Source organism: Phoenix dactylifera, chromosome 2, assembly GCF_009389715.1.
Source record: "Phoenix dactylifera cultivar Barhee BC4 chromosome 2, palm_55x_up_171113_PBpolish2nd_filt_p, whole genome shotgun sequence".
Taxonomy (NCBI): Eukaryota; Viridiplantae; Streptophyta; class Magnoliopsida; order Arecales; family Arecaceae; genus Phoenix; species Phoenix dactylifera.
The window spans coordinates 17,943,014-18,072,591 of record NC_052393.1 but is presented as its reverse complement, the minus strand read 5'-3'; the positions used below and the strand labels follow the sequence as shown (position 1 = coordinate 18,072,591).

The 129,578-nt window shown below is 43.7% G+C and overlaps 5 protein-coding genes and 1 long non-coding RNA gene across 11 annotated transcripts; 1 reads left to right on the top strand and 5 right to left on the bottom strand.

Moving 5' to 3' along the window:
* The first annotated feature begins 36,720 nt into the window (after positions 1-36,720).
* On the top strand, positions 36,721-39,013 carry LOC103717739 (9-cis-epoxycarotenoid dioxygenase NCED6, chloroplastic-like). Its single transcript, XM_008806233.4, has one exon. The coding sequence runs from the start codon at positions 36,996-36,998 to the stop codon at positions 38,745-38,747; it is 1,752 nt and encodes a 583-aa protein (XP_008804455.3). The 5' UTR covers positions 36,721-36,995; the 3' UTR covers positions 38,748-39,013.
* A 9,284-nt stretch (positions 39,014-48,297) lies between these two features.
* LOC103717738 (auxin-responsive protein IAA10-like) lies at positions 48,298-56,361 on the bottom strand. Of its 3 annotated transcripts, none has more exons than XM_008806231.4 (5): positions 55,742-56,355; positions 49,705-50,039; positions 49,499-49,601; positions 49,168-49,229; positions 48,298-48,766 (listed from the first exon to the last, which is right to left on the bottom strand). In XM_008806231.4, exons 1-5 carry the CDS (start codon positions 56,191-56,193, stop codon positions 48,726-48,728), a joined length of 993 nt encoding a protein of 330 aa, XP_008804453.1. In that variant the 5' UTR covers positions 56,194-56,355; the 3' UTR covers positions 48,298-48,725. The 3 variants fall into 3 exon arrangements, with proteins under 3 accessions (XP_008804453.1, XP_026664501.1, XP_026664500.1); XM_026808700.2 differs by lacking the exon at positions 48,298-48,766 and adding an exon at positions 48,837-49,078 and having other exon boundaries at positions 49,705-50,036; positions 55,742-56,361; XM_026808699.2 differs by lacking the exon at positions 48,298-48,766 and adding an exon at positions 48,837-49,078 and having other exon boundaries at positions 55,742-56,357.
* Positions 56,362-62,945: 6,584 nt separating this feature from the next.
* Positions 62,946-72,911, bottom strand: LOC103717737 (3-ketoacyl-CoA thiolase 2, peroxisomal-like). Its single transcript, XM_008806230.4, has 14 exons — positions 72,714-72,911; positions 72,475-72,551; positions 68,895-68,979; positions 68,513-68,639; positions 68,321-68,419; positions 68,171-68,238; positions 67,967-68,074; positions 67,778-67,855; positions 66,079-66,211; positions 65,899-65,995; positions 65,270-65,393; positions 65,063-65,171; positions 63,367-63,450; positions 62,946-63,280 (listed from the first exon to the last, which is right to left on the bottom strand). Exons 1-14 carry the CDS (start codon positions 72,795-72,797, stop codon positions 63,171-63,173), a joined length of 1,383 nt encoding a protein of 460 aa, XP_008804452.2. The 5' UTR covers positions 72,798-72,911; the 3' UTR covers positions 62,946-63,170.
* A 4,416-nt stretch (positions 72,912-77,327) lies between these two features.
* Positions 77,328-112,145, bottom strand: LOC103717736 (sterol 3-beta-glucosyltransferase UGT80A2-like). Of its 3 annotated transcripts, none has more exons than XM_039123548.1 (14): positions 112,002-112,145; positions 104,869-105,056; positions 101,494-101,736; positions 100,213-100,324; positions 99,941-100,111; positions 96,056-96,119; positions 95,771-95,828; positions 93,191-93,368; positions 92,631-92,761; positions 89,864-89,966; positions 89,667-89,743; positions 84,853-84,900; positions 84,603-84,752; positions 77,328-77,770 (listed from the first exon to the last, which is right to left on the bottom strand). In XM_039123548.1, exons 1-14 carry the CDS (start codon positions 112,063-112,065, stop codon positions 77,591-77,593), a joined length of 1,767 nt encoding a protein of 588 aa, XP_038979476.1. In that variant the 5' UTR covers positions 112,066-112,145; the 3' UTR covers positions 77,328-77,590. The 3 variants fall into 3 exon arrangements, with proteins under 3 accessions (XP_038979476.1, XP_038979478.1, XP_038979477.1); XM_039123550.1 differs by having other exon boundaries at positions 101,508-101,736; XM_039123549.1 differs by lacking the exon at positions 112,002-112,145 and adding an exon at positions 106,612-110,758.
* LOC113463431 lies at positions 110,960-111,991 on the bottom strand. The gene is made up of 2 exons (XR_003387629.2): positions 111,622-111,991; positions 110,960-111,531 (listed from the first exon to the last, which is right to left on the bottom strand). It is a non-coding gene; the product is annotated as an uncharacterized LOC113463431 (long non-coding RNA).
* Positions 112,146-118,311: 6,166 nt separating the features above from the next.
* On the bottom strand, positions 118,312-122,180 carry LOC103717735 (probable pectate lyase 1). Of its 2 annotated transcripts, XM_008806227.3 has the most exons (7): positions 121,931-122,180; positions 121,585-121,659; positions 120,853-120,918; positions 119,506-120,148; positions 119,303-119,406; positions 119,063-119,201; positions 118,312-118,959 (listed from the first exon to the last, which is right to left on the bottom strand). In XM_008806227.3, the coding sequence occupies exons 1-7, from the start codon at positions 122,035-122,037 to the stop codon at positions 118,738-118,740; spliced, it is 1,356 nt and encodes a 451-aa protein (XP_008804449.2). In that variant the 5' UTR covers positions 122,038-122,180; the 3' UTR covers positions 118,312-118,737. The 2 variants fall into 2 exon arrangements, with proteins under 2 accessions (XP_008804449.2, XP_008804450.2); XM_008806228.3 differs by lacking the exon at positions 121,585-121,659.
* Positions 122,181-129,578: the final 7,398 nt, after the last annotated feature.

Genomic DNA, 129,578 nt, shown 5'->3' with positions numbered 1-129,578 from the left:
CCTTCCGTGGAGCGCCTGGATCTGGCGCTCCAGCTTCTCGACCTTCTTGTCGAGTTTATCATTCTGGAGGATCGCTGCAGCGGTTCGTTCCGGCGCAAGTTGCCCCGGAACCGACTCAGCCTCCGAAGGTTGTGGCCAGCCACCGGGGCCTCTGACTGGTTGTTCTCTCCAGAGGGAGGTCTGGACTTGAGAGTCCTGACCTCGAAGGGGAAGCCCGCTTGTAGGGGGCTCCGGTTGAGCTGGAGCCGGAGGAAGCGGTACCGTCGGGACACCCCTGGGTTGCAAGCCTTGGACAGCGGTAGCCAAAGCTTGCACCTGTTTCATCAGGGCATCAAACTGTTCCGGCCGAACTTGAGGAGTTGACTCGGCCAGAGGTGGTGAGTTCTGGACAGAGTGTCCAGGACTAGGTGGAAGACGTCGAGAGGCATTGGAAGCCCCTTTACTTCTTAGTTTCATGGCAGTAACTCGGGCCCTTCCTCAAGTGCCAACTGTTGCTAGAAATTGGACCCGGGGGCTGCCGCGAACCAAGGGGGGAGGAGCTCCGCTGCCGGGACGGTGGATGGCGGTGCGTCGATTGGTGGCGTCCTCCTGGAGAGTCCTGCAAAAAAGCCGGTGGCCGGGCTTTCCGGCGCCGGCCCTCCGAAGCTTAAGTCAGAGGGGGCTAATATGTGGGGGGAGTAAAGGAGTAAAGGAGGAGGAATGTTTGTTCTTTTGTGTGTAGGTTTGTGTCCGTTTTCTCTCCCCTGCCTCCTCTCTCCCAGGTTCCCTTTTATAGGAAGATATTATGTTACCTAGGAGGTGACAGGGGGATTTGTCCTCTTTTGTGATAATTGGGCACGATTTTACTCATTAATGGCATAGTGGAGAATAAAGCCGGATCAGACCGGAGTCAGGGAGTTGTCGCGGTTGATCGGACCCATTGGGGTGGTTGAACCGCCGGCCGTGGTGGGCCTAGGGTTCTTAGATGGTAAGTGCATTAATTGCTGAGTGAACCGGCGGTCAGGAAGAGCCATATGCTTTGATGGTTCAGTGATCCGGAGATCGTCTTGAGCCGTGTTCATTTAATGATTGAGTGCATCGGAGGCCTGAGGGGGTCTCATGCATTAATGATAGGCCGTGCCGAATACCTGCGGAGATCTCGTGCCTTAATGGCTTAGGGATGGCGGCAGGTTGTAGTGGAGTCATGTATTTAGTTGTCAGATCCTTTAAAGGGTTAGACGGAGATTGGGTATTCGGCTAAGGCATGGGTCTGGCACGGGTGCCGAGCCGAGCTGGTCGCCCAGCAGAGTGTCCTGTGGCGGGATTGCTTCTGGTCGGCGCTCTTTGGTCGGGCGCCTCTCTGGTCGGCGCTCTTTGGTCGGGCGCCTCTCTGGTCGGCGCTCTTTAGTCGGGCGCCTCCGAGATGGCATGACTTGGGTTTTCCCCCAACAATAAGCAATAAAAATTTGTTTCCAAAGAGTTCACAACATGTATAAGCAAGTAACCATTTATATGTAGGAGTCAAGGTGGCAATGTTTATAATCTCGGAACTTATAATTCTCTCAGAAGTCTGTTCTGGATGTAATTATTGCAATACATTATTGTCAGGGATCGGATAGGAGATGTAAGTGCTTAAAGGATTTTTCTTCTGTTTGAAGCTAAGTAGATTTAAATTACATTTTTGCAGGAGAATTTATCTATACTCAATGTAGTCGGAACAGGGAAGACGGTTAGGAGAATTGAAATCTTCCATACGATTGCCCTCCGCCCGCAGTACAGTTTATTCTTTCCATACGAGAAGGGGCGGTCCATTGAAGAAATTGGTAGGAACTGGGGAACTAACTAAACGAGGTGGCACTATCGAATTGGAAAACGCAAGGGCTAGACCGCCCGAAACCCTCCGTTCGAATCATCCTCGATTAGTCCTAAGGAGTAACGTTAAACTATAAGTCAATCTGAAGTGGGCGCAACCAATCCGAAGGTCGAGGCTGCCGTGAAGCCGGTCATTTGGGGCAATCTTTCTATGAGATAAGCCGGGCGCGGGTCGAGGGAGCGGGCCCAGAAAAAGCATCCGAAAGCAAGCCGTGCAATTCGGGCTTAGGTATGGTGCATGGTGTTATCAGAAAGCCCGCCCCCCCAACCGGGTCATCTTGCATGAAGGCTACCATGTAATGACCTCTTTCTGAAGTTTGCCAGTTTCGGTCGAGGAAGCACCCCTTTAGTGTTTGCTTTGTCCAAAGCAGAGGTTACGTTTCAGTTGATCGCCGGCAGAGGTCAATCTAGAGGCAGCAATCCCTTGTCACAAACAAGGAAGGGAATATCTCTGTGCTCCGGCTGCTGTTAATTGCAAGGGGATACATTGCATGATTCCTCTTCTACTTATGTGTTTTGTTTCCCCATGAAGGAGCTCTGGATGCAGGTTTTTGTTTCCAGAGGAAAGCAAAGTCTGCAAACCAATTGATGCATAAATAGATATAGGAATATTTAAAAGATCCTGATATGTCAACACCCGGATCTAATTTTGATCAATGTTCAGCCATTCATGGAGGTGTAGATTATTACTAACTAGTAACTAGACAGAGAATGCAAGCTATCGCCTACTTAAAATGAGCTTCACAAGATGGAAAATCTCAAGGCTTCATCATCCTACTTACTAATAACATTCAAAACTAAAACTACAGAAAAAAAAGGACAAAACTTTTATTGAAATTGAAAGCACGCCATGCTCCAGACACAATCACGTGTCGAGCCCAATAATCAAACTAAAGAGATTCGAGACGAAATGATATATCCGATTCAGATGACGAGCTGGTGATGGTCGCTAGAGTCCCCGATTAGCCTGCTGTCTGAATTAGAGAGTTTGGATGGAATCGTTGCACGCTTCTGCGGTGATTCCCCGGTGAAGTTGGACAGCGGAAAAACAGTTTCGAGCGGCATTCTGATGCTAGCTTCGATCTGAAATAGTAAAAATAAAGAAAACCATATTTGTTAGGAAACAACCAGCGATATGGCCGAGCTGTTGCCATTTGTGGAGAGAGCTTGAGATGTAGAAGACTCTCCGCATACTTTTTAGATGGGCCACATGGCAAGCTTTTGAATTGTCAGCCCGTTGAGATGCAGAGGACTCTCTACAAGCTTTTTAGGTGGGCCACGTGACAAGTTTTGAATGATCAGCATAGGTCGGTTCCGAGATGTTTCAAATCCGAACATAAGTACCATTTTTTTGAACAAAAAACCCTAAAGATCAGGACTCTTCCAAGTTTGTCTCGAATAGGATTCTGAAGTGCCTCACGGCCGTAGGTGGATCAAGTACCATAATGCTACCTCGACCATTAGATGCAATGTAGGAGCTGGAAATCTTTTTAGAGAAATTCTAAGATAACTCATAAATCTCTCACAAATGATTTACTCGATAAGATGAGCAAACCGGATGGCTGCACTCCATTCGTACAACTTCAGCAAAAAATCAATTTTGTAATCTGAAAAGACAGAAAAGAGATATAATATTTATTTGCATTTTTGTATTTTTATATTATTTTCAAGTAATATTGATCTGAATATAATCAAGCTAGGTCCAGGTCGTGTCTGGCCTGCTTGGATTTCACGCTCAAAAATTTGGCCTATGTCGGCTCGTTTTCTGATCAATTTGAACACAAGCTGCTCTCAAACAACTTGTTCATTTAACAATCTTATTGGTGGCAGATCTTGGTCTCTTTTTCCTTTTTGTTTGCACAGCTACGTTCCCAAGACCCTTCAAATATATAAGGTTGGTTGTCATTTAAGAGTTGGTCTTCCATATGACCCAACCCAAGTTGACATCCCAAATGACCCAACCTTCACAACCATCTACAACTTAATTCTGAGGCAAATAACTGGCAAAACATATTTTTATATATAAACAACCCTCGCAAGTTGTAAATCTTAAACCACCCTGCCTGGCCTAGCTCAAATAAAACTCTGGTCTTGTGAGTTCAGTCAGGACAAAGCTACCACCTGTACCTATTTAAAAAAATCTAAGCAGGATAGAATAAGAACAGTTGTAAATCTTAAACTACCCTACCTGGCCTAACTCGAATAAGACTCTGGCCTTGCGACTTCGGTGAGGACAAGGCTTTCACCTGTACCTATTTTTTTTTAAAAAAATCTGTTTAGGGTTCAAAATAAAACCCAAGTCAAAAAGACATAACCGAACTGAAATAAAAATGCTTTTGTAACTTAGGCCCTGTTGGCAGTAGAGCTGTAGCCTTTTGAAGTAGAGCTTTTATAAAAAGTTGTTTGTTGTTTAGTAACTATATTTCTAAAGTGCTATGACACTTTAATATGTGTTTGGTAAACAAACTGAGAAAATACTTTTGTATGACAAAATGACCATAAAGGACATTATATAGTATTATACAACAGAGCATAATAAAATATAATATGTATTAATACATAAATATATAATATAGTATAATATTATTGTAATGTAATATAATATTATTATAATATAGTACTATAACATTATATACTATAGGATAATAATTTAATATAATATTAAATTATTTAACATAACATATCAATATATTATGATGTAATGTAATATAATATTATATTTATAGTATAATACAATAATAAAGATATAAAATATTATAATTATTAGCATAAATTAATTTTTCATAATATAACATAATATTAAACTATTTAACATAATATTTAATATATTTTGATATAATATAATATAATATAATATTTATAGTATAATACAATAATAAAAGTATAAATACTATAATATAACATAAAAGGGAAAGTTATTTGGAGTGTGAATTTCACTTGCATGGTGTTGAAAACTACAGTTATTTTTTGTATGTTCAAATACTATCGATATTTGAAAACTATAGCTGGAAATTCTTAAATTTGGTTCCTCTGGTACAAGTTATGACATACTGATGGAACATTCATCTTTGTTGAAAATAATATTCCTTAAAACTTAGAAACAATATGCTTTCAAATTTCTTAAACCATCTCTCAAATTATTCTTTTCTTTCTTTTTCTTTTCTTTTTTTTCTTTTCTTTTCTTTTCTTTTCTTTTTTTTTTCTTTTCTTTTCTTTTCTTTTCTTTTTCTTCTCTTCTTCCCAAACTTTTCTTTCCTTCTCCTCTTCTCCTGCGAGGCAAGGAGGCGATCGGAGCTCAGGAGGGGGCTGGCCCGAGGCCGGCAGCGCCTGCGGCGGTCGGCCCTCTCCTTTCCACGAAGGAGACACATGCCAGGAGAAGCTGGCCGAGGCCGGTGGCGTCGTGGGATGCCCGCAGCCGAGCCTGCGGCCGCTCCCCTCCTCCCATCCCAGCCCCTCTGCCAGGCCACCGCTGGCGACGACCCCGAGTCCGACCGCGATCCCCCTCACCCCCTCCTCCTCCATCTATCCGTCTACTCGGGCAGCGTCCTCTACCTACAGATCGACGAGGACCCCTGTAGCTTCACGGCGGTTGTGCGGGATTCGGCCGTTTTCTCTTTTTCTTCCTCGGAGAGGGCTATGAAAACCCTCGATAGCTCACTCGTTCTGAGAACCCCTCCTCCTTGTTTACTCCTTGCCCTCAGACCGAGATGCCGCTAGATCTGGGCACTCCGGTGGCCTGATGTTCGCCGCCATCCTCGCTCATGCTGGGTTCTACCTCCGGTATCCTTCGTCGGCACCTCTCCTCGCCGGACTTTGGCATTGAGAAGAAGGAGATAGAGAGGGAGAGAGAGAGAGGGGGATGGTGAGAGAGGAAGAGGCGGTGGGATGGAGGATTTTGGGAGGAAAAAAGAACTTTTAAATAGAAATATTTTGGTCAAAAATACAGCTTCCCGACAAAGCTGTAAACAACATTTTTGGAAAGCTCTAAAATGGAGCTTCTCCCAAAAAGTTGTTTTCAGCTTTCTTGAAAAGCAAAAACAGCTTTCCAAAATTTTTACCAAACACCTTTTTCATCCAAAAGTATTTTTGGAGGATCTTAGAAATCTCCTCCAAATAGGCTCTTAGAAATCTCGCTCAACATGTCATCAAGCTACTGCTTTCTGCTCTTGAATTTTTTTTTGGCTGAAACTCTGCTCTTGAATTGACCTTGCAAAACGTGTCGCGTAACGGAGCAAAGTTTACAATGCCATGAGCTTGAGCGAGGTTTCTGAGCTATACCGTGCACGCTTGTGTCGTGCCAGGTTTTAGAATTGTGTCAGCTTTTACAACTAGCACCGGCAATTGAGCAACTCAAAACTCATGAATGGACTCCTGGATCATGAGCTTTTACAAGATTGAGTAGGACCTGGGTCATGAATGGCCTCCTCTTTTCTCGAATAAGAGTCAACCGTGATGAAGATATCACCAAATTGGATGGAGAATATTATCGTAGTTCTATATTGACCGATAAAAAAAATACAATATGTATTTATTTGCATGAGCGAATTCGTCTTCTGACAGTTTAAGCATTTGGGCTGCAAGTAAGTTGTTGCTGAAAATTGGACCCGGGGGCCGCCACGAAGCCAGGGGAAGGAGGGGCTCCGCCGCAGGGACAGTGGATGACCGTGCGCCGGCTGGTGGCGTCCTCCTGGAGGGGTGCAAGTCCGCCGTAGGAGCGGTGGTCGATGGCGTGCCGGCGGGTGGCGTCCTCCTGGGGGGCGTAAGTCCTGCAAGAAAACCGGTGGCCGGGCTCCCCGGCGCCGGCCCTCCGATGCTTAAGTCAGAGGGGGGAAATATGTGGAGAGAGCAGGGAAGAGAGTATGTGGAGGAGACAGAGAGAATATTTGGATAAGATCAAGAGGATCAGTTTCCTCAATTGTCTGTGTTGTTTACTTCTCTCCACCCGGTCCAGGAGGATTCTCTCCAGCTTCGGATTTTTTTTCTCCTTTTTCCCTCCAGGTTTCCTTTTATAAGAGGATTTTTGTTATCTGGGAGGTGACAGGAGGTTTGTCCTGTTTTGTAATAATTGGGCACGATTTGGCCCATTAATGGCGTGGTGGAAAATAAGGTCGAATCAGACCGGAACCAGGAAGTTGTCACGGTCGATCGGACCTGTTGGGGTGGTTGAACCGCCGGCCGTGGTAGGCCTGGGGTCCGTGGATGGTAAGTGCATTTATTACCGAGTGAACCGGCGGTCAGGGAGAGCCATACGCTTTGATGGTTCAGTGATCCGGAGATCGCCTTGAGCCGTGTTCATTAAATGACTGAGTGCATCGGAGACTCGAGGGGGTCTCATGCATTAATGGCAGGTCGTGCCGAATACCTGCGGAGATCTTATGCCTTGATGGCTTGGAGATAGCGGCAGGTTGTAGTGGAGTTGTCAGGTCCTTCAGGCTTAGAGGGTTAGGCGGAAGTTGAACATTTGGTCCAAGGCAATCGGCTCGGCAGGGGTGCCGAGCCGAGCTGGTCGCCCAATGGGGCGCCCTGTGGCGGGGTTGCTTCATTGTACTTCTGCTCGGCGCCCTTTGGGCGAGCGTCTTTACTTGCGCTCTTTGGTTGGTTTCCTGGTCGGCGCTCTTTAGGCAAGCGCTTTCTCTGGTCGGCGTTCTCTAGCCGGGCACCCTGCTGATCGGCACTCTTCGGTCGAGCGCCTTTCTGGCCGAGCATCCCTACTTGGTCATTTTGGTTGGGCGCCTCTTCTTGGCGCTCTCTTTGGTCGGTGCTCTCTAGCCGAGCACCCTGTTGGTCGGCACTCTTCGGTCGAGCGCCTTTCCGGTTGGCACTCTTTGGCCGAGCGCCTTTCTGGCCGGCGCCCGTTGGCCGAGCGCCTCCGTGACGGTATGACTTGAGGTTTTTCCCCCAACACTACCCCCCGACTTCCGAGTCCCAGTTGGCTACCAGCTGGAACGTGGGAAGTAGCTCCAGTTGGGTCATTACGGATTCCGAAAATCCTAATTTATTGCGTGTTATGGGGAAACTTAGCCACCATGCCCCACGTGACCGGCACGCGCCCCCAGGAAGACTACGGCAGCCCCTTGATCCAGCAATCCGACCCTGAGTCGGACATCTTCGGCTCCGCAGCCCGACCCCGAGTCGGCAGCCCCTTGATCCAGCAATCCGACCCCGAGTCGGACATCTTCGGCTCCGCAACCTGACCCCGAGTCGGCTGCCCCTTGATCCAGCAATCCGACCCCGAGTCGGACATCTTTGGCTCCGCAGCCCGACCCCGAGTCGGCTGCCCCTTGATCCAGCAATCCGACCCCGAGTCGGACATCTTCGTCTCCGCAGCCCGACCCCGAGTCGGACATCTCTCGACAACGACAGGCTATTCCCCAGAGGCACGCCGCAGCCTCCTGCTCCACTACTCCCTGCAACGGTTGTATTTGGCGCTGCTCCACGATCCCCTGTAACAGCCGTACAAGGCGGAGCTCCACTACGCCCTGTCATGGCCGTACCCAGCGCTGCCCCACGACGCCCTGTAACGGCCGTGTCAGTGGCAGCTCCATCGTGCCCCACGATGACGAACCCCCCTGAAAGACCCCCCAGCCTGGTATATATGCGGCTGGGAGGAGGAGGGGGGGTAAGCAAGAACTTCCAGAGCATTCTCTTACTTGCTACTATTATCTCTCCTTCTCCTCCAATCTCCTCTGACTTGATCGTCGGAGGGCCCCCACTACCCCAGTGGTGGTGCGAGGCTTGCTTGCAGGTTTCCCGGTGGAAGGTGGAGCGCAATCAACACCAACCAAGGCAACTCAAACGGAACCCCGTTCACACCGCTGTGCCAATCGTTCTCGATTTGGACCACCAGCAACAGTTGGCGCTAGAGGAAGGGCCCGAATCTCAGAGCGATCGTAATGGCACGGCGAGGTGGTCGTGGAGCTTCCAATGCCTCCAGTCGCGGGGCCTCTCGCGCCTCCGGCCGGGAGGCCGCTGCGTCTCCAACACATTCTCAGCAACACTCCACCGCTCCACCTCCCATTCAGATGGTCGAAGCCGCTCAGTTCGACCAGTTAGCCCAGCAGGTTCGCACCCTCGCGGAGGCAGTGCAGAACCTGCAGGGTGTGATGTCTCGGGCGCCGCAGCGGGCCCAGGAGCCGCTGCTCCCTGAGCGCTCACCTGTCCTCCTCAACCCGCGCTCCTTCCTCTCCCATGGGGAGGAGCGCCGGCGCGAGGAAGATTCTCGAGCACGGTCCATTCTGCCGGGACCTTCCCATCGGAGCTGCGCGGGGTACGAGAGGCGGGCCCGGGCGCGTTCCCAGACCCCCCAGACCTCAAGGAACCCGCGCTCCAGTCGGTCCCCCTCTCGGTGCTCCTTGTCTCCCACCCATCGGTCGCGCTCCCTGGACCGGCGGGTGGACGATCTCCACCGACAACTCCAGGTCCTGAAGGGCCACTCCAAAGATCCCTTCGCCGACTTGGAGATCTCCTCCCAGCCGGCGCTTGCCTCGAGGATCCTGCGGACCCCGAATCCGCCGGGATTTAAAATACCGGCGATCGAGCCCTATGACGGGGCGGCGGACCCGCGGGATCACGTCGAGAGTTTCAGGACCCTTATGCTCCTCCACGGAGCATCAGATCCTCTCCTCTGCAAGGCCTTCCCGGCGACCCTCCGTGGCCCGGCAAGGGCGTGGTTCGCCGGCTTGGAGGCTAACTCAATCCAGTCCTTCGACCAGTTTACTCGCCTCTTCATCACCCATTTCGCCGTCAGTAGTCGGCGGCGACTGGTCTCCGACTCCCTCTTTGATGTCCGGCAAAACGAGGGAGAAAGCTTGCGGAATTATCTTACCCGCTTCAACAAGGCTACGCTGGAAGTCCGGAACCTGAGCCAGGAGGTGGCTCTTTCAGCCCTGAAGCGTGGCTTCCGAAAGGGCAGACTCACCTTCTCCCTGGACAAACGCCTGCCGCGGAGCTTCCCGGAGCTGTTGTCCCGGGCGAACCAGTATGCGGACGCCGAGGAGGCGGCCGCCCACCGGAGCAAGGAGGCCGCCGAGATCCCTCCAAAGCTCGGGAAGAAAAGGCGAAAAGAGGCACGCCAGAGGAGGAGCCCGACGCCTCAACGTCGGCGCAGAAGCCTGTCGCCGGCGAGGAACCACGGCGCCCTACGCCCTCGTTCTCCGCCCCGACGTTTCAACCGGTACACTCCTCTCCTGACTCCCCGGGCCCAGATCCTCATGGAAATCAAGGGGCGGGAGGACCTCCCGGTCCCGAGACAGATGAAGAAGATTCCTGGGAGGAGGCCCTCTCGGGCGTACTGTGAGTACCACCGGGACCACGGCCACGACACCGAAGACTGCTTCCAGCTTCGGGACGAGATCGAGGCTCTCATCCGCCGAGGGCGTCTCGGTCGATATGTGAACGACCGACGTCCCCCCGCAGACCCGCGTCCGGCCGACCCGGCCCCTCAGGAGCCTCGGGAGCAGAATCGACCCGTCGCGGGCGTGATCCACACTATCACTGGGGGCTGCCCCCGGCCCGAGAGGAACGCAGGGGGCTCGACTGAAGCGTCAGGGGCAGCCGTCGCAAAGAGGCAGAGGGTCGGTAATGTAATCACTTTTTGTGATGAAGATGTAAAGAGGGTTCAGACCCCCCACGATGACGCCATGGTGATCTCCCTCACTATGGCAAACTATGATGTAAGGCGTGTTCTTGTGGATAGTGGAAGCTCAGCTGATATTTTGTTTTACGAGGCCATCCAAAAGATGAGCTTGTCCAGACAATTGTTGCACAAAACATCCACCCCCCTCATAGGATTCACTGGTGACGCTATCTCGGCCGAAGGTGTCGTTGAGCTGCCTGTGACTGCGGGCGTTGCACCCGCAGAAGCCACGGTGCGGCTCGGGTTCTTGGTCGTCCGTTTTCCCTCGGCCTACAACGCTATCATCGGACGACCCGGACTGAACGCCCTTCGCGCGGTGGTCTCTACGTACCACTTGCTCATGCGGTTCCCCACGGCGGCCGGGATTGGAGAGGTCCGAGGTGACCAACCGACCGCAAGACAATGTTTTCTAGCAACTCTCAAAGGGAAGAAGCCCGTAGAAGCCTTAAGCGTCGAGTCCCTCGACGCCAGAGACGAGGTGGCCTTGCGGCACGGGGAGCCGGCCGAGGGTGTGATCGAAGTTCCCCTCGAGGAAGGTCGCCCGGACAGGACGATCCGGGTCGGCGCCAATCTCGACCTGGGAGCTCGGGCCCGGTTGGTGGAATTCCTCCGAGCCAATGTCGATGTGTTTGCCTGGTCGGCGGCCGATGTACCTGGGATCGACCCGGAGGTCATTTCTCACGCCCTCAACGTCGACCCGACCCACCGACCGGTAAAACAGAAGAAGAGACACTGTGCCCCGGATCGGATCCGAGTGGTCGACCAGGAGGTAGACAAGCTCTTGGAGGCAGGATTCATAAGGGAGGTCAGCTACCCCGAATGGCTGGCAAATGTCGTACTTGTCCGGAAGGCGAGCGGAAAGTGGAGGATGTGCGTCGACTACACCGACCTGAACAAGGCATGCCCCAAGGATAGCTTTCCGCTTCCGCGGATAGACCAACTGGTCGACGCGACTTCCGGATATCAGCTGCTGTCTTTCATGGACGCCTTCTCCGGCTACAACCAGATAATGATGGCTCCACAGGACGAGGAGAAAACTGCCTTTATAACAGACCGGGGGCTGTACTGTTACAAGGTAATGCCCTTCGGTCTGAAGAATGCTGGTGCCACTTACCAGCGCCTCGTCAACAAAATCTTCAAAGAGCAAATCGGCCGGAACATGGAGGTGTACGTGGACGATATGCTGGTGAAGAGCCGCCATGCAGACCAGCACATCGCGGATCTGGAGGAAACTTTCGCCACCTTGCGGAGGTTTCGCATGAAGCTGAACCCAGCGAAGTGCGCCTTTGGCGCTTCGGCCGGGAGGTTCCTCGGTTTCATTGTCAACCAGCGGGGGATCGAAGCCAACCCGGACAAAACCAAGGCCATCCAAGATATGTCCCCTCCGACCAAAGTGAAGGAGGTTCAGGAGCTCGCTGGGAGGGTCGCCGCGCTCGGACGATTTGTGGCAAAATCGGCCGAACGCTGCCAACCTTTCTTCAAGGTGTTGAAACGCCCGAAAGACTTCCTCTGGACGGCCGAATGTCAAGCAGCATTCGACCAGCTCAAGGAATACTTGGCGTCTCCTCCCCTGCTGTCCAAGCCGCAAGAAGGGGAGATGCTCTACCTCTATCTGGCGGTCTCCCCAACCGCAGTCAGTGCGGTACTGGTTCGAGAAGAGGCAAAGCTCCAGAAGCCTGTGTACTACATCAGCCGGGTCCTACGGGATGCCAAGATGCGGTATACGAAGGCTGAAAAGATCGCCTTCGCACTGCTGACCGCGACCAGGAGGCTTCGCCCCTATTTCCAGGCCCATTCTGTCACCCTCTTGACCGATCAACCGCTGCGGCAGATCCTCAGCAATCCTGAGAATGCGGGACGGCTGGTGAAGTGGGCAGTAGAACTTGGTGAGTTCGACATCCGCTACCAGCCCCGACCCGCCATCAAGGCCCAGGCGCTCGCGGATTTCCTCGCTGAGTGCACGGTGCAGGAGGCGGAACCTAGGTCGCCGGAAACACCCAGCCTCGACCTCCCGATTTGGACGCTTCACATCGATGGGTCGTCGAACCCCGAAGGTGGAGGGGCCGGGCTGGTCCTTACCAGTCCTGATGGAGTGATAGCCGAGTACGCCTTGAGGTTCGGATTTCCAGTGACCAACAACGAGGCGGAGTACGAGGCCCTAGTCACGGGACTCAAACTCACCAAGGAGCTCGGCATCCGACGCCTGAAGGTCTTCACCGACTCCCAGCTGGTGGTCGGGCAGGTCCGTGGGGAGTTCGAGGCCCGGAACCCGACCATGCAGAATTACGTCCGAAAGGTGCAAGCACTCATTCCCGACCTCGGCAGTGTCGACATCCAGCAGGTCCCAAGAAGTAAAAATGCCAGGGCCGACAGGTTGTCCCGCCTAGTGGGCGCAGACGCGCACAACTTGTCGAGGGCGATCTACCTGGAGACCCTGGATGCCCCGAGCATCGGCGAGGCTGGAGCGGTGATGGCGATTGATCCGGAGCCGTCTTGGATGGACCCGCTTGTCGCCTACCTCGCCGAAGGGATCCTCCCTGAAGACGAAGATCAAGCTCGGCGACTTGTTATGAAGTCCGCCCACTACGTACTCTATGAAGGGAGGCTGTATCGGACCTCGTTCACCGCCCCCCTCTTAAAGTGCCTCCGCCCCTCGGAAGCGGCCTACGTCCTCGGCGAAGTCCACGAAGGCGTTTGCGGATCACACTTGGGGGCTAGGTCCTTGGCGCACAAGATCATGAGGCAAGGCTATTATTGGCCTACCTTGTTGGAGGACTCAAAGGATCATGTACGGAAATGCGACGCCTGCCAGCGCCACGCCAACGTCCAGAGAGTCCCTTCTGTCCCCTTGGCACCAATCACTGCACCCTGGCCCTTCGCCCAGTGGGGAATGGATATCCTCGGACCATTCTCCGTCGCTTCAGCTCAGCGGAAATTTTTGATTGTTGCAATCGACTACTTCACCAAGTGGGTGGAGGCAGAGCCGCTGGCCACTATCACGGAGGCGCAAGTCCGGAAGTTCGTGAAGAAGAACATCATTGTCCGATTTGGGGTACCTCGGGTCCTCATCTCGGATAATGGTCGACAGTTCGACAACAAGCATTTCCGTGACTTCTGCGAGGAGTTCGGGATCGAGCATCGGTTCACATCTGTGTCGCATCCCCAAACCAACGGCGAGGCCGAGGTCACAAATCGGACAATCCTCCAAGGAATCAAAGCGCGAATCGGTCGGACGGGGCAAGCTTGGGTCGAAGAACTCGAGAATGTCCTTTGGGCGTATCGGACCACGCATCGGACCCCTACCGGGGAAATGCCTTTCAGCCTAACCTATGGCACGGAAGCCGTTGTCCCCGTGGAGCTCGGACTCTCCTCACCTCGGGTGGCCGCGCACCGACCCGAGGCCAATTCGAAGCAACTCCGAGGGAACCTGGATTTCTTGAAAGAAGCGAGGGAAATGGCGCAGGTTCGGATGGCGATGTATCAGCGGAGGGTGGCCCGATATTACAACTCCAAGGTCCGACCGAAGCTTTTCAGAATCGGAGATCTGGTGCTAAGGCGAGCTAAAGCATCTCAACCTGCGGAAGGTGGGAAGCTAGCGCCAAATTGGGAAGGCCCGTATAGGGTTCGCTGGGTAAACCGACCTGGCTCCTACCAGTTGGAGGCCCTAGATGGTCGAGAAATTCCAAGGAGCTGGAATTCCGCTAACCTGCGGATGTATTACCAGTAGAACAACAATGCCAGAAAGACAGTTCAAAAATGTATATCACTTTTCATTTCAATAATTTCTGGTTACAATGGCGTGCTCGTGTGATTACAAGGAATTCCCAGAGGGGAATTAGGGTGTAAAGAAAGTAAAGAAGAGGTGGAGACTCCGAGGAGCTGAAGATCTGGGATCCCGAAACCTCCATCCGAAGCGGCTGCAATCCCACCGGAAGTGGGTGCTTCCAACCGGAGGCGCCATCGACGTCTCACGAAAAAGACGAAGAGCCGGCGCGGATGAAGAAGAAGTGGACGAAGGAGAAGTCCACACTGCTCCTACCCAGAGGCGCCATCCACGCCTCACAAAAAAGACGAGGAGCCGCCGCAGAAGAAGCTCCCGCTGCCTCCAGGGGAACGCCACCTCCAAGGGATATTCCGGTCCTCCCTAGTGTTAGGGGAGAGAAGGGATACAAGGGAGAAGAGCATATGGAGGCGCGGTCCCGGATCAAGCGTCTGGTGCGGAGCTCAATCGGGAGGCTGAACTTCAAGGAGGGGAGACGTGATCCCGGATGAAACGCCTAGAGCGGAGTTCCGCCGGGGAGAACCTCCTTGTTGATCCCAGATGAAACGGCTAGTTGGCGGAAGTCGCGAAGGGCGCGCCTCCCGTACCTTCGGTAGGGGTCTCTCAACCATGCGCCGGAGAGGAGGCCCACGATCCATGGCAACCTGAACAGCTCCGGCTTGGCAGGCTCCATCGCACCTGCACCTATATTTATAGCCAAACTGCGGCCCCCCGGTCGTTCCGATGCGGGTGGCTCCAATAAATGCGGGCGCATTGAATCTGGAGCCGATCCGGCTCTCGAGGCGTATCTTCCCGCGATTTCCTAAGCGTTATTCTCCTTAATCGCATTCTTTGTGCAGGACACTCCGGGTGGCCTGTACCCCTAGGTCCACATATCTCCGCTCGCGCCCAGGCCGCATCCGCCTCGAAGAATGCGCGTATCGCGGCCGCTTAACTGACACTCCTCGCAAGCAGCAACTGGTGATCCGATTTCTCAGGTAACCCCTCAATTAGCATTTAATGCTCATCTGGTGTTCCCCAGGCGACGCTTGGAGAGGAGGAGAAACACGATCGCAGCTGGCCACGGAGAAATCCCGTCGGGCGGCAAGCGACAGGCGCACGACCAGCGAGCGAAATTCCCGAGGCTCGGCCCTCGGATGCCAGGCTAACCCGATGATCATCCCGGGAGCAGACTAGCCTGAAGCCCCGACCGGTCGCCTCGGCTTGCGCCAGCCTTGGCCGACCAACGAGCGGAATTTCCCGAGGCTCGGCCCTCGGATGCCAGGCTAACCCAATGATCATCCCGGGAGCAGACTAGCCTGAAGCCCCGACCGGTCGCCTCGGCTTGCGCCAGCCTTGGCCGACCAACGAGCGGAATTTCCCGAGGCTCGGCCCTCGGATGCCAGGCTAACCCGATGATCATCCCGGGAGCAGACTAGCCTGAAGCCCCGACCGGTCGCCTCGGCTTGCGCCAGCCTTGGCCGACCAACGAGCGGAATTTTCCGAGGCTCGGCCCTCGGATGCCAGGCTAACCCGATGATCATCCCGGGAGCAGACTAGCCTGAAGCCCCGACCGGTCGCCTCGGCTTGCGCCAGCCTTGGCCGACCAACGAGCGGAATTTTCCGAGGCTCGGCCCTCGGATGCCAGGCTGACCCGATGATCATCCCGGGAGCAGACTAGCCTGAAGCCCCGACCGGTCGCCTCGGCTTGCGCCAGCCTTGGCCGACCAACGAGCGGAATTTCCCGAGGCTCGGCCCTCGGATGCCATGCTAACCCGATGATCATCCCGGGAGCAGACTAGCCTGAAGCCCCGACCGGTCGCCTCGGCTTGCGCCAGCCTTGGCCGACCAACGAGCGGAATTTTCCGAGGCTCGGCCCTCGGATGCCATGCTAACCCGATGATCATCCCGGGAGCAGACTAGCCTGAAGCCCCGACCGGTCGCCTCGGCTTGCGCCGGCCTTGGCCGACCAACGAGCGGAATTTCCTGAGGCCTGACAACCCTCAGATGCCAGGCTAACCCGATGATCATCCCGGGAGCAGACTAGCCTGAAGCCCCGACCGGTCGCCTCGGCTTGCGCCAGCCTTGGCCGACCAACGAGCGGAATTTCCCGAGGCTCGGCCCTCGGATGCCAGGCTGACCCGATGATCATCCCGGGAGCAGACTAGCCTGAAGCTCCGACCGGTCGCCTCGGCTTGCGCCAGCCTTGGCCGACCAACGAGCGGAATTTCCCGAGGCTCGGCCCTCGGATGCCAGGCTAACCCGATGATCATCCCGGGAGCAGACTAGCCTGAAGCCCCGACCGGTCGCCTCGGCTTGCGCCAGCCTTGGCCGACCAACGAGCGGAATTTCCCGAGGCTCGGCCCTCGGATGCCAGGCTAACCCGATGATCATCCCGGGAGCAGACTAGCCTGAAGCCCCGACCGGTCGCCTCGGCTTGCGCCAGCCTTGGCCGACCAACGAGCGGAATTTTCCGAGGCTCGGCCCTCGGATGCCAGGCTAACCCGATGATCATCCCGGGAGCAGACTAGCCTAAAGCCCCGACCGGTCGTCTCGGCTTGCGCCGGCCTTGGCCGACCAACGAGCGGAATTTTCCGAGGCTCGGCCCTCGGATGCCAGGCTAACCCGATGATCATCCCGGGAGCAGACTAGCCTGAAGCCCCGACCGGTCGCCTCGGCTTGCGCCAGCCTTGGCCGACCAACGAGCGGAATTTTCTGAGTTCTGACAACCCTCAGATGCCAGGCTAACCCGATGATCATCCCGGGAGCAGACTAGCCTGAAGCCCCGACCGGTCGCCTCGGCTTGCGCCAGCCTTGGCCGACCAACGAGCGGAATTTCCTGAGGCCTGACAACCCTCAGATGCCAGGCTAACCCGATGATCATCCCGGGAGCAGACTAGCCTGAAGCCCCGACCGGTCGCCTCGGCTTGCGCCAGCCTTGGCCGACCAACGAGCGGAATCTCCCGAGGCTCGGCCCTCGGATGCCAGGCTAACCCGATGATCATCCCGGGAGCAGACTAGCCTGAAGCCCCAACCGGTCGCCTCGGCTTGCGCCAGCCTTGGCCGACCAACGAGCGGAATCTCCCGAGGCTTGGCCCTCGGATGCCAGGCTAACCCGATGATCATCCCGGGAGCAAACTAGCCTGAAGCCCCGACCGGTCGCCTCGGCTTGCGCCAGCCTTGGCCGACCAACGAGCGGAATTTCCTGAGGCCTAACCCTCGGATGCCTGGCTTAGCGCCGGAAGAAGTTCCTGAGGCCTAACCCTCGGATGCCTGGCTTAGCGCCGGAAGAAGTTTCTGAGGCCTAACCCTCGGATGCCTGGCCTAGCGCCGGAAGAAGTTCCTGAGGCCTAACCCTCGGATGCCTGGCCTAGCGCCGGAAGAATTTCCTGAGGCCTAACCCTCGGATGCCTGGCTTAGCGCCGGAAGAATTTCCTGAGGCCTAACCCTCGGATGCCTGGCTTAGTGCCGGAAGAATTTTCTGAGGCCTAACCCTCGGATGCCTGGCCTAGTGCTGGAAGAATTTCCTGAGGCCTAACCCTCGGATGCCCGGCTTAGCGCCGGAAGAAGTTCCTGAGGCCTAACCCTCGGATGCCTGGCTTAGCGCCGGAAGAATTTCCTGAGGCCTAACCCTCAGATACCTGGCCTAGCGCCAGAAGAATTTCAAGAGTCGGGAGTCAGCGAGACGCTACCAAGAGTTAAAAAGAAGAAGGACGAAAGTGAAATGAAGAAACTCTATTTGCATTAACTTTCATTGTTTCAGGGCCGAGACCCATACAACTTGGCAAAACGCCAACACACAAAGAAAAGAACAAAAATACAGAAGGTCAGCTTGGAGGAACCCCCGGGTCGGGAACGCCGGGCACGTCCGCAGGGGGTAGGGAGGCGGTTGGAGAATCAGCAGGCAATGGCGCCGGAGAGGAGTCTAGAAGAGAGATCCCACTCAGGTCAATTTCGGGGTACTTAGCCGACACCCTTGTCAGGCCTTCCTCGAAGCCTAAGATAAAGGAGTCGGACCCCGCGTCCGACATGTCACGGACGAACTCGTCAGACTGACGATAGGCCTGTACTGCCTCAGACATATCACGGGTGAACTCGGCGGACTGACGATAAGCCTGTACCGCCTGACGCCCGATTTCCGCACTCTTCTCGGCCAGCGCCGCCTCTGCCCGCTCCATAATCTGATCTTTCGCCTCCAAGACCTTCGCCACAATCCGGTCGTCCGCCTCGGAGGAGACCCTCAGCAGATCAGCCTGAGCCTCCTTGTGCTTCGCCTCGGCAGCAATGCGAGCAGCCTCAGCCTCCTCCAGGCGCGAATGAAGCTCCTGGTCGCTCGCGCGGGACTTCTCCAAGGCCGACTCCAATTCGCCCAGCTTGGCTTCAAGAGACCGGGTTCGGTTGCGGGCGTTGTCGGCTGACCGCTGGGCCTTCTCCCACCTCTCCCGGTAGTCGGCAGCCTTTCGGGACTGCTTCTCGGCCCGCTCCTCCGCCTTCTTGATCTCGCCCTCGAGACCCGAGGCAACCTTGAGTTGCTCCTGAGCCTCCAACAGTTGCTTCTCGAGGGTGACGAAGCCGAGTGCCCGCTCTTCGGCCACCTGGAGCCTCATCTCGAGGTCTCTGGTCGTCCTCCCCGCCGCAGCCTGACCTCCCTCCTCTACTGCCTTCAGTCGGCTCTCGGCCCTCGCCAGAAGCCTCGCCTGTTCCTCGTAGCACTCCTCCAGGCGGATCATGTACTGGGCGAGCTAAGAGATAGGAAAAACGAGAGCGTCAGGCGGGGATCAACAGAGCCTATAAATGATGAAAGCGACCAAAAGAACACTCACCGACATGAGACAGACGCAGCTGGCAGCCCCAACGTCAGGGACCCTCATCTTCCGGACCTGCCTGCGGTCCTTCTCCAGCAGCACCGTCTCGATGAGGTTTCGGGCGCCGGCGAAAGTGAAGGCCGACCCCGACTTCTTCCCGGAGTCGGACGGTGGTTCTGCAGCCTTACCCTTACCCATCGCTTGGGGAAGAGTCATGCTGACCATGCTCGGGGTGGGGACCGCCCCTGGAATTGACAGGGTCCCGCTCGGCCGGGGCCTCGGCGCGTCCCTCCTCGTATCATCCGGAGCCGACCGAGTCGAAGGCTGGGCTGGGGACCGATCACGTCCGACCCGTCCATCTCGGGCGCGCCCGGGTGATGCCTCCGGAGAAACGGTAGTCTCGGCATCGGAGGGCTGATACAGCGTCAACTGCCGGTCCGCGCCCGCGGCGTCCCCCTGATCGGTGGGTCCGGACCTGTCTATCGGCGGCGGAGTCGCCTGCCGGCGGGACTTCTTCGCCGGTGGGGCCCCGCTCGGAGGAGCTCGTTTCTTCCTCCGGACTGCTTCCAGTAGGGACGTCCTACCAACAGCCGTTGCCTTGTCCGACCGCATGACGTCGTCGATCTTTGCAAAAAGGACGAGGTGGTCGGAGGTTGAGAAACTGAAGAAAAGAACGAGACGAAAGAGGAGAAAAGAGCTAAAAAAGAAATGGTGGCGGGCTCACGGTCAGCGGGGACCGAGCTCAGACCGACGTTCACCAAGGTATCCTCGAAAATAAGGCGAGCCACCGGGGGGAGCCGGCCCTCGGCAACCAACCCCTTCAAGACGGCGACGCCATCGGATTCCTCCCTCGACAACCTCGATAGGCCAATCGGGGACTTCATCGGCGTCTCCCAGGTCGCCCTGATTCCCCATGAGGGATCTACGTCAACGAAAAAGAAGCGCCCCTTCCAGCCGTGAATGGAGGTAGGAGCCTCCTTGACGAGGCTGCACCCTCGCCGCGCCGCAAAGCACCACCACCCTTTGTCCTGGGGGTGGCCGCTCAGGCCGTAGCATTCCCAAAAGACATTCAGGGTGGCGGGAACCTCGTGCATGCGGCAGAGAGCCTGAAAGGCCGTCAGGGCGCGCCATGAGTTCGGCACCAGTTGCGTCGGCGCCACTCTTAAACCCCGAAGCACCTGAACGACTAAGTCCGAGGGGAGAAAGCGGAACCCGGCCTGAAGAATGCCCTCATTGATGGCAACCTTCCCTGGAGGAGGATGGGACATCCTCTCCTCAGGCCCCGGGAGCGTAACATTGCAGGCCTCGGGAAGGTGGTATCGAGCCACGAACCTATCTAGGTCTTCGGCGACCAGCTCCGACTTAATGCGGTCTGCTCTCACTTCGCCCATCCCTAATGGCCAGTGAATCTACGGTCAGGACGGGGTCAAGAAGGGGGAAAGGACCGGAACGACTGGAGTACACTAATACAAAAGGAGAAAGTATGGAGAGCCTTAAATTGAAGAATGGGGCAACTCACCGGAAGAGAAGGAAGAACGGCTCCGAGAGCGTCAAAGGAGGAGCAAGCGAACAGTCCGACGGCAATGACGACAGCGCAAAGGAGAAACTCGAAGATGTCTGTAAAGAGAAAGGCGGACGGAGGAGGGCCCCCGGTTAAATAGGCGGAAAGGTGGGTGACGCCTCGGTGACGCCAGAGGACGCCTGGCTGCCGAAGGGTCGCTCGCGCCCCAAAGGCGAATCGACGCCATTAAGGAAGGATGTCCGCCGAAATCCTCAGACTGCCAGGTCAGCAACAACCGCCATACGCCATAAAGAAGGCGGAGAGCTCGAAGCGCGCGCGCCTCTCCGAGGGATGGCGGCAATCTCGAAGCATCACTCCCTTCACCCGTTCCCCTTCTGGTTCCAGGCTCGGAAGTGGGGGGCTACTGTTACGGGGGAACTTAGCCACCATGCCCCCACGTGACCGGCACGCGCGCCCAGGAAGACTACGACAGCCCCTTGATCCAGCAATCCGACCCCGAGTCGGACATCTTCGGCTCCGCAGCCCGACCCCGAGTCGGCAGCCCCTTGATCCAGCAATCCGACCCCGAGTCGGACATCTTCGGCTCCGCAGCCCGACCCCGAGTCGGCTGCCCCTTGATCCAGCAATCCGACCCCGAGTCGGACATCTTCGGCTCCGCAGCCCGACCCCGAGTCGGACATCTCTCGACAACGACAGGCTATTCCCCAGAGGCACGCCGCAGCCTCCTGCTCCACTACTCCCTGCAACGGTTGTATCTGGCGCTGCTCCACGATCCCCTGTAACAGCCGTACAAGGCGGAGCTCCACTACGCCCTGTCATGGCCGTACCCAGCGCTGCCCCACGACGCCCTGTAACGGCCGTGTCAGTGGCAGCTCCATCGTGCCCCACGATGACGAACCCCCCTGAAAGACCCCCCAGCCTGGTATATATGCGGCTGGGAGGAGGAGGGGGGGGTAAGCAAGAACTTCCAGAGCATTCTCTTACTTGCTACTATTATCTCTCCTTCTCCTCCAATCTCCTCTGACTTGATCGTCGGAGGGCCCCCACTACCCCAGTGGTGGTGCGAGGCTTGCTTGCAGGTTTTCCGGTGGAAGGTGGAGCGCAATCAACACCAACCAAGGCAACTCAAACGGAACCCCGTTCACACCGCTGTGCCAATCGTTCTCGGTTTGGACCACCGGCAACATTGCGCATTTTGAATTATCAAGCGCTTTGAGGTGTCTTTAATAGGCGGCGTCTCTTCCTTCCCGAAAAGTCTCATTATTGGGACGCTTTTTGCGAAGCGTCCTCGCGTCGTGGGCTCATGATGGGGCCGCACGATCCGATGGGGCGCTTCGGCGTCCGAAGCGCTAGCCCTAATTAAATGCGTTGTTCTGTCTTTTGGACTGACACGCGTCGTCATCTAAACAGGATACAGCGTTTTTCTCGCTGATCCGGGCCGTTGGGGAGGTCTATTTAAACTCTCCCCTGGCCCTCTGTCCTCTTCCTATTGTTTTCTGCTTCCAGCTTTCTATTCTTCCAGTCTTCCTCAGACCGAAGTCCCTTTTCTCCAGCATCTTCCCCAGGTTGTCCTTTTTGCTTTTTTAATCCTTTTCTTCCCCTACAATGGGTTCTCTCCCCAGTGAAATCGTATCCACCATGAGCGTCCTGGAGGTCGAAATGACCGAAGAGTGGTTTTTCCCTCTTCAGGGGTTCCGTTTGGAACCCGCCAGGCGAAGGGATCGGATAACTGATCCTCCGGTAGGCCGGATCGGAGTGCACCAGGAGTCACTCTGGGCCGGCCTCCGATTTCCTCTTCACAGCTTCGTGAATGAGTTGCTGACAGTATGCCGGTTGGTCCCGGCGCAACTCACTCCGAATGCTTGGAGGACAGTGATGGGTTTCCTGTCACTGTGTTTACTGCAGGGGATTCCAAACTCTGTTAACGTTTTCCGGCGACTTTTTATCTTTAAGTCGAATCCGGGAGACGGGGAGTGGCTTTACATCGCCCTTCGGGCGGGTCGGCCACTCTTCCATGGTGCCCCTTCGTCTATTCATGGCTGGAAGGAGAAGTTCTTCTTCCTTGGCTCTGAACGGTCCTGGGGGTTTGACCCCAGGTGGGGGCCTACCCATCTTAAGTCCATCAACAGGCCCCCCCTGCTTTCTCCGCGTGAGCAGGAGACCCTCGACACCATCCGCGGCCTTGGGGACGGGATCTTGCTGAACGGCCTCATTAGCGAGGACGCTCTGGTGAACGTGGGGCTGAGCTCGGCACGTCCTCAGGGTAAGGATAATAGCAATGCCTCTTTCATTTCCTTAATTGTTCTAATGTTCTAATTTTGTTCGTCTTTGCAGACATCGCCAAGATGGTGACCAAGAGCGAGGTCCTCTACGCCCGCTACCAGAAGAGGGCAGCCAAGCTCTCGGGTGAGCCCACCGAGCCGAGGAAGAAGCAAAAGGTCTCGGCAACCTCGACTCCCTCGGCGGCGGCAGTAGCCGAGGCGGGTCCTTCCCGCCCCGCGCATCCTGAGGCGGGCCCCTCTCGTCCCGCACATCCCGAGGCGGGCCCTTCTCGCCCCGCGCGCCCCGATGCTGGTCGGGGGGACGGCGCGGATTCCGGGGGCTCGGGCTCCAGGGGAGCCTCAGGGGCGCCCCCGTGCCCGGCGCCTTTAGCGCAAGTTCTTGGTCGGCAGGATGCTTCAGTTGCCGATCAGGGGAGGAGATCCGCGGGTCCCGTGCTTGCACGGCCCGCTATAGTCGTGCGGCGATCAGATCGGCCGCTCGTCCGACCCCAGCCCCCTAGCTCCGAACCAGGGAGCAGTCAGGGAGCTTTGGGGTTGGCTCCACCTAGGCCAGCCGACGCTGGCCTCCCGGGTTCGTCAGGCTCGGAAGAGCGGGTGCCTTTTGCACCCACCTGGTCGGTGTTCGAGGGTGATTCAGCCCTCGAAGATCCTCGAGTAGCGCGCGAAGTATTTCGGCTCGCGCTGCTCCCGGCTGACCAGGCCGCGATGCAGTCCATGAGCTACAATGCTTTCATGGACATTACTCGCTGCAACGCCGTTCGGGTAAGTAAAATTTTCCTCCTGTGTAATCTGTATAGATTTTTTACTAGTGGCGCCTTACGTTTTTCTTTTCGTCTCTTTTATAGCGTTTGCACGAGACGGAGATGCTGATGCACCTAGTCCAAGAATACCGGGAGAAGGCCCGGAGGTGCCAGCGCAGTTACGACGAGGCCCAGGCGAGGTACCTAGCCGCCGAGGCGAAGTACCAAGCCGCCGAGGCCGAACGTCAGGTGCTCGAAGGAAAAGTTGGAGCATCCGAGGAGGGAGTTTGAGCTCTGACCGCAGAGCTTGAGGAGGAGAAAGGTGCGCACGCATTGACGAGGTCCGAGCTGCGTGCTGCAGAAAGCCGCCTGGCCAAGGCCGAGCAGGCGCTGGCCGCCCGCGGGCAGGAGGTGGAGAATGCCCGCGGCCGCCACTTAGAGCTCGAGTGGGGGCTAAGGGACCTTGAGCGGAAGGCCGCCTATCATGAAGCCTGGGAGCTCGAGGCTCGAGAGCAGACTCAGAACTCAGTGAGGCTCTTCCGCGAATCGGCGGAGTTTCGCGATCTCCTAGAAGAGGAGGGCGTGAATGGGCTAATCCAAGGCTTCCGGGATTTCCGCAACCAACTGCGGCAGCTCCTTCCGGATTTTGATGTAAACCTGCTCCAGCCGGGAGCAGGGGTCGAAGGGCCAGCTGCGGAGGCAGAAACTCCGGGGACCGAAGCGGCCGTAGCCGTCCCCGAAGTGATCGAGGTCGCCTCCGAGGCTACTCCTATCGCTGCCGAGGCCACCGAGGGGGTCCCGGCTGCTGAGCCAACCACTCCTGGCACTGCTGAAGCCGAAGTGGTCGAGCTCGAATCTTAGTGTAATTTTTGCTTTATTTTGTTTAAATCGGGATGGCCCCCCATACTTGTAAGGGCCAAACCCGAATTTTCGTACTTAGCCTACGGGCTTTTTGGAATGAATATCTTCTTTGGAAACTCGCCTATTGTAGTCCAAGTTTCTCTGCTCGGATCCGTTTTAGGTTCCGAGGATGTGGGCTCTAGGGCCTCAGCTTTTACCCGCCACAGGGCTTTTAGGTTCGGCTTGCCGAGCTCCGCTGCTCGGTCTTTCAACGCTTATGCCAAGGGATTTGGTCTCGGAGAGTCTTTCCGAGCTTAGTCCAGAATTCGACCAAGCCCTAAGGCGGCCTCTGGGACTTAAATTTTAACGAAGTTAGTGAACTTTGGGTCCGAGCCTCGAGTTACCAGGGCGGACCAGATTCTTTCCCACCAATTGGGTTGAATACTCGTCAGCTCGTGACAAGGATTCACCGTAGTATAGTAGTTGGGTGTCGTGAGCATTCTTTCGCCGAGGCGATTGAAAATGCTCTTCTGCTCGGAGTCCATTTTTTGAGGACGTCGGCAGAGATCCGAGGACAATAGATAATGTAAAAACATTAATGTGAAAGCATAAATGGGTACCTTGTACCGTGTGCGTCCTCGCGCCGAGGCGACTGAAGACGCTCCTCTGCTCGGGGTCCGTTCCTCAAGGACGTCGGCAGAGAGAAGTCCAAGAATAAAATAATGTGAAGACATTAAATAAATGGGTACCTGGTACCAAGTGCGTCCTTGCGCCGAGGCGACCGAAGACGCTCCTCTGCTCGGGGCCCGTTCTTCAAGGACGTCGGCAGAGAGAAATCCAAGGATAAAATAATGTGAAGACATTAAATAAATGGGTACCTGGTACCAAGTGCGTCCTGCGCCGAGGCGACCGAAGACGCTCCTCTGCTCGGGGCCGTTCCTCGAGGACGTCGGCAGGGAGAACGAGCCGAGCTTGTGGGTTGAAGTCGGTGGAGAACGAGCCGAGCTCGTTTGGTCAATGAAGACCACGTCCCAACGTATTGAGGCATCTCGGTAACCGGGGCGTCCCGACGTCTCGGGGCATCCTGACCGTGGTCAAGGTAGGCGAACGAGCCGAGCTCGTCTGGTCAGAGAGGACCGCAACTCATAGTTGGGGAGCACGAGCCGAGCTCGACGGTGGAAGCCGATGGAGAACGAGCCGAGCTCGTCTGGTCACCTAAGACCGCACCCCGACGTCTCGGGCCATCCCGGTAACCGGGGCATCCCGACGTCTCGGGGCATCCTGTCCAGGGTCATCTTGACCGTGGTCAGGGTAGGCGAACGAGCCGAGCTCGTCTGGTTAGAGAGGACCGCAACTCATAGTCGGGGAGCACGAGCCGAGCTCAACGGTGGAAGCCGATGGAGAACGAGCCGAGCTCGTCTGGTCAGAGAGGACCGCAACTCATCTCGACGTCTCGAGCATCCCTTTAGCCGGGGCATCCCGACGTCTCGGGGCATTCCGACGGATCGGGGCATCCCGACGTCTCGGGGCATCCTGACCGTGGTCAGGATAGGCGAACGAGCCGAGCTCGTCTGGTCAGAGAGGACCGCAACTTATAGTCGGGGAGCACGAGCCGAGCTCGGCGGTGGAAGCCGATGGAGAACGAGCCGAGCTCGTCTGGTCACTTAAGACCGCACCCCGACGTCTCGGGCCATCCCGACGGATCGGGGCATCCCGTTGTGGCAGGGCATCCCAATATATTGGGGCATCCTGACGTCTCAGGGCATCCCGATGAATCGGGGCATCCCGACGTCTCGGGGCATCCTGACCGTGGTCAGGGTAGGCGAACGAGCCGAGCTCGTCTGGTCAGAGAGGACCGCAACTCATAGTCGGGGAGCACGAGCCGAGCTCGACGGTGGAAGCCGATGGAGAACGAGCCGAGCTCGTCTGGTCACTTAAGACCGCACCTCGACGTCTCGGGCCATCCCGGTAACCGGGGCATCCCGTTGTGGCAGGGCATCCCGACCGTGGTCAGGGGAGGAGAGATAAACCTGACACCATGAGATAATCAGGAGAATCGGTGAGCTCGGAAATCATAAATTAATTATGAAATGAAATCCATAGAATGAAATTCAATAATCGAATAATGAGGAACCCCTTGGGGTTCTACTGATGGTACACGCGGAGATTTTCAGAGCTCCAGCTCCGCGGAATGAGAGTCCCGTCTAGGGACTCTAGCTGATAAGTCCCGGGTCGGCGGATGCGCGTGACTCGGTATGGTTCTTCCCAGTTCGGGGCCAGCTTTCCTTGCTCAGTTGGTCGGGAGGCTTCAGCTCTTCTGAGGACAAGCTCCCCTGGTCTGAAAGATTTGACTTTGACCCTCGCGTTGTAGTACTGGGCTGTCTTTTGCTGGTACCTCGCCATACGAACTCGGGCGACCTCCCTTGTTTCCTCGATCAGGTCGAGGTTGCTTCTGAGCTGCGAAGAGTTGGAGCTGGCATCGTAGTGCTCGACTCTTGGAGAGGGAAGTCCAATCTCCAGTGGAATGACGGCCTCCGTCCCATAGGTCAAGTTGAAGGGAGTCTCGCCGGTGGGGACGCGGAACGTAGTCCGGTACGCCCACAGGACATTGTATAGGTCTTCGACCCATTGCCCTTTGGATTTGTCGAGCCTGGCTTTGAGACCCTGCAAAATAGTACGATTTGTTACCTCGGTTTCTCCGTTCGTCTGAGGGTGCGCGACCGAGGTGAAGCGATGGTCGATGCCAAGCTCGGAGCAGAACTCTCTGAAATGGATGTTGTCGAACTGGCGACCGTTGTCAGAGATAAGGATGCGGGGAAGCCCGAATCTGCAGATAATGGACTTCCAGACGAAATCCCGCATCTTCTGCTCGGTGATCCGGGCAAGGGGCTCGGCTTCTACCCACTTAGTGAAGTAGTCAATGGAGACGACCAGAAACTTCCTTTGTCCGGTGGCCAGTGAAAATGGCCCAAGAATGTCAATTCCCCATTGGGCAAAAGGCCAAGGGGAGCTGATAGAAGTCAAAGGGGCCGAGGGCCGGCGTTGAACATTGGCGTTCCTTTGGCACCGGTCACATCTTTGGACGAAGTCCATAGCATCCTTCTGGAGTGTCGGCCAATAATATCCTTGGCGCAGAATTTTGTGGGCCAATGCTCGCCCTCCTAGATGGTTTCCGCAGATTCCTTCGTGGACTTCACGCATGGCGTAATCAGCCTCCGTTGGGCGGAGGCATCTGAGGAGGGGAGAGGTGAAGGACCTCCGATAGAGCTTTCCCTCGCACAGTATGTACCGGGTGGCGAGGCGCTTGATTCGGCGAGCCTCTTGTTCATCAGTGGGGAGGACTTCATCTTGCAGGTAGCTAGTGAGCTCGTCCATCCAGCTTGGCTCGAACTCGGTGCAGAGGGTCTGCTCGGGCTCGTCTGTACTGAGCTTTTGGAGATATTCCAGTACCGCCTCTTTGGGAAGCTCGCTCATGCGAGAGGACGCCAGCTTTGATAGCTGGTCGGCCCTAAGATTCTCCGACCTGGCAATATGTTGAATATGAAAGGATTCCAAGGTCGAGGCGAGATCCCGTACCTTCTGAAGATACTTCTGCATGGTCGGGTCTCTGGCTTCGAAGTCGCCCACAATTTGGTTGACGACGAGCTGAGAATCACTGAAGGCCTTCAACTCCTTTATTCCTAGCTCTTTGGCTAGCTTGAGCCCGACGACAAGTGCCTCATACTCCGCTATATTATTTGAAGCGGGAAACTCGAGGCGCAAGGCTTGCTCGGCGACCACCCCCTCCGGGCTGGTGAGGATGAATCCTGCTCCACTACCCCCCGAGTTTGAAGAGCCATCGACATGCAGAGTCCATGTCAAACTTGGGGTCTGCTCCGTGGGTGGCTCGGGCTCGGGCTTGGCCTCATCTGGTATAGTGCACTCGACGATAAAGTCTGCGAGCGCTTGTGCTTTGATCGCCGGTCTGGGTCGGTACTTGATGTCGAATTCCCCGAGCTCGATGGCCCATTTGGTAATCCGACCCGCACGATCTGATTTCTGTAGGATCTGCTTGACCGGCTGGTCGGTCAGCACAGCCACTGTATGAGCTTGGAAGTAGGGTCGGAGCCTCCGAGCCGAGATGACCAAAGCATAGGCAGTCTTCTCAAGCTTGGAGTATCGGGTCTCGGCGTCCCTCAAGACCCGGCTGGTATAATATACTGGCTTCTGGAGTTTGCCCTTCTCTCGGACCAGGACCGAGCTTACTGCAACAGGGGAGACAGCTAGATATAAGTAGAGGAGCTCACCCCGTTGAGGCTTCGTGAGCAGGGGAGGGGAAGCCAGTAGGCGCTTGAGCTCTTCAAAAGATTGCTGGCACTCGTCCGACCACAAGAAGTTCTTTGGCTTCTTGAGGGCTGCAAAAAATGGAAGGCAGCGCTCGGCCGAGCGGGAGATGAATCTCCCGAGGGCTGCCACTCGGCCCGTGAGCCGCTGTACCTCCTTGACCGTCCTAGGAGGCGTCATCCCTTGGAGGGCTCGGATCTTCTCTGGATTGGCCTCAATTCCTCATTGTGTAATGATGAAGCCGAGGAATTTGCCGGAGGTGACCCCGAATGCACATTTGGCTGGATTAAGCTTCATCCGGTACTTTCAGAGTGTGGAGAATGCTTCCCTGAGGTCGGCTATATGGTCTTGCGCCACCTTGCTTTTCACCAGCATGTCATCCATGTAGACCTCTATGTTTCGGCCTATTTGGTCTTTGAAGATCCGGCTGACCAGTCTTTAATAAGTTGCCCCGGCATTTTTTAAGCCGAATGGCATCACCTTGTAGCAGTAGGTTCCTCCGTCGGTGATGAAGGCTGTCTTCTCCTCATCTTCTGGCGCCATGCGGATCTGGTTGTATCCGGAAAAGGCGTCCATGAATGCCAGCAGCTCGTGACCCGAGGTGGAGTCCACGAGCTGGTCGATGCTGGGAAGTGGGAAGCTGTCCTTCGGGCAGGCTTTATTCAGGTCGGTGTAGTCCACGCACATACGCCACTTTCCGCTGGCTTTCTTGACGAGGACCACATTGGCGAGCCACTCCGGGTAGGCTATCTCCCGGATGAAGCCGGCCTCAAGGAGTTTGCTGACCTCCTCGGCTGCTGCTTGCTGTCGTTCAGGGGCAGCGCCTCGCTTCTTCTGCCGCACGGGCTTGCTGGTTGGCTTTACTTGGAGCCGGTGGACCATGATCTCGGGATCTATCCCCGGCATGTCTGCAGGCGACCATGCGAAAACATCCATGTTGTCTCGCAGGAAGTTGACGAGGCAACCCCTCTCGTGCTCGTCGAGGCCGGAGCCGACCTGCACGGTTAGCTCGGGAAAGTTTTCTCGTAAGGGAACTTGGATCAGTAACTCACCAGGCTCTACCCGCTCTTTCTGGGGGTTGACCCGTGCCTTCATAGCCTCAGTTGTGGGCTGGTCAGTTGTTGAGGCAGGCACCTCGGCTGATCGTCTTGCCTCGTGGGTCGCCAGGTAGCATCGCCTTGCCACCATTTGGTCCCCTCGAACTTCGCCGACTCCCTGGCTGGTGGGGAATCGCATAAGCAAGTGGCGAGTTGAGACCACCGCTCGGAGGGCGTTGAGGCCTGGCCTTCCGAGGATGGCATTGTAGACCGAGGGAAGGCGTATCACGAGGAAGCTCATCCCCACAGTACTTTCGCGGGGGGCGAGCCCGGCTGTGACCAAAAGGTCGATCTCGCCCTCTACTGGGACTGAATCCCCAGTAAATCCAACTAACGGGGCATTCATCCTCCGCAGCTGTTCTTTGGTCATCCCCATTTTACAATATGCACCAAAGTACAAAACATTCGCCGAGCTTCCATTATCAACTAAGATGCGTTTTACATCGAATCTATTTATAATCATGGAGATGACCACGGCATCATCGTGGGGAGTTTCGACTCCCTCTAGGTCGTCGTCTGAAAAGGAGATGGCTTCAGAGGCGCGCAGGCGCTTTGAGGAGGTTTCTTCCTCCGAAGCTTCTCCAGCCGAGGCCCCGCCTCGGATAGTGTTGATGACGCCGGCGATGGGCCTGTTGGCATTCGAGCCTTCAGGCTGTGCTGCTCCTTCGGCTGGCCGCTTCTCTTCACGCCGGCCTTGCACGAATCGATCGAGCACCCCTCGGCGGATGAGTGCTTCGATCTCATTTCGGAGCTGGTAACACTCCTCGGTATCATGTCCGTGATCCCGGTGGAAGCGGCAATACTTCCGGGGATCACGCCGGATTCTGGTGTCTGGCTTCGGAGGTGGGAGCCGGATGTGATCCCGACTCCCAATCTCCATGAGGATTTCAGCCCGAGGAGCGTTGAGGGGAGTGTATCTTTCATACCTCCCTTCGGGTGCACGGGCCTGCAGTGGGAACTTCGGGCGGAGGGGTGACCTCTGCTGTGGCGGTCCCCTCAACCGGGGTGGACTCTTTGGGCGGGGCAGATTCTTAGCTCGCCGCGGAGACGGGCTTCTGGGCTGGCCGCGCTCCTCGCGGCGTCTCTTCTTGGAGTTCTGCTCGGTTCCGCCCCGCCTAGCTGCCACGGCTTCTTCCGCCTTGGCGTATTTCCGCGCCCGAGCGAACATTTCAGTGAGGTCCGCGGGGAAATTCTTCTCAATCGAGAAGAGGAATCTGTAAGACCGGGCTCCAGTCTTCAGTGCTGACATGGCGATGGACTGGTCAAGCTCCCGGACCTCCCATGTTGCGGCGATGAACCGGTCCAAGTACTCCTTGAAGGATTCTCCCTCCTTTTGTTTAATGTCTAGGAGGGAGTCGAACGTCCGCCGCTGGGGTTGGCTGGCGGCAAAGTTGCCAGCAAATTGTCTGCCAAGCTGCTCGAAGGAAGAGACAGTACTCGGCTTCAGCCCGGTAAACCAAATTTGGGCTGGCCCTCGGAGTGTCGCCGGAAAAGCTTTGCACATCATGGCCTCCGAGGCTCCTTGTAGGGCCATTAAGACCCGGTAACTTTCCAGGTGGTCAAGGGGATCAGCCTTGCCATTGTAGGGCTCCACCTGGGGCATCTTGAACCGTAGCGGAACCGGTTCATCTTCAATCTCCGGGGAGAAGGGCGACTTCGTAGTAAACTCAAAATCACCATCACGCCCCGACTTCCTTCCGTGGAGTGCCTGGATTTGGCGCTCCAACTTCTCGACCTTCTTGTCGAGTTCATCATTCTGGAGGATTGCTGCAGCGGTTCGTTCGAGCGCAGGTTGCCCTGGAACCGACTCAGCTTCTGAAGGCTGTGGCCAGCCTTCGTGGCCCCTGGCTGGGTGCTCTCTCCAGAGGGAGGCCCGGACTTGGGAGTCCTGACCTCGAAGGGGAAGTCCGCTTGTAGGAGGCTCCGGTTGAACTGGAGCCGGAGGAGGCGGTGCCGCTGGAATGCCCCTGGGTTGCAAGCTTTGGACGGCGGTAGCCAACGCCTGCACTTGCTGCGCCAGGGCATCAAACTGCTCCGGTCGAACTTGAGGCGCTGACTCGACCGGAGGTGGTGAGTTCCGAACGGAACGTTCTGGACTTGGTGGAGGACGTCGAGAGGCGTTGGAAGCCCCTTTGCTTCTTAGCTTCATGGCAGCGAACTCGGGCCCTTCCTCTAGCGCCAGCTGTTGCTGGAAATTGGACCCGGGGGCCGCCACGAAGCCAGGGGAAGGAGGGGCTCCGCCGCAGGGATAGTGGATGACCGTGCGCCGGCTGGTGGCGTCCTCCTGGAGGGGTGCAAGTCCGCCGTAGGAGCGGTGGTCGATGGCGTGCCGGCGGGTGGCGTCCTCCTGGGGGGCGTAAGTCCTGCAAGAAAACCGGTGGCCGGGCTCTCCGGCGCCGGCCCTCCGATGCTTAAGTCAGAGGGGGAAAATATGTGGAGAGAGCAGGGAAGAGAGTATGTGGAGGAGACAGAGAGAATATTTGGATAAGATCAAGAGGATCAGTTTCCTCAATTGTCTGTGTTGTTTACTTCTCTCCACCCGGTCCAGGAGGATTCTCTCCAGCTTCGGATTTTTTTTCTCCTTTTTCCCTCCAGATTTCCTTTTATAGGAGGATTTTTGTTACCTGGGAGGTGACAGGAGGTTTGTCCTGTTTTGTAATAATTGGGCACGATTTGGCCCATTAATGGCGTGGTGGAAAATAAGGTCGAATCAGACCGGAACCAGGGAGTTGTCACGGTCGATCGGACCTGTTGGGGTGGTTGAACCGCCGGCCGTGGTAGGCCTGGGGTCCGTGGATGGTAAGTGCATTTATTACCGAGTGAACCGGCGGTCAGGGAGAGCCATACGCTTTGATGGTTCAGTGATCCGGAGATCGCCTTGAGCCGTGTTCATTAAATGATTGAGTGCATCGGAGACTCGAGGGGGTCTCACGCATTAATGGCAGGTCGTGCCGAATACCTGCGGAGATCTTATGCCTTGATGGCTTGGAGATAGCGGCAGGTTGTAGTGGAGTTGTCAGGTCCTTCAGGCTTAGAGGGTTAGGCGGAAGTTGAACATTTGGTCCAAGGCAATCGGCTCGGCAGGGGTGCCGAGCCGAGCTGGTCGCCCAATGGGGCGCCCTGTGGCGGGGTTGCTTCATTGTACTTCTGCTCGGCGCCCTTTGGGCGAGCGTCTTTACTTGCGCTCTTTGGTTGGTTTCCTGGTCGGCGCTCTTTAGGCAAGCGCTTTCTCTGGTCGACGTTCTCTAGCCGGGCACCCTGCTGATCGGCACTCTTCGGTCGAGCGCCTTTCTGGCCGAGCATCCCTACTTGGTCATTTTGGTTGGGCGCCTCTTCTTGGCGCTCTCTCTGGTCGGTGCTCTCTAGCCGAGCACCCTGCTGGTCGGCACTCTTCGGTCGAGCGCCTTTCCGGTTGGCACTCTTTGGCCGAGCGCCTTTCTGGCCGGCGCCCGTTGGCCGAGCGCCTCCGTGACGGTATGACTTGGGGTTTTTCCCCCAACATAAGTGATACTAGAAAGACCTAAAGAATTATTTCTAGATAATCAGTTAAAGAATCATTCTAATAAATAAATGTCATGCCAATAAAATAAATGTTGCACACTAGCTATTCTAAGTTTTTTTATTGGATATGTCGATCTCCCTAAGCAAAGATGTCTCCTGCCACCTTAGTTCCGCATGACATGGAAATATATGGCCTCAGAATATTGTTAGAAGGAAAATATTGTGAAGCACATGTTAGTGTACGAAGATAGTTTTATCATATTGGCTTAGCATCAAGCATTCCAACAACTCCAAGAGTGAAAGTTTTCCGTTCTTTTTGCTGTAGAGTGTGTATGAATACATAGGGATGGAATCGGGTCGGATCGGACATAATCAGGTCGAGTTAGATATTAAACGGGTCAGAAAAGCATAAACTTGAACTCGACCTATTTATTAAACAGGTAAAAATTACAACCCGAACCTATCATGTTTAATAAACAGATAATCCGACCCGACTCGTTTAACCTGTTTAATAAATAGGTTGATTAAACAGGTCGGATTCAGGTTTATATTTTTCTGATCCGTTTAACCAAACATTACTGTAAATAACCAGAAAGAAAATAGAAGATGCCGACCTTTTCCAAAAGGGGCGCAGTGCTTCCCTCATCCTCCCCATCGGGGAGCTTATCGGCGCTCCTCGGCTTGCTGTCGCCGTCATCCACTGGGGTTCCTTCTGGCAAGAGAGAGAAAGATAGGAGGGTGGGGTTCCTTCTGGCGAGAGAGAGAGAGAGAGAGGTGGGGGGTTGGGGACCTTGGGGTTCTTTTCGACAAGAGAGAGATGTGGAGAGGTTGGGAGGGTTTCGACGGAGAGAGAGAGAGGTGGGGGGTTCGGGACCTTGGGTTCCTTTCGGTAAGAGAGAGATGTCGAGAGGTTGGGGCTTTGGCAAGAGAGAGAGGGTGCCTGTTGGTTTGAAATGAAGAGATTGAGAGAAATACGACTCACAGTTTCTCTTCCCTTCTTTCTAATTTCTCTGTTCCTTTTCTTTCGTCTTGCTCCTCAGCTCCATGGTGGCCGCAAGATTTCTCCTCCACCGCGGCTCCTTCGCCACCGCCCACTGCCTTGTCCTGACCCATCCACTGCTCCCCATTGCCGCCTCGTCCACGGCAGTGCGACTGGTCCTGGCGCAGGCCCACTCCTCCCAATCCAAGCCCCCGTCTGCCTAGCCGAAGTGGATGAGGACCTTCTCCATCTACCGCTGGAACCTCGATGATCCCTCCAAGCCCCAACTCCAGAATTACGAGATCAATCTCGCCGATTTCGGCCCCATAGTCCTCGTTGCCCTGATCAAGATCAAGAACAAGGTCGACCCCTCCCTCATCTTCCGCTGCTCCTGTCCTACCTGCTTTGCTTGCCGACACGTCCCATCTCATTAAATCAGCGTAGGTAGCCTACGAGCCTACGCTGGAGGGGGAGGCTTTTATTTGGGCCGAGGCTTGGGCCGGCTCTGTCTGATCCAACCCGACCCATATATTAAACGGGTTAAATGGGTTAAACAAGTCAGACATCTAAAATATATATTCAATCTAATTAATAAATGAGTTAAATAGGTCAACATGTTTACGATCCGAACCTATTTAGACCAAACCCCAACTTGTTGATGGCGGGTCGAATACGAGTCGGGTTGGTGGGTCGGATCATATTTTGTCATCCCTATGAATACAGGAACACCATATAATACCCGAACCTAACTTTTTTTTGAGGCAGACTAAAAATTCAGACTCAAATATGATCATTCATTAAATAGTTAATTTGATCCGTGGGGCGCCCGAGTTTCGTGCACCCTGTGTTTTATTTCTTTCTTCTTTTTTTTTTTTGATAATGATATTGAGAGTATTGGCCAATCTGATCTTAGGACAAATTGAAGTTTCTAATCTCAATATGGTCTCAAGTAATTTATCTCGATGTTTGACAAAATGCAATTCCGTTTTAATTATGCAATAAAAAAATGCCACATATCCCATTAAAGACTGTTAGAAGATTAATGCTCATTAGTAACATGGCTGTAATCGCCAGCGCTTACATAAGCCCGGCCGTAATTATACGATCGACATACTTATCATCATGCGGAAAGCTGTTACCATACAGTTATTGCATGACGAGCTGTTATCGTGCTGTCATTCTTACCACATTAATTTTGGTAATGAGCATTGTTGTGGGAATAAATGGGCCTGGACTTATTCCCACATCGACTAAATAGCGGGGAGGTATGTTCCTTAAATGGAGGGGGGCTACCCTTTCTCTTTAGAGACATCTTTTACGGGGCAAAACTATGCGTTGGAAAGAGACTATAAAGCTCCCTTCAAAGTGTACGGGGACAAGATCAGAAGGCGACAGATTCCTTCGTAGCGCTGGACGTGCGGGCCGGAGGCCGATCTTCCTTGATCTCATCGGGCACCAACCCATCCCCTAAACTGAAAAAACTGGAAAATTTTCGGATAAATTTTTCTTCCGACTCTATTTTTTTCTCTTTTTTCACTACTTCTTCCCGACTAACTTGAGCACCGAGTTTTCCATCAGGAAAGCTCAGGCAAAAAATCTTTATTTCAGATCAGATTTTCATCCAGTCATGCTCCGACATCTTCACCATCCATTAGCTTGTAGCTTTTTATTTTGGATCTCAGCCGGTTTTAATATTATTTCGGGGGTCGGTCGATGTTAGCTTGTAGTTACTGAATTAGTGATATTAGCGATATGAACATGTCCATCCTGAACCATCACCACCATCCATCCAGTGATCATCGGTGCTTGATTGCTGGGACCCGCCTGACAAGGAGCTGATGGTATACGTTAAAACTTAAAAGAGACCAGGGCGGTCCCGTCCAGACCGAAGCCTCGGGCAGCGCCCACTTGTCACCGTGACGTGGCTCTCTCCAGCGCCCGCCACGGACCCGCTGCCCGGCTGTCGACACCTGGGCCTCCGAACGGGGAGCTATGAAAGGAACTGGGCCCGGGCAAAACAAGCGGCTAGCGGCTCGGAAACCGGAGGCGGTCGGTCGGCTTCGAAGCCCCGCGCGGGCTTCCGGGAAGGGTAGGGGCTCCCGCGACGAATGCACCGTTGGATTATGCACCACACAGATCTGAAAGCACTCCGAACCCCATCAATCATTCTTCTGAACGGATGCCGAGGCGATCGACGGTGGATTCGCGCGAAGGAAGATTAATTCTTAAAGCCCCCCGCGGAACGGACTCGACCCCTCTCCTCCGTCACTACCGAGACGTCGTCTCCCACAACCACCCCCCACCGTCCCAGCACACTCCTCTACTCCCCCGTGCCGCCACGTGACCCTCTCCCTCCCTCACACGCGGGCGCGCGCGCGGGCGGTCGCACAATTCGACCATTCCTCTACCTTCGTTAAGCCACGTTTCATCACCGTACCTCATGCAAGCTGGAATCCCTACCCCTGCAGTTCGCCCTTTCCGTAAATAAATACTGGTAGCACCCTGACAACCTAAGCTATACACAGTACTAACAGTAGCACTATTAGCTAGCGTCAGCTCTCTCCGCGAACGCTACCTTTCTCTTCCATCCAAGGCTCGGAACTCACTCCACTTCCACTAACCCTATCTTTTCGCCTCCTGCTAACGGAGCAGCTCCAAACATGCTATCTTCTTCATCTGCTGCTGCTACTACAACATGCAAGATTGTTATCCCTGCGAATAAGAAGACCGTTCCTGGAGAGTTGATCACCACGAGGTCTGCCAAGCCAACGGCACCACATCCTTTGGAAAGGCCAAAACCTCTACCTTTGCCTCCACCTCCAGTGACTACTACTAGCTCTCCTCCGCTGAAGCCTGTACAAAAGCTTATAGCTTCTGCCCTTGATGCAATAGAGAGCAATTTCGTCGTAGAATTGGAGAAGAAGGGCCCTCTCCCGAGGTCTGCTGACCCCGCCGTCCAAATCTCCGGCAATTTCGCTCCGGTGCCGGAGTCGCCACCTCGGTACGGGCTTGAAGTGGTTGGCCGTATACCTTCGGAGCTTTATGGTGTCTACCTCCGCAATGGGGCCAACCCGATGTTCCCGCCTTCCGGCGGGCACCACCTCTTCGACGGCGACGGCATGATTCATGCAGTCACCCTTTTGGGCCCCGACAAGGCGTCGTACGCCTGCCGGTTCACCCGCACGAGCCGGCTCTCTCAGGAGGCGGCTCTCGGGCGCGCCGTCTTTCCCAAGGCCATCGGCGAGCTCCACGGCCACTCGGGGATCGGCCGGCTTCTGTTATTCTACCTCCGAGCCGCCGCCGGGATCGTGGACCCCACATGGGGCATCGGCGTGGCCAACGCCGGCCTGGTGTACTTCGGCGGCCGCCTCCTCGCCATGTCGGAGGACGACATGCCGTACCACGTCCGCCTCACCCCCGGCGGCGACCTCGAGACCGTCGGGCGGTTCGACTTCGCCGGCCAGCTTGATTCGCCGATGATCGCCCATCCGAAGATCGACCCGGCGACCGGCGAGCTCTACGCCCTCAGCTACAACATCATCCGCAAGCCCTTCCTCAAGTACTTTCGGGTGGACCCTGTCACCGGTGCAAAGTCGCCCGACGTCGCAATCACCCTCCGACAGCCGACCATGATCCACGACTTCGCGATCACGGAGAATTACGCCGTAATTCCCGATCAGCAGGTCGTGTTCGAGCTATGCAGGATGTTGCACGGCGAATCGCCGGTCCGGTGCGACCACCGGAAGACACCAAGGTTCGGCGTACTGCCCAAGTACGCCACGGATGAGTCGAACATCCAGTGGATCGACGTGCCTGACTGCTTCTGCTTCCACTTATGGAACGCATGGGAAGAGCAATCTAGAGACGGGAAACGGATGGTGGTGATCATCGGATCATGCATGTCGCCGCCGGATACGATTTTCTCGGACAAGGAGGAGCCAATGCGGAGCGTGCTGTCGGAGATCCGGTTAAACCTGGAGACCGGGGAGTCGAGCCGGAGGGAGATCGCGCCCGGTGTGAACCTGGAGGCGGGCCAGGTAAACCGAAACCGGCTCGGGAGGAGAACCCGGTTCGCTTACCTGGCGATAGCGGAACCGTGGCCGAGATGCTGCGGGGTGGCGAAGGTGGACCTGGAAACCGGGGATGTGAGGCGGTTCGAGTACGGGGAGGGACGGTTCGGGGGCGAGCCGACGTTTGTTCAGGTCCGGTCGAGGGGCGAGCAGGAGGAGGACGAGGGGTACGTGGTGGGGTTCGTGCGGGACGAGGGGAAGGAGGAGTCAGAGCTGGTGATTGTAAACGGAAAGAACATGGAGCAGGAGGCGGCGGTGAGGTTGCCGTCGAGGGTGCCGTACGGTTTCCACGGCACTTTCGTGAGGTCGACGGAGCTCCTTCGGCAGCGAGTGGCCTCGTGATTACGTGCAGCTGAAGGGTAGTACGGTTCAGGGAAAACCGCTTTGCATAACACAGGAATAAACCGGGTTTTGTTTTATCTTTATCGTGAGATTATAGATAAGAATGGTCGACGGAGACAATGTGGGCCCGGGACAGTGTCAGTCCGTTTGGTGTCCGTGTTTAGGTACTCTTCCCGCATGTACGTTTTGCCTCACGTGGTTGTTAATGTTTTTTTTTTTTTGGGCTTGATAAGAAACGTACTAGTTAATTAATTTTGCTTTGCCGACATGTCTTTCCTTGCTTGAGAACTTTTTTTTTTTCTTTTTATTATAAAAAAAATATGTTTTTATTAGGAGATTAGAGATCATATCCTGATTTTGTTTTATTTCGTGTCCAAATATTTCGGAGCGCAACGATCTCAAATCTGGAGACGCGACAACCTACGGAGAAGTATTTCCTGCAGCAAGTTTTTTTTTATTCTATCTATCCAACATAGTAGGGGGTGTCGAGGCAGCTACAGCGCTCATGTATTTTTAATGATATTTTGCAGAATAAAAAAATCCAGAAGCCACGCATCCACTTGGTAAGAGAGAGAATTGTTACTTCTAAAAAATTCTCTGGCACTCTGGTGTTTGAATATATATAAGAATTGTTTTCAACCACAACCTTAATGTGTATCAGACTCTTATGTTGGCATTCTTGTTCTTCTTTTTCTAATCATGGTTGATCCAGGGACTTTTAGTTGTTTCTCTTGGGATAGATGACATGGGAGAGGGGACTTGGTTTATATTCTTAGTAGGGTAAAATTTGCAGTCAAATTCATAGATGTTTTTGATGAAGATATTCATCTTGATAGTTTGTGAGGGGAGTATGGCGAGAGATTAGTGTATGCTGTTGATCTGTTCTCTAACAACACGGTACCAATGGCAGTTGTACAATGTAAATTACCTCCACAGCAGGAGCTTTTCTGAAGCATCTTTCTGATGGGCCCTTAGGGTCTTATTTAAACTTAGTATGCTTGTTTTCTGGGAAAAGAGGCATGTCGGCAACTAATAAAAGGTGGAGTTCAATGCCAAGTCTTTGTATAACCAACCACTCTCCAACTTTATGGGCAGGCTAATAGAGATATATAGAACTATTTTGCTCCGATAAATTATTAGGTAGACCAGGTCTAAAATAAGATCATCCCACTGCATGTTGCTATCACACATGAAAAGAAGAAAGAGAAGAAGAAAGGGATCGATTTTATCCTAGATCTATGGTGGACCTGGTCCGTCCGATAATTTCTCATAGGGCTCTACAATAACATTTATTTGTGGTGCTATCTAATGATTGGGGTCGCAAAAATGACAAATGGTTTGGACTGGGCTTTGTCGGGATGACTATTATAATAGTGACCTCCTACATTAGTGGATTTGTCATTACTTCATCTAAAAGTATGATTCTACAACCAATTAGAAAACTAGATGTTTTTTAGGTAGAATGGCATGCCAGCTGGTTTTCTAACTTTATTATAGGTTATGCAAAATGAAGAACCTAGCTTCTATTCCACTTTCTTAGCTTGAAAAGAACAATAGATGGGGAGTGTGAGCATAGGCATGCCATGCTAGCCTCTCCATAGATTACACCTAATACTCTTTCTTTAAAATTGGATTTAGTCTTTCAACTTGGTTGTAGTTTCTCCGTCAGCTCTTTTTTTTCAGCTTAAAAGATGATTTTTTTTAAAGCATGTGTTAATCCGGCAAATGGGTTAGCTAATCCTAGATCCAATGAGGATTTCAGTGCCTCTCAAGACATTCACCCCTATGTAGCTCTTCTAATTAGTGCTGATAGTTTAGGTTGCTGTTATGTTAGATTTTGATCCTTCTTTTTTTTAATACCTTGATGTCCTACCTCCCTTGAACCCAAAAAGAAAATGCGTTGACCAGGATATTTCTCTTGTAATGTCACTGTAGAAGCTGTACCTTTCTTGTCTCTCCCCGGCTTTCTTGAAATTGCATGGAGAGACTTCTATTTTGGAACCAATTCACCATACATCATTATTAAGCCCAATAGGTCAGAGCTCAAAACTCTAAATCTAATGTAACTTTATTATCATTGAGCAAATGAAATTTATTATACCCCTCAATCCTTGGGTGCATTCCCATTCAAGAATGAGTCAAAGCAAAATCTTCAATCTAATCAACCCAATTGTGTGTACAAGCATACTAGAATTATATTTGGGAGCAAGAGATCCTTAACTATCTGCGCTATTAGTACTCATCAAAGAATGGAACTTAGAACCTCTAGTTATCAAGCAAAGGGCGTGACAATGAGAATAAGCCCCAGTTCACCATGCGTATAATTAATTGATATATAGGAACAACCATGCTTATTTTTTTTTTCTTCCCCCAGATGGTTACATTAGATAGCAAGACAAAATTTTATAGTTGGAATCATGCAATTCCACCCACCATTTAATCAAAATTCATAGAAATTAAGCTTGACACAAAATGCCTAGAAGAGAGTGACTACTAGAACTTTATGGTTTGGTTGTCAACACAAATGAATCTAATGAAAGCCTCATTTAAAATTGTCAATAAAGTTTGCCTATGTGACCAACCAAATTGAGAACATTTTTTTCTTCCCCAGGACTTCGAAGCCGTGCAATTGCACCAAATATTTAATCAAAATCATAGAAATTAAGCTTGAGGCAAAACTCCTAGGAAAGAGTGACCACGAGAACTTTTATGGCTTGATTGTCAACAAAGGTGAGCCCACATACAAATTCGTCAATAAAGTCTGCCTGCATAGCCTAGTAAATTGAGGGACGATCAACTTATGGTCAGTCCTAATGGACCCATACTGCAGTATATACACTATGAGCCGGATCCGCTCTGTTACTAACTATAATGACATAGAATTTTTTTTCAAAAAAACTTGTCGGAAGATATTATTTAAATTTTTATATAAATTTTCAAAATCTACTTAAATACATAGCTAACGTGAGACTAAATATACGTCGACATCGTTCTTGCAATGCCTTTACAACCTCAAAATCTCATGCCTTTCGGTTCAGATCCCTCAACCAATGTTTCAGGACGCGAGTGAAAAGGCTGTCAATAATGCTGCCATCTTTGTCGGGTTATATCATCTAGCATACAACAAACATGCAGTGGCCAAAACAACCTCATAAGAAATTCAAAGACAGCCAGGGAAGTGCAAAGGCATTGAGACAAAGTTGGCCAAATGGCACACCAAGTTGCCATGGCTGGTCTCCACGAGTTAGGCTTCGTGCGCCCGACAAAGATGCCATCCACTCGCGTTGAGGATAATTCATAACCTCTAAGGTTCTCTCATCCCAATTTCAAATAATATGTCAACTATTTGTGTCGGAATTGGAGTATCCGACAACGGACACGAGACGCTATGGCCTGAATAAGTAAATTGAGGATAAGTGGTTGATAACTCAATGAGCATGGCATTCAAGGATAAAGGGGGATAAAAGAAAATATGATTTTTTTTCATTGGTTGTTTGGGTAATTAATCAACCTTTATTTCCATCTCAAGATTTGTTAAAATATTTGCAGAAGAAGTGGAAAATAAGAGAAAAAAATGAGAGAAAAGTGATTTTATTTTTCTGTTCAATCATATTTAGTATATCTCAAGGGATATATATACTTATGTACAGACTCCATACAAAAAAAATAATAGAAAATATTACTGACTAATGCAAGTTGTTATGTGATTCATAAAATCATTTTAGTAAGATCATATTAATAAAAAAATAATATAGATTGGTACAGAATCACACTAACAAAAAAAATATTATTGGCGATGTAGGTTGTTACATAATTTCTAAAATTATGCTAATATCCCTTCTCAAATTCAAGATAGTACTATAGATTCCAACTTGAGTTTGGAAACTGGATCACGAATGTATTGAAAAACTGACGTACTGGATGAAAATCTGGAGAGTAGCTCAGAAACTGACATGACAGACTAAGAGCCGACATAGCATCTTAGAGACTAACATGGTAGTAGATCAAAAGCTGACGCGACAGCATAGAGCATGATGTGGTAGAATACGACCTATTATAGCAACTCAAAAGCTGATGTAGCAGATTAGGAGTTGACATAACAACTTAAAAGCTGATATGGCAGACTGCTGTGCCTAACTAACGCGACAGACTGACATGTCTGATGATGTGGTAACAAGAAAGCACATAGAAGATGACCGTTGCAGCGAGATGGAGCTCGGAGAGAAGGCAGTTGAAAGTCGACGATCCTTGTAGACGGAGGTACCACTGAAGAGGAGCAATTGGCTTCGAACTAGAGGGTGAAGGAGCTGAAAGGAATAAATAAAATTGGACATGGAGAGAATGGGGCCGAGTGATGGTGAGGAGAGACAACCAAAGATCTGAAGCTGATAAGAAAAACGGTGGAGAAGAGTTTTAGATCCATAGAAAACAAAGAATCTTTGGGTAATAATCTATCAGAAATAGAGGATGTGCAGATCTACTAATGAGATTAATACTGATTCATCAGAAAATAGCAGATTTGCGGATCCACCTAAAAATAGAGAATTTTTAGATGTTGATTCACTTAGGAAAAGAGATTGATAAATCGGCAATGGAGGTTTCAAAGCTTCTAAACATGACAATGACGACCATAGCAAAGGCGGAAGAGATGCTGGCGACAGATTAGGTAATCAGCTCCTAGTCTATCATATCAACTTTTGAGCTACTACTCTAGCTCTTAATCTAGTCCACCAGTTTTTCATTATATCTGTGATTCAATTTCCAAACTCAAGTTGGCACCTATAGTACCATCTTGAGTTTGAAGGGGGATGCTAATATAATTCTAGGAATCATGTAACATCATGAATCGCCCATAATATTTTTTTTATTTAATAATATTTTTTATTATTAGTGTGATTCTATATTAGCTTATATTATATTTCTTGTATAGAGTCTCATACAAGTATATATAATCCCTGAGATGTATCGAATATGATGGAACAAAGAAATAAAATTATTATTTTTTCTTTTTTTCTCTTATTTTTTTCTTCTTTTGCAAATATTTTAACAAGATTTTCCTATACCATAATACAAGCAAAATCATATCGACTATATATATCTGTGCTACAAGATTAATATGCCCTTGTCCTCTTGTTATCTTTTGCTAACAAAAGGGTCATTTCACTCATTTTCATATAATTCGGGGGATAAGAAACGGGGATTGGTTCCATGGCACCCAAGGAATTACCGATCCCCATTTATCTCAGGCTCGACTGAATTGTCGAGAATTAGTGATTCACCTACCGATCCCTGGTTATCCCAGGCTCGACTGAATTGTCCCTCAAATAACATGGTACATCATTCTGTCTCCATTTTCCATTAGAAGGCATATTCTATTTTCTAACTCCATGCACTTCGCATAAACAATAACAGGTTTTTTCTTGGAAAAGAAGAAGACGAGGCAGAAGAAGAAGAAGGAGAAAAACAGGATACGAGATATATACCTCAATGGAATACTGGAGATTCTATGAAGTCATGGTGTAGCAGGAGTTGTGAGTTCTGAGTGCCCAATTACTGCCACTGGACGCAAACGTTACAAGGCGATCTGAAAGAAGCGTGATCCATTCTGCAACTACCAGGAGTGAACCCGTAAATAAATAAATAAACAATATAAGATATATATTTTCAGGAAGTATATCCATAAATTCTTTGGTAAAACTTTTCTCCGAGAACTTCAAAATTATCTAAACGTACGAGAAAGGAAAAACACAAGCAAAATCCACAAACTTTTGGTCAACAAATGCAGCCTTCTGTCACTCTGTACGCCCAACAGCAAGTGGACGCCCAGTTCGACAGTCTCGTTCGTGGATGTGGACTTTGTCCGCGATGGTTCCTACCCTCTCTCACACTCAGTACAATGGCTACTCGTACTGTTTTAATATAAGTGCAATGTATAAAACTGAGAGAAAGAAAACGACGTAAAGATAAAATGGCAGCTATAAAATATGTCCAAAAATTTTTTCTCAAATGGTGAGCTATGAAAAAGGCGATCTAGATTTTATCAAAAAAATAGAAGCGATCCAGTCTGCAGTTCTATTCATCTTCTGAAATATATGAACAACGTGAAATGCGGCAGAATTTCTAGATCGTACATTAATAAGATGACATAAAGCAGGCAACTGCAAGCGTCCAATGGGTGGTCCCATCAGAGTGCGATATCAAGGGGACCGTAATAATCCTGTGGGCGGCAAAACTCCAAAGATTGCACCCACCCTGGGGCACAAACCTCTTCGCTGATGGAAGAGTGGGGAAACCTCTCCTCCTCCTGCTTGTGGGCGGCAGCGCTGCCGACGTCCGCGGGGTCCACCAAGGCCGTCAAGTCCGTGTGCCTACGGCTTTAATCAGACGGTCGTTAGTTTCACAGGTGGGGCGTTCCGATTGGCTGGGAAGGGTCTTTGTGGTGGTGCTGTTTGATTCCACAGTTGGACGTACGGGGACCAAGATTGACTCCCGAGAGCTCTGTGATGAGGAGCAATGTACATAGGTCACGCTGTTCCACTTTCCCCCGCTTCTTTTGGAAGCGATTGGGTCCGGTGGTAGTGGAGAACGCTTTACCGTGTGCAGGTGTTCCCACTTGCAGTGCGTCGCGGGGGACACGGGGGTTTGCATGGTGGACCCACTTGGTGGAGGCCAGCACACGTTGGTGGTTGTGATGGAACCTGTGATGGAACCAAGTCGTCTAGAAGTTTGCCTATGGTAGGCCCCACGTGCTGACGTGTCTACAGATCCTGCGGGCTCGGTGCTTGAATTTCTGAAAGCTTCTAACATATATCTATATATTAATATAAATGTTAAATAATTATATAAAATCAAAAAATTTAAATAATATCTTTCAACTAACTTAAAAAGTACAAAATTTTAAAAATTTTATTAATGATACTGGAGGTGAATAGCTACGTACCTAATTCAGCAAAGTTCATTCAGAATATTGTGTGAGTTATTCTGTCTCTCTGAAATTATTTTAAGGATTGCATGCCGAGTAACTTTGCTTGTATTAGGATGTTTGGCAAATGGGCGGTTGATTGTTTTCGCCCAATGATTGCCTGTCTAGGCTTGTATCTTTTCATATTGGAAGATTATCAAATAAGGGAAACATCAAGTTGGTTTAACTGCCATTTGATGACAAGGGCCGACCATGTTGCTGAACCCTAATTCCTCGTGAGAATTTATGCAGAATTTTATCATTAGCTATACACATTTGTTCATTGTTTCACACAAGCTTGTACGCATGCCAGTGACCGAAGTCTAGATGACCATTAGAATCAGAGGCCAAGGAATGGTCAATGGGCCCTAATTATCCCAAAGCATTCCTCTGATGAATAATTAAGTTCCTTCAGCATCCCAATCCTTATCTCCATTACAAGATTAAAAACCTTCTTCGACTACTTGAGCCTGACCAATGCCTGCACGATGAGACCCCATGAATCAGGAATAGGTTCCAAATTAGGACCCAACCTCCAAGAGACTAGCATCGATCTAACTACATGGGACCCGATCTGATTGCACCACCTATAAGAACTTGCTTCGAGCCGATAACAGTAGCTAGTGGACCGACGGAGTCTCTAATGATACCGCCGGATCCTGCTGAGTCGCATGGAGCCATCGAAATTAACCTTAACTATGCAATGAGGAGGAGGTGTGCAGGAAATTGGTATAGAACGAGGAATGTGATGGCTCAGCTTTGAGCCAGATGGAATACCCCAGGGCTAATCTGAAGTAGTAGAGATTCATTCTGATGTAGAGTGCAGATACCAGGTTTGAGACGAAGAGCAGACTCAGCAATATAAACAGAAAAGATGTGCAGTACAAGCCTTGACCTAAACCCACCAAGAGATGGGCCAGAATTTGGTTTACATGAACCGTAGCTACAAAGCCCTTGGGTGAAACTCGAATTTAACCTAAGATAATGTGTTCATAATATCTATAATTGGTATATTATTAGCATGGTAACAAAATGGTACTTTACATTGTTTCATAGTTCATATTGGTTGGGTTGGCTTGTGTAGATGTGAATCACTAGTTTTACGCTCCTGTTCCTTATTTGTCAGCGTTTGACTTCTGTTTGACGGCTCTGACCATTTCAAACAACCTTTTTTTATTTATTGAAACGACACATAATTCTTCATCAACTAAATTTTTTTAAATAATTCAGATATATTATCTTATAGTGCAGGTGGGACGACGGGTAAAAAAAAAAGTAATCAAAGGTCGAATTGGGCCTGATGATGACAAAAAAAATCACTATTTTACATCAAATCAAAGATTAGAAACAAAAGTAATACAAAATATGCTGGTAGATGGACTTTTGCAGACACATTTTTGAGAAAAAAATTGTGTTAGTTATAAACAATTTGAATTGATTTTGGTTTTACCAGCTAAGATTTAGAATAAAACAAATCAAGTGATATAGAAAAAATGATAATGAGAGAGAGAGAGAGAGAGAGAGAGAGAGAGAGAGAGAGAGAGAGAGAGAGAGACTATATTTAAATCTGAATGAAATTTTTATAATCTTATCTAGTAAGGAAAACATATAGTTTGAATAATCTTTATAATGTGAAGTTTTAGTAATGGGATTACTTAATTTTCACCAAGGACAAATTTGACAAACACAGAAAAATGTATGCCCCAAACCCTTGACACGGATTCCGAGCACATGCCACTAAGGCAAGTTGAAGCCAATAAAAGAGATTTTACTATGCAAACAGACATACTAAGATGTCCCTCTCTTAATTTAATCATGAATTTTGATTTTGTCGAGGTCATGAATATGTAAAATAGTTTTGCATAGCTAGCTAGTTTACATGACCAATTATTCGAAACTAGAAAAATGCACTGTTTAGACTTCAATTGCGATGAATTTATGATCCTAAATTTCTTTAAATCAATCAAAAACATAACTATTTATTTAAACCATCTCTATAAAATAATTCAAGTTCAATCTTTGTATAAAAGTACAGTATCGCATATCTTAGTGAGTGGTGCCAAGCCAAAGCATGAGAAATAATGATACATAAGAGCCAGTGTGACACAAGGCCAAAGCCACAGATAGCCTCTCATTCTCAAGTCCCACTAAAAAATAATATTAGGCCAAATAATTTTTTTTTAACTAAAGCGCTTCAAAGTCGGGACAAATAAATCCTATCATTTTAAATGCAAGATCATCCACAATATACTTAAGACATAAATCCAAGACCATAAATCATGGCAAACCAAGCTGATTTCCTCTTCAGAGCTCTCTTCCAGGAACTGCAACCTGGAGCAAAGAGTGCAGAAAGGCAGCCCCATCCAAAGGAGGAGCACATACACTGCTAAATAATAGAAAAAGAGCACAACATTTGATAGAAATCATTCTGCCAGAAATGCTGGCATCTGCTTCTGCATATTTTGTTCGCACCTATTCAGCCTTGATAAGACCTTGTTCTGCAAGATCCATAACCAAAGTCTATCGAGCCTTCGGTCGCACATACATACTTCGTTATGAGCATGAAGTTTAGGACATTTCCAATGTACATTTAACAAATAAGAATGACATAATTGGATCCTCAAGTCAGGAGGAAAGCGAAAAAAAAAAAAAAAACAATATTTTCAGTATTGGAAGCATGAGTTCATGTATTAAGCATACTTGTAGCAACGTAGTAGATAATAAACATGATGCCATAACATGCAAACCACCCAACAAAAGAGAACTCAAACATTCATCTCCACCAATTCCACCACCACAACCACCACCCGTAAACGCAAAACCAAAAAAAAGGGGGGATTAAAGAACAAAATGAAACAAATAACAGTTGTAGAATTGAGCAACCCCCGAGGCCCCCAAAACTCATCCCTCCACCAATACACCCACCCACCACAAAGGGGAAAAAAATCTGTATTCTTACACCTTTTGCCTACGGTCTTCAAGTGCTGAATGCCTTGGAAAAAATGCTAGGCAACATTTCATAGCCTACTACCAGACTCGGAAGAATGAAGCCTTGGCGCTGCAGAGAGGTGAATATAAGTAAACATATTGAAGATAAATTACAATATGTTTCTCTCCGTTTTTTTTTCTTTCCTTGAGCTGTCAATTAGATACAGTATGTGCCCCAAAATTTAAGACATATTCTACAACAAAACCATGCAAATTCAAATGACAAGTGCCACCAGATTCATGGAACTTTCCGTCAGAGAAGCCAAAGCATCAATATCCCAAAACAAGGCTCCAATATCTTACATGCATAATCATGGTTAACAGTCTTTGGGTGATATCAAGCTGATAAGAAAAGGCTCGTTTGGGTTTGTAGTACCATGGTCTGAATGAATATATATGATGGTCGTTTTAGTTATAAAAGAGTTGCATCTGACATTTCCATATTCAAGTTTGACTAAAGATGCGACTTACCAAGCCCATTGCTGTCAGATGTCCTCATGATCCTAAGTCTCTTGACAGTGCTTAAAAACATTCTGTTGCAACCACAAATTTGAAAGTAGATAGGTAAGATTGGCATGTTAGAATAGGAAATGTAACATAAAATATATTAGTATTTCTGTCCAAGTTGAGCAATTACTTTATTTAAATGACTCTAACGCACAATTATACTATCTCACTAAAAAGTGATAGCCATGATTTTTTTTTTTTATATATAAGCGAACTAGAACAAATTTAGCAAGTTAGTCAGCTGCTACTGTTCATACTAACATCTGTATATAAGTATCATGGAAAGCATGCATACCCCCATGGAACATCTCCAACCAACATCCAGTCTCCGTCCTTGTCCTCATACGTTAGTGCAAACTCGGAGGAGCCATCAAGCAACTTTGAGGTTCTTGAGACATCTACCACCATCCATAGTGACTAAATTAATTACTTGTCCCATCTAAAGATTATCAGCCAACACATCTATAGACAACACAGAAAATGTAGGATGGAGGAACTCACATGTGAAAGCACCAAGTCCTGCTGTTGATTTGTGGAACATGGCCTCAAGTGCTACTGCAAGGGTCTCATAGGAGCTGTGGGCATTGAGATCAACCTTCCTCCCAATGGGATCCCCATCCATTTTCACCTTAACAAAGGGAGATTTCCCAACAAGCCCCCTTTTCTTTTCAAGTTCCCTAGCAATTACTTCTTTTGGATGGTTGTTGCTGCTTTCATTAGTCTTCTTGTGGGATGTGGTGACTGCAGCATTTGAGTATGTATTATCTTTGGATTGGTTAACTAAGCTATTCATCCTGTATGCTCTAATTGGTGGCCATCCCACCACCATCTGACTGCTGTAAGAAAAAAATTAAATAACATAAATAATTAGATCACCAGTCAGAAAAAGAGAGAAATATAACATAAGAATAGAATGAAATTTCAATAATAGAAAAACAAAAACACCTTCATTTGGAAATATGAAGTGAAAGTAGAAGTCATTTAAGAAAAGAATGTACAGGAATCTAGACCATAATATGATAAGAACAGCTTCAGCTGTACTATATCTTCATCCATCCGGTTATGGAAATTTCCACTAATGCTTTAAATCTTTGTACAAAATCCTAATTGCAACTCATCTCTTATATCAATATATATCCACTTCCATGCATCCCAAGTCATGGATTCTAATGCTTAACAAACCAAGATATGCACCTAGGAATGTAAACGAGCCAAACACAAGCGAGCTGGGGCCAGCTTGATTTAGACATGCTCAAGCTCAGTTCATATAGTTTCAGGTTAACTTGACTTAAGCTTGCTTAGCTAAAAAACTTGGGAGCTTTGCTAGCTCAGATCGAAACTGTGTGAACTCAGCTTGCTTAGCTTGAAATTATGCCCCTACTTCATGTTTGAGAAGAAGCCTAACAAAGGATATGAGCTTGATCTTCCCCTCTTCCAACAAAACTCTTAGGGCTCGTTTGGTTCGCAGGAAAATGAGGGGGGAAAGTGTGGTCAACGGGAAAGTAATAAAATGCCTCTTGTTTGGTTGGAGTTTTCAAAGGAGAGAGATGGGAAAGTTGTATTCCCATGGGAATATAATTCCCACATTTCATGAGAAAGTCTTTCCCATGAGAAACATGGGAAAGTTACTTTCCCATGAGGTGGGAATCACTCCTTTTTTATTTTTTTCCAAAAAGACCCTTCAGCATTAAAGAAGCATTAAAGAGGCATTAAAGACCAAATTTTTATTAAGGGCATAATAGGAATTATACATAACTTTCCTAGGAAAGTGGATGGTCAACCAAACATAAGCACTTTGGAAATTAGTCACTTTCCCATGGTTAACCAAACATGTCAAAAGTACTTTCCTAGGTATCCTCTTCCTAGGAATCTGATTCCCAGGAATCAGATTCCTAGGAGGGAAAATACTTCCCGCGAACCAAACGAGCCCTTAGGGGGAAGAGGGGAGAGCGAAAAATAAATAGGGAGTGAGGGAGGTATTAATGTTTACAAGAGAGGCTTATGAATCTGGATGCCAGAATGAGTAAGAGTGCAACCATCCTTTAGATTACCAAAGTCATTGCCATCATTATAAACCCTGGCCCCATGAGCACCACTGTTGCCAAGGAAGAAAAAAGGCAATGACAGGATGGGACTTGGGAACTTAACATTACGCAGGGATCTTGGTTGTGGAGGAGTTGGGTTATTTTGGGAGTTTTTCTAAACACCCAAACTAAGAAGAAGAGAGTGTGAGGACCTAAGAGGAGAAACAGGAGAGGAGGATCCCGTGCCACACTGGTTAGAAGGAATTGATTTAGGGCTACTATAATGGTTATCATAGGATCTAAACAATTTGAAACATTAATCCAGATCCAAGGATTATATCAGTTACTATGTGTCACATGGGGACTGACAGCTTCTTGCTAACTCAATCCAAACCTGATCTGGAATCTTGATTTGGGTGTAGAAAGCTACCAATTAAAGCCAAAACATTAGTGGTTGTGTTTGGTTTTAGGCCAATCCATACCTAAAAAATGGAAATCTCTGCATGTGTGCATGGGGGTGCTCATCAAAACCAAACTTCCTTAACCTCAAGTCCAAGGGTTCTTGTGTGTGACGTTGGCAATGTTTACTATTCATGAGGTAACAATTTGGATGTATTTAGTAAGTTGCAAAAATAGTCCAAAAATGTCAAAATAGCTTAACAAATATGTGACAATGACTCAATACTCAAGAGTCAAGACCATATCCCCCAGTAGGGGCTGCTACGCAGGTGGGCATTTAGCCTGGAACTATAGGAGCTATAAATCCAGAGCTTACAAAAAATATAACATACTTCAAGATCATGTGATGTATGTTCCATTGGTTCATTTTACTTTCCTTACTTTTCCTCACTATTTTCACCTTTTTTTTTTTTTCTAAATCTGCATGGTTGAAACTCAAAATTTGAATTGAAACTACTGAAATCACAGAAATGGTTGAAAGAGAAACCTAGTGAGCCCAACTGAAATCGAAACAGAGCCTTCAAACTTGCCTTCATATCTTCCAAACCTCATCTTTAAGTTCTAGCTTTAGCACTAGAAAAGCCCTAAGGCCCAAAACCAAGAATGGCACCCTAGTAAATACTCAATGATCCAAACCAGATGTTACAGCTAATATGGTGGCCCTAGTGGTCTCTTTCCAAAGGGTAGGGTCTAAGTCTGATATTAGAGAGATAGTGACATGCAATAAGCTAATAAGGAGTGCAAATGAGTCGGGTCGGACAGGGTCATGAGGGACCCCGACCCAACCCAGTTCCTTGTTTGGGTCCTAGGACCCAGACCCAGACCCAATCCAATAGAAGTTCAAGTCGGGTCGGGTCGGGTCCACGACTACAATTTTTGACCCAACAGGTCATTCGAGTCAGGTCAGGTAGAGTCAGGTCCATGTATAACTCGGTCCCAACCCAAAAAAGTCGGGTCCGGATTGGGTCCGGGTTTTTAAGTGGCATTCTAGGATTTCTATCTAAACCAATCACCAATTTTTGGTAAACTAAGCAGTCGGCTTTTGGATTGGTAAAGTGAGTAAACTGCGTGATGATTTGGTAGGTGATGAATACCATAAAACACATAAAGTGGAACACAAAATCCATGTACTTTTTGGGATTGTTGACCCAGCCCTATCATCATACTCTTACATCTATTGCTTTTTAAGTTCCTGCTATGGCCTGTGGGTAAGATTTTATTCACAGCAACCTAGATGTTCTACCACTATGAGATGAGCCTTAGAGAGCGGTGTAGTTACTGAGGAGAATCCTTTTAATCCCATGTGGTCTCAGGTGTGATTTATTTTTGGACTACTTTGTCTGATCTCTGCATTAAGGAGCCTTGTTTTTTATGTGTTTCCATTGCTTATTTTGTACATAGTTATCTTCTAAATAATTTTGGTTTATTAATAAAAGCTGGGTGTTTCTTAAACCTCCCTTATCATCAAAGAAAAAAAAGCAAGGTTATACTAATTCTTACTGTAAAATAAATACCGCCTCGGAGAGCAACTTGAAAAAGTTCTGGGCTAAATGATACAACAAGAGAAGTCCGGGGAACCCTACTCTGGAGCCTGAACTTATCGATCTAGTCATTTCAAAAAGTCGTAGCTGAAAAACAGAAGGAATAGTTCTGAGAAAACTATTCTAATAGTCATAAAGTGATCATGAGAGTGGTATTGCATTATCTAGAGAAAGAAGGGAGGATGGAGATGTGAGGCAAGATGCAGTTCTAGAGTTTCGGAGGAGGGGGATACCTCGAGAGTCAGGACGAATACGCCAAGTCGCCGAACGCCGAAGTCACCGAGCGACGCTGAAGAGACCGATTCGCTGCACGAACTAAGGTGGAGATCAATTGTGATGGGAGACGCTCGGGGACGGCCACGCTCACGGACGGTTAATGGCCAATGGTCTGGGAGGATTGAGGAATAGTCATGTCTGGGGACGGAGAGTAGTCATGGTCGCGATAGCCGACCATTGATGGGAGAGAGAGCCCTAACGAGAGAGAAAGAGAGATGGCCGATGTGAAAGAATGGGGGATTTCAATCTTAGGTATTTGCGATTTGGGAATTGAAAAAAACTGAGGTTTGAGAGCGAGCTGGTCATGGCTCAAGGACGGGTCGCGGGCCTCGCGGCGCACGGACGGGTCGCGCGAACAAGTCATGGGCCTAATGGGTTTTCCGAATTTGGGTTGGGCCGAGTCATAGGATTAGAAATCTAAATTTTTTTCCAAAAATCAGATGGATCGGATCAGGTTCGAATTTAGTAAACCTAGACCTAGTCCGAAAAATGAAATGGGTCTAATCTTAGAATCCGACCCAGCCCCACGGGTTATTTAACACGAGGGTTCGGATCTAAGTGGGTCAGGTCGAATCGGGTCACGGATCAATCCGACCAATTTGCAGCCTTAAAATTGATATAATTCAAGAGGAGAATGCATATGAAGTTCAAAACTTCACCTAGCCCTCACTTAAACAGTAAATCCACTGACTCGAACACCACCATGGCAAAGCTATAGGCAAAGGGGTGCAATTGACCCATGCTCCTTAAAAATTTTAGAACTTTTCGTCACTAACAAATATTAGCATATTTTTTCTAAGTACATGGGGGACCAGCCACACACCTCAGTCATCACCTAAGCCAAAAGCCATGGTTGTGCTTCTATTTATCGAAAATGTTTATGCACACCAATTAAGAGAAAAAGAAACCTAAGAATGTGGCACTTCAATAGAAACAGAGGTGTCTTAGGAGAAGATTTTTTTTTTCTTCTATTTTTTTTTTTTTTGAGAAAATCCTATGTTCTTTTCTATGTTTTTTATCTTCTTTTTAAACTGTGAAAAGGAGGAGATCTACACATTTGGCCATCTATCTCAGAATTTCTGCATGCAATGTCTTCAAGATATACATGTCCTCTTCCCTCCCTATTCTATGCAGATAATCTAAGTAGAATGTCTGTGTCTTTTTTTCTTTCTCTGCCTCTTGTCCTTTTTACAAAGTATTCTGACTGTTGTTTTCTGTTTCTCATTATTTCATTACACTTCACCTTATAAAACACACAAAACTATACCCAAGGAACATAGTTGACTTGAACAATTCACAACTCACGTAAGGCAATTAAAGAAATGGAGGAATGGTATTATATAGAGAACACCAAATCTTGTAAGCAAAATAGCACGTAAGCTTTCAAGTTTAGTTAATCGCTAACACAAAATAATACCGGACAGATTTGCAACTAGTCATATAATCCTCCCACAACCACCTGGCTGTGGCAAATTGGAAACATGGAAAAGATTAAAGGATGAAACCATCAACTGGTAGAAGAGAATCAATAACCAATAACACGGAAAAAGTTGCAAAAGAAAAGAAAGACGTTTTATGTTTATGAAATAAACATCATATACAAAAGAACACCACCCCTAACTGAAATATTTCGAGCCATATCTTTGTTACCATATGAACAAATACCAATCCAAAAGAGAAATGAGATATGTTAAAAGATAGAAATGAAACAAGATCAGAATAACTCTACCTCAATGATGAAGAAGAGTATAGCACTAAATATATAAAAACAGATCTATCTATCTATCCCTCTACACACATACATATACATAGACATACATACATACACACACACACACACACACACACACACACACATATATTTGCACGCGTATATACGTATATGTATATATATGTGTGTGTGTGTACAGTGTATATAAAAGGGATCTCAAATAAAAGAACCTTAGCATCAAAACCAAAATTATAAACACTCCATTGACAATCAAAGAGGCCAGCCACATTCACATAAATAAATTAACTACTAAGAAAAATAAAGAAATCATACCGCCAAACGTACCTTGGAAAAAATAGAAAACCCAAAATATTAATATGATAACAAATAAATAAAAAGAAAAGCATTACTCCAAGAGAGATTGCGAATTTGACATAAAAAACCTATGAAAATTCCCCTCCAAATGGTAAAGAAGGGAAGAAATTAAACAAACAAAAGAAAAAGGAGGAAAACCCCTTAACCCTCACCTTGGTGGTGGATTAGTGGACCCAACGGCATCCGGGGCACCGGAGACCGCAACCCTCCTAGACCCAGCGCCGCCGCCGCCGCCGCCGCCGCCAAGCGTCGCCGAAGAAGATGAAACAGAGGAGGAGGAAGACAGCGGCGAAGCGCGCGAGACCAGCGACGGGAAGTCCTCGGCGGTGAGAATCCTACAGTACTCCCGCCGCGGCGCCCTTCCCCTGCTCGCGCCGGCGTTGGCCTTCTTGGCCCCCAGGCTCAGCCCCAGCTCCAGCTCCTCATCCTCCTTCTCCTCCGTTTCGCCGTCGTCGCCTTTGCCGCCGGGGTAACACGAGGAGCTCTCCTCCGACAGCCCTACGTAGTCTTTCTCCACCGCGTCCTCCTCCGCCTCCGGCGGCGGTGGAGGCCCCTTCGACACCGTCGACAGCGAGCCGGAGGAGGACCCGCCGCCCGCCATCATCGCTCCCTCTGGACAAGATCGGTGACGGGAAATCGGGGGCCAGTACTTGGGAGGGGGTGACGGTACCTTTTTTGGAGTGATGCTTCGTAAATCGTGCGAAGATAACGCCGTCGGAAGGCGAAAAGTACAGCATCGGAGTTTCTCGGGGAAGGAAATAGGCCGCTGTCTTGGTTTTCATGTACGGACAATCCGCATAGAATATAAATGAAGTTTCCCAAACCATGGGCTTCTGTTTTGATATATGACCGTTGATGAGTTGAGCCGGGAGCAATTGGACGGCAGATCAAGAGAGCGCATATGAAATTTTTATGCGGAAACATTTTTGGTTTGGACCGGACGGCGAGGGGAGACAGGGACACGACGGTACCGCTACAGGCTTGCCGTCCAGTTTTTGTTTCTATTCGCTGTCGGCTACTACGCGTTGATGGAAGTTTGTATGCGGGATCCGTATCTGCCGTCAATTACTCCAAATGTTTCCTTGTCGATTCGTTCGATGAAGCTTGCCCCGACATAGAAAGTTTTATGCATACTTAGGTACCAGAGTTTCTAGTGCAGTGATTTAATATAGTTTTTTAGATCGCAGGTACACCTCGTGCGGGGGCATCCGGAATCGGATTCCGTATCGAATCTTGAATCGGTCGGATTATGTTTCCGTGCGGTGACTTCAATCTTACCATTTCCATCTCCTCCAACACTTTCGTGTAATTTTGCAGCATATCATCGTTTCATCTATACGTGCAGACCGGCATCCACGAGCGCGGTAGGGTTCTGCAACGTTTTAAACTTCCGCGTTTCTTTCTCGCATACGGATGTCATAGCCAAACGCTGAAACTGGTGCACCGCATTGTCCTTGAGAAGATTCTGCCACGGTAATACGTCCGATTCAGAATTTCGGACTGTATTTTTGGTGGGATGCGGCTTATTCACAATGTCTGCCGGCTTACTCGTATCTACAAGAAGGCAAATAATACGGTAGACTAGATGACATCATGTAAGAATCCGTACAGACGTGTGTTTAGTCCCACATCGATTATTCGCTGGATAGATCTTGGGTACTTATATAAAAATCAATGAACCCAAATAATACCTTCCGGCTAGCCATTTTGGATGAGGTCCTGAGTTGTTACAAATGGTATCAGAGCGGACCCGACCCATAACCTATGTGGATTAGGAGACACTGCAGCATGGATCCACTGGAACTGACCATGGGCCAATCGTGGTGTTTGTGATTAGATTTGAATAAAATATGAACCCTTAGCATGACGAGGACGTCAGGGCTTGAATGAGGGGAGTATATGAGGACCCGCGCGAGCGTGTGTTTAGTCCCACATCGGTTATTCGCTGGGTAGATCTTGGTTACTTATACAGGATCAAGGAATCCAAATAATAACTTCCGGCTAGCTATTTTGGGTGAGATCCTGAGTTGTTACAAATGGTATCAGAGCGGACCCGGCCCATAACCTATGTGGACTAGGGGACACTGCAGCACGGATCCATTGGGGTTGACCATGGGCCAATCGTGATGTTTTTGATTAGATTTGAATAGATTTGAACCCTTAGCCTGACGAGGACGTCAGGGCCTGGACGGGAGGAGTATGTGAGGACCCATGCGGGCGTGTATTTAGTCCCATATCGGTTATTCGCTGGGTAGATCTTGGGTACTTATACAGGATCAAGGAACCCAAATAATACCTTCCGGCTAGCCATTTTGGGTGAGGTCCTGGGTTGTTACAAATGGTATCAGAGCGGACTTGGCCCATAACCTATGTGGACTAGGGGACACTGCAGCACGGATCCATTGAGGCTGACCACGGGCCAATCGTGGTGTTTGTGATTAGATTTGAATAGATATGAACCCTTAGCCTGACGAGGACGTCGGGGCTTGAACGGGGGAAGTATGTGAGGATCCGTGCGGGCGTGTATTAATCCCACATCGGTTATTCGCTGGGTGGATCTTGGGTACTTATATAGGATCAAGGAACCCAAATAATACTTTTCGGCTAGCTATTTTCGGTGAGGTCCTGGGTTATTACACATTCTTTGTCGCTCAGCATTTCGGAAACTCTATTTGAGACGACTACTTTTCAGTTCCGTCTCCATTGTATTCTTTATCCTTTTTCATCTTATGAGCAACACCCACACCCATTGTGTGTGAGTCACCGGCATATCAAAAATAAAATGTTGAAATTAGTGTGCGCTTTTGTTGCCTAATGTAGACGATTTATATATAGAATTTTGTGCAGAAAATCTCCTCACGATCTGTGGTGCCATATTTGTGCTCAGATGATAAATTAAATTTTAATAAGAATTTATTTTATAATTATATAATAAAATATTACTATTAAAGTATAAAATAAAAACTTCTTTTAATATATGTATCAGATATTGATCTGTGAATTTAATTTCTTGGCATGGTTCCATAATCATCGAAACTTTCTGTTTTATGATGCATGTAAAGTCTTTTTATAAATTCTAATATAAGTTTTCAGAAAAGAGTTATTGATAAGAAATTTCTAAACTTTATAGTTATTATTTTAACCTCATTTTTGCTGCAAATATGAACCGGAGATGTTTGCGAACAGACGCTACGATGGAAAGACGATTCATACATTTAATCTAATTCTGGAAAGAGACGTGAGACCGTCGAGAGACAAGCCGACAAGACCCATCTTATCTCAATCCGCACGTGACAGCATCCTATGGGTAGTTCCCCCCGTCACCAACCTCCTTGCCAACGTCCCCATAACAAACCCTTCTACGCGACCATCAGATCGATCCGCTTTCAAAAATCGGACGGAAGATGCTCATTCGCATAAGCATTTATCTGCGGCTGATCCGCACCGAGCTGGCGCTTTTCCTCGAGAGGCAGCGGGGCGGTTGGGGAAATTATGCGGGATTAATGATGTTTTTGGGGCAGTGGTCGGGGGGGATGGGGGACAGTTTCACCGCCCATGTGGGGACGCTTCATTATGTCTCAGGGGTTTCGATCATTTATTTCTCATTTCAAGCAAGTAATGCGTCTTTTTTCATGCACAATCCACTTATGGCCCCCTCCATTATTAGTTATTTTTTTCTGGTATCACCGCCAATATGCCGACCACCTCATTGGCCTTCCTGTTCAGTGCTTGAACCCCCATTTCTTGGTCTCTTTTATTATTATTATTATTTAATCTTCAGATTTCCAAGCTCAAGTTGTTGGCCAATTACCCTTGTCCTTTGCCGACTCTCTCTCTCTCTCTCTCTCTCTCTCTGTGTGTGTGTGTGTGTGTTTGTCCCAACTCACCCTCCTTTGATTCACATCTCATTCTCCATTCATTCAACTGCACTGACGCAGTTGAAGTATATGTTATAGCTAAAGATAAAAGCATCTAAAAAAAAATCTTAGAAATTAAACAATTCTTCAAAAAAAAAAAAAAGAGACTCGAGTCACAACCCGTTGTGATTGCAATGAGTAGCATGAATGGTCTATTTTTGGGGGTGGGGGTTGTAGGAAATGGGTTGTTTAGGATCAATTTCCCAGTGTATTACGCCCATCCTAACCATGATTTTGGAGCTAAAGTGAGTGATTGATGATCTTGGTTAGCTTTTTCATTATATCGGCTAAGTTGGATGACTATCGAGTCCAAAACTAGATCGATGGATGTAATACTAGATATTTCCCATCAGCCTCCAACCACCATAGAGCAACCAATTATGATTGCAACAGGTTGTGATTTAAACCTCACATCCAAAAAGGGCAAAAAAGCGGCCATATTAATAAATCAAAGTTCTTAGCAGAAAATCTAAATCTTAAACAAATTAAATTAAATTATTTTAGTACTACACGAAGTGGCATATCAAGGGTTGGAGAGTGTTGAAGGAGTTCGTCAGGTCGAGATGGACAGAGCAGACCAGGGATGGAGGGCTACCCGCCCAACCTGTTCTATCGAGGAGGGTTACAGATGTGGAGAACACCGAGCTGATTAGGCCGGTGACAACAACAGAGATTCATGAGAGTCTTCGATCCTTGGCTGGGGACAAGGCCCCGGGGTCGGATGGCTTTCCCCTTCTCTTTTTTCAGAGGTACTGGTGCATAGTCAGACAGGATGTGATTGAGGCTATCCTTCATTGCTTTAGCTCAACCACCATTCCTAGTGAGTGGAAACGAACTTTTATCACCCTGATTCCAAAAAGGGAGGACGCCACCGAACTGAGTTATTATCGGCCCATTAGCCTCTGTACTACCATCTACAAAATCATTGCGAAGATCTTAGTGAGGAGAGTCGGGGGTTTATTGGCTGAGTTGGTTAGTCCCGAGCAGGGGGCCTTCATCAAGGGACGTAGTATCTCTGATAATCTACTGATAGACCAGGAGTTCATGTGTGATCTCAGGCAGGCCTCACGTAGGCAAGGCTTGATGGGCATCAAGTTAGATATGGAGAGAGCTTACGGTAGGATGGACTGGCACTTTCTAGTACGCACATTGGAGATTTTTGGCTTTCATCGTCAGTGGATTAGTTGGGTTATGTGCTGTGTTCAGTCACCTTCATTTGCCATTTTGGTGAATGGCACGCCTATGTGCTTCTTCGAGTCATCAGTGGGCCTGCGGCAGGGTTGCCCATTGTCTCCACTGTTATTTATCTTATGCTCGGATGCTCTATCTAGAGCTCTCTGTAGTGCTGCTGAGTCCCATGCCTTGGAGCCTTACAGGCCGAGGACAGGTATATTCCAGATCTTCCATTTGTTGTTCACTGACGATTGTTTTCTGATGGCTAGTACGAGCAGGAGATCGACACAGGCGAACCGTTAGATTGTAGGGGAGTACTGTAGTGTATCAAGGTAGCAGGTCAACTTGGCCAAATCGGTGGTATGCTACTCACCGAAGATTGAGGCTTCGGTGAAAGATGTCATTTCAGAGATTTTGGGGATCAGGAGCAAGTTGGCAGTATGCGGTATTTGGGGATTCCCATCACCGGCCGGCGACTGCATAGGAGTGATTGTTTGGGGGTGGAGATGACGATCCGACATCATCTAGAGGGGTAGCAGGCGAGCACTCTCTCCATGATGGGCAGGGTCACATTAGTCAGATCAGTGTTGAGTTCTATTCCCATATACTTGCTCTCTAATACAATTGTTCCGATGGCTTTGCTGAGGCCATTGGAGCAACTGCTTCGAAGTTTTATCTGGGGTGGGCGAGCTCGAGGAAGTGGCATCCATTTGCTTGCTTGGGAGGTCCTCTATCAGCTGACGAGTAGTGGGGGCTTGGCCATTCACTCCCTTATCACCAGGCGGGAGGTACTGTCAGCTAGGCATGTGGCCAGATTTATTCTGGAGCCAGATGGGTTATGGAGTAGGTTGATGAGAGCCAAGTGCGGGGAGAGGTGTATCGGTGACTCATTCAGACCTGGGCGCTAGTGCTCCTTCATTTGGCATGAGATGTGTGGACGAGCCCCGCAGGTGCTCCCTTGCATCTCGTGGGCAGTGGGGGATGGCCGCATGATAGATGTTGTTGAGGACTGCTGGATGGCTGGACTGCCAATTTCCAAATGGCCTACCATATTCGACCTGGTGGCAGTAGCCAGTTGCAGAGTTTGTGATCTTCTGATTCTCGGAGAGTACAGATAGGATGCTAATCAGATCCACTTGCTGTTTGGTGATGACCTAGGAGGGTATGGAGCCAGACTGGTAGGGCAAGAGCTACAGCTAGTGACCTCAGGACTACACTAGACCCGGGGCCCACACGCACTCTGGAGGGCCGTTGGATATGGCGATTACGAGTCCACCCACAGGTGGCCCCTCTTCCTATGGAGGGTGGCATGGAGCATTCTACCTACGAGAGGGGTATTGGCTCGACGGGGATTAGCGTACCGAGCGATTGTGAGGGATGTCCGGGGGAGGAGGAGACGATCGGTCACGCACTGTTCACGTGCTCACGATCTCTTCAGGTTTGGGACATTGCTTTGGCCCAGCAGCAGAGATTTACTTCGCCAGAGATATTTTTGAGACAGCTGAGAGACTCTGCTCGGAGATCTGATATGGCAGAGAGGGGAGTGGTATGGGCATATGTGGCATATCACATATGGCTAGACAGAAATGCGAAGATCTTCGAGGGTAGAGGATTCTCTCCGAAATCAGTAGTGGACAGAGCCCATACGAGCTGGTGAGCGCTGCAGTTGTAAGTTCACTTGGAGGTGACAGGGACATATGGGGTTCCTCTTTGACTCCTACAGCGTCTATTTACGCGATGATACCGATGGTATCCTGCGAGCCCCTTTCCTTAAGGTGAATTTTGATGGTAGCATCTCAAAGGACGGTAGCAGATGTAGTGTGGGCTTTATGATTAGAGATCACGACTCCAGGTTGATTGCGGCTGGAAGTCGGCGTATTTTTGATGAGTCTGTCCCAGTGGCAGAGTTGCAAGCGGCATGGGAGGATCTCATTCGGGCCAGAGTGCACCTGGGCGCTTAACAGGTCCTACTTGAGGGAGACTCGACTACAGTGGTCAACTGGATTCGGAGCGGGCGTGTCAGGCCAGATCTCCACCCTCTTGTCTATGATATCTGCCATCTTGTGGGAAAGTTGGACTCCTTCCGAGCCACGTATGTCTTTCGTGAGGCGAACAGTGCGGCGGACTGGGTCGCCTCATTCATAGTACACCACTCTGGAGCCGTCCTATGGAGGGGTTTGGAGCGAGTGCCGGTGGCACTAGAGCGTGTTTTGCTTTCTGAATTGAGATCGATCATCACAAGCATTCTCATACTTTCACAAGCAAATAATCAGAAAAAGGGCATACCTTATGTTCAATAAAACATACATCATGGTCCAAACAATGGAGGGTCTGTGGTTTTAAGGCAGGGTATCACCTAACTCGATGATGCTTATTCCTTTCCCCCAAAAGACAACTACAGTTGATTGGGATGTTCATCACTCTCCGAAGCTTACAGTATCAAAAGCAATAGTAAGCGCTATGCAGTTATGAAACTCGTCGAGGTTGAAGGCTACATGGCATCCTTGGACAACAGGTTGTTGGATCGGATCCTCCTGGCATTACTGAGCTGATCTACCACATCTCCTCGCTCAAAAACAGCTGCAGCTCCCATCCCAGAACCTGCCACATATTTTAAAGCACTTGGCTCAATCACACAGACAAACAAGAGCACACAAATTGGGTTGTGGGGGGGAAGGGGGAGAGACCTATGCACATAGAAATCACTCCAAAACGGCAGTCCTTGCCTCTGCGCTTCATCTCATTTAGAAGAGTGCTCACACAGCGGGCACCTAGAGTCAACAAGAAAAGAATCAAAAATAGTTTTTCCTTCACCTTCTTTTGTTTTTCAGCGAGACAAAAGGTTGGAAACAGCCATATAGATAATAATATTGCAAGAACAAGAAGCAACCTGTGCAGCACATTGATGTGATTGAGAGGAATGCAAACCCAAAGCAAACAGAAAGTGACCTGATTTCATTCCAAATTCGATTCCACAGGAGTGGGAATGGGTTTTTAGGTCTGCCATCTAATCATATGGATCGCATGTAGGTCATGCATGAATTGGCTCCTACAGTGACCTCAAAATGTGATCAAACAAGTGCCAAAAATATGAATTACTTCAAAATGAAATACTTCCTACTCAAATACTTTCCATTAGATCTGGTCTGGGACCAAAAATTTGAATCTATTCCCATATATTATATCTGAACCATTTTTTTATGCTTATTTTTGACAACTCAGTGGCAAACTGGTTCGCAAGAATTTTATCCTAGTGATATCCAACCCAAAATGAATTGTTTACACATAATCTGGAAGTGTTATTCCTTTCTGGGCACATTTATGCAGAAATCTACAAGTAGATAGTGTCAAATAAATCAGAATATTTGAAATTAACTTTATGGCCAGATAAAGTAGTGCATGTTGAAGAGTTCGATTAGAAAAAAGCAATCTGAATATTTGAACTCATGCAAATAAAAACACTTTAGGAGAACATAATAATAAGTTCACATGAAAAGTAAATTAACAGATGCCCAAAGAACAATACTGACCATTTGCAGACTTAGAAATTTTATAGCGAACAGGTTAAGAAAGAAAGCAATGAACCCCTAAAATTGTCATCTCAATGTAATTTCATTCAGCATGTTTCTATTTTCATCGCATGTTGCATTATCATGCAAAAAGTCATGCTCAACAATATTACTGCAAAGGTACAAGTTCCTCAAAGATTCAGACAAGTTGTTAAATCAGATCAAAACATTGCAAGCTTTAATGCTATCAATCAATGCTATACAATATGCTATCTTTTTACAAGAAAGAAAAAAGTGCATAGCCCATTAATTAATATTTTGCCATTCTATATGTGTTATTTATTATAGCATTAAGTTTGTTTGCATGTACTAAATGTCATAAAATGCCTATATTATAATGTAATGACAGAGAAACAAAATCCCAGGAACTGCATAAAATGCAAATTTGCCTTTATTCACACAACACTAGTTTTCCCTTGTGATTAGTGATTAAAGCACCTGAAGTTCACTATACATCAAGTAGTTCAGCTAATCAAATGAAAAGCTTATCTAGTTAAGATTTTAACTTTACATTTCTAAGATGTAAATAATGAAACATAAGATTTCAACAGCAATTCTACCCCATATTGTAGTCTCAAACCATTAGATCTGTAAGAATTTATTATTGCTTAAAATATCTTTAGACAACTTTTCCATAGAGTAGACTGTCGTGAAGTACAGTTATTATGTGGCTCCTTTTTTGTCAAAAAATGTCAGCATGCAATGAATACAGTGCATGATTTAGTTCAGATGTTGATTTTCAAGCTTGCTTAAAGCCATAGTTGCATGTTATATACACAATACTGAATTATACAAAATGATCTATAATAAATACCTGTATCACCCAATGGATGCCCAAGAGAAAGAGCACCACCATTAACATTTACTTTTGAAGGATCTAGCTCCAGCTTCTTGCAGCAATACACAAATTGGGAGGCAAATGCCTAGATAAAAGAAAACAACTTTTTTACAATTTTGCATATTTTCCTTTAACATAAAGTCAAAAGGAAATAAGTTAGAGAAGTTGACCTTAAACCATTACCTCATTAATTTCAAAAAGGTCAATATCATCGGTTTGAAGACCGGCAGCATTCACTGCAGCAGGTATTGCAACAGCAGGGCCTATTCCCATTACAGCAGGATCCACTCCAACCGCAGCAAAGCTCCTAATCAGGTCAGTACATATATATTTTTTTTAATAAAACTGATCTCACTTAAATTATAATACACTACCTTGCCATAAGTAACCCATTTAATACATGTAATCAGCTGAATGCAAAATAAGGCTTCTAAAATCATGCCAAATTCCCAATTACAATAACTAATGTCAGCTTTGGGCAGCACATCACCAACAAGAAGTACAAGGTTTGCTGATACACATGCCAAAAAGTTCAAAACTTATATCATAGTTCTGTAAATGTATGCTTCATGGGCAAGACCCCTGATAATTAGTCAAGAAACCCAAGAACATAGTAGCCAAAAGAAAGAACAGTTATTGGCCCAACCACAAAAGCAAGTTCCAAGTGATCTAGTTATGGATGACTATGCTAAGAGAATAGACAAATACAGATTTTGAAATCAAGCGTTCCAACATTACAAGGAAATCTTGTTAGACAAATAACTATCTTATAACATATTGGAAATGTTTATGTATAAATGGGAATGTTTAACCTGAATACTCCAAGTATGGGGAGTCCCTTTTTCATTGCAACATCTCTTCTCATGAGAAGCACTGCTCCAGCGCCATCACTCACTTGACTAGCATTGCCTGAAGATACACGACCAAGGTTAATATCCATAGGCTAAGAATTAGCTATACTTCTGAAAATTCACACAAGATGCCTCTAATACCAGCAGTTGTGCTCCCATCCTTCTTAAACGCTGGTTTAAGTTTTGCAAGAACAGACATTGATGTGTCTGGCCGAATTCCATCATCAACAGAAATTATGACTTGCTTTTCCTCTCCAGTTTTTGGGTCTATAATCTTCACATAACAGTTATAACACCAATATTTAGAAAATAAACAACAAGAAGAACAAAAAAAAGACGTTTAAATAATTTGAAGGGAACATAAACACATTTTTGTTTAATATTATTTTCAGCAACAACTCAGAGATTTTTCTTATTTTACCCCCAAATTTATTACAACAATTGATAGCAAAAGCACTTCTTTAATTGATTGAATTATTTATATTTTCTTAGTGTTCTTTCCTCTCTGGGAACTTTGCATGTATGCCCTGCAAAAGTATTTAGTTGCCCATTTATCCTTAAGAAAGTGAAAATTATGTATATAGTTAAGCTAGAATGTTTCTAAGAGCATTTGGCCTCAAATGCTTCCTAATGAAAATCACTGATGGACCACCCAAAATCAAATTCCACACCATCTAAGTTACATAAAATACCTAGGGACCGAAGACTATGAATTTTCAATATAATTTCCCTGTCCATTTTTGTGTCCACATGATACATAGGTTAGGTACCATGACATATAGGTTATAGACCATCAAAATATGTGATGTTTGAATTTTAGGTATTTTTAGAGGCATAGATCATGATCAATGGTGTAGATTTTCCATTTAATGCCCCATTATTGATTTTGGAGTTCAGAGGAGTAGATACCTTCTCCTCTAGAGAGAAGTAAAGTCCATCTCTCTCTCTCTCTCTCTCTCTCTCTCTCTTTCTATGTATTTATGTATGTATACATGTATATATGTGTAAATATGCACACGCGTGCACACAGAGACACATATATACTTGGGGTGGGAGTTAAAACGCTCCCATCAAAGCAACTTTGTCAGCTACTCCTACCAACAAATGAAAAATTTACCCCTTTGTATTAAACTAGATAGTTTTCTAGACATGGGGTAATTTTTTGTCGTTTGGCCCAAGCCATCAATGCACTAAAAACAAGCAAATAGTTGCATCTTTTCTGAGTTATAATACTTACATTGGTGCATGCCATTGATACTGACAAAATACCAATGTAAGTATTATAACTCCACCCAAAGGTGCAGAATTGGCATATGTGCCCTTCCATTGCACGTAAGCCCCTCCAAAGATAAAGAAAATTATAAATATCCCCAGTGTTAAGATAAAATCCTACAAACGAGAAGTAATATCGTGATATTATTTTAGCATTCTGTCCTTTCAGTTTTTGCATGTACACTTCTCAAAAAGTGATAAGCTACTTTTAGAAAGCACGTATAAGTTATTAGCACAAAATTTTAGATATTCACCTCAAATTTCAAATAAATATGTCATCCAGGGAAAAGTAGTAAATGGGCAAACTAAGTTAACATCTTAGATAGCATGATAATCTTGAATTGAAAGCAAAATATAAGGAAGTGTATATATGCAAATGTTAGAGTTTTAGAGGCGTATATATGCAATACCAACTTTGAAGGCTAAATACACATTAAAGGGTTTTTGAGGGGAATATATGCAAAAAAATTCCCTTTCTTTTAATACTAAATAATTGTAAAACCTCTTATAAGTTAATCATATAACTCAAAAAAGGACAAATAGGAGGATCTCGCTGCATTAATTTCACCTTTGTGGTTACGGGAATGATTTCTTCCTTAAATTTACCAGCAGCATTTGCTGCAGCCGCCCGCCTATGAGATTCAACCTAAACAGAGCAAAAGGCAACAGAACAAAATAAATAAATAAATAGATATATAAATGAAGTTAACATATGTACGCCACACAAGATCAAGAAATAGACATCCGCAGAACTCACAGCAGCTTGATCTTGCTCCTGTCGTGTTATGCCATAACGCTCTGCAACAATCTCAGAAGTCATGCCCATGGGAAGAAGGCAGTCTCGGGCTTGTGCAAACATCTCTGCCTACAGCATAACAAGTCGAGTTTGATGCAAAAGGATCTCCAGTAATGTCTTATTTTACAGCGAGCATTTAAGAAGCTTCAGGTATACAGAACATACTCTAGGATTAGCTGGACCAATCCAACGAATTTTATCTACAGTCATAGATTCCATCCCAGCCGCAATACCTGCATTGATAATATAAAACTATTAAGACCAATAGTTTAGTCCAAAAACATGAGAACAAGGCAAACCACAATAAATTCCTACCAATCTCATAAAACCCAGATTTAATAGCAGCGGCAATATCAGCAACAGCCTGAAGTCCAGAAGAACATTGCCGGTTCACAGTTCTGAGAGGCACAGTTTCTGTTTTATCCACAAAGGCAGTGTAAGGTGCAGGATACTGTAAGAAATACCAATACCAGGGAAAATACAACAATATCAAGGAGTAGAAAATACCAGGGAAACCAGCATAAAATGCCGCCATCCTGCATTCAATTGCTCTTTGGGATCCAGGTGCCAATACAGTACCGACAACAATATCACCAACTTCACTTGGATTTAGTTTGGTCTTATCCAACAATGCCTACAACAGAAAATTCGTCAAGGATTGCATAAAGTGAAGCAAAATAAGATAACGGCCCTTGACCCTAACCCTCGGAAGCGAAGACGCAAAGCGTCACTTTTCAAAAGGAAGTCCTTTCCCAGAACGCAATTGGTTTTTAAGATCACTTCCGGATTTAGGTCTTTTACTAAAAGTCCAATATTTTACTTTACTAGATCTTGATCAATTTGATTGCCAGCACATTTTCTGCCAACAAGAATTTGAAAATTTACAAACCTTAAGAACAGGTGCTAACAGGTCTTCAGGGTGTGTATTCCTAAAGCCCCCTCGATTGGACTTGCAAATTGCAGTCCGACAAGCACTGTTTGACATAGATAAACCACAATAGAGCATAAGGAAGATATACCACAGATTCATCTAGACAAGACAGAAGAAGTACAAATAAAAAAATACATCAACAAATGCCACAATATAACAAATAATTATACATCAGAAAAATGTCAACATACGATGGGTACTAATCTGCTATACTAGCAATATATCAACAAGAAAAAAGGAATTTGGTTTGGTTCACTTTTCCATTAATGTCACTTTATTTCTTTTGACAAGCTTATACAAGCTTAATCCTTGCAGGCTCCCAAATCCAGAGTTACAAGATTCTTCATGTCTGAGGTGCAATTGCTGTCATGGAAACCAAATTATAATATTGAACCACCTACATCTATTCATGTGTTCTTTCAAACATGATAAAATCAATGCATGGGTGTACGACTGGGTTTAGATGGCTTCCAAAGGCAACATCTTGGTATCACTACTGATATTTTCCTCCACCTTATTATGAAAAGCTAATATTGTTTCAATGTATCATAATCTGAAAAATACATTCTCATTTTGATGGACATCTGAAAGAAAGAGATTTTGAATAGAAATTTCTTATGGTGGTAGTTTAACATAGGCTTGCTAACAGACAGAAAAACGTATGCCACCGGCATTAACTGGACCCACCACAGTGCACGAACTCCATAAGTCTCTATAATTCAAGTGTCTTGTTTATGGCAACATGAGGAACCAGCACTTGGCAGTTGGCACAGATTATTCAAGCATCCAGGTAAAGGGTACTTATATGCAAGTAATGGCACTTCAACTATCAACCATTTCATGCCATCAAAAAAAAAAAAAGTTTCAAGCGCCAAATATCGTAAAACACAAAGTGTCTGAACACATCTAGTGAATTACCTCAGAATTTCCCCTTTTCTTTTTTAGTATGTGGCAAAAAACATAATGTTTACCAAACAACATCACACTTGTTGACCGAGTTGCTTAGAGAGCATATGCCTGCATGTGTGTCAATTTGCATACATATTATATATTAGTGCTCCTTTGTCATGTACATGATGAAGATTTAAGTGTTGGATACTTCATACTGCAAAATGTGTGCAGGTAACTACTTATAGGGCTCGGACTAAATTAGCAACAGAAAACCGACTGAATTTTGCAGGGGCACCAAAAAAAAGTATCGAACTAAGCTCAAGATATACTTTGGCCTAAATTGGGCCAAATTCAGAAATCCCAGAAATCAGGTCTAGGGCAGCTTATACCTATGTGAAGATGATCTCAAGCTCAAATTTTGCATCTTGCCTGGTGAGAACCCTAACCTTGTATACCCAAGCCCAACCAAAACGAGGTCTGACTTGATAGGTCATGGGCCAGTCTGGTAAACCATCATTCCTGTTTGAAACAGTTTTGAGGGGTAACTTCATCCTCCTATGTTACATTCTTAGGCTGCATTTGGTTGCGGAATTAGATGGAATAAAATATCTTGACCCATTAGTACCAATTTATTTAGCCAAACAATCACTTGACCACCTAGCTTTAATCATTATTTCATAAGGGCAGAATAGGTACAGGATAAATGCTTTTTTTTTCTCCTAATCCATGTATTCCACTTAACCTAGAAATATTTACTTTATGAAAAGGTGAATAGTTTAACCCTCCTTCATTCCCTCCAACTTATTCCACTTAAGCAAGCCAAGCTGGATTTTATATTCTCGAACCAATTCCAGTGTTAAGTGATACCTCATGAGACTTTCTTCAAACCAAATACCAACAAAGCTTCTTGAGGTAACATGGGCAGAATATATGGTGCTGTTAGGTTAGTATTAGTATTGTGAGCTTGCACTCAAGATTAAGATTTGAATAGCAATACTCTAAAAGGCATCAGCATATTTTTATCATTTAATCTTGTAAAACCTCTTTGATAAGTTCCCCACATGTGTTCTTTTGGTAGAATGCAACCTTGTTGTTCTATAAGAATGTGTACACTCCAAACATGTAAAAGAAAATAATCGTGTTGCTGCTAATGTTATTCAAAACAGGTCACAATTTTTTTCTAACCATTTTTCATCTTATGGAAGTAACTGCTTTTCAGTTTTTCTCCTCTGTGTGTGTGTGTGTGTGTGTGAGAGAGAGAGAGAGAGAGAGAGAACCAGGCACTTTTTCGCACATCAAAAATATATGAAAAAGGTTTCTATTTCCAAAGTGATTTATGTTAAGCAACCAAGCTCCAAACAGTAATAAGGTTCAAGATACTGACTGTTAAAATGGTTTCAAAGGAGATCTATTACATTATATATATTCATAATGGGAATTTAACTAGCAGCCATTATCTTGGCAGCCATTTTCTTAGTTATAACAGCTGTTATATAACGGGAATAACATCCTTGGAATAAAATTTGCATTGTTAACCTAAATAAACTCTTTTTTAAAAATAACAAATCTCTGTCCTAGCTGGAAAATGTAATTTTTATTTGATGACAAGTCATTTAGGTAAATAAGGTTTTTTGTTCTGTCACATATATAACAGAAAATAACAGCCATTATTATAGTAATTAATTTATCTCAAAATGATCTCGTGCAAGTAATCTGCACAAATAACCGCCATTATTATAGCAGTCAATAATAGTTTCAAAGAGTGCGATTATCATGGGATTATGGCACTATTGAAACCTGAGTATCAACAGATTATAACAATAAGAGTAAGGGAGGAAAAAGAGAATTGTAGCTAAATATATAACTTATTTCAGCTCTAATACTTGTCCATTTTATTCGGGAAGAACGGGCTTCAAACGACTGATCACACAAAGAATTATACATACATAACGAACACAGAGTGATCAATCGACAAATGATTTCACTAACTACAAGGGAAAGGGGACCAAAGACAGAAACAAAGAAGAGGGTTTTCTTTAAAAACCAAAATCTTTTTTGAAAATTAAAATGTTTTTTTTTGCATTAATACCTTCCTAAATATCGAATTTTGCATAAATACCCTCCGAAATTTAATATTTGCATGTATACCCTCGTAAAATACTTGTTTTGCTATTTTATCTTTTTTTTTATTCTTATTTTTGCATATGTACACACGCCATCTAACATCATTAAAAAATTAACGGTTTCAAATTAAAATGACTAAAATATTCTTAATGGGTAGATGTGCAAAAAAAATATATTTATAAGACGATCCCAATGGAGGACAAAAAATAATTTCAAAATTTTATTTTATTTAAATTAAAATAAATATGATTTTTATTAACGGTGTTAGAAGAACCATTATATTAGGGGCATTTGTGCAAAAACAGTGTTTTATGAGGGTACAGAAATAAATATAAATTTGAAGAGGGTATGCACACAAATTTGAATTTTTAAAAGGGTATTCATGCAAAAAAAAAAAAAAAAAAAACCTTATTAAAAAGAAAGCAAAAGACCATGCCTAAACCGATCCAAGAACATCTCTATAGGGACTAAATGCCAGCCGTAGAAATGAAAGAGATCGAAATCAACAAGAAGGAATTCTTACGCGACGATAACAACATCGTCTCCGAAGCAAGAACTCCTCTGGTACGCTGCGCTGTCCCCAGCAGCACAGATCGAAGCCTGTCAAGAAACAACCAATTCCGATTCGAGTCAAGAAACAGAGAAATACTCAAAAAAGAAAAAAACTTTTTTCCAGAGGAAACCACCGAATCAAATCTTTTTCTCTACGAATTCTAACTGAAATCAATCAATAAAGCAAAAACTTGTCATCGAGGTACGAACAGAGAGCGCTGGACGATCGCCAAAGTCGGAGGAGGGACGGAGATGCTGGAGAAGGACACTTTGCCTGTTGATGGCTTTCTCCATTCCTCTAATCTCCGTCGCACTCTCTTGGATTCAATTCCCCTTCTCTCTTTCTCGCTCTTTAGGCGAGGCATGCCAATATATAAATTACCGTACAAGCAACGAACCCGTTGGGCCAAAGCTTCTTTTTTTTTTTTGCTAAAATGCCAAAGCTTCTTCCGGTGTGGAAAGAATAGAGAGAAATAAAAAAAAATTTGGTCAGCGGTCGACGCGAGACAATGTATGTTGGTTTATTAATAATATATTGAATTCAAAATTTTAATATTTTAAGGATAATCTCATCTTAGATATAAAACGAAATAAAATTTATTTTAAAAATAAGTTCTAACCTCATACATCCAAATAATTTGGTCTTTTAAGCCGAAATGTTTTAATTTTTATCTACAATGGATGCCACAGAAGATTCATGCAAACAAAGAGTTGCATTATCTCGTCCACTGATTATCTATTATTAAATAATTGAGACCAAATAGCAATATTAAACTAAGAGATTTTTAAAAGCTAATAGGCCTTCTCCAACAATGTAATCCGGTGCAAATATAGAATTTTAGATTTATAATGTGAATCTAGTGCATGGGTGAAAGTGGATCGGACAGTATCTATCCAAATTCATTTTCATATATGAATTTATGCAAATGTTGATAGAAAATTGAGTATTCCACTAATATGTGTCTTCATATCCATATCCATCAAAAAAAAATGAATATCTGTATTCAAATATTCAATTATATTTATAACTCTATTTAATTTTATATAACATTATAAAATTTTAAAAATATATATAATTATATTAATATATAATTAACTTGATTTATCATCTTCTTAGTAATATCTTTGATTTCAGGTCATAAAGTTTAACTATCCGATTTACATCTATATTTATATCTATACTTTCAGTATCCGATCTACATCCGTATCTGTTTAAAACAAATAAGAATATAAATTTTTACATGCAACTAATATCTATATCAGTATTCGTCAAATAAAATAAATATAAAAAATAGATATATCAATTTTGTGATCCAATTTCAGCCCTAATCTAGTGGATAAAAAACATATTTGGATGAGATATGTCAGCCCTCTCTTCAACCTGGGATTTCAATAAGCTCCAATTCCATCATCTTGACTCAGTTTACACGGAGCCTGGGCTTTTTTAGCAAGGTAGGATGGGTTCGAGTCTAAAGCCTTGTTTAGACCGGGGGGGTTTAATGGGTTTAAGTCTCCACTGATCTAAAATAAATAAGAAGCAAATTTATCTATTCTTGTCCAAAGATGATGCTACTCAAACTTAAATTAGGTGGCTTTTAGAAATAAATCACACCATGAGTGGACTGGGTCTCAAATTTTAAAAAATTTAGGTGGCTGACCTGGGAAGTTGGTGTGCTTAAGCTTCTGGGAAATTAGATAGAGATCTACCAATCGTTGACCAGGGCACCAAACACCAAGAGGATAAAAAAAATAAGGCAAAAGAAAAAAAGAGATAAAGTCCAAAGACCTCAGAGACAACATGACAGGGTCATTATTTTCCAGAATATGGATCTGAATGAAAGTGAGATGCAGCAAAAAGGAGTTTCCTTGAAATGTGACCATGATGACACTGCAAGGAAAATTCAGGAGCATTGCAAACTTCAGTGTGTTTGCAATCAGCCCAAACAATTAGCTCCAAGGGCAACTTACAATAACAAATTCTGAACTTAATTATCAGTGTAACTGCTGGTTGCTATCCCGGGCCCTACTGAATTCTTAATTATGAGTAAGGTGGGTTGTTGCCACCAAATTCTTATTAAAAAATAAACCTTGGACAAAGGAGTTGGTATCAACCACTCTCGGACCAAATCATCCAAAGATTAAAGAATCGTTTGGTCCGGAGGGAGAGGAGAAAAAAAAATAGGGTCAACGAAAAAAATAGATCGAGAAATACTTTATATTTAGTTGGAGATTTAAAAAAAAACAAAAAATAGCTTTTTTATGAGAATAAAATTTTTATATTTTATAAAAAAATATATGTAGAATATGGAAAAGTTCGATTTTCATTTGCTGAAAATTGAGATTTTTTTTTTCAAAATATCTTTAACCTTTTAGATAGAATGAGATAAAATTTTTCTCTTTATTAAAAGTATAATACATATTTTATATAATTTTTTAAGAAAAGTAAATTCTCAATTAAATATAAACTATTCTGAAATGTGCTATTTTTCTATGATCAATCAAATATATAAAAATTATTTTTTTAGACATTATATATTTAATTATCAATTTTTTTAAAAAAATATTGTAGTGAGATTTTTTTCCCTCCCAATCGAACAAGTCTTGAGAGCATGAACCACCAAGGAAATCCCTGGTCTCAATCTTCTCGGCTTCTTGTCAAGTGGATATTCTCCAAGCTCTACGTGCAAGTTCCCAGATATTTGCACCTGAATATTCGTGCAAGGAGACGAGAAACTATCATCAGTGTTCGGAATCTGCGTGGGAGAAACCATGCAGTCTCTCCTAAAATAATTTTTGCCTCTTTCATGCATGCAGCCTATTTTTCTCACCATATGTGACAGGATCAGAAGAATAAACTAACTCACCACCATTTCATACCAAGGAACATGAATAAACACACATAATTTCAACTTTGAGACCCTATTCCTCCAAATCTTCTTCACTATAATTCTCTACAACCTACGTTGTAGAAAATTCTTGTAATTATAAGAATTTTTGTAATTATGAGTAAGGGCTTGGAGAATTTTTATGAAAAGATAAACCTTGGACTAGCGAGGCAGACTGCTTCCATGATTCTCCAAGACATGCACATGAAACACGCGACATCTTCTCCCAGACCTACCAGTGTGAGTGCTTGATACCAGGCATATGTCACGTAATACCATGCGAACCCATTTACTCCTACATAGCTCACCACTCGAGAGATTTCACTTGGGCAGACTATAGGCCGGTGCCAGAGTCTTTATATAGTATTTTGCTTTCTGATTTTATTAACCATATTCATATCCGTCACATATGAGCCATCGTTGTACCAAAAAAAAAACTTCTGCTTGGGGGTATATATAACCTTTGGCTTAAGCTGTAGTAGAACTTCTACCCGTCAGCCTCCCCGGAACAAGGGCAACAAGGTATCTATCTGGTTGTCAAGTAGACTAGAAATGCGTGGGGATCGACGGGGCTTAAATGTGGGTTCCCCAGTTGCTTCCTAAAATTCTCGATTATACCAGCTTTTTCAGGTCTTCCTTTTGGAATGCGTGCTTCGGTTCATAATGTTTCACATTTCAGGGGTTGGTGAGGGCTTTTCAAACTGAGATAAGGGGTTGGTGAGGGTTGAAAATTTGAAAAGACACCTCATCTGGCATTTGAGGGGGTTCGTGCTGGAAAGTTGGGAACAATTCCATCGAACAGTAAAAAATTTCATTGGTTTGTAGTGTTGGAAAGTCGATTCTCATCTATAGTGAGATCTGCACTAGAAATCTATAGACTCGGCAAACCTGAGCAATTCAGTTATATGGGGGAATTAGCTGGTCTCGCTTGGGTGTTCAACGTCAGTATCGCAATAGACTCACGAACTCTTTTTCAAAGTTTGGACTGGATCTTAAGAAGAGAACGGTTTCTTTTACACATAATTATGGATGGTCAATCGAAGTAAATTGGAAATGTGGATCTATCATGACTTGGGGGTAGTTTGCTTTCCAAAGTATTTTGTGCAAATGAAAATTAAAAATATCTTGTTCGGAGTTAACATTTCTTTTGGGATTTAGTTTCTTTTTTCCTAGACAAACTGGAGTGGACTTGCTTTGTTCAAATATCTTGGAGGGCAACATCGAACATTTGACACGGATATTCCGGATATCTGAAAACCAGGCAAGTCTGCCACTCTACCATCCTCCAAATGGAATCTAATACCTTCAAACAAGTCATTCTGGATTTAGGCAATTCATATGGAGAATGGAGGCCGGAGATCTTGAATAAGATGATTTTTTTTTTTCCCCCTAGAGAAAGGGAGGGAGAGCGCGAAGAAGTTACCGAGATCCTAAATACTGGATGATGCCTGAATAAGCTGAAATTGAGCCAAGCAGTCTTCTAGTATAATAATTTAAGTGAACTAGCGTTCCACATGGTCCATTGAGCTTTGGAAGAAAGCGTCATTGCCATCTTCGCAGCAAGGCTGTAATAAAAACCAATCTTAGAAGTGCTTGGCTTTTCCAACCCATTCATCTGTTTGATTTGATAAAAAGTAAGTGTCGACCCTATCCTTTTTTCAGGTAAGTATCAGAACTACCACCATCACTGAAACAAATCATCATGGGCGCTCTACTGAAAATTAACCTTCTCTCTGCCCATCATTGAATCCTTGCAGAAATCATGACATTCGCAACTTGAACTAGTAAATGATACGTAATTACATGTACGAGTGTATACAGATCCAGTATCAAATTGCCAAGGCCAAATACTAGTATTATGCACCATTAGAACTGGAGAAACCATAACTTATGAAATTATAAAGAATTCCAGTCCAGGAAGAACAAGGGGCGTTCCAACTTCTGAAATTTGTTGAATGTTTCCTTTCATATTTTAATTTAAACAAATCCATCTACTATAAAAAACAAGAACACTGTACAAAATTAAGAAATAAATAACCTGGATCTAATTTCTTTTTTGCAACTGAATGGCATAACCCAGGAGATAATAATGACAGCAAGATGATACAAAATGACACAATAGGCAGCACTCAGCAGTGTTAGAATTAGTTTTGGGAAGGCATAAAATGACAGATTATGGGTGTGTACAGGAAAAGAAAAGAATCAAGAACAGCCTAAACATCTCCGTACGGATTCAAAAAGGTGTTCGATGAAACCTGATGGTGGTGGTGGAGTTTGAGGTCGCAATACTTGAGGAAGATGCTTGAAAAATGCTTTCACTGCTCCAGTCACCCCATCCTCTGATTCCATAGCCTTGGACAGTTCAACAGCCCGCTCCTTCACCTGAAAATTTATGAACTCTTTAGACAGTGTAGATCATCATCAATGGTGTGTATTTTGTTTTGAGACGGCTATCATTAATTTTCATTGAGAAACATCTGGGGAGAAACGCTCTGAAAAACATCTTATATTTATACCTTATATATATATATTATATGTACACATATTATATTTATACCTTATATATATTATATTGAAGTGACATGGCTACTTGATGTTCCCCTATCATCTCCACCAGTCTCCTCTATAATATGTACCAACTACCCCTTATATTTCTATAAATGGCGCATGTCATGATAACAACCTCAACCATCTCCATATTCTAAGGGAATTCTTCTGATTGATTTCTTTATTTCTTTTTGGAGATCACTGTGTCACAACAATATTGCTTCCTTGCATATAAATGCTTCCAATAAATTTACCTTCATCACCACCTATGTTTAGATTTTGGATTGCCTTGTACCATTTAACATCAAAGAAAGATAAAATAAATTGAAAATAAGAATGGCATCTGACGCCATTTCCATTTTGCTTCTCCTCATGGAGAGTAAAGAACCTAAAGACATCAAAGAGCTTGTAAGACATACTGAAGGTCTATTCAGATTATGGGTATGCTAGCTTCACCTGACAAATTCAAAATGATTGGTCATTTTAGATGATACTTGTAAAGTAGGTATGAATGTGTCAGTCCACTTTTTCTCCACTACTCGTTTGGTTTGTTGTAATTTTGGCCAAAACTAGCACTCTTTCTTGGCATATACGAGAAATAATGAATAGTCTATTAAATTGGGGTGAAAACCATATGTTTGAATGTTTATAAATTTTCAGGACTAGCATACTTTCTTGGCATGAGTGGGAAATAATGTGCAATCTATTAAACTGATGTGAAAATCATCTATTTGAATGTTCATAGATCTTCAGGACTCTAATTATAATGTATCCACATACTAGCATGCTTGGAAGGACAGCAGCCTTAGTAGAAATGACTAGGTAAGAGAGAACAAGAAGACCTAAACTAACTTTGACAGGACTTGTAACTGTTTAAAAAGCTTGCAAACATAATAGGAATGACTACCAGATAAGGATTCATAAATTCAACAATAAAAAATAGGGATAAGGATTGATGGTTATGGTTGCAAGAGGTCACATACCACCAACATTATCTCATATTATGTAGTAAAACAATTAAAAACATTACCAAGCCACCTCATTCATTTAGAGAATCATACTTTGTGACTACCTTGTTCCAGTTCATGCAATTTTTTGCCAGCTTTGAAGAAAACCAACATGTTTCAGATTCAATCCATCAAATTTAGCATCCATTGAAACCAGATTGTTTAACAATAACTCTGACATCCTCTGGGGTCATACAGAAAGAGAGAAGAAACAAAAGCAGCATTGCCAGCTTGAAGAGAACCAACATGTTTCGGATTCAATCCATTAAATTTAATATCCATTGAGGCCAGACTGACAATAAATTTGACATACTCTGGGGACAGGCAGAAAGAGAGAAGGAATCGGAGAAACATAATCACGTGATTGCGTTCATCCTAGTTTTTAACAACCATGGCCGGTTGGCCTGGTGACTTCTGTTTCCCACTATCAGTCTACCCATATCATGTGATTGCTTTCATCCTAGCTTTTAACAACCATGGCTGGTTGGTCTGGTGATTTCTGTTTCCCACTATCAGTCTACCTGTACAGCCACAATGGTTGGAGTTCAAAGGCTTCATTTTTTTCCTCTCTAAATCTTTAATCTACAGGTGACAACAATTTTCTTCTATCATGTTTCCTTGCAACAATAACATTTCACCATCGATTCACCCTTAACCTTGGATCGTAAGGATCGAGAATCTCATCTTCACACTTCAGATCTATCTTTTTTTTTAAAAAAACTAGCTAGGGTTTCCCCGGAGTTGCCTTCGTGCAAGATTGCAACAGCAGTATGCATGCAGATGGTCAAGGACAGGTGAGAAGCAGGAAAACTTTAAGAATTATCATTTTTAATGCCTGAAAGATGACTCACAAGTCACAACTTTGTAATAATGTGGAGGTGCTCCAGTAGATCATACCTCCCCTCTCCTCTTCCTCATTTAAAAACCAAAATCCTCTCTGGTCCATGCCAGCACCGGAGAGCTATAGTGCAACTGGATGTATTCAGTGATAGGAGAGGATCCAAACTCAACATTATTAATCAATATCAGCTACTCTCGTCTCATATAGCTTTTAAGACAGTTGCAGCAACAGAACATTGATTATTATAATAGCATAAACTGAAATGTCTTTTTCCCATTACATTTCCTTATCTTGACTTGATGCCAATTGCATCAGAAGATATTTCGAATCAATCCTAGGACCTAAGTTTTACATCAGACACTGAACTGACAAAATACTCCCACATCAAAGATCTGAGAATTGAAAACTTAGTTGGCATTCCTCTCTCCACATGAGAGGTCCAGGGTTCAAACCCTGGGAGTTTGGCAACACTAGTTAGCCTTCTATAGAGAAGAGAATTTCCACTAATTTGAAAAATATAATAGAAGTTTAAAGGTTGATTGGTTTTCTTATGGTCTCAGCTCATTCCACTAAAAACACCCCCAAACCACCACCACCAACCCACATGGAAAATAGCATTAAAAGATCACTTGTTGTGCACCAACGGAGGCAGTAATAGCTTAAAAAAAAACAGCTAATGAGGTGTTTAGATCCTTTCATGTTAGGTCCTACCATGTCTAAAAGAAGATTAGTAGTCGAGAAAAAAAGACTCTTTTAATTTGGTTTGTTCAGTCCTTTCCATTATTTTTTTTTAATACTTGTTGGCATACAGAACTAAAACGGGAAAAGGGCTACTATTGCTCACACATCACTGGAGCATGAACAATGATATCACAAAATTGGGCTTAGTTAGGAGTCCTAGTAGTTATATAACTAATTGGCCAGCTGACTATTTATGATAGGATTTGAGTACCTATTTCTTATACCTTTCACTGATCTTATCACATCTTCTCATTGATAAGTATCCACATTGGATTTCAATTATGCTGAAACATGTAGTTTCATCAAGCATAAAACTTCTGCATCAATGTCTCTGTTGCTTAATCATTACTAAACAAATCAGCTGTATATTTAATTCTGCACACCTAATTCATATTTTGGTTATTGCACATTTATGGAACCCTTGATTAAACTCCGATCAGCTGAGATCTACAGTGTTCCTCCCAAACACAGAATCCTAAAGCAGACATGGTAAATGTCTGCAATCATGCACTCCAAAGACTAAAACAGCAATCCAATCAGAGAGGATCAATAGTGAGCATAATCATGATCCAGGATCACAACAAAAAAAGAGGAGAGGTCACTTCCCCTGAGGTCAGCACCATGCCACATGATGATCAAGGTAAACACAATCACCCCTCAGAACCTCTGCTCGTAGATGGATAGAAAATGATGGCACCGGCAGGGATTAGTGAGTGAAAAATGTGAGGCATCGGTCCTCAATGTAAGTCCTACAAAAGGGCTAGCATAGCATCATGGACCAATCAAGACATGGCCCAACCACATGAGCTTCCCACAGCCCACATTCCAAGTCATCTTTGGACTAATCACTATTGAATTGAACTAATCACCATTCAAATAACAAGAATGAGCTCCCCACAGCCCATATTCCACCTAATCCTACATTCCACGTGTCCGTATCTCTAGTCAACGTATCACCATTGAAATAACAAGAATGGATATGCATACAATAACAATAGCATAATAACATGATAACCACGCATAACACTGAGCAATATAACATCATGTATGGCTATAACCATTATATTACCAAGCATACGTTTCGTCATTGAGTGTTTTAGAGGCTCAAAACAAGTCAAAGCAGCCATTTTGGCCTCCCAGTTTTGTAATATAAGCTTCTGTTGGGCCAGGAAATATCATATTTCGACTCAGGTTTAAGAATTATGAGTAGATAGCCCTAATCAGGTGTCATACTCAGTTTCTGCCAGACAGCAATTGGCCTATAATGAAGGTTTGTGCAATCCTGCATTTGTCCTGGGCAAGGTCCGCTGTACCGGTACCGGTCGGCGTACCGGTGGCGGCTCGGACCGATCCGTACCGGTCCGTACCGGTGGCGTACCGGTCCGAACCGGTCCCATACCGGTCCGAACCGGTCCCGTACCGGTCCGAACCGATCCCGTACTGGTTCTTCAATAATAAACTACCGGTATCGGATTTCACGCCGATCCGGTACCGGTCCCAGGCCGGACCGATACGTACCGGCCGGTACGGACCGGTACGGCAAACCATGGTCCTGGGTATATAAGCCTGACTTACCTTTGCATGTCAGGCCCAAAACCATATCTCTATCAGGCTTACATAATACAGAACATGGTTTAGCTCAACCCTCGCGCCAAAATAAAGTAATATGAAAGAAAAAGGTCAAGGCAACTTGATCAAGTTTTCTTCTCCTCTTCACGTCTCTCCCAATTATCAGGGAGGGAAGTAACCAGCAAAAGGGCTACTGGTCGCTTCCCCATGCCACCACATAACATCTCCCCAGACTCCAACTGGAGCATCATCAGCATGCAGCTGTTGCCAGCAACACTCAAGCCACCAAGTTGGTGCCAGATTTCGATGACGCCTAGATCAAAAAAAGGTTTTGGGGAAAAAAGAAACTAGTCATAGATAATCGTTGCTTCACAAAATCCCATAGCTGACCTGGCAGCAGCAGGTCCAAGCAATCAGCTTTCATAACTTGCAATCATACACTCCAAAAACAGGAAACACACAAGAAGTGGAGGATCCACGGTGAGCACTATCATGATCTGGGACCAAAGCAGCAAAAATTAAAAAAGGAAAAGGCAAGGGTACTTTCTCTGAGATTGACACCTTGCTACATGAGCAGCAAGGCATACAAGTTTATCCTAAAATCCTTTTGGACAACAATGGCACTAGCAGGGAGTAGCAGTAGAGAATATGAGTTATACATAGGCTTCCATCCATCTAGCCTACACGATAGAGATCCTAATCTCCTAATAGGTGATGAAACTAAGGCAGCAGCCCATGAGGGGCATTGGCGTCATGTACAGTTTTCATACCGCTCAAGATGTTGGTTTGAAACAATGCCGAGCATCCACTACATGCAATATTAGAAAATACCGACTCACATAATCTTGGCTGATATAAATTAATATATCTCGATATATCAGCCAATATAATATAGACAAAACATATCTTAATCTCTATTAAATCGTAGTAACTAGAAAGAGTTCTCTTTTAGGCTTCAGCTCTCGACCGGACAGGTAGAGATAGGCGGAGACCACAGAGACAATATAAGGTGCTCTGTGTTTGCGCGTGCGCACGCGCGCGCATGCGTGTGTCATGGACAACTTGTATCTCATTGGAACTGAGAAATATGCCTTTGGCATGCAAGGTGCAGCAGTTTTTGATGTATCTGAAGAGAGCCACAAGGTAGGCCTTCACTGCTACAGGGAGGGTGGTGATGACATAGCACTGGAAACCAAAGTCGTTTTCCATGTTTTCGATGTATGGACAATCTTTTCGACCAACTGTTAAAAGAATAGCTTCAAATGAGGAACGGTTTCCAACAATGTTGCCATCCTTGATCAGAATTGGTGGGGCTTCCCCATGTCACCATCCCTGATTCTGCTTCTGTGCCACATTAACACCATCTGCTCCCCAAGAGCTAATCTCCCATTAACATTCGAGGACAAAATACATAGGTTCCTTGGAGAGAGGGGTGTAGATAGAAATATGGTGAGGAAAAGGAAGCAGATTGACATTTTTTCTACACATAGGCCGATTCTTAATCATGTTTTACTAAATCAGGTGATATTCTGAAATCTTCTTTTTCAGTATCGGCCACTCGCTGTCATTGAGATAAACATGACACCCAAGATTAAAAACCTTACCCAAACAATTAATCCTCAGTTCATTCATAAATTCATAATAAGTTCTAGGCCGTCCCGTTCTCAGATTTTAGACAGCAGTTGACCAATTTCATTGGAACCAATCTAGTCAATCCAAAGGGCCTTGCACATTGCAGGTAATCCCTAATTAGTCCCGAACAACACATGTATCTATGTGCATCAGATTTGTATATATTCATGCATGCATATATACATGAATACGTATATATGTTACATTAGATTGTTACTTTGCTTACTTTACATTAAATGACTTTATAGACATAAATTTTAATTTTCAAGACTTTCTGGTCCTTTTTCTTTAGCATTTCATGGTGAGTAAAAAGAGTTGGGTTTTACAATCTGCAGGTTCAAAAAGTCATTTGCAAGACAAGGAGGGCAAGAAAGATTTTTTACTTTTTTTTTTTGATTTTGTCTTTTTTTCCCTTTTTTTCTTTTTTTGATGGTGAGGTGGAGGCAGGGTATAAAATCAGGCTAGAGATTGCTACAGAAGATCTAACTGAGAAAGGGTTGAGGGGATATGACCCTATATGAGATTCATATAAATTGCTGATAAACAAGAATTATTGGATAGAATTGGTCTAATGGTTACTAGTTAAAACATTAAAACATATTCACATACAAGAATATCAACAGTCATAGAAATTAAGACGATATTTAAGGTATATTATCTGCACCAACAGCATAAGCTATTGCTATCATAATATCATTTTACATTACTAAACATTATGAAGAAGATCAAAATTAAATATCCGAGAACTGTTCAACAACCTAGGAAAAATTACCAGATTGAAAAGGAATAAACCATCTCAAAAGGAAAATGAAAAAAACACACTGCAAGATCCACAACAAAGTAAACTAAAGAGAAATAGGTTGGCATAAATATTTACCTTTGGATCCATCATGAATTTTATTGCATCAACCAACCTTGGCAGGGTAAATTCATCCACAGGAATAGGTGGGGGTCCTAACCCTCTAGCGTGTACACGCTCCCCCCAGAAAAGCTGATCACCAAAGAAAGGTACAATGGTAGTTGGACACTGCACATCATTAAACACCAATATTTGAAGAGTTGTTTATATTCCAAATATATGTTAGTAAAGGGGGACCAAAGAAAAAAAGTAAAAGGAAGTTAGATACCGCAGCCTTTAGCCCAGCAGCTGTTGTTCCAGCACCACCATGATGCACCTGAGTAGAAAAACATGACATAATTATCATCCATGGTTTGACTTTCAGCCAGCAAACAGATATAACAGCAAATTTCAAAAACAAAAGAAAAATAGTTGCACCTATTGCTAATTCATCCACAAATATGTTTAGAAAAACTTATATTGAAAATAATTTATACTTTAGATGTTTGTGGTGCTCACTATATTTCAAAATCTACAGTCCATGCATCGGACTCCAAAATCTTGCATGAACCAGTGACTGACAAAAGAAATACTTAGAACATGACACAATAGCTTGAGCTAAGTTTATTGTACAAAAGAATGATGAAGAATGTTGAATGCTGCATACGCATGTATTCTGAACTCATGCTGGCATATATCAACCACCAGACAGTTTATTTAAGTCATTTTAAGTAACTGAAAACTTCAGATTTGCTCAAGCTGCTTCTGAAGTAGCTTACTCAGGATGTGTCTGTCAATAAAATATAATTCCATCGCTTCTAAAAGCATTTTTTTGTTTGATTTTAAAACATTTTTTCACAAAATCATTCCAGAACCCTGGTGAGTATTTTGTGTTTTCATGCAAGCTTAGAGGATTGAGTAGATAAAATTCTCATTTTTTTTCCTTTTTCCCCCTCAATAAATAGTTATTGGTCCAAACCAGACCACACTTTTCAGCTAAATTTTTGACGTCTTCCAGCATGTTTATGGCGCCGAAGATTTCTTCAGCATTAAAAAGTGCATTGAAATCATTATATTTTAATCCATCAACAATGTTTAAGTCAATTGAGAGCAATTCTCAGTTAGTCAAGTACTATAAGAGTTAAAAAAGGCCCAAGGCTCCTGCCATTGCAGGGTCTAGGGAGGGTCAGAGGTGCACAACCTTACACTCGTGAGCGGAGAGGTTGTTTCCATGTTTCTAACCCATGACCTCCAAGTCATAATGGAGCAACTTTACCATTGCGCCAAGGCATACCATTGGTCAAGTTCTATAAGAGTTAGTATTCAAATACTCTAAGGTACCATACAAAACCAATATGTTACCCAGACCCTTTTATTTAGCTTGAAGTGCTTGAACCTAAACTTAAATAAGGATATTACTAATGACAACTGGACACATATCTATAAGGAACACTTTGATATTGAAAAGATCCAACACTTGTAATGTCACTGTAGTTAAGGAGCAAAAACATTGTTCTGGTATGTGCACGCCAATTAAGTAATGACTCTAGGCCCTTTTCATTTTCGCTTTCTTAAGTGGCATACTGTTCACCTATTAATTTAGTGATTTAAATTGCCTTATCAAATTGGGAAAAGGTGATCCATCTTTCTTTTCCATTTCCTATTCTCTTCAACATCTCTTCATTCTTTCTTTGAGGATCCTACATCCAACCCTTCAAACAAGTTTCTTGTCTAAATTTCAAAAAAAAATATTGAGTACCTATGGATTCTTGAATCCCAATTTACAGAAGAAAAATTAATAAACTGCATGTCTATATCACTGATAGCTAGTATTATTTAGCAAAAGCCTTCTAACATGATATCATGCCCCAAGATGTTCCTCCTCAAATTTATGGACAGACATAAAACAAAAGACATTATAAGTATTTGGAATATCCTCATGAATAACAAAAATCATTTAAAAAAATAAGTAGAAATATACTGATAACAAATTTAACAAGTGTAATACAAGGCAAATATCAGATTACCAAAAAAGTAAACCAATTAAGTTTCTATGAAAGATATTGTAATAACCAGGACCTCACCTAAAAAGGCTAGCTGGAAGGTATTATTTGGGTTCCTTGGCCTTGTATAAGTACCCGAGATCTTCCCAGTACATAACCAATGTGGGACTAAACACAAGCCTGCACGAATCCTCATATACTCTCCCTTTTGTTTAAGCTCCGGCGTTCTCGCCAGGCTAAGAATTTAAATCCATTCAAATCTAATCATAAGCACCACGATCAGCCCTGGTCAGCCCCAATAAGCCTGTGCTACAATGTCTCCTAATCCACATAGGCCATGGACCGGGTCCACTTCGATACCATTTGTAACAATCAAAGACCTCACCCAAAAAAGCTAGCCGGAAGATATTATTTGGGTTTCTTGACCTTATATAACTACACAAGATCTGCCAAGTGCATAGCAGATGTAGGACTAATCACAAGCCCTCACAAATCCTCATACATATTAATCACACTATATTTTTAAGATAAAGGATATTAGAAAATAATAGGATTTGTGTGAAAGGTAACTCTTAGAAGCAAGGACTGTGTAGCTCGGCAATGAAACGTGCTCCTGCTCTCACATCCATTCTTGCTTCCAGCCACACCAAACAATGAGTATGGAATGTAGCATTACTTTCTGGGATCTTGTCACCACTCTTACTTTCTAAGGGCCACCCATCCAGGCTTTATCCTTAGACAAAATGTTTATCAAATACACAGGTTTCTATAGATTTGGAAAGAGAAATCCAGAGGTTGATTTGGTAGGTGGTCAGGCCTCTGAACTGGTTTTGCTCAAAATAATTAGCGTAACTATGAGGAAGTTAAAAAGAAGCTGGGGACTTGCATTCCAATTAGAACTTACTTGCACTAGGGGCTGCCCTTGATAGCGTCTAGGATGTGCATTTATGTCTCCATTGTTTACAGACAAGCTAGAGTATTAGCAAGTCATAATTTTAAAGCAAAGAGGAATGAGTGGTCAAACCAAAACAGAGCATAAGAAATTTTTATTGGATATATAATGTGCACACCCACGTAGACACATATGTATACATAAGCGCATAAATATGTATGTTTCCATATATCAGATGCAAATTGATGCATCTGTTTTGTAAACATTGTATATTGCTAATAAGCCTAGAGTACTAGTGAGCCATGAATTTAAACAAAAGAGGAATGAATGGTCAAACAAAAAACAGAGCACAAGCAAGCACATGTGCATACAGATATATGTACAAGTACGCATATAGCTATATAGTACTTATCCGTCATATGTTTATATCAGGTAGAGCTAAAATATGGCACAAAATAAGGAGTTTGCACACAACCAATTTCAAAGATGGGGTTCCAAAATGATTAAACCAAAACAGAGCCATGAATTTAAACTAAAAGAGGAGCGAATGGTCAAACCAAAACAGAGCATAAGCAAGGACATGTTGCATCATATGTGTACATCTGGCAGAGCTAAAATATGGCACAAAATAAGTTGTTTGTGCACAACCAATTTCAGTGATGGGTTCCAAAATGGTTAAACTACCGGAAATCATCTGTAAAAAGCCAGGAGTCATGGAGACCCCTTGCCTATTCATCAAACCATCCCAAAATTAACTCGCTGAATTGTGTCATTGAAACTTTCAATTGGGACACCTTGAGACATGGCTAAGAGGCATCCAAACATGTATCATCTTCTGTATATGCTTATACAAGTACATGTACAGAATGAAGTGAGAGAAGGGAGAGAAGTGAGAGAGGATTCAACTCTTGAGGGGGCCAAATTACATATTGAAAACACTAAATTTTATTTGATAATAATTTTAGTTGTTTGATTAACTGGTTAATAAGACATCAACACATGTTAAAAAAATGTGTTTACTGAACATGTGTTCGACATTCTTCCATACATTCTTATTCATCTATACACAAAGTAAATCAAAGTATGAGAATTTTACTGTAATGTACAAGAAAAAAAGGAATAACAAGAAACATGCTTATAATTTAAAACAGTTAATAAAAAACTAGGATTTTAGTACAAACTTTTTCAAAATTTATGCAATTGAAATAGTTCAGAAAAAAAATGCATATGATGTATAAGAAAACCACAAAAACACTTCTTGAGTTCACAAAGCAAATAAATCTGTAAAATGATAATCATAATCATCCTGCGATGCCATGAGAAAGGATTGAGACTTGATCCATTGAGAACCGCAGTCCAACAAAGAGGTTCGAAGGAAGAAAATCCATCTAGGATATAAAATCTAGGCAGAAGAGAGAAAGGAGGGGTGGGACCATCAAACAAAGAGGTGACCAGGTGGACTAGGGTGCCTAGAGAAGGATGGACCAGGCAGTAGAGATTGTAAAACCATCAACTGATTAAGAGATTTTGAGCTGTTATGAAATGTTAAACGCAAGGCATGACAAAATTCTGCTAAGATTGGATACTACAACGTGCCATAAGCTACATAGTATATTAGTAATTTATGGAAACCAGATGACCCATCTAAAATTATTGAACTAGACAGTCCAAAAATAAGTGACTAATAAATTTTGCAGCTAAGACCCTGCAGCACTAAAGCTTTGCTTCCCAACCATGAGCAGTTCATGTGCAGGGGAGCCAGAAGATCCCAAGAATACTAGGTAGCATGGGGTCATTCAAATTTCTTTTTCCTTTTTTGTTCATATGGATTTACATATAGAAATGTATGTATATGCACGTCAAACCATTACATAAAAGAAAACCCCAAGAAACCATTTTTTTTTAGGTGATTATGAGGAGATGGTGCTGTTTTCAAGAATTAGAAGGTATTCACTGTACACTATAGTACTATAGTCATTTGTACTTTCACAACAATGATGAAAGTCAAAGGAGAAAGGAGATTGGGCCAGTGATGTTGATAGCATCAAGATGTTGGGAGATAAAGATCACAAGGCCAAATGCAAAGATGAGAACAACTTCACAGAACAGTCTTCTTAGTAAAACGAGATGAAGAGTTCTGAATATAGATGAATTGCTAGTTATTGAAATCTTTTTAATATATCAAAAGAAGGGATGCATAAGCCTTACCACTGCCTTACACTGCAAGAACAGCCAGTCATGGGGAACATTATCCAGTAAATAAACAAATTCCTTAGGTTCTGCCCCTGGAAATACACATTGTTTGTCACAAAGATTTGACAAGCGGTTAAACATTTTACACAACAGAGCATGTGCATAAGACACTGTCAAATAATGTGGTCACAAAACAGGAACCAGACACTTACAATTCCCAAGGCCACCCCACCCCTTGTTAATGATACCTCTCTGTCCGGTGATCTCCAGTGCCTCCACAATAGTCTTGGTCATTTTTTCTGGTTCTTGGACAGGCTATGATATGCCCAGGAAAGTTAAAAGCAGCAAATCAATCAGCGTAAAGTGCAAAGTATCGTACAAGTGATAAGTATATTAGACAATTTAAAAGAAACAAAAAACATTTACCTACCAAGGTATTTTAGTATGCAAATTGCAGTAGCAATATAACACATCAATACCTGTCAGAACCTTTTTTCTCCATTATATCATTTTAGCATAACTAATTGCATGGTAGATCTATAGATTACTCGTTCTGAACCTAAGGTTGCAAAAAATAGTGCTTCATTTTTTATTTTTTTTAATTTCCTTCTCAAAACAAAAAAAAGATGAAGTTTTTTTTGTAAGTGAAAAAGATGTAGTTCATCCAAGAATAAAATATTCAAATTCATAATTTTCTGAATACTTGTACTCATCACATAGATGAAAGGCATAATTTTTGAGACATTCAAACAAGGTTCGCCATCTCGGTACTAGATCCCGTACCAATGCCATTCAACTATATTAATGTCACGCCCCCTCCTACGCGGGGCACTGGGTGCTTAACGTGCCCTACACAGGTGGGGGCATGACATTTGGTATTAGAGCTGAGGACGGCTCTTATCCGATGGTGGGAAGGGTGTGAGGCCCAATAGTCCCACATCAGAAAGACTCGTTCCAGAACCTGGGCATATGAGGCATGTGTCTCCAAATCCTATAGACGCATTTTGGGAGGAAAACAAAACCGGAGAGGGGTGAAGGACGCTTGCGTGAAGCCTCAGAACCGGACAATATATGGCAGGAGAGCCCCGTGTTTTCCTCTTCATGTGGCCCCCATGTGGGCACTGGGTGCCTCATGTGCCCCGCGAAGGCGGGGGCGTGACAATTTTTGGTATGCAGTACGGTACGAGACGAGACGGCAAGGCGTACCGAATGTCAGTATGGTGCGGATTGCATATCAGTTCGGACCAGTACGGTATAGTATGCCCGGTACAGTATCGTACCAGCCGGTACGTCAAGCCTTGCATTCAAATTCTTTTCTAAACCACCTGGAAAGTCAATATGCAGCAATCCTGCCATGATTACCATGCTTAAATATGCATGCATTGGAAGAGTTCATACATCATCAATTAAACCCTGAAAATAACTATGCATAGGCTCTGAGTCATTCCAATATCAGTGATAGTTAAAAACTATTTAAGATATTTTTATCATATATAATTAAATAGAGAACACGACCACAAGGCAGTGGAGAATGGCTCAGATGGATCCTGTAAGTGCCCCATCGCTGATACTTAAAACCTTCAATGGTTTAAAATTACCCACTCTTGCCCTCAGTTCTATGCTCAACTTTGCATCAATAAGCTAAAATAGAGTAAATTATGTATGCTGTCAGTGCCCTCCACAGCAAAGATGATTTGTTAATATGTCACTTGAATACCAACTTCAGCAATTAAGACTTGCCTGGACTAATGGCTAGCCCTCATCAGCACATTTTAGTTCTATTAAATGAACAAACGAGTAGTCATGATAGATTTATCTGGTTTAGGTCAAATTGAGCTATTTTGGAATACAATTAACTTTTGAAGTTCTAGCTTTACAAATTCATAAGTCAGGACCCTTCTGTGGAGTTCCTAATCATCTAAGGCAGTACGTTACTTAAGTCAGCAATCTGCTTTACAAAAATCTGTACACTATGTAACCATCATCTGAACAGAGAAGTGTTCTAAAGTCTAAACAAAGGGGCCCAGAAAAGGCAAAGAAACGACCGCAGAATCACAAGATACAGACAACAAAGTGCAAACAAATATGACATTTTCTTAATTACAGCAATTAATGTTCAGACTTTTCAAGAAGGAGCTTGTGGAGACTGAAGATTGCAAGAAGCACAAAAGCTTAAGACTGTAAATTTAATACGCAGATCTAAGAAATAAACATACAATAATGATGGCATACCCTAAAAACTGCTCTTAGTGATCAAGTAGATTTCAACACAGCCTTGGAACATGCTGATAACCCTCCAGAAAAAAAAGATTTTCAACAATTACCCATCAATAACATAATATGTCCTGAATTTCTTGAACAAGTTGGCATTGGACTGTTGACATTAAGCATTGAAACAGATCTGGATATCCAAATGGATAGAGCTAATTTTTTATAGACATTCAAATGGCAGCATGGTTTATGTTAGCTAATAGCATGCTTCAAAACTGAATGAAGTGTTATATTAGTATAGAGTAACCAGTCAAGTATGATAGAAATAGTAACTGCATGAATTAGGCAGCAAAGAAATAAAAGAAGTTGCATTGGACCCTTGAACATTTAAAATTGTTGTGCATTCTTTTTACACAATAAAAAGAGCGGGCCAACGCACAAGGCTCCAGCCACTACAGGGTCTGATGAGAGTATATGTACGCAGTCTTATCCCAGCATGTGGAGAGACTGTTTTCGTGTTTTGAACTAATGGAGCAACCCTACCATGGTGCCAAGGCTCACCCTCTATTCTTTTTAGACAATGAAGACAAATAACCATTTTGGGTAGTGACATGATTTAGAAGGAAATTAGCATCAAATTCTATATTGATTAATATTAGATAAAACAAGTGACTACTTTGATACAAATATTCCATATAATTTGTAACTTTTACACAGATATTTTCTACAAAGCCCATAAAACTTGTGCTAGCAGGAAATTGAACTCACAAGGCTGCCAAATCCAATATAAATAGGCTTTTCACCACTTCCAAGCCATTTCATAAGTGAGTCTGGAGGTTCATAGTTTGATGCAAGGTCAAGAAAGCCAAATCCAACTACATCAATTTTAGGTCCCCAGTCTGCCATCAAAAATGGATTGTCAGATTGTCGCAAACAAAGGGATGATCCACTGGTGCAGAACATACTCGCTTTACCAAAATTACAGAGGTATCAAAGCCTTAAGTCACATGAGAAACAACTGTACAATAAGTACATGATAGAATTTTAGCATTTACGCTTTATTAAAACTGAAATTATGAACCGCAGACTTGATTAATCCATTATCTGAGTCACATCTATTCAAATAAAGGAGAGATCAGCAAGAACGAAACATCTTATCCATAAAGACCTACTTTGAAAATTAGTCCTATTGTAATTTTATGCTGAAACTTTTACTGCCCATGTATTTATACTTTCCTAATGGATCCATTTAACTATTTATATTATCTGGTGAATTTCAACTTCTAATGATAGTCTCTATCAGTCAAAGCATGTACTTGAAGCCAGACCTTTCGGTTTGGGGACAAGATGAGGACTCCAGATATAACCATGAGGGATGTCTGAGGCAGAACCCTGGGCACCACTAAGATATGTAACAGGTCGCAGCTTCAACTTTATTTTTCTAAAATCATTTATCATGTCCCGTATTCCAAGCCAGATCATAAAATCAACGATTTGGTATGAAAGCTGCAAAAGGAACAGAAATTATAATTAGGTAATTTATCAGAACCATACAGAACAATGAGCTGACATAAATATCACAATAGAGGAATATATAAGATTATTGTTATTGAAATACAAGCTCAGATGAAAAGACCCAGAATTCTGATATATAGCAAAAATGTTAAGTTCTAAAAGCTATGTTCTTAACTAGTATAAAATTTTTAAAAAGGAAAAAAATGAAATTATAAAGAAGAGAGAAAGAGGAAGATCAAATGCATCCTTCCAAGTGAATTTAGTGTATCACTTGTCCAATCCAGTTGTGGTAAGTTTCAGGCAAAGATAGGTATGAATTACACTTGACTGTTAACAGTTTTAGGCAATTGTACCCTCAGAAGGCTCCAGAATGAGTGCTTGAAGCAGATCTTTAAAAGGAAAACTGTCCTGTCATCATTACTGGTGTTGCAACAACAAAGAACAAGATAGGAAACGACAACAGCTTAAAGGGGTATGTCTTATTCACAATATAATAGATGTAATGAGTAACTTATCAAGGTAAAGGACATTACCAAGGTAAAGTGCAGCAACTAGCACTAGCAAAAAGGACTGCACAGGTAAAGTGCAGTAACTAGCACCGGCAAAAAGGACTGCACAATGAATGAAGTGGTAAGTTCTGCGATCAAAGATTAAGTCGCCTCATAGAATATAGGGAGAGACAAGTATGCCAGCTGGAATTACAGGTCACCCTCATGGGACATGGATGGGTTTGAAGCTTCATATAAATATCATCCATTTGCATATCACCCAACAAGGTGGAGCTGACCGATTAAGAACATAGCAACTTTAAGGAGAAAGGAAGACAACCAATCGAAACTCAGGCTCATTAAAGGGAGAGGGCCAAAGATCCCTTATCTCAAATTGACTATCATGATAATGCTTTAGATGGTCAAGAGTGGAAGCAATATAACCAGCAAACATCATTTCATTGGTTTTAAAAAAAGAATAAAAAGCATCGTGACTTTTCCAAAAGAATGTTAGGAGAAATTAATGTTAGGTATATCAAAAGGAAAGCATCAAGGATGACCAAAGTGATCCTCTCAAAACAACCAAAAGGAGCATTTTTCATCCTACATATGGCATAGGTAGCATGAAATGGAGGAGAAAATTGGTCATGCAAACATCACACATAAATCTCACTGCATACTTATGGAATTTCTAAGCTGCACAAACCCAAAAATTACTCCACATACCTAGAACCCGTTAAAAACAAACAGAAACTATAATCTTCACGCTTAGAATCTTGCTAGCTGAAATGTCAGTCTGCAGGTTATGCAAATAACTGCATTGAAGATGAATTACTTGACGAGGAAAGCCCTCTATAGACCTATAACATACCAAGGCCACTCATGTTGTATAGTTCTCGACATATTTGAAAGCACTAAGGATAAATGCGCAACATTATTTATTCCACCAATAAAAGATTGCTCCTAGTAACATTTGTAAGGAAAATATCTGTATGATAACATAAAAATGGGAGCTTTGAATGATGCAATATTTCCCTAGCATTCAGTCTGTCAATATTTTTATCAAAATGTCCACTTATTTCTAACTATGTATGACTCCCCAATGTGGATAAAATAAGGAAAATTTCTTGCTTAATTCCCTCTTTCCCCTGTTAATTTATTTCTTCCTCTATCCCACCAAATTCGACCATAATTCAGTTACAATCTCTTCCAGAGAGGAGAGAGGGCCTCTCTTTCCAATCTACACATTCAAGAAGATCTTTTGATATCATTTCAAAATCCTGTCATGTTTAGCCTTCAATGTCATTTTCCTTTAATGCCTCATTGGATTTTAGATAAAAATTAAGAAAACTATCATATAAGAATTAAACATGAACACTTGTTATTTTGTTTATATTTCATTGTTGATTTCCTATTTATATTCTTTTTGTTATAATCAATTTTCTACACTCAACTTTATCTTTTACTTTTATTTTTATGATGTAATGTTTTAATTTATTTTTTTTATTTTCCTTTTTTTCTCTCTAGCATGCACTGCACATGCTGGTTGCGGGTAGGGGAAAAAATACATAGGTTCAGGTCACCATAACATGCCTTCAGAATATGGGCCCCAAAATAGTTTATCTAGCCCTTGGACTATCCTGTTTTAAACTAAGCATATCTTAGGGGCAAAATCTTGCAAATACATAACTTGGCCATGCATTAGGATGTGATGCAAAGATAAGATGAATAATATCAAGATAAAATTCAACTGTCCATTAAAATACAAATATCACAACAGAAAACGAAGAACCAAAGCTCAGACAGTTTAGGGCACTCATTTGATCTGACTGAGAAATAGTAAATTAAAAAAATTATCTAATAAAATAAATTAAGTCCCAGCTGAGGGTCTAGAACTCCCTTAACTCTATATCCAGCTGGTTGCTTGACACGAGAAAGAGGATGAGGAAATTCATTAGTTGGCCTGACCAAGAAGAAAAAAGCATATTAGACTAATTCAATAGCAGATTTGTCATAGATATGTATGGTCAGCATGACCAAGGCAGAAAAGGCACATATCAGACTAATTTAATAGCAGATTTATCATGGATTTGTTATGAGTTTATTTTAAAGGAGATGCCTATTGTCTCCTAAAATCTATCTCATTCTACAAAAGAATGAATCCATAAAGAACAGGGGGAAAGAACTCACGTCCAAGGCATTGTGAAAAATATGTGAATTGGAACCTTTAGCGCCTCTGCCACATGTGTATGCCCTGAACAAGCATTAGTCCATGTCAACAGTTGGTCTCAAACTTCCAATTGTGCATAGAACAATAATACTACTAATTCCCTGGATAAGAAAAAACAAGAAATATCAAAACCAACACAAGTTCCCCGAATGGATCAAGAACAGAAAGGCAAACCAGATGAGGAGTGTTGGAACCAGTTATAAGATTGAAAACTCAATAACTACAGTGAGCAAATTAGTGGTCCAGAAAATGATCCCCCATTCACCGTATCAATGTTCAAGAGTAATAAACCATTACATGGAATATAGATGATGGAACCATGGATTGAAGTGCCAGCAATGCTGGTCAGCACAAACCAGAAGGGGGCACAGCTAAGTGCCAGAGAACGCCAAGCACTGGCTTTGCACTATCACATAGCACTTAAAATCTTGAATCAAATAAACTAGGAAAATTCAGATAAAATAAGTCCATATAAATGCAGCTAATGAATCACAAAGGTGAATTTATATATTAACTTAAGTTATGCACAAAAATTAGTCAGAATACATTCACTTGGCAAAAACACTCTCAATGCTTCAGATACTAATCTGGACCAAACATAACTGCCAAATCAATAAGAAATAGCTGGAAAAAAAGAAGAAAAAAATAGATACTTTACATTAGCTAATAAAACGCACAATTAGGGTCTCAGCTTATATAGTGCAAAATATGAATTACACAAATCTATACAGACTAGCATTAACAATAAAAGTTACATTTCATGGTAATTAAGTTTTGCAGGCACATCCAAGAAAAGTGACAAAATGATGAGATCACTGGAACTAGTGATAAGATGCAAGACCGATATAGCGAGTAATATGTAAACTGTCAAAGAGTTAATGGTCAGTACCAACAAGAAACCACTAAAAATGGAAGCTTCAACCACTTTTACAAGAATTCAGTTCCAAAAAAGAGAGAGCACAATATTTAATGATGAATAATTAGCATATATCCAACAAAAATTTCCAACAATTGATATAGATTTTGGTCAGGGTAGCTAGCAGAAATAAATCAAATTATACATAACAAAAAATATAGCTGGATACATTGTATGGAATGTAAAATATGTTGACCCCCCACCGAGAAAAGAGTCATAAGATTAAGAATGTTTTCATAAATGTGCTGTAAATAGGAAAAGGTTAATAATGAGTACAATCAAGCAAGCATAGGATGTAAGTAGAAAAGAGAAAAAAGTTCTAAAGAGACATTTGAATTACCATCTTCATGTACAACAAAGACTGTTCGAAGCCCCCACCCATGTAAGGTACACAAAAAGAAGTCCAGGAGACCAAACAACACTGATGCAAGCGTAGGTCAATAATAAAAGGTAATACACTCTGAAAAGGCTTAAAAAAATTAAGAGAAAAATTCACTAAGATCTGGGTAGACAAATGAGCTTGACTAGTAACAAATGGCTATAAAGGACACATCCTGTCAGCCTAAAAGAGGGACCTGGGCTTGTCCCTTCAATTATTATGCAGTTACAATTTTTACGCTAAATTATCATGCTACAAATATCACTGTCCATGAGGCGCTATCATGAGACATCAAAATAAAAAGCTATAAAGACATCAAAGATGCATAAAAAACCTATACATTCAGATCTGATCTATTTCACAGGGAAAATGTTGAAATAGATCTAGATGACACAGGGTACTTAGGGCTCAAAATGAAGAAGAATAAAGAGATTTGAGAAGATAGAGAGAAAGAAAAGCACAGCACGCATAGATTTATGTGGCTCGAACATAGGCCTATCCACAAGCGAGGATGGGGTATAGATTCCACTATAATCAAAAAAATGATGGAGTACAAGAACAGAGCTGCCTCTCAACAAACCCTAACCCCCAATACACCCTATCTCATAGACCTCCCTAAAACGAGGCAAAAGAAGATGCATATCAAAATCTGGCCGAGTTCTTAGTCAAGTCCTCCGCTACCACTACAGACCTCAGAAATAACTGCCAATTGGGTTTTTTCTCCAAATTTGTCGAACTAAATCATGATGCATGGCAGATTAAGGAATTTAATGCACATTTAACAGAATATTCAGGAGATCAGTAGAGATAGTAAATTTAAAGAACAAGAAGAATATAAAGGAAAAAATATTGGAAGAAATATCAAAGAAAGAAGATAAAAGAAACCAAGGTATGGATAGAATTAGAAGCCTATTTCTTCTATTTGTTTTATCTAATAGCATCCATCTATGCTTGCCTGAAATATCAAAATGATCATAGGAGGCGGCCATTAATCAATTTATATAAGCTAGGAATAGAGTCAATTACAATGAAAGAGTTACACATAAGCCAAATAACATCATTTAGATTATCAAGTGACAATTTAACTCACGGTCTCCCTGTAAGATGGAGCATAGATTTGAAGTTTCCATTACAGCATGGCATTCCAACAATTTCCTTCTGGCTGGATTTTCTTAAAACATATCATCCACTTAATTTTGAGATCTGACTTATAATGTGATTACCATTTTCCCTCAAATTTCTCGAGGATGAAATGGCAATAATTAGATGTGCTTTGTTTCACAGAAGATGGAATTTCATCCAACATAACAATGTAAATATTGTGTGATTATCAATAAAGATTTGATAGTTCAATGGCTCCTTTACTGGAAACTTCATCTCTGATAAAATAGACTTCAGTTATTACAGTTCACAGAGTATAGAAGCATTAGCTTGATAATACACTCAAAACTAAAACTTAGCTGCCAAATTTTGTCTTTGTTCTTCAACAGCACCATAGCCTATCGATTGCGCTACTCATGCCAGCTCATGTTGCCGTGTGATAGCCTATATTGGTGAGTGTGTATATAAACCATCCATAACACACAAAGTAGGGTTGGCACCTTGAGGTGTTGCATGTTCATATGTATGTGTATTATTGTTCATTATTGTAGCATTTACACATTGTTAAGCTTGCCATCTTTTTCCTTGGTTATGTCTAGCTATAGTTTTTACTATGAGTTTTGAGCATTTTTGCATTACTAATGCCTATTAATTGTCATAATGGTATTTGTATGATAAATGACTCCAAATTCTGCACTGAACAGCATAACACAATATATTGTTGCTAATTAGGTGATTTCTACAAATATATTAAAAACTGTACTTCATCGTTCGAAAATGTCCATCTGCCAGAAGAAAGCTGTTAAATTAGTTCAAGAAGAGAATTTGAATAAAGTAGAGCATGCTGGTGCAGTTGCAAATCTTTTGACATATTAGTATCTTTCTATGTGGGTGCACACCAAGTGTCAACAAGGTATGGCATTTAAACTTAACTACTCAGTCATCCATATATAGTTATTTTCCTGATAATTTAAAAAACTTTTGCAATATTCTTCCACTAATGTTGATTGTGGAAGTGCTCAGTCCTGTTTGGGCAACTCTAATGACAAGATAAAGTATTGGTTCTAAGTAGCCATCACCATTGACTTGACGGTAGAGTCCATGGTGTCAGGAGGGAGATGCTTTTCTTAGTTGTTTCCAGGACCTAATTCTGGTAATCCTATTAGAATGGATGGAAAGAGCTTTCTGGCAGCAGCCAGCAATACATATTTAAACTTTAGATTGAGGTCAAACATGTAAGAGATCATTGTGTATTGACTTATGTGTGTTACAATTGTACAATGAAGAAAGGACATCACCTGATCAGTTATGACAATTTTGTTGGTAAATAAATGGTTAATTTTAGAATGGATATTCATGTGACATTTCTGGATTGTTAAAACTACAAAAGAGAATAAAGAGGGTGTACATATTGTGTATAATATTATAAAAAATCAGATAAAATCTCACCATATGCTGGTGGATTTGCAATTATTGCATCTGCTTTGAAACAAACGCCTGTATCAACATCTGGGTCCTTGCAGGCTTGGAGCAATGAAAATATAATTTCCTTGATCTCTTTTCGTTGAACAGGTATCTCTGAAGGTGCTGAAGGCAAGAACCCTTTATTCTTGACCATGTCTGTTCGAGTTATCAACCCAGTACTATCAAGTTCCACCAATTTTTAACCTACCATGTCTTCTTAACAAGTAATAAACAACAGGTGCATGAAATTCACATACATTCAGCAAGAATTTTGGGATCTCCACCTAAAGGGTAAAACTCCAGTCCAGCAGTCAATACAAACTCCTTGAAGTTCGCATGAGTTGCTAGTCTAACACGATGTCCATAGTCCTGCAAGAAATCATCTCAGGTTATGTCACCAATCCTTTCTATTTAATTAGTGTGTCAAGAACATAAGAAGATATTAGGACAGTAATAGGGGAAAATATTGCATCCACTGTTAACAAATGCTTCAATAAAGACCAGACTAACCATACATAATACTTAATATCACGAGAAGGAATGTAAGAAATGGCATTTAGTAGTTGCATCGATAAATTCCAAATTCACATCCTAATTACTGTACATAAAGTAAAATTATATTATAAAAAAGTAATGGTACTTCAACAAACAAAGGACTGCAAATCATTATAAATTAACGAATCAATGGACAAGAAAAAAATTGTATTAGTTGGTCAACATATTGTTGAATGGTTGACACATTCTAAGGTAATGCTCATAATACAAATAATAATACTAATGATAGCAGTAATAATAATTAACTAACAATAAGCAACAATGTTTCTTGTCTCTGTAGAGTGAGCATTCATCTGAAACAATGCTTATATTTTAGAAAAGATATTCAACCTCATATTCCATCTAGCAGAGGCGTCCATATACAGAACAAATAACATTATATTCCAGATTGTCGTATATGAAAAATCCTATTGCTTTTTTTGATGATTTTCTTCCAATTCGCACAATTCTTAAGTTGTTTATCCTCCTTAGATCAATTCAAACAAATCGCCAATTGTGCACTTGCATTGTCTGTTAACCAAAATACAAAGAGCATGGTGCATCATCTAGGCAATCAAATGGATGGTAGATCTCTCCACATGATCTAATAAGTAACCCAATCCAACTTCTCCAAAGCACAAAATTCTAAATTATATATTTCTTTGTGCTTCTTGTTTCTATTCAAATAAGCAAAATTTTTGTGTAAAGATATTTAGGTTTGTCAATAATAAAATGGTGGCTTCAGTATATTTAACTCACACCAGTCAGATGCTCTGTTCACATTGGCAATGATAAAAACAGGTTAAGTATTTTTCAAATTTGAAAAGCTAAAATGTCCACCATGTATAGATCAATGAATCACATTAGTACATTTTTAGTAAGTGCTTCCATAAGTTAAATTTAGGAAAAAGGGTTTAAATATGATGTAAGGCATCCATGCATTCCAGGTGGAGAGATCGCTAACGACGAGTTTAGACACTATTTATGCTAAAAATAAAGCTAACCTGTAGATGTTTACCAATAGCAACAAAAGGCTGCACATCTCCTCGCGTACCAACAATAAGAATAACTATTTGCATGGGTGGTCTATACTGGAAGTCCATTGAGTCTAGTAATTCTTCATCAACTGGTTCAGCAGCAACATCCTCAGACCCAATATCAACTGGCATAGGTTCAAGACTGCTCGGAACATCAACTTCTACAGTTCCATCATCTTTCAGTGAAGCTATTCGATTTAACATTTTCAGCTGCAGCATTTATAAAATAAAAATCCAAGAAAAGAAGAAAAGAAAGCTTTCAATTTATATCACAAATTGCATAGGTGCTGAAAATTTAGTGTATACAGGCAAAGAATGATGCAAGTTTTTTTAATAGAAAACAATGCATGGTTTGCAAGGAAGTGTGTGGGTGTATGCACAATTACACAATATGATGGTCAATAATAAGAGAATCAGCTTTGTAACATCCCCAAATGAGAGGTTCCTTAAAGACCATCACAGGACTGAGTGAGAGATGAAAGTGGCAGAAACCCAGAATCATTTTTCCTTTTTTTTTTTTGATGAAGGCAGAAACCCAGAATCAAAAGTTCTAAATTTTTAAAGAAGGCACAAGCTTGACTCCAAAATTAACCATGAGCAATGAGTAGTCTGTGAAGCATCTTAAAAGGTACCCGTTTCATGAACATGCAGTACGAAAGATGTTTCTTTAACTATGTAAAACTTTGCAAATCAATCTCATACGAATTTGAAAGCTTAGTTACTTCAAGAATACATAAGTAGAAAAATGAATGATGGGTGTGAAAATGGCGAAATCAAAAGGCTGGCATGTTAAGACTGCTCTCAAAAGGTGTTGGGTTACTCACTTCAGCCGTTAGAGTGACTAAGCATTCTATAAATGCATAGATGATAAAGTGGACATCAACAGTTGGCACATAAATACTAAAAAATGTGGTAATGCATTTTTGCACCAATCAAGTTAAATTTACTTCCTAGGACTTGAAGTTGCAAGAGCAGAACAGAAACTGAGATGCTTCGATTCAAATGTTGGACATCTTCTGGGCCTTTGGAAAAAATTATAATTGATCAAGCAGAACCCATTGATGAGCTTAACATAGTGCATTAGAGATATAAAAACGCTTATGTCCCTAACAATTACAATCCACTAACACCTCATCTATTGTAAGTCATGTTAGGCAGTTCATGAATTTTCATGAAATTTGGGAAAAAAAAAATTTCATATGTTAGAAGTTGCATTAGATTGAGATATTTTTTTACAAGAAAATGGCCAGCCTCAAAAGGTATCGAGTTAATCAATCAGTAAATATAGTGGTACAAGAACTAAATATATACATATATAACAAAAATCGAGAGTTGGCATTAAAATATTAAAAAAATGTGGTATATCACTGTTTCACCAAAATCAAACTAATAGTGCTTCTGTGGTCATGAAATTGAAAGATGAGAACATATAGTGAGATACTTGGATTCAAAAGTTGGAGCATCTTTTGGGCCCTCTAAACAAAGCTCATAATTGATCAAGCAGAACCTCTTCATGGTCTTGATCAGGGTATGCCGTACCGGCCGGTACGGGCCTGTACGAGTCGATCCGAGCAGGGATTGGTATCGGATCAGCGTGAGATCCAGTACCGGAAGCTTTTGATTAAAAAATCGGCCGGTACGACTGTCATACCAGTACGAAATTGGTACGGAGCCAATACGGAACTGGAACATACCGGTCCAGGCTGACACCGATACACCGACCGGTACCGGTACGGCGGACCTTGGTCTTGATAAAATGCAAAAGAGATACAAAAAGGCTAATAATCTCATTTGTTATAACTTTCAAGTGATGTTTGCTAATTCATGCATGTACTTGACAAAACAGAAGATCCTAAAGAAACTTTTTGATCTTAGAAGTTGCATTAGGCCGAGGTATATTTTACAAGCAAATGGTCGTCCATGGATGCAAGGTGTTCATTGTGATAATTAGCTTACTTCCCCATAAACTAAAAGGCAAGCAAAGATATTGTCCGTTCCTTAAAATGTAACCTTGTGAACAAAAAGGGAAGCAGCGAAGGCCAACATGTCACACACTACAAATCAAGGTCTGCAATCTTCGTACCAGATACGCATGTGCCAAAATAACTCTCTTACCCATTTTCTCAATTTTCATCTCAGTACGCCTCGGTACGGTCCAGTATGCACCTGCGTACGCCTCGATATAGGTTGGTGCATCTCAGTATGGGCGGTATAGGGCTTGCACCGACTTGAATATGTATCTCGTACTGGTTTTCTCTCGATACGGTATAGTACGCCCCGTATTGAGTGGTACGAGGCAGTATGGTAGACCTTGCTACACATACTCTTACATTAAAATTCCTCTCTCAGAGTCAGAGGTGAAGCTTTTTCTAGAGCATCCAAAAAAGTTGCATCATTATAATCAGGCTGCAAAGCATACAGTTGACAATCCAGCGTCCTAAAATGCAAAATCTTGTAAGGTAAATAATAACTTGATAAGATTAGTCCACATTTAAAAAATTAATGAAATTATATGTTTTAGTGGATATTTGGTTCATATAATAAATGTTCCATGTAGCTTTTAGCATTTTGGCCCAAACTATCAAAATGTGACAAGAATGCCAACTGGTCTCAAATTGGGTATATTATACATTTGAGCAGCCAATAGGGCTCTCAGATTTAACTGATAAAGCAAGAGGGCACACTAAACACTACTGTTTCTACTATCCTTTCTTCTTCTCATCTTTTCTCCTCTTTCCTTCTCACCATTATTCTTTAATCTCTAGGAGATATTTTTAACATGTGTTCCACAGGATAGCATCCTCATGTTGACTACCGTCGATGGAATCATAGGTTTGATTTTTTTACCATAGTTTGAGAAAATGCCAACTGGTATTATGGCCATGAAGGTGTTTTACAAATAAAGGAAGATACTACTCCCGATAAGCATATTCCACGTCAAATAATGTTAAGTATAAAACTAATAGGAGATGGTTTATTTTAGCAAGTATCCTAGCTACTTAGACATTATGCACATAGTTGACCGTTTGTAATGTACCCAAGAAAAAAGAAAGAAAGAAAAAGAAGCCCAATATGCAGGCTGCTGAGAGGCTCTGACACATCATCCAAAGTCTAACAACAGTCCCAAACTAGCAACGAGGCGTAAAGATTTGCAACTAGTAGATCAGAAGTGCACTTGCTACTCTTAGTTATTCAAGATGAGATTTCAGAATGCGCTGACAACCAAGCAACCAAAATGCATTTGGTGCCATGACAAGTTATACTATACAGGACCTTATCATATACTAAAACATAATCCCCAAAAAAAAAAAAAAAATCTGAGGGCATGGAATAGGTTCATACCTTATTTTTAACAGAAATCTTATCATCAAATAGTTGGGCTGCTGGGTGATCACATGGATTACGTTGCCCAAGTGTCTCAATTTTTGATCTTTCCCAATTATGCTGACCTGAGGATGTCTCTGACTTTTCAGTATTCTTCGTTCCACCAGGCATGGTACTCGTCCTGGGTAGATTTCTGTCAATGATCACTGAATAGAAGAGTTTCAGAAATAGCACCAACAGTAATATCACAATGAGAGACACAGAAAAAAGAAAGAAAGAAAGAAAAACTCCAACAGGAATAAAATCAACCCAACAACTTTTAATTCCTCTGAGTTCAATAAACACAAAATATATGCATTTTTCCCAACCTTTACTTTGGTAACCAAGCAACTAATTTAATTTAATAACATGGAATACATGGCTTGGAAAAAAAGGGATAGCATGCTACAAAGACGATTTAAAAGATCTTCCAACATCAATGCTGTTAACAAAGTCAAAATAAGTCAATGCACCATTATCAGTGCAAATCAAACTATCAAAGTTTGTGGCATAACTGAATCCAGTGAATCAATGGTCATTATGGGTTTGACAGGTATTGGGAAAAAGGAGGAAGTGAAACTGTTCAACCTTGCAATGTAAGATACAAACCACAATGCAGTCCAAGGAAAATGCGTTGCATAAATGATAAAATTAAATTAGCTTTCAGAAGAGTGAGATGCCTTTATTGCAGTTAGAGGCTGGTATCTCCATAATGCCTCCAAAACCTAAAAGCTGAAGCCATAAAATAGAGAAGCAATTGCATAATAGCTTACTAACCACTGAAACACGTAGAAACTTTATATAACATGACTTGTTCCTACATTCTACCCGCACAGTGAAAAATGTAGGTTCATAAGTTCCAAGGTGGAGCAAGGGAGCAACTACACGAACTTCTGCCAAGTGCTCTGCTAAATATATCTACCAGCTAATTAAATGAACTAACAAATGGAAATACTACTGTAGTATCAATCCATATCAGTATTATGTAATAGCTAATGCAGAGAAAGGAAAAAATGGAGAGAAGAGATAGGGAAGAGAATAAAGAATGGAGGTGCTGAGGTGCTCAGCTGCATACCCTAGTTGAACTTCCTGCATCCCTTTTCTATTTAATTAGACCAATAATAGTCCAAGTGGTAATAAAACCAAAATACGCCTGCTAATCTTGTCAGTCACTTCTGTTTTGTTCCATCCATATTAGTCAGTCGAAAACCAAATGATTAAGGCCCAGTTACTTAAAGCAACTAAGATAGTGACCACAAAACCCCTTAGGCACAGACACTTTGAACATTTATTTGTACCTTAACATTGACAGTCAATGCTTCTCTCTTTGCTGTTTAAATTCCTCTTGAATTTTCCTAATATCAATTTGGTATGAGTGAAACTCTTGTATGAATGCTCATTGCTTGTAAATTTGACTAGCAAGATGGAAATATTGATGAAAAATCCACTATCTACTAACTAACTTCGTTGCTTAGTCAGATGATCACTGTGACAAGATTCTATCTTCTCCTACCTACAACCCTATCAATATCCTAAACAAAGGACAGTAAGATGAACAAAGTTCAGTGACAACAAGAAAGATGGTTGCACATATTAAACCAACAAAGCAAGGATGGATGATGAATATCATCAACTTCCAATGATGAGCATGCTTATGTTTTTTAAAAGACAGGCTGGATGCCTTGGGGACCAAAAGGAGGAAAGAGCAGTTAGTGAGTTTACCAAAGGTGATGGTAGGGGAGACCAGCAAGTTCACCAGATGCAGCTTTCAGATTTCCCTTTTTCCTTTCTCCCATTTGGTTGTCAGACTCCCTCTAGTTTTTCAAAACCATGGTTTTTCCCATCATATTTCACAAAATAATAGGAGAAGATGTGGTCTAAGATATCTGCAGAACAGCTCCTTGTGGTGCTTAGTCAAGGCCTTAGCATGCCAACAATCTCATATGACAGAGCAACTGAATTATGTATCAAGGATTGAAGTGTTCGCTTTGCCAATCCATGCCCCTCAATATGTCCTTAGAAGAGATAGATCAACATGCGGCACAACTCTGTTTACTGGTGCATGTATGACAGAGTGTACCATTAGTATTACCAAGCCTCCACATGTTCAGCACTAGCATCTATATTGTGCTAGTGCTAGGTCGACACAGAACTAGCATGCTGCATTTAGAATTTGAATCAGATATTTTTATAAGAAATTGCAAATTTTATTATATATCCAACTGATGACAACGACGATTGAGGTATTGATACCACTGGTTGTCACAGCAATGTCATGTGCCATGCAGTGTGGAGCACATGTTGTGGCATGCATATTTTCAGTGTACATGGGACAAGGGGGTTTACTTTGCATTTTAAAAAGAAATTGATGCTTTAAACATGTTTCTAGGTTTGGTAGGGCATTTTTTACGCATTAAACTTTTATTTTAACCCTGCAAATAGCCTTTAGCAATTAAAAGTGTGTGTCAATGTAAGTATAAGACAAATATTGATGAGGATAAATCCAAAATTGATTTTTCAAGGATTTCAGATTAGCCCCGTGCATGCTACATAGAAAAAAAATCAACCCAGTCTTATGTGTCTTGCTCAAGTTGATTTTGAGAATATCCAAGTTTTACATAGGTTCATACTTCATACTAAACCCAAGCACACCAACCTTTAGCTTAATTAAAATGCAATCATGGTAGCATCTGCACATTTATAGTGCAATATGCTACCATAAACTTCCTTGCAATTTACTTCTTTACAATTTTACAATTATTTAACATAAAGTGAATTTTAAAACTAAATGTAACTCAAAAAGGAAAAAAACAATATGGTTGTAGTCTTGTAGATCATGCCCTACTTGACAACATATAAAAATCAACCTGAATGAGCATTATTGCATCTGATTATTTTCAGACATGTTGCTTTGGGCTGAACCTCCCAAAATCACTCACTTTCATTCCAGATTTGTGTTCTATCGTTAAAAACAACAAAACAAAGCTATACTAAGCTGCAAATTCCGAAAAACTATCATCTTTAGTCTATATTTTATATATAAATGACATAAAAAATGGAAGGGAACCATTATATTGATAACTGCAAGAGGTAGGCTCTGATCTGCCTCAATTTCACCTCAATCTATGCAAATTTCCTCACCAGACTCTTGGAAACCCCCAAACACCACATTCTCAAAATACCTGAAACATTTTGTAAAAAAAAAGAGGGGTGGTCGCAGGGGCGGGTTTAGAAAACCTCTATGGCCTATGCTTGGTTTTAAGCCATATCAAGCATTATTGGTAAACGTATTACAAGTATGCACGAGGCAATACCACTCAATACCAAGCAACTCAGCCCATTATTGGGTGCCAACTCAGGCTTGGCATGGTATGTGGCAAACAGCATGGAAGGCACAACGGCACAGCCAACACTCCAATCCTTGATACCAACTATGCCTAGCCAAAAAAGTGCACTTTGGGACGAGATGGATGCTCCAAACATTTCTTCCTATAAACTATAAGCAAACCCTTCAACTTCAAGTCAAATGATCCAAAAAGGGCTGAAAGTGGGTTGGATAAAATCTAACCTCATCCAAATTAGGATTTGCATCAGATTCTGATAGAAAGATCTGACCAAATTCAGATATAGAGTTGGATACAAGGATGGAAAATTTTTCATATGCAAGTAGAAATACAGATTCTAAGTTCTTCGGATATGATGGCATCACCATCAGCTTGCTATTTTTTAAAACCTGAAAACTGAATCTGTGTTTCTGTTTATTTAAATTAAGAATATAAGCATATTTAATATCGTCGATTTTTTAAAAACTTAAGCCAAAAATCTATAATCAGCGGTTATGGTGGTTGTGGCAATGGTGATGGCAAAGGCAATGGTAATGGCGGTGGCACTAGCAGGCAATGGTAGCATCGATGGCAGTCGTAGTGGTAGCAATGGTCATAGTGGTGGCCGTGAAGGTGGCAACGATAGTTGTGGTGGTAGCAGTGGTGGTGGTGTGGCAAAAACGAAGGTAAGACGTAACTTGTTTATCGTTTCACGTGTTAGCCACTTTTACTAGCTTTCACTTTTCTCAGAAACTAGATGAGTTTTTTAAAAACAAAAAAGAAAACTACTTTACCAAACAAGTTTTTTATCACAATTTTCATGTGCTATTTTTTAAGAAAAAACGAAAAAAAAAACTATAGTGATATACATGGCCTATATCAGATAGCAAGAAATTTGGATATCTGGATATTTGGCATATTAGTGTTTTTTTTTTTTTTGAAAAAAGGACCTCTTTTACTGAGAGCATGGATGAGGGCTTGCTTAAAATTGACATGGATGACGTCACATTCATGTCCTCCAAAAATATTTATTTTAATATCATACTCCTACCTATTAAAAATGCTCATTTTGTTTAGTTTAATAATCTAATAATGCCCTCATAAAAAATCAAAAATTCAATTTGTATCCAACATAATATCCTATTCATGTATGTATCCATTTAGGACAAATATGGATATGATTAATATACAATCCATATCTGTTTCTGTTTAGGACACATATGGGCACAAATTTTAGTATCCATGGTCATATTTGTAACCGCTGAATATGTATGGGCACAGAAATGTATATACCAATTTCTGGTTTTGTTTCAACCCTAGATCTAGTAGAGCAATTGAAGATTCTGCTCACTTGTAATTGAAAGGAGATCAAAACTTCTAAGTTATTACATTTGATCGGCCTATAATTAAGAAGCCTAGAAGGGAAAACGAGACTATTCAAGTTCAATGCCAAGTGCATGTTTAAGGTCACTTTTAGGGCCCATCCAGAGCTTCAGATTGGTTTAAGGATGTAGATGATTGTAGATTCAATTCATACAACATTTACACTAGGTTAGTTTATCTCTTTCCTATGATGGTATGAAAATCCTTTTCATCAAGTCAGTCTCAACTAGACGTGATTTAAGCAAGGACCATAAAGAATCTTTGATGATCCAAATTGAGGTGAGAGGATATGAGTTGATATCACATCGTGGACCTACAAAGAATGAAGTGACGAACACCTTAACATAGGAGTGGAACCTCAAAACTGAAAACAAAGTCAAACCTTCAATTCACTAAGACGAACTTCCAAAAAGGATTGGTATCAAACACTAATATGCATGATCTCCTTGTCCAATGGTAATCTAACATACTAAGTTTTAAGTTATGTAAAGTTGGTGTCAGCAGCCTAAATTCTTTTAGGAAGTCCAAGGATTTTTGGCAAGGATGTGAAGCATAATGGTGGACTCAACACCTAAATCACAAGAACTAAAAAAGTCGATCCTCTGTGTTTGCCATAGAATGAACGCAAACAAGAAAATTCAACTCAACAAGACTATTCAGACAGATTCTTAAGGTTGTGGTTTCCACTACAATGCCAGCCCTCTATATTAAGAGTAGGAATTTGAGTTTGAGTAGATGTGATAAATACAACCCAAAAGGTTGAATTTTTGTAATACTATTTCCTGAAGCTTCTTCCTCCCTTCTCCTTAAAATTCTCATCCTCTCTTCAGTATCTTTATTTTCATCATTTGAGCATTCCATGCTTCATTTCTTGCACAATTAACCTCTATTCAAATTGTTCACATCAATATTCCTTATTAAAGATGACTCAAAAAGTAAAGTAGAGAACCTTGGACTTATGGATGAGTTTATGCATCACAACGAAGGTTTTAAATCCCGTGGGATAGGGGCGTCCTGGTTTCTCTATGGAACGAGATACCCCATTGTCCCGCCTCATCCCAATGGCAGTCTCGGTTGAGAATACCATAGGTATCTTCCATCTCACCCCATCTTCTTTTCTTTCCGTTGTTTTCTTTTTCTTCCTTCCTTTCTTTTTCTTCCTTCTTTCTTTTTCTTATCCCTTCTTTCTTTCCTTTTTCTTCTTCTTCTCTCTTTCCATTCGTTCTTCTTTCCTTCCTTTCCTTCCTTTTCTTCTCCCTTCCTTTCTTTTTTTCCTTTTTGTTCTTCTTTCCTTTCACTTTTCCTTTTCTTCATCATTCCTTCCTTTCTTTCTTTTCTTTTTTCTTGTTTTTCCGTACATATGGGTTTCGGAGTCCCGACACCGTCCCAGTCCCATTTTCTCATAGAAATAAGATGGGACGGCCTGGAATGCCCCTCATCCCACCAGAACTTAAAATCTTGATCAAAACCATGTCTTGTTCCAAAAGGAGAAAGGTTTAAAATCAGATAAAGGTAAATGTCCTTGTTAGGTTCAGTTATTTCTAGAAGAGACCCCATTGTATGTACTCATGCTTCAGAATTTGAGTTGTAATGGGGTAAACTTTGGTTTGGACAAGTCAGTCAAGCTCAATTTCGGGTAAGTCTCATCAACAGTATCCCCGACAAGCTATGAGCCTTGTGTCTCTTGCAGTGAATCTCTATTTGTCTCGTAGAACCATTAAACATATCCAATTGGACTTCCCTTCAAGAATCACTAAGGGCTCTGTGCCTCCATTGATTCTTTCACTGGACAATTGACATCAGAAACTCATCCCTTGTTGGATGCTTAGGTCCCTCACGTTCTCTGCAATCTTTCAGTTGTCGCAGCCTATTGATGCAATGGAAGTCCTTGAATGCTTCACAACTAAGTCAGAGTGGCAATCAAGTTTCCGAGCAACTACACGAAAAATGCAAGACGATTCATCAAAATTCATCACCAAAAAAAAAAAGTGCAACTTGTCCTAATATAAACTTCAAAATTAAATACCGGCACAGCTTGGTCACCAAAACCCTACAAATAACCTCTGTCCGGGTTCAGATCCCAAATCCAAAACACGAAACTAACCGCAACGTACCGACTCCATAACAATCAAATTCAAATTCCCGATCTTCCATATCGATCTCCCATTAAAGCAGTTCTCCATCAAAATTTCTCGTTAGAAACCTCGAGATTTCAATCCCACCAAAACAAAACAAAACAAACGAATACAAGAAATCAAGAAAATCTCAAGTTCTCAACGGCGCCCCGCTTCCAATTACAACCCAAACCCGACCAACCAAATAAAGAACAAGAAGGGTTTCAAGAACACAGAGGAGGGTCGAGAGAGTGATCGAGAGAGAGAGAGAGAGAGAGAGAGAGAGAGTGACCAGAAGGCGACGAGCTCGACCCATCGCTGTTGCTTGCCTCCATGTCGCTACTGCTCCTGGACATCGTTTCTTTGGATATTCCTCCCTTAATAGAGGCAGAGAGAGAGGAGTAGGGAAGGAAGAGAGAATCGGACGAGAACCCGAAAATAAAAGGAGACGAAAAGAGCACACGCTGTCTTATCCACGCCACGTGTCACCTCCCGAGACGCCACCGTGGCCTGCTACATGGCCCGATCGCCAACAACCGGCTGTCGTGGAAAAATATTTCAAGCGAACGCGTCGATCCGCATTCCCGCCCCGTCGAAATCGCAAACCTCGTGTCGGAACGCTCTCGCGTCCGCCGGAGACATGACGTCGCGTCGCTCTCACGAGGTCATCTTCTATGACGCTGTAAAAGAACGGACGAGACGGCTTCACAGGAGCAACGTGTCGGCAGATAAGTTGCTCCCATGTGGACATTCATACGACGTCATGCTTTTGTGTTTTTTTTTTTTGGGGGGGAGGGGGGGGTGTAACACCAGATTTATTAAATTATTCTAGTGAAAATATATCTGTGTTAATCAAATATATATGAATATATACCAAAAATCTAAGGGAATATCTATTACAATAGAGTGGTTTTCAATATGATTAGCAATATATGCCACCATCCAAAAAACCACATTTGTCTATAAGTATGTCTGAGAAAAAGCAAAGCAATCCAACGATGATGGATTGGAAACTAGTCTCAGTAGTTGTTTAATTTGAAATTCATTTAACCATTGTGAGTGAGTCATCTTCAAATATAATATAAGTCACTTTTAATACAAATTTCAAACCTTCTCACGAAGCATGCAACTCAAGTATTAAGACTATCATCTTAAAGTCCGACTCTTACTGCAGCCACTAACACACCGCTAGTATTTCTATTAACAAAACTAGCTCAACTGAAATCACATTTACTTAAAACACCCCATCAAAGTTAATTTTGATGAAACGGAAAGATAGTGGCTCCCAGGTATTAACCACAGTTTTTTTTCTGCTATCAGAAAAATCGTCAAAGTAGCTGTATAGATGAATTACAGGGCTAAAACAGATGCACGCATCAAAATCAAATTTTGACTCCAAAAAACACTTTGAAACACATATTTATTTTTGGCCAGCCAAAAATATAGGACATTAACACCATCTCATATTTTCTTATTACTTGATACAGTTATTTTTCATTAACTTTGTGAATAAAATCCTCGATAGATAGCAATGGGATAGCATCTGCATGAGCAAGAGGAGTCTGTCTTCGGATTTGAGTTGCCAATTTGCAAGATAATATAACAAAACGATTCTTCAATAGTTGGATAAATATCACAATGCATTGGTACCAGGAGCGGCAGGATATGTTTAGGGGCCTAAGGCCGTTTTATTTTTAAGGCCCTTCCTGCAGTGGGCCAGCTTAAGGCGAGCTCGGCCTTTTTTCTTTTCTATTTTGTCTTCGAAGCCTTTCCTGTGGTGGGCTTTCTTTGAGCTGGGGTCTCAGGCAACTGCCTCAGTCGCCTAAGAATTAGGTCGGTCCTGATCAATACGTGTAGTCCACGCTGATATTAAAAACTATGGTATCGAAGCCGATTTATGTCGACTTGGAACTTGTTCCCTTTCCGAGACTAGAGCTTACGGTGTCAATTTGTTGAGAAGCAACCTAGATCATGTTTAATACGCAAATGCGTTTCCTTTAGAAGAAAAAAAAATGCAAATGCTCGACAAGGTGGCGTGTTTTTTTTTTTTCTTTATGCATCGATCGGTAATTTCTTCCTTAGTTTTTTTTTTTAATCCTTCTGTTTGAATAAAATCTTTTGGATGCCACTCAGAGCAACTTATTAGAGATTCGCCGCGAATGGTGAGGGATGGCCTTCCAATGTCTCGATGAAGAATAAAATAGGTTGAAGGAGTCATGTGCATGACAATAACTTAGGCCATTGAGAATTTATTTTATTGTTGCGTGATCCACAAGTTGTTCTGCCACGTCTCAAGCCGTTCACATCTTCTGTGATCACGTATTGAATATTTCATGCTCTAATATATTATGTTGAAATTGACTATTATTTTGAAATTGTTTGATACTTTGTGGAAGACCTAGTTGTGACCCAATATTTTTTATGTTATATTACCACATGTAAGAAAAGCACCATGTTTATAAAATTGTAACTTAGACTGGATCAAGTTATAGACCATTATTTGGTGAGTGGGCAGCAATAAACCATCTCCTACAGTTTAATTTATACAGTCATGTTCGCTGCTTAGTATGCTTGCAGTATCATCCATCATCTCATCTTTTCTTCGGTCTTAGCTTACATCAGGTGAAAAAATAGAATGATTATAACTAATAATGTTGCACCTTCCATTTTAGTTTAATCATAAACAACTTGAATGTTTCTTTTTCATCGAAAGATTTCGCCCTCCAACTTCTTCACCCTAGATGGATTCGGTGTATATTCCCTTGTATTTTCTAAGTACACGAACAACCATATGCAAATAAAAGAAGCTCAAATCTTTTCTGATTTAAAAATTAACAAATTATTCAAATGCTGTTGTATTTTTTTTCAATTTATAATCTTCATATCAATTATTGACAGATTACTCAAATGCAACCATATGCTAAGGTAACATGCTGTCATATGGCCATCTAAGTCTGTGATCTAATACAATTAAAATGATGGACATGCAGGAATCAGGCAATAGCAAGGAGAAGATGTATGGCACCCAAAGCGCAAATCAGCCCAATGGAGATGATGAGACGAGGCAACTCTAACCTAGCCGATGATCTCGACAAAAATGGACATATGAAGATAACTCTTATAATTGTCCACCGGCACACTTTTTTATCTTAACCAATAACCTTAGAATTCACTCTATAAAAAGAGTTCGGGATCGCGGTCCTATTTATCTTAGTTTAATATTTGTTACCTCAAGCAGCCATTATACTAACTTGATCGTGAAGAGTAATAAAAAGATATTTCTTCTTCTTTTTCTCATTATCTTAGTTACAACTATATCTCCAGCTCTCATAGCAACCATTCTTCTTCTTTTTGCTCGCTAGGTCTAAGCCTTGATGGCCTCCGCATGTTAAGTAGTAAGCGGGTCATTGCCCTTCTTCTTCATCATTCACTTGTCCCACCAAATCAGGTCAACAATATGTCAATATGGTTGAGGGAGGGAGGGAGAGAGAGAGAGAGAGTGATCTTATTGAAAATTTCCTTCTCATTTTATTATAACTATGGAGAGGAAAACTAGCTTTCTTATTCGATCAGCATATGCACCTTATGGCGTATAACTTACTTAGTTGACTAGATATAAGATAACAAAGAAGGAAAAATCAACAACAACAACGACGACAGAAACAAAAAAAAAAGCTGCTTGTTTGTTTCTGTTGGGAACCACATTTAATGAGACCATGAATTCAAAACCATCAAACAACAAGGGAGTTTTTTCTCCCCTCTTTTTCATTCTGTGTAAAGCGGAGAGGAAGTCCTTGCTCAATACGCAAGACGTTTGCTGTCATTTGCACAAAAGAAGTCATGGCCCAGTTGAACGAACTGTGCAAACATGGCCACTCAATATCCACAAGTTGATCAACCAACAAAAAAGCCCAATAACAACCACGAGCTTCACGGTTAGAAGCACCAGTTAAAAAACAGATCGGATACGGATTGCATATTAGCATATCTATATTCATATTTATTTTATTTGATAAATATATAAATAGATACGGAGGTTAGTCGGATGAAAAAATTTATATCTATATTTGTTTTAAACGGATATGGATACAAATTGAATACCGAAAATATAGATATAAATATAGATATAAATCGGATAATTAAAATATTATGATCACAGAATCAAATATATTAATAAGTGGATGATAAAACAAGTTAACACAGCATATTAGTGTGGTCATTTATTTTTCTTAAAAAATTATTAATACTATATAAATTTTAAATAGGGTTACAAATGGAATCGGATATTCGGATATGGATCGGTTGGTTGTCTATCCATCTTTATATCCATTTTTCTTTGACGGATATGAATGTGGATATGCATATTAGTCGAATACTTGTTCAGCTCCTTGGACCAGGGCATCACTGCACAAGCACCATCCCTTCATGTAGCCCGCATGCAAATGCCCTAGAATCCAGAGGAAAACACAGCCATGTGTGCTGCTTGTGACTACATGTGCCAATTCCACTCAACCATGAGTTGTCTCTGACTCACATTATTGCATTGGGTTAGTTCCTATGTATGTAAATTGGTGCTTTGAAAGTTTGAATTCCTAGTACCAACAAAAAAAAAAGGTTTGAATTCCAACTTGCTCTCTATTGGGGACAAATGTGGAAATCTTGGAGAACTGTTGGCCCATCAAGACAAAAATCCATGACCGTCCGAGTGCTAGTGGGATAAAGCATGTTTGAAAATAGGATGTTTCCAATAGGAAAGAATACTGATCCATCGTCCATGTGATTAAAACAAAAAAAAAAGAGAGAGACTTCAGACAATTGTTGATTTTCTCCACTTCTCATCCTAATATACCCTGCAGGAACGAGGTGCATGGGATGGCAATACGAGAAGAGGGCACGATGCATGGGGCCTGCAGGAACCGACACGTCCGCTTGGCATGGTCCACCGCCACATGATGCACGTGTGTGCAGTATCATTTTTCCATAAACCCCATCTTACAACGCATCTTATTCAAAGATTTTATTTTTTTTGTACATCAGCCGCTCACATACACAACGAGTATAAGTACAGCCCAAAGCAAAGATCAATTTTTTCATGACCATCCCAACATGCTCTAGAGGTAAAAGAGAGCTGGCTATCAATAGGCAAAAATTGAGAATATTTTCAAGTTAGGAGTTGTTAAATTAGATACCTAGATATGCGCCATGAAAAAACTCGGATAGAATGTTGCGGGCTCGAGAAAGGAAACCCTGTTTGTTTTCTGAGTTCTCCAAGCTAAAGGCATGATGCCTTAATCTTGGATTTGATCCGACAAAGGGACAAGAGAGAGACCCACCAAACTGAATGATGGAAGGGGGGACAGCTTGTGAGGTGTCACACGGCCTGCAGCACAAGGTATTTGGATCCCAGCTGTGTTCTTATTGCTTATTCCCGTCCAGAGATCCAACCCATTCACAAGACCACGAGGCATATATCATTGGCTATTAATGGCTCATTTCACGGTTTCACCGTGCGCGATTCTGGGCCGACACATCATCCAGTTAAACTGATTTCACCATCTAAATGGGACTGCGGATGTACCTCGTTTTTACTGGAGAATATAAAAGAGGGGCAACAAAATGGATGAAGCAGACGAACACTAGTGGTCTTGTATTCGTTTTTACTGCGGTCGCAAGTGAACAATATGTTGGTTGGGAGATATGGTCCATGCCACCTCTAGAACTGGTCTTGTACTTGGATTCATTACTGCTGCCCACTGATTACTTGGTGATGCGAAGGATGGCAAAGAGTTCCATTGACAAATATGTGACCTTGCAGGGCATCCGATTTAGTGACATCGCACACCGACTCACGAGTAAAGTTAAAATAAAAATAAAATTTCTTACATGTATACCTGATAAATATTTAAATTTATATAAATATTTTTATAAATTATTTATATATATATATTTTAAAATTATATGTATATCCTCACAAATTTACTACTTGCAATATATCCTCTTTATAAATAATTTATTTTTGTATGTATATCCTTATATATTTTTTTTGTGTAGTAAATTGATGAGGTATATATATAATTATTTATAAGCATATACTTGCAAAAAAAAAAAAATTGCACTTGTAATATGAGGTAAATTTATTGTGAGATGATAAAGTGGATAATTTCTCAAATGATTAATCCCTCAAACAAGAACTATTCGTGTCATGAGAAATACAATTGTTAGGCCTCCGGAACCAAGAGCATAATGGTGTGAGTTTATTGCAGACCAGATATATGTTTTGATGCCAGAAAGAAGGGTATAGTTTAATGCATCATAAATACAATATCCGTTGACGCTTGCTCAACTTACGATGAGGCAACTGCAAATGTTATAAGTTAACCAGTACACATTGTACTTTCAAGAGACGGCGGGTAGCTAATTTGCACTATATTGCTGAAAGGGGCTCAAAACTACCATCATTTAAGTTCTTCATTCACTGCTTGCTGAGTTAGCAATGTGACCTCAGGATAGGAATATTTATGCCTGTTTTAAGCATCAGCAGTTATCTATCACCAGGAAACAAATGGGAGAATGAAGACAGATAGGGAATTTAGACTCGAAAATATTACAAATTAACTTTTCCTTTACTAAAGATAACTATGCATCTATTACAACATAACCCAATCGACATATCCATGCTGTGAATGATTAAAGAGGGGGAAAAAAAAACAATCACATCGAGAGAGAAACCATTCAATCCTAGGATGATGGAAGGAGGGATGACGTTGTGGATCGACGACGCAAGAGCAGTTGAAGAACATAACAAAAAGGACTTCAAAATAAAAAAGGAAAAAAAGATATAAAGGAACAACAGACAACGCTTCACGCCTGCTCCATGGACAGCGTTGCAGTGGAAGCAGGGGGAGGTTGAGAACGGAGAATGGAGGCTGGTGTAATTGGCTTTGTAGACATAAAAAATGCGTACACTTTCAAATATCCGGACTTTCCTTCTTTTTTTTTCTTGGCGAAGAGGGAGGCTTCAAGAGCAACTAGCACTGGGAATTCCTGCGGCATTGAAGGACCCCGGCGTCGGTAGTGATGGACGCGACCATGGAAGAGGACTTGGCACCAAGGCTGGAGGCCCTTGAATAGCTCGCAGAGGCTCCAGCTCCAGAGGGGGTGAAGTAGGCACCATTCAGTAGGAGATCCCCCTCCGACCTCCAGTTCCAGCTCTTCCACTCGCTAGTATCCGTGTCAACTCTCTTGGTCACCTATTCAGACAAAAACACACGGCACAGCTAGATGAATGCTGCTGACAGGAAGAATTCATTCATCGGGGAGGAGAGATTAATCTGATCGTTGGGGTTTACTCACCTCCTTGGCGGAGGGGTCGGCAGGGGCAAGGTATCTGTTCCCCTGGCTGTTGATGGTCGGATCCGCGCTGCCGCCGATGGCGTACATCTCCCAGTGGGTGTAGTCATTGTTCACCACATGGAAATAACCGTGCCGGCACCTGCATTTCGTTCATTCATCATTCACTCAAAACAGAGCATATCAAGCACGACGGACGCTGCTTTTGTCCTTGCTTCAGCTGAAAATTTCTAAGGAAATTACCTCGGCATTCTCTGGATGAGACCTTCGCCGAAATGGTTGAAGGCGATGGTGACCTGCATCGCCTTGTCCTTCACGTAGGAATCGCTGTGGCCCAACAGCATCACCTGCATCAATGGAGGAGCCACGGTAGGTGTTTTATATATTAGGTACTGGGCCGGGGAGATCCATCCAGAGATCCCGCTACTCGAGATTCTAATTGTTACCTCGTTGTGGTGGGTGAAGTAGTTGTTGGTGATGGTAATGGCGGTGGAGCCCATGATGGCGTCGATGAGGCCGTCGGCGCAGTTGGAGAGGGAGCAGTGGTCGACCCAGATGTGGCTGGAGCCGAAGATGGAGACGCCGTCGCCGTCGGCCATGGTGCGCCAGCCGTAGTGGGAGGGGGAGCTGCGGACCATGGCGTTCCCCGTGGGCTTGCAGTCGTGGATGTGGAGGCCATGGATGATGATGTTGGTGACGAACTGGATGGTGATGCAGGCGCCGTTGGCGATGTGGACGTTGGCGCCGCGGCCGTCGATGGTCTTGAAGCTGTTCATGATGAGCTCCTCCTTGAGGGTGATGACCATGTCGCGCTTGAACACGATCCAGAGAGGCTGGTCCTGGATCACCGCGTACCGGAGGGTCCCCGGCCGGGGGTTCACGGGGTCGTCGTCCCCGGGGTCGGTCACCACGTAGTACCGCCCGTCCCGGCCCCCGATGGCGTTGCGTCCGAACCCAATGCCGCAGTCGGCCAGCCGCTTGCGGTTGCGGTGCCACTCCGGGTCGCACCGCCAGCAGTCATCGATGGAGTTCCCGGTCCCGCATGACAGGTACCCCAGCGCCCGCCGCGCCGTGTGGTTGTTTATGGTCCTGATCTCCACCGATCATCATCATCAGTCGTCCAAAATTATTAATTCGATCAAACATGTTTTCTGACAAATTAATCCCAACTCCCAAGCAAGCGTATAATTAAAAGCATAAATAAATGTCATATTTGATCATTTAAGAATATCCTATAGGTACGCTAATAATACCTCATAATTGCTAAATTAAGTTAATAATTCCCACGAATTGATCTCGTAGGATTCGACTACACGCAGGGCTTTTGGGGGGGGGGGGGGGGGGAGGGGAGCGGAGAGTCCACGTGGGACCCACGTTGATGAACGGTCCCCGTACCACGTGACGAGTTAATGACAAGAGGGAAAGTACATTCCGGAGGGGTGGCGATGGCGCTGCTGTAGCTACCACTGGACAGCGAACGTGCAATAGTACTGCCACTACGGGAAAAGCCATACGCGACATTAATTACCAGGATAACCAACCTAATAAATTGAAACAGGCCAAGAAGGTCAAAGAAATCCGTGAATAGAAATCTACGGCCCGGACCGCCATTCCAATTTCATCGTAAAATGATCAAGCCCAACCTTCACTCATTAATACCCGTCTAACAGCCACGTGAGGGGCATAAGGAAGCCATAATATTTATCCTAAACGGTAAATCTAATACAAGGATAGAGAACGAAGACAGAACGAATGAAAGCTATTATTGAACTTCATGAATAATAGAGACTTACATGTGCACTTCGGATGCGACCAATTCCGGATCGTCGACCGCGCCCACGACCACGTCCCGCCCGGCCCTGGTTTAAAAAAAAAAAGAAAAGAAATAAGCGCACCATTATTAGCACGACATTACCAAAATGCCACTGGCCATAACTAAAATGTTTTCTTTTTCCTTCTCGTGAAACGAGATATCGCCACGCTGCAGGAGGAAGTACGCCGCTCGAGGAGGTCGGTTGCCTCCATTACTCCGCAGAGAAATAAAATTCAAAAAGAAAGGAAGGAAAATAAGACGAGAGAGAGAGAGAGAGAGGGGGATTTGACCGAGGTCGGTGTGGGGGGGCGAAATGACGGAGATGCCCTCCAACTAACTCAGCAGCAACGGTGGTAGTGGGAGGTGATGCGATGCGATTTGATATAGTTTCACCTTTTTAGAATTTCGCCTTTTTGTGTAAAAATTTATAAATCTCGTTCTTTCTTATCGAAGAAAGCGAAGGGAGTTGGGGGCGAGGAACTAACAAAACGAACGTAACTGGTTAAACGGTGGAGATCTCAGGAAGCAGAGCCGGACGGTCGGGATTCGCTTAAGGTTCTGCGGAGCCGTCGAATCCTCAGCCGTCCGGGGTCGGACGAAGCTAGATCCGACGGCCCAGATCCCAGATAAAAGATCACCGACGGCCCAGATCTACTCCCAATAAAAGAGAAAAATTGATAAAAAAAAGCAGAGAAAACCAGAGACTACGGACCTCTCAGTAATGGAGGAAGTTTCGTTGGTCGGCGCAGCCCTCAAACTCCTCCTCGCCCTCGCCGCCTCTCCGCCCCTGAAAGAAACGAGAAACCAAAGACGTCTAAGAGCTCGTAGTCCTAGCTCGAATTCTTTGCCTAAGGTCTGGGTTTGCACAAGAATTCTTCTGTTCCAACCGCATTGCCTCGATACCAACCCAAAACCCCAGGAAAATATTAAAAAAAACCCAAACACGGGATGGAGACCCAGATATCTTTCAAGAAACCTCTGCGATCCGGGACAGGCAACAGAAAGAGGCATCGGGAATCCACATTGGTGCGCTAAAGAAGAAGAGGAGCGGAATGTACCTCGAGACGGAGACCTTCTCGCCGCCGATCCACCCGAGGCCGCCGGCGAGGAGCACCAGGAGCCCGAAAGCCAGCAGCGGGAGCCACCTCAGAGTCACCATCGTCATTGCCGCAGCCTCGCCTCTCTCTTTCCTTTTCTCTTACTTCGCTCTCAGATCTATATCTCTCTTTATCCCCTCTATTCCAGGAGAGGATAAAAAGGAAAAGAATGGAAGGAGAGCGGAGAAAAGCGAAGCTGTGTTGCGAGGGAATGCCCGAAGAAACTCCAAGCGAAGCGCCGTTTTATAGAACGTTCCACTCCCCCGTCCCCCCTTCTTCTCGGCCCCACCACCCCCAAACTTAACCCCGGTTAATATTTTAATCCCGTCCGTTAACAACTTAACGGGAACCCAACCCACCACCCCCTAACTTTTCCCTAGCCGCCGCTAATGGATCCGGTCACCGACGCCGGCCCAGGGCACGCACGTGCCAGCCGTGTCGGCTACTCACGTGCGAGGCCCTCGCGACTCTTACCGAAATGCCGTTATGTTCTCAACTTACTTTTAACGCTTTAACTGTGCCTCGGGTGAGATGGTGGGGGCGGCCCCGGGGAAGCCACGTAGGATAAAGGGACCATGTGGGTCCCGGACCTGGGTTTGTGGGTGGCGTATAGGGGGGAAAATATGGGTGATGATGAGGTGGGTATGAGCTTTTACAGGGCAGGATCATGGAGCCATGCAACGCCCCAACCGCCTTCCATCATCAGACGGTCTCACGCGTGTCGCGAACGCCAATGCATGGGTTAATTACGGCCCTGCCATTGGATGATGGGGTCTCCTGGTTAAGCTTTTTAGTTTTAGATTTGATCTGGTGGACCGGCGGATCACAGGACCATTTGTTGGGGCTGGACCCATGATCGTGACATTCTCCGGACTTAACCATGGAAGCAGCTGGTGGAAGGCATAATGGAGCGGAAGTTTTGCGTGGGATTGGTGTACCCTTTCTCCTTTGTGGGGATTTTTATGGAGCAGATTAAAATGGAGCAGATTTTTAGTATTGATTGATGATACTTGGAGTGGTCACTTGATCACTAAGCATATTCTCAAATCATAATTGTCCTCAATTTCACTTCTTTTGGTTATTGTAGTACTTCTATCTTGGAGGTACCCAAACAGTTCTACTTGAAAAGTAGATTGGCATTTACCTTTTGTGGGACGTACTCTATCGAATTACATTCTTATGTTTTGACAATCGGACGTAAGTTTCTTCAAGTGAAGCTGCATGCATAAGATTCTCTTCAGACCAGATTCAACAGACAAGTCCTTAATAGGGTTTAATCGAGGATGATCCTAATTGGAACTTGTTTTAGATCTGGGATTTGATTCAAAATTCAAATAGGACGCTCGGCTTCTTCAATTGGTGAGTTCATACTGAGAAAAATTTGGAATGATTGAGTTGCTCTTGGTTTAACCGGCGCTGCTAAAGCTATTCTTCATTATAGAGCATCACAGGTATGGTTAGAAGGTGACTCATTGCTAACGAATATCCTCCATTGAAAGACTACTATAATCAATTTTTAGGTCTCCCATTTATACCGAAAAGCTAATCAGGCTGCTAACTGGATTGCAGTTCCCACACTTGGTGTCATAAAGTTTTTTATCAAGATCAATTCTCTATTCCACTTGTCTTGAGCCAATTTTTAATTGCAAATGTTATAGCTGTACAGTATGGAAGACACTAGCTTTTTCTTATTTGGGCCGAAGAAAAAAAAAACAGCTCTACAATATTTAGCTCAGATCTCCATGTTTATGAAGAGGTTATTGTTTTGTTTGTTACTCGTGAAAGGCTAATTAGCAATCTATTTGATGAACAAGATGCTAACTCAGGTTAATTCAAGGTCACTAAAGACACGCTTCGCAGAACTTTCTCTAGCTATTCGTTACAACAGCGTTATTCTGGCCAAGATCGCCCCCATTTAGATTCTTTTCTTCATGCTTCATGCACAAGTTTTACAACGTTCCAAACAATCCTGATCTCCTTTTCTTCTCCACGTCGATTAGTAATTTCCTTAATAACTTTACACATGCATCCATGAGTGCGTCACCGTTTCTGTACGCTATTGGTCGCATGTGCACGTAACGTCGACCCCTTATGTAGAGAAAATATATCAAACAAATACCATAGTTTATTACTTCGAGTACTGGCCTTCTTGCGTTATTTTAATCCATAGATCGTTTTCTTTATAGCTGTGATCTTGGGCAGCCAAAACTACTGCCTTGAAGAACAAACGCCCACCATCTCGTACCAATCTAATCCTATTATAATGTCCTTCTTCATCTGATGCCTTTGTTCCCTTCTTATCCAGAGCATAACCATAACCACCCTTTTTTAATAAGACAAAGCATAATCCCACTCCGCTACAAACGCAGGTATTTCCCTTGCATTTTTCCTGCCATTTGGCCTCTCTACCCTTGCAAAATTTTATTCTTAACTGAACTTTTCCAGGGAATAAAAAACAAATCAAAGAAAAGGACTGGTGGAAAGAAGGTGCATATTATGTTCTACAATTATTCCAACCACCATGGCTCTCGTCACTTAGCTAATATCTTCGATCCAACAAACCAATAATTTCAAGTGCTGTGCTGTTCTTCCAACAATTGCTTAATCAGAATTATCAGACCATCATTGTGGTTGTTGTGAGTCGTGAACCGTTGCATTTCCAAAGTCTTTTTAACTAATGCACTGGCTTTGCTCCTACCCGGGGTCGATGTGGCACTGTGACTCCTGTCCTTGAAGCTTTTGTTCTAAGTTTCTTATATAATTTTCCTCGCAATCCATTGTTCTTGCTGTCGTAGACTCAAAAGTCTAAAGTGAAATCTTGGATAGCTCCGACCAACTCTCGCCGCGAGTGGCGGAAGTGCCGATAGAAATTAGAAGCCGTCGAGTTAAACAATTAAACAAGACCCAGCTTTTGGATAGGTCGAAAGAGTGGAGCCCACTGTAGTTATAGGTCACCGACGCGAGGGAGTGGGTGTGGGCCCCATGGACCGTCACATGGCTCGCAGCGCCAATTTAAAGCGCGATTGACGCGAGCCCACTGTATTTCTTTCTTATTTTCGAGTCTCATCCTTTTGTCAACGTCAGGGGTTTTGACGGTCAACGTGACGACCGTCTCTTTCTTCCGTCTTGACACGCCACGTGGTACGGACGCCCTTTTTGGTGCGACCACCACCAAACATTGAGCGACGCTGCACCAGCCCACTTTTAATCCAATAGCCTCCCGTTGGGTATGGAGAGAAGTTAGGGTGCATGTGGTTCGGTTGGTGCCGGACTCAATTGGTGCCCCGGCCTAACTTAGACCTAATCCATCTTTAAAAGATATCGCGGTGGTGTAACATGAAAGTTTCATATCGAGACATTGCTCGTCTATTGTTCTTTAGCTATCCAAGTGGAAAAATCATTGCCTGCACCGCCACGTTGGTGTATACCACCAATCGCCCCGTGTATTGCGATGGGCCAATCATTAATACGAGCGCACGGTGAATGAAATCCATGGTCCCACATCTCAATGATTGGTAGCATGTTGTCGCTACATACCGTGAGTCTCACTGTTTGGACTTGGAATTCATTCGTGCATATGAATCTCGCAAAGTTGGATGATAATTTGGATGGTATGAAACGGATTCGAACCAAGTTGATAAGGATGAATCCAAAAGTTCATGAATTAACTTGGATCTGTCAAATTATAGGATGCAATTAGATCTCAATTTTAGATCCAAAACCAAACTGGTTCTGGGTTAGGTGAAGTTTGACTTGTACGTGCCTTGACCCACTTGATACAACAGACACAAACTCGTACGTAGGAGATGGAGTGACACCAGGGCGGAATAGGGACTGCTCGAGATACTGTTATAATTCGACGGTGACAGAATCTGACAGGGTCCAAAACAAAGCATCGTCTTGGGCTCATGGCTTGTGTGCTTGTTTGTGTATATATATATATATATCGTGTGGTAAGTGGGGGATGTGAACCTCTTCTTTACTCCTTTGGCTTCTCAGTCATCCTATCTCCATGCAAATCACAAGCACCAAAAACGGCCATGCACCCACCTAGGCCAACTCATTCATGATATCTTACATAGGTTGGTTTCTATATAAAATAGCTTTGCTTTAATATATTTTTAAGAAAATTTATTTATTATTATTATTATTTTGGTAAAACAAAGAAACTTACATAGTCAGAGCATATATACGACCAAAGAAATCTGAAAACAAAACATGACAGGGAAGCATGGAGATAGAAGTAGAAGAGCTCCAAATCAAATAGTCCAAATGGTTGCACTCGATTGAAGTAACCCTCCACCTAACTTGGCTATCAAGGGGTCTTCGTTTGTGTGGGCCGACTAGTTTGAGTACTGATTTAGGTTAATTCCAGATGCTGCAATTGCCATCATGATTGGTCTTTAGGAACTTTTTGGATGATTTACTAGTATCCTAATCCCTTTTCTATTGGTTTGAGATCAAGCTTGCTTGGTGCCACAATGTACGTGCTTATTAGAAACAAATCCCATCAGCTTGGAGTATTTGTCATGCTACATGGCTTGGTTTTGGAAATTGAATTAAATTGGTTCTTTTTGGGGCATCTAACAATGACATCTGAGGGAAGTCCGAACCATATCTTATTGAGATGATGCATCGAGCCGCATATAAAAGTCAATATGCACATCTTTGAGATGTTGATGGATGTAACACAGTGGTATCACTAGCTAGAAATGTTTTTTTTTGTTTTCCCTTGTGATCATGACAAAGAATTCCACAATAAATTACAGAGAATTCCTGATAAACTAGGCGCATAAAATTTCTACAAATAGATTTAAAACAATGGAATTTTTATTTTTAAAAATATTCCATCTTTCGCAAGCTATTGAGCTGGATAATTTGCTTACAGCACTTCAACAATTGCAAATCACCTCAAGAACTAAACCTATGCAGTCTGAATGCTTGCTATTACGTTTTAGGTCCAGTTAAAATCATGTACCAAAAAACCAATGTTATGTGCATGGTGTGCTTCTTACATCTGCTATATCTAATACTATTTTTTGAGAGCCACCAGCAACACATCATCCATGACCACTTTAAAATTTGGACCTGGAATTTCTGGTAGTCAAGGAGAATATTAGAATGCAAAGTCTCGATGACAGGAATTATGGACTTTATTTTATCTTATTTTTTTGATCTCCACCTTCCATGTCCATGGATGCGTTTGGAAAGGACTCCTAGAATGGCAACTTATGCATATATTCCTTTAATAACTAGACCATTCATTTTATGTTCAAGTAATCAAGTAAGAGTTGGAAGTATGATTCACTAAGTGGGGCATATATTTATTTAATTTGCTGCAGTGATTTTGATTTTTAGTGCATCACTGTTCATTGAATATTTTCTTCTTGGATAAACTATAAGCATTGCATGTGCAAATTCCAGTTATGTGTATGAAACTCTTGAGAGATGTCTTACCCTTGACTCCTATCATGTCCTAAACCCACTATTTGGATTGGTATATGATGCGGCCGCACATTTCATAGAGTTTAGACCTTATGAAATATCTAAGGTCTGCGGATAAAATAAAATTCATCATGTTTCAAAATAAAGCAAATAGCTGTGATATTATTAAATAGCAAAAATAGTCTAAGTACAATTTTTAAACACCAAGTGGTATCAAAGATATATTAACTTTCGCCTCTCACTAGTAAACCACAAATCTCAAACGAGTGCTGAGCATCCTACAGCTCTAAAAAAAATGTCAAAAAAATAATATAAGCTAAAAACTCAGTAAGAATCTCTATATATATGCACCAGCATAAATAATTAAATGTAGATAATATAGTTGGAATAACATTAATGAAGAGCACATTTATCATGATATGTACATTCCAAATTAATCAATATTTAAATTTTACATCTACTACTCACTTGATATATTAGTCACACACCATCACAATATCAATTTTCTTCAACAGTGATTTCAAATAAACAACTTACTGATATCAAATTAGCAAGGTCAGGTTCAAGCACATCCTAGAGTACTTTACACAGTGAGTATTTTTAATTATTTTTTCAGCCTTGGACTATACATAGTCATGCTCCAACCTATAACCAGCAATTTGTAGTACCATGTTTCTACCTGTAGCGAGATTATCTATAATGTCACGTTTCTATCAAATTCCTGCCTATGATAAGGTTATTCATAGTGTCATATTTTTGCTCATGACGAGGCTATTAATAGTGTCACGTTCTGCCTGTGACAAAGCTATCCATATCTTTGTTTGTCCAACAACCTCTTTTTTATAACCACTAGATTATGCAGGATTCGATTTTTTTTAATCAATTACACACATTATGCTTGTCAACTAAAGTACAAATTATATCACAATCCATGCAATTAGAGCAATATCTTCATCATAGTACATGCAATTTCAAACATGATCTATATATGGTACATTCATGCATATCAAAATTTTTACAACTATACAAGTGAACATGAAAGAGGTAAGTGAGATATTTTGATTCATATTCCTTTCGTATACAAAAGATCTAATGTAAAAGAACTGAACTAATAAAGTCAGTTCCTTTGAAGCCCAATGTCATTAGATCTTGACAAGAGTCAACAGACACAAATAGCTTGCTCGCTTGCATTGATTTAGATAAGACTTCTTGTAATGGCCTCCTTGATCTGATATAAATGCTCAAGATCTCCAGGCACATAAATAATATAGAACTAAACATACATGCATACAAATCTTCACACATTTCTTCCCGTTTAAACTTTGATGAACTTTCTATACTAACGGTCCAATTGCCATTACAAATCCAATCAAGTTCAATCAGGAATACTACAATCAACCCAAAGTTAACCCTGCATGGGCCTATATTATAGTACCTCCTAGTCTGCGAGTCGGATCCATTTTGATATTATTTAATGATTTAAGATCTTGCCTCATATAAATACCTAAGATCTTGTCGATGTATAACTGATGTGGAATTAAATGAACGTCCGGATGTATCCTCCTCATATTTATCCATTTATCATTCTACCAATCTTCTAGAGTTGCCTCCTATGTCAAATTAATAATATAATTGACTTGTCAGATATAGTGCAACATCAATCAGATAAATACGTCTGATCGGTCATGACCATGAATCCCTGAAAAAGGCTACAAAAAACTTCTGAACTTTGACCATGCATAAAACGCGACCAACCTCGCTATCAGAGACCCGGAAAGTTAGGGCGCTTGCTTTTGGAATAGAGAAGGTGGCCGTAGTCCTGCCTTCCCTCTAGGGAGTTGATGATGAGTCGCTTGCCCTTGCTTTCAGTGAAAAGCACTCATAAGGAAGACCACTTATTAAGTTGGTTGGGTCTGGCAGGACTCATCACCTTTTAACCCCTACTAGTTTCGGGTTGAGGACCTAAACCCATAGGTTTTGTTATTTGATCATAGAGTTGTGGCACAGGGCATGCATGCATGAGTGGCTGTACGTAGATGCACAAGCCCCTCTATTTGCCTAACTTTGAAATTTGTAGCAAGTGTTTGAGCTGTCACCCAAAACTTGAGCAAGTATTGCAGTAATCATGTACTAACTTGGTAGCATGCTGTTGTACTGCACATCT

Bases quoted from the DNA above. Each gene is read 5' to 3' on its own strand.
- LOC103717735 (XM_008806227.3), bottom strand. From the start codon at position 122,037: ATGACGATGGTGACTCTGAGGTGGCTCCCGCTGCTGGCTTTCGGGCTC. The intron at 119,202-119,302 runs GTAATTTCCTTA...AACGAAATGCAG, and splicing joins CTCATCCAGAGAATGCCGAG to GTGCCGGCACGGTTATTTCC. The intron at 118,960-119,062 runs GTGAGTAAACCC...TTGTCTGAATAG, and splicing joins CCGACCCCTCCGCCAAGGAG to GTGACCAAGAGAGTTGACAC.
- LOC103717736 (XM_039123548.1), bottom strand. From the start codon at position 112,065: ATGTCCAGGAGCAGTAGCGACATGGAGGCAAGCAACAGCGATGGGTCG. The intron at 101,737-104,868 runs GTATGAACCTAT...TAAATGCTGCAG, and splicing joins AGATTTCTGTTAAAAATAAG to CTGAAAATGTTAAATCGAAT. The intron at 89,967-92,630 runs GTGAGTTCAATT...GGCATATCATAG, and splicing joins ATATTGGATTTGGCAGCCTT to CCTGTCCAAGAACCAGAAAA.
- LOC103717737 (XM_008806230.4), bottom strand. From the start codon at position 72,797: ATGGAGAAAGCCATCAACAGGCAAAGTGTCCTTCTCCAGCATCTCCGT. The intron at 68,075-68,170 runs GTATGTTCTGTA...GTTATGCTGTAG, and splicing joins TTGGTCCAGCTAATCCTAGA to GCAGAGATGTTTGCACAAGC. The intron at 65,172-65,269 runs GTAATGGTTTAA...TCTTTTATCTAG, and splicing joins ACCTTTTTGAAATTAATGAG to GCATTTGCCTCCCAATTTGT.
- LOC103717739 (XM_008806233.4), top strand. From the start codon at position 36,996: ATGCTATCTTCTTCATCTGCTGCTGCTACTACAACATGCAAGATTGTT.
- LOC103717738 (XM_026808699.2), bottom strand. From the start codon at position 56,193: ATGATGGCGGGCGGCGGGTCCTCCTCCGGCTCGCTGTCGACGGTGTCG. The intron at 50,040-55,741 runs GTGAGGGTTAAG...TTTTTCTTACAG, and splicing joins TCCACTAATCCACCACCAAG to CAGTCAGATGGTGGTGGGAT. The intron at 49,230-49,498 runs GTATGCATGCTT...TGGTTGCAACAG, and splicing joins GTTGGAGATGTTCCATGGGG to AATGTTTTTAAGCACTGTCA.